General features: G+C 32.8%; 5 protein-coding genes across 5 annotated transcripts; 3 read left to right on the forward strand and 2 right to left on the reverse strand.

Annotated features, from left to right (window-relative positions):
- Positions 1-13,452: 13,452 nt before the first annotated feature.
- On the reverse strand, positions 13,453-15,266 carry LOC149476964 (uncharacterized). Its single transcript, XM_089711566.1, has 2 exons — positions 15,161-15,266; positions 13,453-13,955 (listed from the first exon to the last, which is right to left on the reverse strand). Exons 1-2 carry the CDS (start codon positions 15,200-15,202, stop codon positions 13,539-13,541), a joined length of 459 nt encoding a protein of 152 aa, XP_089567692.1. The 5' UTR covers positions 15,203-15,266; the 3' UTR covers positions 13,453-13,538.
- A 14,825-nt stretch (positions 15,267-30,091) lies between these two features.
- Positions 30,092-30,953, forward strand: LOC149476965 (lewis-type alpha-(1,3)-fucosyltransferase-like). Its single transcript, XM_089711365.1, has 2 exons — positions 30,092-30,427; positions 30,629-30,953. The coding sequence occupies exons 1-2, from the start codon at positions 30,150-30,152 to the stop codon at positions 30,951-30,953; spliced, it is 603 nt and encodes a 200-aa protein (XP_089567491.1). The 5' UTR covers positions 30,092-30,149.
- Positions 30,954-46,215: 15,262 nt separating this feature from the next.
- CARPA (Carbonic anhydrase-related protein A) lies at positions 46,216-96,939 on the reverse strand. The gene is made up of 11 exons (XM_089711291.1): positions 96,774-96,939; positions 61,763-61,855; positions 61,109-61,156; positions 57,387-57,523; positions 54,338-54,529; positions 52,953-53,048; positions 51,383-51,449; positions 50,428-50,582; positions 49,775-49,912; positions 48,323-48,368; positions 46,216-46,968 (listed from the first exon to the last, which is right to left on the reverse strand). Exons 2-11 carry the CDS (start codon positions 61,809-61,811, stop codon positions 46,895-46,897), a joined length of 1,002 nt encoding a protein of 333 aa, XP_089567417.1. The 5' UTR covers positions 61,812-61,855; positions 96,774-96,939; the 3' UTR covers positions 46,216-46,894.
- Positions 80,437-83,507, forward strand: LOC149476967 (uncharacterized). The gene is made up of 6 exons (XM_089711531.1): positions 80,437-80,688; positions 80,999-81,061; positions 81,675-81,885; positions 82,399-82,538; positions 82,928-83,056; positions 83,335-83,507. Exons 1-6 carry the CDS (start codon positions 80,610-80,612, stop codon positions 83,475-83,477), a joined length of 765 nt encoding a protein of 254 aa, XP_089567657.1. The 5' UTR covers positions 80,437-80,609; the 3' UTR covers positions 83,478-83,507.
- Positions 87,437-95,788, forward strand: LOC149476968 (uncharacterized). Its single transcript, XM_089711323.1, has 7 exons — positions 87,437-87,568; positions 87,897-87,932; positions 88,250-88,357; positions 89,129-89,348; positions 92,728-92,867; positions 94,831-94,959; positions 95,635-95,788. Exons 1-7 carry the CDS (start codon positions 87,496-87,498, stop codon positions 95,775-95,777), a joined length of 849 nt encoding a protein of 282 aa, XP_089567449.1. The 5' UTR covers positions 87,437-87,495; the 3' UTR covers positions 95,778-95,788.
- Positions 96,940-121,896: the final 24,957 nt, after the last annotated feature.

A 121,896-nucleotide genomic window follows, 5' to 3' on the forward strand; every position in this document is an offset into this window, starting at 1 on the left:
GGAGGCTTTACCAACTCCTAGAGATTTTAAAAATTTCCAAATTTTAACAGGGTCGCCGTTCTCGACCGACTTATAGATATGGCGCCTTTGTGCATCCCTACACAATACGTTGCAACGATTACGGATACTTTTATATTTGACCTGTACCTCAGCAGTTTTAGCAGTTTTCAATTTAGACTTGGCACGATGTTTTTTATTTAGGAGCGATTTAAGTTCTGGAGAAAGCCAGGGTGCAGGTGTGTGCTTTTTCTTCACAGGTCTTAATGGTGCATGTTTATCATATAAAGCAAGCATGACATCGTTAAATACGCTCACTTTTAAGTCCATGGTGTCTGCATCATAAACTGCCTGCCAATCACACTCAGAAGCATCCAGTCGAAGTTGATCGTAATCCATACCGGCAAAATTACGCAGCAGGATAGAGGAAGGTTTGAACTTAGGTGGGCGGAGTTTGTAGGATAAGTAGATCAGGTCGTGATAGGAAAAAGCATCAGCAGAACACTGCCCATGCTTGGATACGGAAAGAGGGGAGGAGACAATGATAAGATCAAGAAGGGATGGGCAGCAGCCAGGAGAGAAATGAGTAGGATTAAGTGGGAGTAATTGGAGGTTGTGTGAACAAAGGAGAGAGCATAATTTTTTACTACGGTGGTCATCTTTGAGTAGACATGTATTGAAGTCACCCATAAAAATTATGTGATCGTATTCGGGAGTTAGGTCATCTAGGAGATTCTCAAAGGAAGGGAAGTAATTATTGGTCAGGGAAGGGCTATAGAAAACACCAAGGAGAATTTTGGAGTTAGGTAGTAGGACTTCGATGAGGAGATGTTCAGTGGTGTTATTAGGAGGGGGCTGAGAGGAAGATCGAATCAACTTAAACGGGATGTAAGACCGAAGATAAATCGCGACTCCACCACCGCCTTTGCCAATACGATCATTGCGGATAAGGTTAAAGCCGGGAAGGGAATAATTGGCTGAAGGAAGGGAAGGCTTTAGCCATGATTCGGAGATAAGGATAGCATGGATATTATTTTCTACGAATGATGCAAGCATGTCAGGAAAGTGAGCCGGAATACTCTGTGCATTAATGTGAGTCACGTTAAAATTTTTATGGGCATCATTAAACAAGGAAGAGAGGACAAGGTCGAGAGGAGAGGAAGCACTATGAAAGCTATTCTCATCGCTGTTTAAAAGATCAGAACTACAATCGTGATACTCAGAACTTACGTTTGACATTATATATAAAAAAATAATAATAAATTACTTATAAATATTGATAATATACAAATAATATATATAAAGAAAAACAAATATACCGATAATGATAATAATAAATGAATAAGTTAATACTATAATATACCTAGTACCTTCCGGAATTTAACTATAAAAAAAAAATAAAAGTATAGTTTAACACAAAACACCAAAAGCAATTATTACAATTTAAAACTACTTAGGGCCGATTTTTCAATGCCCAGATAAACAGCTAGATAGACTTTATTCTTCAGTTAACAAAATATTCAATTTTTCAATAGACGAATAGGACTTATCTATCCAATAACTACGTTATTTGAGGAATAAATCTATTTGCCGCTCCAACGGCCAGATAGCGCGCTATTCGACTGTTAGGCGTTTGAGTTGACAACTGACGCGTCAAATTTGGGATATTTTCGTATGTCATAACATAGAGCGTAGAATTATTAACAATTAAACCTCTTTCTATATAATTATTATCAATTAAAATCATATTGAAATTGGTGTTTTTGATAGTACTGATGACCATGCCATTGAAAATTTGCCGAACGCTGCCTTTAAGTATGTCGTTTCCATCGTAAAATATATAAATTGAAACACAAATTTAACCAAACTCTTTACTCGAATCAAAACAACAATCAACAATCATAGAAGACAAGTGCACTCATCATAATATATTATATACTCATCATAATAAAAGTCATAATGACGGTTGTTGACAAATTGCAAGATTTGACTCTATCCCGCTCTAACTTGACTAATTTAATATGTTTGTTTCGCCACTCCGAGAGCAGTGCTGCCAATATGGAAATATTTGGTCAGATAGTTATTCATCAAATAAATCACGATTGAAAAATAGGCGAGCCGTAATGAGTTAGATAAATAATTGAATAAATCTATTCGATGGGTATTTATTAGACTGTTTATCTCGCGATTGAAAAATCGGCCCTTAAAAAATAAAAAGATTATACAACACATTTACGTAGGAATTTAAACATGGCAAGTAAATGCTTCATAATTATTATTAGACATTTGACACAGAGATAGTTGACATCTATTGACATTTGACATTTACAATTGACAGACCGGTGACAACCGAGAGATTTGTAAACAAAATAATTAAAACTGTAAGAAGGTAGCTTTAATAATTTGAAAAGGTAGGAGGTAAAAGAGTAGAAAGTTATAAAAATTACAATATAATATTAACTTTACGGTCAAACAGCTTAAATATTATGTAATAATCATATGAAAAAAGGGTTCGTTATCAAATTTTATCTATTTATAATCTGTTTCGCGATTAATTACAGAACATGACAAAAAAAGAAAAAAAAAAGAATGCCTGCTTAGGATTTCCACTAAGCATACTTATAGAGAGATAATATATATTTTTTGTACTACTTTGTACAAAAATATATATTATCTCTCTTGTACTACAAAACCATTGCATTTAAATACGAATACTTTCAATATAAAGTTTGGGAAACGTCTCTGAATCTAGTACCCATATGCAGACAGCGCTAAGAAAACTAATTAGCAAGTTTTCGAGTTTCATCTCTAATTTTTGTTCATACCGGATCGAGTTTCTAGCACTTTTGTTTTTGAAGGCATTACAGATTTAATTCGGATTATTAATTATAACGTCTGTTAACTTTTCTGATTTATTACTGAATATTTTATTTATTTTAGAAATATGAAGTTTGTATCGTCAACTAAAAGAAGGATAATCCTTAAAGGTATTTTGATGATTGAAATTGAAAAAATATGCGAGGCGAATTGAGAACCTTCTCCCTCTTTTAAGTCGGTTAAAAAGAGTCTTTAGCGTTAAATTTTTTGTTGTAGCTGTTTTGTCAATGATGTAGAGGGAACCATAGAGAAAGGAAAGATGGAGGTGGCAGGTTGATGCTACAACTATTTTAACCCCACACACCTATAATTGTATAATAACAGATTTTTAACTCGTAATAAATTAAATTTGGGAATATAATTGTATTACGTCTAAAAATAACGTGTTGTGTAACATAATAATGAAAAAACTATTTTCCAAGAATAATTAATTTATGTGTACGTTTGCGTAGGTGCACAATATATTATTTGTAAATATACATTTTAATGTAATTTTGACAGAAAAGATCTAAAGGAAAAATGGCAAGGAGCACTAACTTTTGTATACCACTTTTACAAATGAGTGTCTTTTTGCATAAGGAACCTTAAAATATATAGAATACAATACTTTATAATTATAAAATCAAAACTTCATTATATCAAAGAGAAATAAACACGTGTGGGATTGAAATTAAAGAGATTGAAAGTGTGGACATACCTCACATTTTATTTTACAGTAAATAATAGCTTTGTCGTGAGATCGTAGCATAGTAGTGTTAGATACTCTTTATACTATGATCCTAGCGTGCCTGCCACCGACCTCATAAGAAAGCTAAGGCATGTCCATGTTGTTTTTTAAATACAGAGTTGTTGATTTGTTGAAAATGATGAAATGAAATCCTGACAACTCATAAATACAAGTGTTTATTTTTCAGTACAGAAGTACGACGTAGGTATCTGGTATAGGTATAGTAAGTAATCTAATCTAATCTAATACATATTATAAAGGCGAAAGTTTGTAAGGATGTATGGATGTATGGATGTATGGATGTTTGTTACTCTTTCACGTAAAAACTACTGAACCGATTACAATGAAATTTAGCACACATATAGAGGGTAACTTGGATTAACACATAGGATAGTTTTTATCCCGGAAATCCCACGGGAACGGGAACTATGCGGGTTTTCCTTTGCAAACGCGGGCGAAGCCGCGGGCGGAAATCTAGTAAATTTATAATCCAAACAGACAAAAAGTGCGTGTGGTGAGCACACGTGTCAGAAGTGAAGCTTCTTTGGCAAGATTCAAAGATACCAAAATTGTCCTCCATGACGTGATGGTATTGCCATGACGCGAATTTGAAATTTTACTCACACAAAGAAATTTCATTTCAAATATGTACAATCTTCATTACGACTTATATTATTAGAAACACGTCTTGATCAGACTTTCTACCAAGGAGCTTGAAACACGTATATTTCCTATAATGCGAATGTTAACAGTAAACAAACTCTTATATATAAAATAAGGAAAAATAATAAAATTAAACAGAATGTTATAGGATATCCACACTTCATCAGACTTCCTAACAAGGAGCTTGAACACGTTAAGTTAAAGTTTTCCTGACTGTATTTGCGACTAATGATGTATGTCAACGTATTCGCATATTTCACTGCATTGCAACTTAACATTCGCAAACTTTCAAATGAAGTTACGTCTAAGAAAATATAAGTTTATTCTGCTTTCGTTTGCAGTTAAGCGACTTCATTAAACTAAAAATATCCAAGTTCCCGTCAACGAGGATTTAAGTTACTTAATTTACTGTTAAGCGTCGTGGCTTTCATTTAAACATGTATAATTTGTGTTTTACTACGATTTCTTATATCGTTAAGTGGAAACTTTAATAATCAATATTAAATTAGAATAGGTTAATTAATAGTCTGTTACAAGCAAGATTACCGTTTCTGGCTTCTAGGCCTTCTCATTGTTTTCTTTTGTTTAAGTGTAATCGATCTGTATTTTAAGTAAGGGTTTTTGTTGCAATGGGGATGCCATGACCATTTGTTTAAAAACCCATAAATAAATTAGGTATTTAATCCATCAGTCCCCGAAATCACAGACACAATAGATAATCTATTGTGTCGCGCCCCGATCGGGGCGCTCGGTGGTCAATGGGTTAAAAAAATATTACCGTGAAAGCACTTTTTATTAGGGATATATTTACATTACACATTCACAATTAAAACTATATTTAACCAAGATTTTTATTACATATATTACTGTAAAGACATTTAACATCTCAAATAAATCATTGAGCCATAAATAGAAATCAGCTCTGTTTAATTCGATAAATATTCAAATATTCTACCCGTTTCTAATAAATCCATTAAATGGTCAGCGTTTTTAAGTATAAAAAGTAAAATCAATGGCGATGACGGGGTTTTAATTGCAATTATTCCGTTTGAGGCTTGAATATTATGAACCCTTAACGAGCGGTCCAAGGGGATTCCCAGATTTGAACCGTTTATTGAAGTCTTTCGATAGTTAGTGTCGAATTGAATTTCATAGAACGGATTTTAATCCCTCGAAACGGTAACAATCTAGGTTAGATTTTAAATTCGTATAAATTTGAATGTGGAATCTTTTGTCTGATCTCGTGTTAAATCTGGATGATGAATTATATTTAATATCCACAGATAATTAATACCTATAGATCTATAGATAATCGAATTCTAAGCTTTAAAATATCTTCTCTAATTACATATTATATTATCATGGAGCGGACATAATGATCAGAAGCATAAGTTAAATTTTTTTGAATATTTTAGTTACCTTTTGGTAATAAGATTTGACCGGCTGATAACTTGAATTTGCCTATTGTTTCTAAATGATTCGTTTTTTTTAAGAGTTCTATAAAAATTAAAAACAAAGCTTTTTCCACAATTATTTATTCTTAATATCAACGAAATGGTGTTCATTTTTACACAACTCCTTATACGATGGGTTCCACCATTGTCTAAACTTGTGTATGGATTTGAAATCATTTTCTCGTGAATGCAGAAGCTCGCAGAGGGAACACACGTCAGCGATAACCGGAGACTCTTTGTAAATGTAGTGATTGTGCCATCTGTAGATAGTTTAAATAAAATAAATAATACTTTTATTTCCTTCCACAACATATAGTTACATGTACATAGTTTAACATAATTTATAGTGTAGGCACAGAATACCTAATAGTAGCTAACGCTAGTAGCTCTATTACTACGTATATTATTATAGCCCGAGAGGCAGTTGTTCGGTTTGAATTTATATTTATACATTAATCTCAAATTAAATCTCTCCTCTTTGTAATATATGTTGGACGTATAATTATAATACTGTAATGTGAGACCTTGATTCTAACTTTTCAGACTTTCTCAATTCTATAAACTATATTCGAGAACTATGTGTCAGAATTATCAAAATAATGTGTAGAAGTTTTCATTGTATCTAGCAAATTCTTTAAAACTAATTATCACGATTCTACATCAAATTACTTTAAAATTGAAAAAGTTTCAATATACCTACGTAATACACAGTTCAATATTTAAAAATTTCACCCGTTACCTGAAATAGTCTTCATACACATTTCGGTTGTGTATTGCTTCAACTATGAGGGTCGCTATTTCATCAGAATTCAATTTCCCTGCATCAATATAGGAAGATGGCGGAAGAAACCTGCAACATGCCTTATTATAATCAGGGTATCAGAATACGTATCATATGCAGTTGCGATCGAAAAGTAGGTACATTTCATTTGAAAAAGTTACTGAATATCAGCAAGATATAAGCAGTTTCAATTTCATTTTGAAGTTTTCTGTCGCGAAGGATGACTTGAACAAATATATATTGATAACTAGCAGTCCGCCCCGGCTTCGCCCGTGGTACATATTTACGTTTTCTCTACGTAAGAACTATCCTCGTACTTCAAGGAATATAATAAAAAAAGAATTAACGAAATCGGTTCAGCCGTTCTCAAGTTATGCGCTTACCAACACATTTTGGGATTCATTTTTATATTATAGATAGATAAACATACCTAATTATATGTCCGACTCATAAAATATATAGACACTAATTAAACATTTTTAGTTCACCATTAAGTATAACAATTTTTATCGGCAATGTTTGTTGATTTGGAAGAGTTTGGAATTGGAAATATTTTGTTCTATTTGCTGCTCTATTTTTTAATTGTTAATATTTCAGTGTTCTACGAAATTCTAATTTAGAATATATTCCTATTAATTTGTTATTAACAACATTATAATATCTATTATTCCATCAGTTTATTCGGTTAAAATATAATATTTCCCTAAAATAGTGTAGTGTTTCTCTGAGTGCTATTGTTTAATTGTTGAATGAACAATATGTGAGAACATGTATATGTGAAAAACGAATATCAATTATCCACTTTCCATTTATGCCACAATACCCTTTATGATATTTCGATACAATGGTATACAAACCCATATTTTATCTCTTTGGTGTGAAAAGTGAAATTTGAATCATTTAAGTCATGTTTTTGCAACTGATTTGCATGATGCTTATACAGGGTGTCCCACTGTTGGTATACTAAGCTCAAAATAGGTTATAGTTTTGCATACGCTGAGTACGTAGAAAATACTTAAAAAATTCCAGACGCATTTTTTTTTTCAAATAGATGAAATCTTAAAACTCTATGTGTACACCCCTAACAAGCAACCCGCCCAACTTTGCCACCAGCACGTGGGCTATCGTTTAAGATTATGTTTTCATAGACAAAATGCTAACATTAGAGAAACGTTATATGCCGGCTGCGCGAAGCCAGAGAAGAAAACATGGATTTTCAGAAAAAATTTAGCTAAAAATTTTTGACGTAATTTTGTTTTTTAAGTATTTTTTTCATGATCAGTGTATGCAAACCTATAAGTCCCTTCGCGCTTAGTATACCAATAGTGTGACACCCTGTATATTTAAAGTGAATCATATCGATTTATAATCTATTTTTATAAAAATGTTTAATTATTGCATAATATATTGATGTTAAATCAATATATTATGTAGATGATAAATGTTTTGGGGCATTCAGGGCAGATGTTATACAATAAAGTTTACAGAAACTGTTACTTGAAAAAATGATTACTAGAATAGTGATTTAGTGCAGGAAAAATTTGCTATTTTAATTATTTTAACAATACTTTAAAATTTTTAATAACATCGTACCTTGAATAATCAGCACCACCATACACAATAGGTACAGTATAATGCAACAGTGGATATAAAATCTTCCCAGTAACATAGTCTTCAGCCATAGAATTTTCAAACGCCAAATAAAAGAAGTAATCCTTCTGTAGCAAATTGAGACAATCTTCAATCCGATCTCTGGGACACGTCTTATTACCACACCAGCCGTATACATCCAACTTTAAATTATATTTGGATAGTGATACCGCTATGTCATTGGCAACCTTTTGACGGGCTTTTGCATAACAATTTGTTACGAACCACGCGACTGCCTTCTTTTTCTTCAACAACTTTTTCTTCACGAAATCAGGTGTAGGATCCATATGTTCTACCCATGTCAAATTTACTTTTGGACCTATCACAGTGTTGTTTTTATCCACAATGGTAATGTAAGTCCATGGTATATCTGAATTCAGTTTGTAAGTCCAAGTCAGGTTGTAATAGTTCTCGAAGTAATCATCGCATATTGGATAGTTTCCGGCGGATTCTGATGCAGTGAAAATATACCTTGAAACAAAATTATATTTATTCGATCAAAGCTGGCTCTTTTGGCAAAACTTCTTCATACGCATGTACAACTAGTGTTTCATTTTAAAGAAAGTATTTAATTCATCTATGAGCCAATTACAGCAGGTTCAAAAAGAGATGCCAAAGTAGATGTATAGATATTAAAATATGCCTCAAACGTACCTTTGATGCGGAGCTCTCACTGGTGGATGATCTTCCCAATTGTTTTCCACGTCGAAAAGTATAGCATCATAATACCTCAAATCCAATAGAAGGCTTTTATCATTCGTTAGAAAACAATTATATTGAGTACAGTTGTGGTCCAAAAATGCTTTTTGTCCGTTCTTAAATATTGCAGAACTGTAATGCGAATACGCCTGCGTCCATTTTAAAATGTATTTAAAATCAGTTGGTAACCTATTGGGCTTTGTAAAATTTAAAAACATCATCGGTAATTTGCTTTTATTCTTTTTAATATCGCGGTGTATCTTTTTCAATGTTCCTGGAATTCTTATAAAATATTTTAATTCCAAACCGTCTTCTTGCGAATTGAAACAGTATAGATAGAGATGAAATAAAAGAGCGCTATAAGCACTTAATAACATTGCACGTATTATCTTAGACATGTTACTAGTGACGAAAAGTACAAAATGCACGAAATATTTACTAACAACCAAGAAAATCACAACACGTTTTGTTTTTAAAACATGGTGCCGTTTCAAAGAAGAATCTGCAGTCGCATGATTACATTCCAAAAACGTTATTAAAACCATTACACAGTTTCATTCCTCATATGCAAATTTAACGCATGCCAAAGGATGGAAAACATGTACGAAATTATACTAAATAGAAAATTAAATATGAAAATCTGTTTTACACGCTCAGCCGCGTTGTGTCGTGCGCTTCTCATGGCCAACCATATGCAAATGATGAAAAATAGACGAGTGCTGCCCTCTCGCGTTTCAGGCAAAGCTTATTTTAGTTTTAAATTGTTTTACGGACACGGCTTTTGTAAGTATTATTAATCTCGGATGAAATGAGTTTGTGCTAAAAATTTTGTCTGTGAGCGGCGGGTTAGCTCGCCGATTAAAAAACCATCGTACAACTTTTGGTGGAAACGTTTAAACGTCGAATTAAATTTTGTATTTGAACTATGTTTTACTTTTACTAGGGATTACTTCATAGCACAATATGTGATGTACAGCATAATGCTTTTAAATGTATGCAATGCCTTTGCAAATGTATCTACTATTAATATTGTTTTGTAAATATTTGAATATCTACCAGTAGCTCCACGTTTCGCCAAGAATATTCATTACAAGGCGGCCGTACATCGTCCTAATCCCTACCCCGAAATTGTCGGCAAACTTTTTTCGTCTAAAAAGCAAACCTCTGAATATTAGCAAAAAGTCATTAAAAGTAAGGGCGATGTTCATCACCCCGGCGAAACCTCAAAGTCGGTATTAAAGCCTCGAGTAGGACCTAAGTTATAAAAGTTCATTCATTTAACGCTTCACGCGTTCGGAGCGGCTGCCGACTGAATTTCAAATTATATCGTATACGATATTCTCTTTTATCTGTGGTCGAGACGTTATGTAGTCTGTGTGGGAAGCGGGAAATCTTTTACTGTTATGGCTTCGGGGAACTAGTGTCGTTTTGCAGGTCATGTATTGAATACTATTGTATTTGGAAATGGTATTGGGTACTAATAGAAAAACAACGAAAAATAATGTTGCAATGTCATGGATGCGTATTTTTTTATCTTTTAACATAGTAGGCATGGGTTTAATGCTAACCTAAATATAGCCATAATATGTATAATTTTTTCATGTCGTATGTATGAAACTGCCGTATGTATGTTATGAAACTGTTCAATAGACCTACATATACGTAAAACATGTTTCAGAATTTCAAGAGCTTTTGTTTTCATTTCTCAGCTCTAATCTCTCTCAGCAGCTCTATCAAAATCATCTACTTTATACATTTTGATAAAGCATAATTTATGTGTATTTTATTTCAGTTTATTACTTAACGAAGTAACCTATACTCGACAATAAATCGATTGTATTCACCATTTCCCGCGTTGTTAATCTCGCTACAAAAATATCTTGTTCCGCAATTTAAGTTGAAATCCGAACTCTTTTGGAGTTAACAGTTCGGTTTCTGCGCCATCGGCCGCCTTTATCCTATTAGTGATAATGAAATCCAACAATTCGTCGGTTTAATTTCATTTCCATGTTAACCCTTGCAAGTTTTTCATTGTTTTGAACATTTTAAGCCGATCTATTGTGGTCTGAGCTTTGAATTCTCAATGAGGCTTAAGATTTTGTTTGGGATCCCTTAAAAAGTTAAGTTATTACTTTTATTTTTAGTTTTTTTTTCAATGGTATTCGTAATTGAGTTATTAACATCGGGTACATTAATGATTTGATGAATATGTTTCCTTCAGTGTGAAATATCCTTCTCAGAGCTCTTGTTGTGGTTGAACACTTTGAAAAAGTTGAGTGTGTGTCTGTGGATACTAGAGCATAATTCGCTCGAAGCCCTTATCAAGAAGAATGTTCTCGTCTATTGTAGATTATTTAAAACAATAAAATAGACTGTAAAATATTATTATGCTAATTTAAATACCCAAGTAGGTACATACTATGAACTCGCATACCTAATAGAACTACCAACCTATATTTTCGGTACTTCAATGTAAGTATTTCAAACTTCTGCCATCTTATTCGCATAAAATAAAAATCGAGCACATTTTTTATAAAGACTTCTTAGAGATTCTGAATAAAAATTATCACCTCCTGTCCCTAGTCAGCGGGTTTAACTTCATTTTAATAAAAATGAACGGCACTGAAAAACTCCCGCCAATGTCTCGGAACTCAACTAGATTTTAAGGGGATTTCAAAGGCGTAGACGTTGGAATGCTAATAAATAATACGTATAGGTAGCTTGAATCAATTTGTTATGTTATGTTTGAAAAATAATTATAACAGTTAGTGCGAATACGCTACTGTTAAATGAAGTTTATGATGAATTAGTAGTTATAAAATAAGAAGATATGAAAAACTAAAATCCAATTCGTATGAGTTAATACGATCTTCATAACGATCGAACGATACGCATTTTACAAAAATAATAAATAGTTGTTATTTGAACAAATAACAGGTAATTGCAGTATTCAGTAAATTAAATTCGTTCAGGTTACAATAAACGAAGGAATCAATTTAAAAAAAAAATATTTTACAATAAGCAACCTTTTTTTCTACCCTTCTATGAAATTCCCTTACCAGTCCGACATCGTCGTCGGCTTTTTTTGTGAAAACTGAAAATTCAGCATTTTATTGGATTAGTGTTTTTTAGCACTGTGATGAGTTTGATTTAATTTTTTTGCGTATTTTTTACTTCTGTCGGCTTGGATTCTTTTTTACAGGCCTATAAAATATTGTCAAAACATATTTTGAAAACTTTTTAATGGGGATCTGTACACTGTAGCGTTGTTTTATATCTTTTGACATGGATCGAGATGACTTGAAAAAATAAAACGGAAATATTTATTTTTGCAGAAAATATTTCTCGTATTATTAATGTATCAAATATTTCCGCACTAACTGTTGCAGCAGCTTTGGTTTATTTCATAGAATGATATAATTTTCGGTGCAAAACAGTTGCCCATAATTTTTATATTTAGATTAATTCGGCACACTGGCGTTAAAGAGTTACAATAATTAATGTCGTCCCGTCGAAAAACACAAATTTAACTGTATATACTGTAACTTCATCATATTCAAAGTTTAGTGTATTCAGAATAAATTCGCTAAATGCGAATAAAACTCAACGAAAACTTAAATAACCTAGTTAGTCGCAAAAACTGTGATAAAAATATTTTTACAGCGCGTCTCATCCGGCGCTCGAGACATCTTATTGCATAAAGAGTAATATAGCTATTGTCGTCATACAATCTTTTCAGTTGTAGGTAATTTGTTTTAAAACTTTTGTATACTCTTGGTAGCATTGAGAAAAAAAATGTGAAAAGAAATTGTATTTTGTTTTTTGATACATTGGCATAATAATTGTCATTTTGTTTATTTGAATTTAACTTAACCTTCTCAAATAGGTCATACAAAGCAAAGAAAAGAAAAATAATACATCTACTATCCTTGATGCGAAATCTATTTTAAAACCAACGCATAAATTTGCATAAAAATCTTCAACTTGAAGATCGAATTTATGCAAAACTATAAAAAAAAATTACTTCCACACACGATAGCTTTTGTTTTTCACGATCTCTCAATGTTTCCCGACAAAAAATAAGGATAAATAAGTTAAAAAATTGGCAGCAACCCAAAAAAAATAATTGTGTCCCGTTAATAGTGTTCAATGGTCGTTGTTGTAATTAGTGCAATCTGTGTGAATCACGTTTTCGCTCGAGTACTTGCTCGTGTGAAGCACCCTTAGTACTTGTAATTGGGAGCCGTTATGACCTTTGTCATTTTCTAATTTAATTTGAATTTTGGCGCTATTGGTGTTTAAAAAATGTAAATAATATACTAACATGACATTCGTAAAAACATACCTATATCATCATAATATTCATTATATACTACATACCGTATATTTTGTGATATTGTAATTTATCTTTAAATAAGTGTAGGTAACTATATGTTTCATAAAATGTCTCAAGAAAAATAAAGCGAAAACTTCAGAATACCACATACCATACACAAAGTGGCATGTGGTATTTTGTGTGTGGCACATTTTTTTTTGAAAGTATTGAAAATATTTGTAGGCTAACTTGTATAGAAAAGATTTACTTGGTTGATAGCATCCAGTTACATATAGGTATTATCAAAATAAATAAAACACAACATTTTTAAATAAACAATTTATTTACAACCCAAAAACCATGATCACGCCATTTTCAAAACGTATACGACAGCACCCGTCTGAAAGTATCAAAGATATTTTTAAAAGTCCTCACTCTAGCGGCCGGGAAAAGCACATCTAAAACGCCCTTATGTTGATGTCTTATTGGTATAACTTTAGAAGTTTCTGCTTCTTCAGTAGTCGTCGTAGAAGATAGGTATTTCTCCTCATTTAAGGAAGAGTTCGGTATAGTAGGCGGTGGGGTTAACCGCGGTATTTTCAACACTCGCGGATGGAACTCCACGTATTGTGTAGGAATGTTTAGGTTCAATTCTTCGTTCTCTCTTTCTCTCTCTGCTAGTAATGTGTTGGTGTAGATATCTTGAAAGTTGACGGTTGAGGGAGCGTATTGGTTGTAAACGCCGGTGTATGTTGTGACGTCATCCTCTGTTGATTCGCCGGTAGTTAAAATCTGAAAAAAAAGATGTTAAATATTCTCAATGGTTATGAAAAAATATATTAAAGAAGATAAATCTTTAATTATTTCTGTCGTGGTGAGAAATTGTATTTTAAATCTCAAAGGAAATTGGAAATAAAAAAAGAAGAGATCGCTTTTCCGTTGTTTTCTAAATCCTATGATTTATTTTAATTGGGTTGATTCTTGATGTAGTCAATAAGACGGAAAATATTTTATTTTTATTTTTATGTTATATTTATGGTTTGGCGTAAGCCGTAAATAAATAAATTATACTGTAAGTAGGTATTACGTATGGCCGGTCTCACAACATCTTACTAAGCTCCGTATACCTTATCAGTAAGTGAATATGAAAAATAACATATGGAAAACACCACAAGCGTTCTTCACAGTAATGTGGGTGATTTATTATTGTTTTAAAGAAATACTGCAACTATAAATATACGCTAAAGCTACCTACGTTTATACGCCTTTGACCTATTTTAGCGTAGTTCACACTAAGTTCTATAATTTATAATTAATGAGCTTATATTCCAAAACAGGATTTCATTAGCAAATATACATTTGATTTAAATTGGAAAAGTTTTTAATACTTTATTTGATTTTAGTTAGATTGTGATAATTTACAATATTTAGGAAAAAAGATAATTTTCTAACAATAAAAAAGAGTTCGTAACTAACTCTATTATACGGTTTTTCTTCTAATTGTGTATTGTTGATTTGCCATTCAAACATTTTCTTAAGCATAATCGAAGTTAAATGAAACAAAAACTAAACATCACTATTTCTTTTTACACATAATATCTAGAAATAAAAGAATCAACCACGGAATTTGATATTTTTGATTTAATGGCATTCAAATGCTTTATAAATATAAATTTATAAATAATAGAAGTGGTTCTATTATTTATAAATTTATATTACCAAATTTAAAATCAGTGAATGAAAAAACACAAACGCAATGTTACCAAATTTAAAATCAGTGAATGAAAAAACACAAACGTTTTTCTAATCTGATTTTCATTTGATAGTGTTGATAGCGTAGCATTTAGCAACCCAAAATACAGTCGCATTTAACCAATTAGGCGCCAAACATAACCGACGAATTATATTGTGAAGATAAGATCTCCTATACCTTTCTTTATCCCTAATCTGATTATCTTTAGTTACCTAGAGTTAAGAAAATCACAAAACATACTCACAATAAAGCAATTCGTCACCAAAAACAAGGATCGTGTCCACATCTTGACATGCACACCGAATCAAAGCCAAAACCTCTCTGACCGCCATCATTATTCATTCATGAGATGTGAACTTTTGTTTTACTTACAATATCCATATGTTTACTCAAATATCAATAGAATGGTATAAACATTTCATTGTCTTAGATCAATGTATTGAACCGTGAGTTCTGTGAGAATTCAATTGTTAGATTGAGAAAAACGGATTGAATATTTTTAAAACGATTTGCAATATTGTATGTACCGTGACAAAGTTTCAATATTCGTTTATAGAGCTATATTTTGTATGCCAAAGCAGTACCTAAGTCTTATCAAACTCGGAATAATGGATTGCTCCATCACTTAATTTAACGTTAAATTGCACGAAGATCGGTTCAGCGATGGAAAGTATAACCATACAGACAAATAGACAACTCTACTCTTACTCTAACTCTGCTGTACTTTTTATAGTTCCTCTAATAAATTGAATAACTGTATCTGTCCCGCACCTTCAATAGTGTAAAAAACTATACAAACAGCTTTCAGCGTATCGTAATATATTCAATACAACACGAGCAATAAAATCCGTTTCAATAAAAACCGGTATCCGACGAGTTCTCTAAGAATATCCGAAATTAAGAATACAGCACTCTCGCCTGTACAAAGCGTTTACTCGCCCGGGAATCGAATCCCGGACCACTTGAGACGGTGCAGGGTGAATGTAAGGTAAAATCGTATTTGCTTCTGAATAAAAGCCGAGACAAACACGCAGACTACCCGCATGCTGCGATATGAAATGCGCGGGTCCGTTGTATCAATTTTGGTGATTTTTATTTTTCTGAAGTTTTTTTAAGGATTATAAATGTGTGATTGTGTTGGGGTATTGGTAAATGGTTTCATAAAAAGCACCAAGGGTGTAAAATGTGGTTCAATTGATTCTTCTTTGTGAATTTTAATGACCATTTTTTTCGGATATAATAATATTATTTTTTTATTGTTAAGTTTTTAAGAATTGTAATAATTTCCTGAATAAATGATTAATAAATGAATAATGTTTTTTTATAACATTTATACATGAGACAGTTCATCTAGATAATATGATAAGGCAGCAGTGACCGGAAAATTAATTAGTAACCCAGTAATTTTTACGACTATTAAATTACTAAGTTCATTTTTTTTTATAGAATACCATACCCAATTACGCTAAGTATTACTAACATAAGTCATAGATAAGACATACTTCAGTCATTTAAGTTTTTCTCGTGACGTGATACAACGGACACGCTTCTCCGGTACGCTCCGTAAGGACGCTTATGATGCGGTGTTGCAGTTTATTTAATTTCCTCAAAGGCATTACGTGGAAAAAGCATGTTTTCGAGTGCCTCCCGCTTCCGTACTCTCACTCACCTCGTCTTTTGCGTCGGCACTTTATCTTGTAAAAATTATTCCAGAAAATTCGACGGGAGTTTGCAATTTTGCGCGGGAAACATTCTAATTTTGGTTGTTCTTGGTGAGTTCTGTTTACAAGGATGCATGTAATTTTCGTAAAATCTTTTGCTCATTATCAGATATTGGTTGTAAAATACCTATGTTTCATTGGATGCTGGATGGTGAGCTAATATCAATGCTGTTTAAATTAATAAATAGTTACGTTATAATTTTTATTTTATTTTAGTATTGTATATATAATTCTCATGAAATAACTGTTATGAATGCTAAGACACCGTATATTGTTCAACATAAATCAAATAAATTGTTTCCCTACTCTATTAGAGATTATAATATATTATAGATACTCTTAAATCTTCTACGCCTTAATAGTTTATATGCATTTAGAGCACCATGATTGTTCGAGATGTTTCCATAGATCAGAATAGGCAATAAACAATCAGTGGTTTGCTCAAGCTGGGCGAGGTGCACTAATCTATTCAGAAGACACCTTTGTTCTAACCGCAGCAAGGCTTATTGCATACGGGGCGGATTTGCGACTTATCTATATACTAACTACTAAGTACTAACTATATTATAGTGTAGTGATTTATAGATGTTTGCTGATTGATTATTATTTGCGAAAGTGTGTAATTATAACTTTTTGATAATATGTTGATTAATGTGTTGGTTTTACTATCTATCCTTCGATAAAAATATGCACTTTTACATTTTGGAATACTGCATAGAGTTAAAATGTGTTTGCAAACAATATGAAAATCAGAATGACAAATTATGAGACTGAAAAATTAACGCTATTGCACCTACTTTTCTATTAATTGTCGATTAGTTTTTAATATTTGTAATTATTTTGTTGAAGTATGTAGTCAATTGTTATTCAGTATTTGAAAGTCAAAATTACATGTAGAGCCTTTATATTTTAATTGTCGAAGTAAAAAAACATTACTTTTAATTGAATATGATATCTTTGATACGGAAAAATAACTATATAACTACGAATGAGTCTTGAGCTTTAAGAGGTGGCCGACTAGGTCTTTAAAATTATTCGACTAAAGATCTTTAATCACGTCGAAGAGATTTTGATACCGTCTATACTCTAAGGTCTGTCTTAATGTCTCAAAATGTCCCTAAAGGCAAACCCACACTGTATCTATAATATGAGTATCGATAATAGTATAAGTGCCCAAAAAGTTAGTGTGTGTGCAACCTTAAAGTGTAATATGTCGCAAAATGTAGTGTTCGGTTCGGTTTTGCAACGCTGATGCAGATTACAATAGACTAATCTAATTGATATATTAATAGTTACTGACAAAAGCCACAATTCAGTTGTATTATGGTACTGACCGGACTCTCAGTGGAGTTTCGTTTACAAAAATACCGGACCTAAATCTGACTTCTGATATATATTGTATAGATCCCAGACATCCTATAGACAGATGTTGCCAACCAGTTTTGTGGTCCCCCTCTCCCCACAACGGTAATTAAATATGGCATACAAAGAAAAAAATAAAAATTTCCAAAACATGCCGCGTGGGGTATCAAATGAAAGAGCTTATTGAGTAGATCACGAATATATAGCATACTATAACATTTCTTACACTTTCTCTAAGATTTTTTAGAAAATTTACGAAAATGGTCCATTTTTGAGTTAACTTTAAACCACTATAGATTGAAAACTCATGAATATATTTTTTAAATTATTATTTTAAATAATTAACAATAGTCCATTGTTTACGATTCAATAGTTCGTACAGTGAAATAGTTGCATGGGGGAGTGGGGGGAGCATTCAAAGATGGCGAGTATATTTTCAAGTTTAGAAGAGGCTGATGAAGTTAAGAGGCTGATTCAAGAATGTTCTGCCATATTTTTCATTCTGTCAAACACAACGACAGTGCAGAGATAATTATTCTAAGCCCTGACACCGATATTTTTGTATTAGGCCTTTATTTCTGGCATAAACTTGAAAATATACTCGCCATCTTTGAATGCTTCCCCCACTCCCCCATGCAACTATTTCACTGTACGAACTATTGAATCGTCAACAATGGACTATTGTTAATTATTTAAAATAATAATTTAAAAAATATATTCATGAGTTTTCAATCTATAGTGGTTTAAAGTTAACTCAAAAATGGACCATTTTCGTAAATTTTCTAAAAAATCTTAGAGAAAGTGTAAGAAATGTTATAGTATGCTATATATTCGTGATCTACTCAATAAGCTCTTTCATTTGATACCCCACGCGGCATATTTTGGAAATGTTTATTTTTTTCTTTGTATGCCATATTTAATTACCGGGGTGCGGGGAAGGGGACCACAAAACTGGTTGGCAACATTTGTTTATAGGATGTCTGGGATCTATACAATATATATCAGAAGTCAGATTTAGGTCCGCTATTTATGCAAACGAACATCTCCTTGGAGCCTGCTCTATATAAAAATAAATTGTGAAATTACCTCTAATATAATTGTTAAAGCGTGAGGTTTTTTCGTTACGGAATTTCTGGATTCGGTCCCCGCGCTCAAGGACCGCGATAGAAGCTATGCAATAGCTTAAAAAGAAAACAAACTTTTAAAACAGATAAACATAAATCAATTAATTACCGTCGTATTTATCAGTTACAAAAGCATTACGAAGTTTGTACCAAGAGTAAGAAGATAAACTATGATTTTACATGTTCTACTGTATATAGGTACTTATTTTATGATATTTCTGTATTTACACTATATCAATTGTCTGTCATATTTCATATGCTATAGCACTATGTTCAGAGCGGCTTTCATAGTCAAGATCACAATAGGAGCTATGCATCAAGTAGATAGTTTACGGCTTGTATAGCTCTGATCTTGTAGGTCTGGTCTATCGATCAAAGTTTAGTGCAAGCCAAGCTCAAATAATAGTAGGAAAATCATATGAAAATGTATGTAAATAGAACGCCGATAAGGTTGACACTGAGCCCCCGCAGACCGCAGACTTTTTATCGGCAGATAGTTTGGTCGGGCTCTTAATCAGTACGCAGATATAAGCAAATGCGCACACTATGACGATTAGGTATCGGCCGATAAACAAGTTTGATGGGCTTCCCGATTCAATTCAAACTATACTGTCGGCAAACTATCGGCCGACTGTATAATCAGTATTGGCTCCCTACCACACTCGCAAACACGACGATTTTTTAGTCGGCCGACTAGGCCAATAGTTCAGTTCGCTCCGAGCTTTGACAGCGAATGGTCGGCCGCGCATGTTTTGTAAAATGGCGTCGCTCAATTCTCAGTCGCTTATTTCGGAATTTTCGATCGTAACTTTGATCGAGGAAGTCGAAAAACGCCCTCCACTTTATAAGAAAGACTTAAAAGAGTAGGTACTCTGTATTTGACAAGTTGGTTGAAGCTAGTTATGCTCATTCGATAAAAGGCGAAAATTTTTTCGGGTAATGGAGTAATTTGGAATGCATAGTGTAAAATTTTCCATTTTAATCTATCACTAAAGATAAGATGCACCCAATACTCTCGGGCTCTCTTTTTAATTTTCCTCCTCCGGTGTATGAGAGCAATAATAACAATTCTATACAATGTTTTATTAATTTTCATTGTGCGGTGTGACCACTCTTTTCAACAGTTGGTTAGAAACTAGCAAATAGTCGGCAGACTGTTGGATAGTTTGCGCACTCATAACCGACTGAACTGTTTAGTTGGCTCGGTGTGCGTACTAGCAGGCCAACCCGACTAAACTATCGGCCGATAAAAAGTCTGTGGTCTGCGGGGGCTCTTAGAGCCCCTAGAATTATTATTATTGCTCTCATACACCGGAGGAGGAAAATTAAAAAGAGAGCCCGAGAGTATTGGGTGCATCTTATCTTTAGTGATAGATTAAAATGGAAAATTTTACACTATGCATTCCAAATTACTCCATTACCCGAAAAAATTTTCGCCTTTTATCGAATGAGCATAACTAGCTTCAACCAACTTGTCAAATACAGAGTACCTACTCTTTTAAGTCTTTCTTATAAAGTGGAGGGCGTTTTTCGACTTCCTCGATCAAAGTTACGATCGAAAATTCCGAAATAAGCGACTGAGAATTGAGCGACGCCATTTTACAAAACATGCGCGGCCGACCATTCGCTGTCAAAGCTCGGAGCGAACTGAACTATTGGCCTAGTCGGCCGACTAAAAAATCGTCGTGTTTGCGCGTGTGGTAGGGAGCCAATACTGATTATACAGTCGGCCGATAGTTTGCCGACAGTATAGTTTGAATTGAATCGGGAAGCCCATCAAACTTGTTTATCGGCCGATACCTAATCGTCATAGTGTGCGCATTTGCTTATATCTGCGTACTGATTAAGAGCCCGACCAAACTATCTGCCGATAAAAAGTCTGCGGTCTGCGGGGGCTCTAATTGTGTAATGTGTAGATGCGTGGTGTTGAAGTTAGGAACATTGAAGATCCTGAAAGACAAAGAAACACATATTTATGTATAATGGCATAAAAGAGTCAAATAAACAAACACGTTCGTTTACATTTACCACGATTCACCATCTCGTTAGTAAATAACGTATTCCATGATCCTAGTTGGGTTTTAGTTAAAATAGTATCAACTAGTAACTTCAACTTACTGTACCGACTAATCTTTTGAAATGGTGAATGTGGTGCAAGGTAACATTAAAAATTGTTATTACAAAACATACTACAACCTTTAGAAGATCGTAATTCATGATACCACCTGAAAGATCTCATTCCAAAGGTAAGGCCGCCCCGTTTAAATTTTTTCTTGTCTTAAAATTAGTATGCATATTTTTCATTCATTCATCATCATGTTTAATATTTATGTGATAAACTTATTATTACGTACGTCAAACTTTCATGAAATAGTAAAAAGCAGATTATTATATTCATAGTTTTGCATGTAATAAACAAACTCTTCACCCTTTGAACTTTGTCTGCCGATGTTTAAATCATATTAATTACTGTTGAAGTAATTAACGCTTTTACAGAATTCGTTAAAAACTAGAGTCGCCTCGCCGCGGTCCGGGCTTTGGGATCGTGTTATGCACGAAGATAAATAAGATTTTATAATTAATAACGATAAAATATAATATGTTGGAAATATAAAATGTTTATTTACTTACTTTATTCGATCCAATTCAGAAAATAATTAATTTATATGCACATAGGTGTGATAATAACTTTAATTAGGGCCGATTTTTCAATGCCCAGATAAACAGCTAGATAGACTTTATTCTTCAGTTAACAAAATATTCAATTTTTCAATAGACGAATAGGACTTATCTATCCAATAACTACGTTATTTGAGGAATAAATCTATTGGCCGCTCCAACGGCCAGATAGGGCGCTATTCGACTGTTAGGCGTTTGAGTTGACAACTGACGCGTCAAATTTGAGATATTTTCGTATGTCATAACATAGAGCGTAGAATTATTAACAATTAAACCTCTTTCTATATAATTATTATCAATTAAAATCATATTGAAATTGATGTTTTTGATAGTACTGATGACCATGCCATTGAAAATTTGCCGAACGCTGCCTTTAAGTATGTCGTTTCCATCGTAAAATATATAAATTGAAACACAAATTTAACCAAACTCTTTACTCGAATCAAAACAACAATCAACAATCATAGAAGACAAGTGCACTCCTGGCGTGAGTCATAATGACGGTTGTTGACAAATTGCAAGATTTGACTCTATCCCGCTCTAACTTGACTAATTTAATATGTTTGTTTCGCCACTCCGAGAGCAGTGCTGCCAATATGGAAATATTTGGTCAGATAGTTATTCATCAAATAAATCACGATGGAAAAATAGGCGAGCCGTAATGAGTTAGATAAATAATTGAATAAATCTATTCGATGGGTATTTATTAGACTGTTTATCTCGCGATTGAAAAATCGGCCCTTAAACGTCATTTCGCTGTTTTGGCTACCTGTTTTGTGGTTTTATTTTTCACAACGTTAGCATAAAATAAATTTAGAAAATAAAGTGTTTTCTAGAATTCAATCAAAATAAAGTATTATTATTACATTGCGACAATAATCTGTATAGGTATATTTAATTTAATTATCGTTTGTGATGCTTTGTATTTCCCAGTTAGCGCTATTTCACTATTAAATAACGCCATCCACAGGGGAATGCGGCACCATCTTGCACTAATTGGTCCAGGACTCCTGTGCGAAGATGCTCAGACGATTTATGGCATTCTTACACACTTACATATTGTGTGCTTTAAGTTTTTAGACATTAACATTAATTTGGATTATGTTATTTTCTATATAAATAATAATATAATAAAAATGCATCGCTAAATGTGTTGCTAAGCTTAATTCTCGAGAACAGCTCAAAAATTTCAACGTTATTGTAAGGTTCTTATGGAGAGAAATTACGAAAAAAGAGCAATAAGGCAAAGTAATGTCTGTCAGGGCAGCTAGTAGTATTTAGAATAAAATAAGGTATTTATTACAATTAGATCAATCCACGTGAACTAAAAACTGTTAGGTTTAAAAGGCTGTTGAAATGTGATTGAATTATGGATGCCTCTATTCTTGTTTATTTTTCTATTACCTACGAGTACAAAAACTTGATAATAAGTCGCTTATGACGTCATAGAACTTTATTCATATATTTAGTTATCTTCATAGATTTTAACTGAGTTAATATATTATGCTTTACTTTATTTCATTACTCTAAGAAAGTCAAAAACCTTTAAAACTTTAACTGCTTTAACCGTCGGACGTTTTCTAATTGACACATGGATCCGACTACTTTTTTCGTATTATTAATAGTTTCTAGCAACGATTTGTTCTCAACTACTAATAGGCCATTTGTGAGGAATCACGGTCCTTTATAATCCTTATTTCCAGCAATAGTTGATTTAAGTTTAACGAATTAAGGTACCATCACTACACAAATCATAAAAAAGTCGCTTTTCGCCATGTGTTTGTGTGCATAGATCTGTAAAATAATTTTACAGATCAATAAAGGAATAGGAAGGATTATATAATTTATTAGATTTTACATAAAGCGGACGAAGCCGCGGGCGGAAAGATAATTCATAATATTATGTATATAACTTGCTGTGTCGCGCCCAGGTAAAATAGATAGTACTTGCTTTACTAGCTTATGAATTACATTACTGCCAAATATCACTAAAATCCGTTCAGTAGTTGCCACTTGCCGCATACATACATCCATCTTCACAAACTTCCTTACAATATTAGTAAGATAAGATTTAGTAGAATAGTGAACTATCATAGGTTATAAAGCATATCAGCATATGTCCGCATAATGCTTGTAATCTGGAACTCCGGGGAATGCATTACCGTCGTAGCGCCTTCGTTTGCCCGCTCCGTGATTATTTTGATAGTAATAATAGTAGAGAATTGTGAGATAGAGCTGATTTATTGCGTGTTGTAGGTAATAAGGTTATTTCTAGAAGAAAATATAAGTTTAAGTAGTTCTATTTAAGTATATGATATGTATTACTAGTTGCTTCATTACGCTACGGTCTTTTTCAGGGCTGATTTTCAGGATTAAATGAAGGGATGTGAATAAGCATTATCTATATAATAAAAATGAATAGCCAATATATTTCTAAGTGAATCTCGACGTGAATCGAACAATTCGGATGTTTTTAACGTTTTTGTTAGGGCGCAAACAAGGTTCTTATGAAATCTGGAAAAAAACAGGAAAAAGGGTATGACAGGAAAATGGGCAGCTAGTTTATGATATTTTATAAAATCTTTACTTATAAACAATCTTCTTCCAACCTTATTCAAAAGCTCTAGATATATTAATTGTACAATTCCTTAGATATGAAGCAAAAATATGAAGCGTACCTATATTCTACATGCAAGTTTCAAGTCCGTTGGCCCGTGCTCAAGCCGCTGCAAGAAAATTAGACTTTTAAACTTGGGAACTTCGATTTTATCGCATTTCTTCCCAGTTGGGAATTCTTCAAGTCTCAGGTGGATTACATGTTCATTACTTTATGGTTGAATTATATATTAAGGATCTGTTTTATAATGTTGGCTATTTTAATATACATCGTTGTTTTAGGATAATTTTCGAGACTAGTAATATTAGTGTGGTCATTTATATGTTGTTTCGAGTCGTCCTTTGAAATCTGCTTTGAAACCAGAATTAGGCAGGATAGTACATAATAATAAGTAACATAATATAGTTATTCTATTAGTATCCGAAGGCTTATTAGGTAGTTGTTTCTTAGAACATTAATTAATTATTATTGCTAAGGTAGACAAAGCATTGCGTGTGGTAAGCATACAAACTTCTTCATCAACTTTCGTTTATTCATACATAATACACAAAAACATTGTCAAATCTGTAGTATGTATCATAATAATTGGGATGTAGATATATCGGAATGCAATTTTATCACCCAATTACGAACCTCATTAATTATTCCACTGTTTCATTTTTCCACAAAATACTATTTTGTGTCCGCCATTGCGAATTTTAATGCGTTTTAAAACAATATGAAATGGAACGAGATAAATAATTATATAAATTTTAAAAATTAATAGACCAATAAATAACGCGTGAACTCATCGAAAACTCGGATTGCCAATTTATTTATAAACGGAAAAATAAAAACGGATATATATCAACCGGAATGTCGTTTGTTTTAACTTTTTAATGTATTTCTGATTGTCATATTAGCGTATCCGATTGTGTTCAGTTTCTGTATATTGATATAGAAAAGAAGATAATATAGCATACATTAATATGTTTTATAATTTAGTTGCAGTCTGTTCATGGAATTAATAAGTGAAGATGAGAAATAATAAATATACGGCCCGGCCCGGCTTCGCCCGTGTTACATATACCTATAGCATACATATCACGAACATATCCAATGGTGAAAGAATTTTTAAAATCAGACCAGTAGTTTCTGAAATAAGCGTGTTCCACCAAACAAACTCTTCAGCTTTTTAATATTAGTATAGATGATATCTTAGTGATATTTTAAATAATAACTATGAACAGCTTAGCTCCCAAACTAAAATTCCTTACCACATTATACATGTAAATTACGCGGAATTCAATACCGCACGTAACATTCCAATAGGCATATATACAGTTCACTGACATTACGTAGTTCATTAGTCAAATGAGATAATTACCGTCAAGACGGCACCTGCGGTCTCGGGTGAGTCTGAGGGATTTGTGGTATCCACTTAATACATGAATTAACATTTATTTATCCAGTCATATTAATGCTAACACCTAGAATTAATTGGATACTAATAATTGATATGTATTATTGATAGAAGCAGTGGTGGCTCAGTGGTGAGACCTCGGACTTCAAATCGATAAGTCCAAGCTTCGATACCAGGCGAGCGTGCAGGAAATAAATTGCTTTTCACATCGTGAGGAAACCGACATGAAGAATCAAAAGTTCGACGACATGTGTCATCCGCCAACCCGCATGCAGCGTGGTGGATAATAGCCTGTACCCTCATAGGCGGCCCGTGTCCCTGCAGTGGGAACGTGTATGGGCTGATGATGATGATTGATACAAGACAATGCAACACACACGCAACACATGTACAAATGAACTTCTTAACTAGAATTGCTTGTTTTCAGAAACATTTTAAATCTTGCTTTGTTTCTATATAATTAAATAAGAAGAGAGTAGATAGAGAACTCAGTACAATATATAAACTATTTAACTGCAAACATGCAGATTACATTAAATTAAGAAGTTAATACGCTTATATACTACCATTAAACGTTGTAAAATGAAAGTAGTTAATACGCTTATTTACAACGTTGTAAAATGCAGATCGCCTCCTTGGTACAGTGGTTGACGCGTGAGCGTAGCACCGAGGGGTCCTGGGTTCGATTCCCGGTGAAGACGAAGAAAAAAAATGTCTCGGTCTGGTAGGACACGGAAGGCTGATCACCTACTTGTCCCTAAAGAAAATCGATCGGTGAAACAGATGTATAATGCATCTGCCCCTTACCCCACTTGGGGACATGAGACTTCAGACACACACAAAATGAAGATGTCTTTGCAAAAGGTAGGTTTACAATTTGGATCGGATGAATCGATAGCCGAATATTTGGAGCGACCACAGCGGCGGTATTCGTCGCAGGCACTCAGTGTATTTAAGGCATTTGCATAGCATACCTATGGTATCCCAATAGCATATCGTTTACTTAAAACCCTGTAATATTGCTTGATAAATTTTCATACTATTTACTGTAAAATGTTTCTGCATTGTTTCGATCTTCTTCAGAACTTTAGTTTATATTTATACAAGCTTTCCCGGCAAATGTTGTACCTACTAAGTTAAAGTTAAGTTCCTAAGCCTTATTCTTATCGCTTAGGGCTAATAGATTTTATATCATTCTCAGATCAACCCAATAGGCATACAAAATTTCATGAGACTGTCGGTCATGCCGCGACACTTTTATATGTTAGACATCTATTGGTCCTATCATATTTTTATCAGACACATCAGCAAAGCAACGCATAATATACTTAAAAATAATAAATAATAATATTTCTTAAAAATTTAAGAGCATCTTTTCTCCTAATATGTGTGCTAGAAACTTCCATTAAATCACTCTATTTGAGTTGCAATCGTTTGTCGGTTAAAAACTATTTTCGAATTTTCGCATTTTGTTGTTTCATACCCAAAATTTTAATTTGATGTAAATATCGTTTTAAAGAAGATAATAATATTTAAGATCACGTGTTATCATCTACGAATAATTTTTTTTTTGCATATAATACAGTTTATAAAATAAATCACAAAACGTAACCGAAGTGTTGCCAGCACAAAAAGCTGTCGTCAACGGAACGTAAAACGTTATAATTGAAAATAATTCCAATTTTATTTATATCGGATATTGGAAACCGTCGGCAAGTCCGAATGCTGCGAAATGATAAGAGAAGTTTAATTTATTTTACACGAATATTTTATTTGTAAGGGCTGTTGTGTGCCGGATAAAGTATTGAAAAGGATTTACTTTTAAATGTATTTTAAATTTTGTGAATGCATGTCTTTGAAATTGTCGCAAGGTAAGGTAGTTTTTCAAACAGTTTTCCAGAAAATGTTTATAAAATCTGATATTGTTAAGGATGCTTTTTTACAAGAGTAAGTAGTATACGACTTAAATTAAAAGAGAAAGAGAAATTGGAAATACATTTCACGATAGGAAACTTTTCTGATGAAGATATAGAGTTTTGTCTTCTTACGTGTTAATCTTTATGTTTGTTGATTTTTCTGAATGAAATTAATATTCCGTATGAAAAAGTCATCACACACTTAAACTTTCTATAAAAGCATATTCATCTACCATTTGTAAATTTTACTAAAATTTGTTGATTTCCTACCATTTCATATAATTCAATTACAGAGTTGAACCAAATAGAAAATTCTTAGAAGTTCCCGTATTTTCTTATAAAAGACGTTACATTTAATAAAATATGCCTTCAACACGTAGTTGTCACGTAAAGGGGTATATTTTTATGGAATACGTAATTTTGTTTGACTTCATACGCGATGTCCATATTTGCCGAAGTCTTCACGTTCTACATGCAAAAGTGTAATAAGTTTCCACTATCTGACGTCACGATAATAATCTATACTAATAAATAATATTATAAAGCTGAAGAGTTCGTCTCTTGTTTGAACGCGCTAATCTCAGGAACAACTGGTCAGATATTAATATTATTATTAAAAAAAATCCGTGTTAGATAGACCATTTATCAAGGAAGGCTAATAGGGTATATCATCACGCTAAGACTAACATGAGTGGAGCCACGCAGGTGAAACCGTGGGTCGCAGCTAGTTTATTATAACAAAATAAGTATTTACTTTACTTAATACTTATTACGATTAAATTTTAAAGCACTAAGCTTAATTACATTGAATTAGAAATTACTTAAACAAAACAGCTTCTTTATATTTGATTCTATAGATATTAATTATTGTTCACTCTATAACATAATAAAATAAAACAAACTAAGTAAATAAATACAATATCGAATTCATCAAAGAGAAAGGAAAATGAGAAAATTTGCATAGTTTATGAAAATTGAACACCAAGAAAGTATATTGACTCATGTAAGTTTCCCCCCCTTCCAAAATAATATTAAAAAAAAAATGTGTGCGTGTACTAGTGTACACACGTAAGAAGTGAATCTTCTTTATGACCTTATTTTTCAAAAAATAATTTACAATATGCAAATTTACAGAAATACGTCAACCACGCGTGTAAGGGATAAAAACAAGATGGCGCGTAACGGAAAAATGTCACGCGTAACGAAAAAATGTTACACTAAATTTTTTTCCAACCCCGATAAAGAAGTTTCACTTCAATAATCTTTCCGACAATGGAAACAAATACTACTCGTAACGAAACAGGTCTAAGCAAATAGAGGGAAACATCGAATGATAGAAAATTTCTCTCAAGTGCTTTTTGAAGACAGACCGTGAACACTGAACAGGCGACCTCTAAGGGCAGACATCTACAACTAAAACTTACGATTGCAACTCAAACAAAGTGATTTAATGGAAGTTTCTAGCACTCTTATTAGGAGAATAGATGATCTCAAATTTTTAAGAAATATTATTTGTGTCAGAAGTGAAACTTCATTGGCAAGATTCAAAGATACCAAAATCGTCGCCTTCCTCCATAACGTGACGTGGTATTGCCATGACGCGACCTTGAAATTGAATTGGCTTGAAACAACAGTATGTTTATTTAGAATGCCGAGAGCGCATTATTTACAAATACAGCCGACAAAGTATGCATTGTAATAAATCAATAAAGCATAGAAGACAACTACGTTCGTCAATTACTCAAAATGTATCTACCAGTAAGGACAGAAAAAATTGCTAAACTATTTTTTCTCATCAGTTGTGCGGGTCTGTTTTTCTATTCACTATTAGCGTTTTATACATTCCACAGTGCGTACTCAAGTTTAACAACATTAATGAACTTTCAAAACAACTTTGTACATAAATCAAGCAAAAATAACAAAATTGTCGAAGACTATCCGAAAAACGATATACTGCATATTCTTGTATGGACTGTTTTAAACGACTCAGGTATTCCTATTAATGAAGGACAGGATCTTCTTGAAGAACATCAGTGCACGTATACAAATTGCTATGTTACGACTAATAAAAATCTTCTAAGAAACATCACGCAGTTCGATGCAATAGTTTACAATATATCATCAATTTCTAATTGGAACAAGGATCTAGCGAAAACAAGGTCTCGTTACCAAAAAATTGTATTCCATAGCGTTCAATCGTCAGAGGAGTATCCCTTGTGTAATGTTTTTACTGATGATTATTTTAATTTAACTTGGACGTATAAACTAGATTCTGATATTGTGAGTCCGTTCTTTGAAGTTAAAGATTTACAAGGCAATTTTGTGGCTCCGAGAGAAAATGTAAAATGGGATAATTCATCGCAAAATCTAACTGATAGCGTAAAGGAATATTTACGGAGAAAAAGTAGAGCTATGATGTGGATTGTTGATGTTTGTGATACAAGCAATTCCAGACTGGAACTCGCCAAGCAAATGCAAGCACTATTTAGAAAGAACTTTCTAGATTTCGATATATATGGATGCGACATGCTTGAATGTCCCGATGCTGTATGTCATAGAATTATGGACAAGTATTATTTCTACTTCGTGGCTGAAGACAGCAATGCTGTAGATTACGTCACAGCAGAAGTCCTCAAAGCTTATAATAATTACGCTGTGCCGGTTGTATACGGAGGTGCTGATTATACAAAGTAAGACCTTTCAACCATCTTACTAGTTCTTTTATATCTATCATTAGTAAATAGTTAAATAGTTCATAATTGTCCTTGCATCTAAGCTCTAAATATGGTGATATCCTTTCTGGTGGCTTCCTTGTAAAATCAGCTGTCATATTTTTTTAAGAATGTGAACAATTAACACGATTAACTTACTTATAATAAACTTTATTACAGATTCCTTCCCACGGGCTCCTACATCAATCTGAACTCCAAGTCTTTGGATGGTATTGTCGCTTTATTAGAATACATTATGAAGAATCCTGAAGTATATTACACCTACCATAGATGGAGAATGAATTACACGATTAAAAAAACAAAACCTTTGAAAGGTATCTGTGAATTATGCGCCAAATTGAACGAATGGAGAGGCACCAAAATAAAGAAAAATTTAAGAAATTGGTGGTATAATAAGCCTCTCTTTAACCGATGTGTTCCTGGTGGAGCAGAATCATTTTCGGAAGTGTTTTCTTATCTTAACCGTTCTAGACATAAACTTTAATTTTATAAATGCTTTTAGGCTTAGTTATATACATAATATTTTTATACGTAAAAACACTGATGTCTCTATTTTTACTGATTGGATTGTAATAGTAATGTATTAATTTGTATAATTTTTTAATTGTGATTACTTAAAGAAAGTTACAAACAAATGGATTGCAAATTTAAAATACATTATTTTTTCACTGTTTGCTTGAACATCTGTTTGTGTGAATATAAAAAATCGAATAGCTAATTTACTGATCGTCATTAATAAATATTTTGTATGAAGATTATGTTTTTACTGAGCACCTTTGTTCCATATTTTAGTGAAAATATTTTCTATTCGCGAACTTTAGTATTATAAAGAAAGACGCGACCTTTAAAGCTAATTCAAAAGACGTTTACCCCTTTAAAGGTCAATTTAAACGTAATAAAAAGATTTCGCTACATAAAACTAAAGCAAACATGCTTTATGGTCATAATAAAAAAAGTATGATTTTTTAGCGATTAAATCGGAGTTCTATAAAATTACAAATACACTGCTTATTGCTATGACATAATAACATGCAGGCATCGTAGAAATATAAAGAGAAACCTGATTGATTGAATAGATATTTATTTATTTCACCCGTAGTATAAAAATGTATAAAAACTATAATGAAAATATTAATTACATAGATAAATTATCCCATATGAATAGATTGACAAGATTTTACCAATTATCGTTTCTACCTCTTTTTTATTTTATTCTCATTTTTAGCATTTTTTCGTACTTTGTCTTACATTGTGTATGATTAAGGTATACTTAACATTTTCAAAAAGTAAGTCAGTAGACTTGAAAATTGCTGATCGGGCAAATTGCAAATTGCGCCTCTACTCGATGTAAGGTGCTTCATTTTGCGCTCTAGAATATTCATTAAAAGTTCTTAGCGTATACTTAAACATAAGTACAGGTAGAAAAGAGAAATATATGCTTATAGTGTCATTTTTCGTTGGATAAACATATCAATTGGCTGGCAATATATCAAATGAGTATTTTTCAAGCATATTTTGTACAGATTTGTAAGTCCTTTTTGAACTATTCTGTATTTATTTTCACGTTTTGAATATGATGCTTAAAATTAAAATATAATTATTATCATGTTTTAGTAAGGTGGCTTGTGGCTAGTATGGCTATCAGCTCTAGCTAGAGTAGTTGATATCTTATCAGGCTATGAGTGTCGTTTTTCTATGAAGAATTGACATGTAAATGTGCGTTGGTTTGCAATATAATAAATAAAACAAAGTTTTAGGTGAGAATATTATCAATTACTATAATTTAATAACTTCTAGTTATTATCTCGAACCAGAAATTAAATAAGGGAGTAGGTAAATATAAATTATAATAAATAATATGTAGGTATACTTACTACATTTTTGATTCAGGTTAACAATGTTTAAAGTATTTACACCATCAAAATTAGGAAATAAACATAACTTTCAGTTGAGTAGCGTCTGCAAGTCAAGTGTTGATCTGGTTAGCATATTGTCGAGATGCCCGCTCGCATATTCATCAGCCTTTGTTTCTGACCCTACTTTCCCCTCTTCGCTATGCAAATGGACTCATTCTAGTTCGAGTATAATTTGAGTATTGAATTTGGTACATTTTGTTTTTTGTTAACGATAAACGAGATAAATTTTACATCATTCATCATTTTTATTACTTACTAGCGGTCCGCCCCGGCTTCGCCCGTGGTACATAATTACGTTTTCTCTACATAAGAACCATCCTCGTACTTCAAGGAATATAAAAAAAAAAAGAATTATCGAAATCGGTTCAGCCGTTCTCGAGTTATGCGCTTACCAACACATTTTGCGATTCATTTTTATATATAAGACTAGCGGTCCGCCCCGGCTTCGCCCGTGGTACATAATTACGTTTTCTCTACATAAGAACCATCCTCGTACTTCAAGGAATATAATAAAAAAAGAATTATCGAAATCGGTTCAGCCGTTCTCGAGTTATGCGCTTACCAACACATTTTGCGATTCATTTTTATATATAAGATATAAGATACCTGAAACATAATACGTTAATTTGTTCTCTATATTAACACAAGAAACTATGACTGTATAAACTAGAATATTATATATTAGATTTTTGGTTTAACCAATCGATGCATCAGAGAAATAGAGCTAGGCTTTACGGAGAAGTAAAGCTTAACGCTGAAGCATCAATTATAGTTAAGTAAGCAGTTTCTATTTTCATGTCAGTATAAAACGTATAATAGTGTTTTCTGAAGAGGACAATTTAGGGGCTATCAAGAAAAGGATGAATGGATACCTTCTAGGGAAGTGTGCTCCATTTTAGACCACATCTTAGCTTACCAGTCAAGAGCTTTCTAATCGCAAGATAAAAAAAAGTATTGTGCATAAAAATGGCGGAGTGATATGTAACATATTTTGTAAAAACCGCGTTGTATGTTACAAAATAAAACCACTATCGTATTCATCGCCTCGACGCGTTAATTTAAAATACATGTGCAATTCTTAAAACAATTAAATTGGGAACGATTTTATTCCAACACGGAGAGCTTACAAAGGTATTGTAAACTACAATCAAAGCCCGCAATTGGATTGTGAGATACCAATATATGGCAGTTGATAGGTGTTAACGAACCACGCACCTGCGAGTTGCATTGTACTGTAGATCTTACTACTAAATCTCACACGTAACTCATATAGTCCGTTCGAGTTTGGGGCTTGGAATGTGAAATTAATGGGGCAGCGGATAGCTTTTACGAGCACTTACGTTTGTTACGTAGGTTGTACTTGTGCTTAAGTCATGTTCTTTGATAAAGTATCGTTCAAACACAAACATTCAAACTCAAACATTTGTTTATTCAATTAGACTTCTTTTAGAAGCACTTTCGAATCATCATTACATATTTTTAACATTTACCACCGAGTTCAAGTTTAAAATATAGATGTAGAATAACGAAAAACAATAATATTGGTGTCATTGGCTTTGTTAATTGTTTACTTTATTGTTTCATGGATTGTAAGCGTTACTAAAATATGGTAACCTTCTAATTACAAAGTACTAGTTTTATAAGAAATTTCTAAGCATTTACATTGCACAAGAAGTACTATTATGAGTGATTGACTTGAAGGATATTTGTACTATCACTTAAGCATTAGTATGATTAAAACCTGCATGAAATAGGTCAAAGCAATCAATCAATTTAAATGAAAATTCTTTAAGAATTATTCTTAGTAGAGGACACTTAGTAGGGGGTGTTGGAATAATTGCGTATAGTTTCAGAATACGCACCTGAGCCACAGTGCGGTTGGACATACTACAATACTGCATTTACATTTAGTTATTACTGGTTATTGTCGCACGTAAATAATTCTACTTACTATTAAGTACTGAGAGATTATTTGCTTTGGAATTTCTATCGTTTTTGAAGGATTAGGTATAAACATGGTTATTTCAATCATTTAATATACGATATGGTTCGTTTAGTTTCTTAAACATATCAAATTGTATCATTATCATTCCCTATCTAATTGTGTAAACGGCTCATTTTGGATTCAGCTTTTTCAGAAATAGCCTCTGATTTTAGCACTGCATAGGTAATAATCCTAAAACAAATTAAGTTGATTCCATTTGAAGTAAATATTTAACATTGTAGGTATGCGAAGAGAATTATGGGGGAATCGAGAAGAATTTAATATGATGTCTAGCTCGGGAAAGAACAATGAATGTTGCGAGATATTAATAACCCGAGAATTATCATATTTTTGTACAACATACAATAATAAAATTATTAAATAAAAATATTATAAAATATTATATCTTATATTTACTATAGACATATTGCAGCAAATTGTAATTTTAATCCAATTTTTATTGTGGAACTTTAAATACTTTGAGAATAACAAGACACGTTTAGTTTTATTCAATTACCCAAGACACATTTAGCATAAAATTAATTACAAAATGTTCGTGGCATCATGCCAAATAGTAACTTGACATTTCAAATTCAAATAATCACGAGCTTTTTCACGTCATTACTATTTATTTTCTTTATTTTTTATGTTTTTCAAATCCTAGGTACTGTGTAGTGATGTAACTATGTACTTGGACCTTACTTCATAGGATCTTTTTTTATAGTGAGCTCTTCACGAGAACTCTTACATTATGTAGGCTTAAACTATGTACATAGTTTTTGTATAAGTTTAAATATTTATACCTACAAAAACAAAATTCCGTTGTCATATAATGTAATTGAAAAAAGATAAAGTTAAATGGAACTACCAAAATTTACATTAGAAAAAGCGGAACATTTTAAGGCAGTGATTCCAGCCCATCCATTGTTTTGTGTTGACAGGTGTAAATAATTGATTGCACCCGCGAGTCCTATCGGTAGAGTTGGCGCGAAAATATTTTAATAGACGCCTTTTGTAATGATAACGTATTCGATTTTAATTGTATTTAGCGTTTGTGGTTTGATGAAGGATGAAGGTTGATGATCAGGTTGTTTATGTTACAAGATTGTAAATTATCTTCTTTCAAATTGATCTTTCTTATTTACGACTAATAACTTGAATCATCTATATATATAAAAATGAAACCCGTTTTCAAGGAAAACGGCATCACGCGTGAACGGGTGGACCGATTTCGATAATTCTTTTTTTATTATATTCCTTGAAGTACGAGGATGGTTTTTATGGAGAGAAAACGTAAATATATACCACGGGCGAAGCCGGGGCGGACCGCTAGTTATAAATAAGTTTAAATCCGAAACGTGTGATACATCAACGTTTACTATCGATTTTATTAAATTATCATGATCTTCTAAAACAATAATACCATGGTTGAAGACGTGTTAGAACTTTTAACTTATGCAGAACTACTGAACCTCAAGAATCGTGTAACGAATACCATCATATGGATATTCTTGAAATATATTACTACTTGAGCCTACAATTTCTTCAGAATTCTGACATACATACAACAAAGATCTCAATACGCAATAGATTGATGATCTATCAACGCATTGTCAGAAAGATATGAAAAGTATTCAATAATAAATCCGAGTCAAGACGTCGATCACAGATGCGGCGAAAACTTGATACGGGCCCTTTTAATGCGAATTTCAATAAGAAGGGACTTTACGATAACGAAAAGAAAACTGTCTATCATTCCGGGGTTGTTATTGATGCTGCTAAATAGATTGATACTATTCTTAAAGGGTGGCGTGTTATATGTTAGCTTTTGAAAGGAATTCCTTAAGGAGTTTAGGGTTTATGTTGCAATTAATGGTTATATTCATTCTATTTATATATTTTATATTTAACTAGCAATCCGCCCGCGACTTCGCGAGCTTTTTCTAAAACATAATAAATTATATTATTCTAAAACCTTCATCTTGAATTACTGTCTATTAAAAAAAATCGCATCATAATCCGTTGCGTAGTTTTTTGGAAATACGGACAGAGAAAGCGACTTTGTTTTATACTATGTAGTGCTATCAACGATTGGTTAAAGTTCAATCTTCTCTCTGGAACAATTCTCACCTGCTGTTTCACTGTTTCTGTCGTGATGAAAGATACACACGACAAATGTAATACCAAATCTATCATTTACATGGGTAGAATAATATAACGGACATTTTTTGAAGACCCAATGCGTTTAATTTTACAAAACTTATATTAAAGATAGGTACTCTGTGCTCTGTACAGCATTGGGGGCATTTACGGGCTGATGATGACGACAGATAGATAAATAGATATTGATTGTGTTTATTAAGAAAATTGATTAAATTGCATTCTTTGACAATGTTCTTTATAATCCGGATCCCACCAAGTTCTGAATTTCGAGTAAGTTTTTGGAGCAGTTAAATTAGTTCGTTCATTCAATTTTGTGCATAATTCACACATATTCGACCTTTGTCTTGCCATATAGTAGTAGTGATTCTTCCAATCAAAGAAATATTCATACGTTGATGGTTTCTTGATTAAGAAGTCAATAATTGCACCGAGTTTCTTCATGTCAAATGATTGGGCGTTGATGTATGAGCCAGGGGGCAAAAATCTTCAAAAAAAAGTTTAAAGTTGAATTAAAAGAAATACTGAATGAATGAACTGAAAAGTTTTCATTTGAACATTCCGTCAACTGTAAATTTTATCAAAAAAATAATATAATGAATTAATCTTTTACCTGTTAAAATTCGAACCTCCCATTACTATCGGTATGGCGATTTGATTCATTGCTTTAACCATTCTTTCCGTAACATAATCTACAGCAAACGTTTCTTCTATAACTATTTGAAAGAAATATTCTTTTTCAATTAAACTATGGCATCCCTTTTTACTTCTTTTAGGACACTTTTTATCACCACATGGCCCGAATACATCTAGCGTATAATTATAGAATTTCAGTTCTTTTTTTAATTCCTTTATGAACTCTTCGTGCTTAACTTTAAGGGTGCACTCACACACATCAGTCACCGTCAAGTCACCGATGACTGATCGGTGACGGTTTGTGTACGTATCCACAAACACCAGTCACCGTCATGTTGTCCGTCAGTCACGTCGCCGGTTTGACTGAATCATTGAACACATACATCAGGTTAGTGAGTGATTAGACGTGTGTCACGCTAGAGAACATGTAGCAATTGACGGTAGCACGACGCTGACTGAACTGAGACGTGACGGCACCGGGTGAGTGGGGATAAAAGTATGATACATGTATGGAAAGATTATTTGACGTGCCTGACCGGGGACGTCACTGATAGATTTCGTGCCGGCGACTGTCGTGTGGGAACAGAGTCATACTAGAACTATTGATACATATTTTTTTTTAATCCTGTCCGGTGACGTGCCGTGACGGTGACTGATGTGTGTGAGTGCACCCTTAATCTACATTTTGTTATAATCCACGCTACCGCCTTGGTTTTATTGCGCATTTTGCTTTTAAATTTATCGGTGTGATCCATTTTCCTCGTCCAGTTAAGATTGATCTTGGGACCAACTATTTTGTTATTTACATCATAAATATTGAAAAAAGGATGCACTATATCCGAATTGAGTTTGTAAGTCCAAGTCCAATTGAAAAAGTCGTCAAATATCTTGTTACAAACAGGATACGTTTCCGAAGAATCTAAAGAGTTAAATATGTATAATTGTTCAGGAGATCTTGTTATATTTACGTCGTTTGCTACATAACTAAAGATATTTCGTCCTTTAAAAACTACCGCATCAAAGTTTCTATGATCTTCTTTTAATAAATTCTCATCGTAAGAAATGTAGCAATTAATATGTGCGCACTTTTGTTTGATAAAAACTTTCTGTCCCTGCATTACCTTTTGTTTATCGTTGGTGTGATAGCCTATTCCATATTTTTTGGGGCTCCAAATTAAAATATACTTTAAGTCCGTGGGATATCGTATACTTTTCCGTTGAAGCATTTGATATAGATTTTTGCTTACCAAGTAATTAGTGAATGAACAGATTACGAGGGCAGCGAAGAAAAAGGCCAGATAAACAGTCAATTTCCTCATTGTTTTCCTGCACGGGCTGATAAATACCATTTCCCTGACGTAATACATTGTTACAATATTTTTGAGAACCTTTATGATTTTCATTACCCAACTGTTGATTTCAATAACTCGTCGTGTACTGAATTAAAATGTTTTGATTCGATTGTTCGCCGATTTGTTTCCAGTATTTGAATTCTTTGTGGAAAAATGTTGATTTGTTTACCTCCCTTGTTTACTATTTGCTTGTCGCTCGGGGCAAATTTTATTAGAGAACAAGCTCGTTAGTTTCGTTGGTTTAGTGTCTTATTATACTGAGTGAAGTAGTTTATTTGAGGAACTGATATTATGTAGTTAGATTTTGATATTCGACGTTAAAAAAGAGTACGTGGTTGGAAATAAGAGACTAAAGTAATAAGATAGGATAATAAAGAAAAATCGAAGAATTAAGCTGTTTTTGCAACATAATGTTGTTCGTAAGTGCAGATAAGAATGGATTAAATATTCACATCAGAATACTCATTCTATAATTGTACGAATAATTATTAATTTTAATCTTGAATATGTATTGAAAACTTAACATAATATATTGCAGATGCTGTTAATATTGTTTAAGTATTTAAAACTTTTAATATGTTTTATGAATTTTTACGTAAAACTTTTATTATACTTATATTAATTTAATAGTATATGACTATGACTTTTAAAACAAATTATAATACAAATAATTAAATAGAACCTTATTAATGCCCCACCACAGACAACAGGAGTGTTGGAGTTCGTTTGTAATTTATGTGTTTCATTTCGCAATATAAAGTAGCGAGTTTAACCAACTGTCGTATGAAAAACTCGTTTTCATGTCCAACATTAAATTTATTACGAAAAATACACACAAAGTTATATGCAAATGTGCTCATTTTGAAATTTTCGAAGTTATATAGTAGGAAAGTTGGTTGGAACATCAATACTTACAGAGCCAGAATTTTGTTTGTGGCCTCCATACGGATACAAAAATAGCGCTCTTATAATTTTATTTCAAAGAAAGCACTTTATTACTATACAATAGCATAATGAATAAATATAAGCCATTACCCAATTACGATTCTCAGCTTCCTACAAATATTTTCCTGAAAAAAAAACGTTTACCAAACACACACTGAAAGTATCGTTTATTTCAGATCAAAATAATAATCGTGGTAAACATAAAACAAAGATATAAACCAATTAGAATACACGTATTTAAATCCGAAATCTAATACAAGATTTGACTGAAATTATTTACCTTTTTAGTGACTTCCTTATTCAGTAGGAAAAGTCTTTTTATCAGATTTTTTTTATTGTCATTAAATAACATACAGCATCAAATTAACTTCGTTTATTTTGAATCCATGGCTGAATTAACGAAACGACAATCGAGCCCGATCATAACAGATTGTTTTGTTTATGTCGTGAATTAAACGCAGGCTTGCTTATTTTCTGTTGTTACTCAAATTGTCGACACTTGAGTACAGATTAGCTTCGTTACCCGCGGCGGAGTCTACCTGCGATAGTGAGGGGTAATGTTTTGGTGAAATATCGATAACAAGGGGAGAGTTTGGTAAGAAATCACGATGTAGAGAGCGCTCTGATAGATTGAGATGTTACACGATCTAAGACTACGCTCTTCTTAAATGTCTATAAGTAAAATATATCTGCGAGTCGAATTTGATTTCGCGTGAAAGTACTCTTTAAAACAACCATCCATATAATATATCAATCTTACTAATGTTCACTTTTATATTATTAGTAGGATAACATTTACTTAAAAAAATACATCTTCATGCATATAAACAATGAAAAAATGCAACTAACATTGTATCTTGAAAAAATACTGCTCCTGTTACAATGACTTATCCGCTTTGGCAATTCATTGTATTATAGGTATTCTAAAGTTTGCCACAAACGATTGATGAGGCAACAATTTAAATACAGCACATTTAAATATAATTTAACACTCACACATTTATTTATTTATCCACTATAAATTTTCATCGACATATTCCCACCCTTACCTTTCGCGTGGTCGCGCTTGGAAGCTCGCGGAATAATGATTTCTTTGAATCCCGTTTCGAGTGCTCACCATTACGGGCCGAGATACGTTTCTGCTGTACTTAGTAGCGATGCCATTTCTAATTGTTTTACTTTATTTGGGAGTTGTTTGTGTGATGTTATGTGTCTTTGTGTTTAAGCTTTAGTGTTTATATCGATTGTTGCTTGATGTTTTCTTGTTTATATGACCATAGAGGTAGAGCTCGACGAGAGGTCAACGGAATTTTAGAAAGGAGACTAACATAGCTGATTCTGGTATAGCAGGCTTATGCTTAAATCCCCTCTTTGTACGTAAATAAAAATTGGCCAGTGAAACGGATGTAAAATGCATAAAAACTAAACCCAACATAGGGATACGTGTATTCATATTCGTCATTGTCTTTATATTCACAGAGAAGGCGCAAACATGATGTTTTATAAAAAAAAACTCACTTGTAACCAATTACTTATTAATAAAAAACTAGTCTAGTAGTTCTAACTAGAAGAAGTGTACATGAAAATGATAGATAAAAGAGTTATGTATCAATCTTTTATATTTAACAATTTCTTATCAATACTATCTTATGCCAAATCAACAATTTGACAAAAATTGCAGCGTATTTTCCCCATCGATCGCCCCGATCAAAAGGCACCAGAATCCTTTGAGTTTTATCTCGCGTCTAAATCAACTGAAACACAAAGGTGTAGACGGACTCAATCAATTCGGAACTGTATAAAGAAGAAAAAGTGCCCAAAACTGGACTGTCACGGGTCCAATTCCATTTCGGTGAGTGAAACCGCATCGGTAAGGTAGCGGCTTGTGGGGAGCGGAGCGGCCAACATATTTTTCTATTCTATAATAATTTTTGTCATAACTGTATAATACAATTAAAATGAACGTATTTGGTATTATTAAATATTGTTTTAGCCTATAGTTCTAGTTTGTTAGAAACTTGTAGGTAATGCTTTGTGTATTGAAGGTATGAAAAGCAAAAACTATTTTACATCAATAAAGATTCGTTAGTAAAGATAAAAAAGTAAAGTAAAGAATCGATTGTATGTTTGTGAAACAAAATTATCTTTCATTCATACATGTCTGTGTGTGTATTTAGTAATTAATTTATTTTCTTTTTCTTTTCAATTTTCAGATCTGCTGCACACTGCCTGACTTCAAAACTTTTTTCTCTACCTTCTACAAGGCGTCGAGCGCTCTACATTACGAGATCGACGCGAATTCGGCCTAACTGCGCACTGAACCTATGGAGATATTCCTATTTACTGACTTAAATATAAATATTAATATATTTCGCTAAAAACCCACCACTATACCCGCACCCAACGCCCGCACTCGCAAGTGTAAATCACAGCAAACAGCGGGCCCGCTCACGGCGTCACCAGTTTAGTCGTTTTCAGTGATTTAACACGTAATTAGTGGTTAGGGAGGTATTCTGCCACGCTCTGCCGCCCTAATAGATGTTAAGATTCGAATTACGCGGTTTTTACATGTGTGACCCTGATTGATGTCTGTGTACCCAATGAAATGGGTTTAAATGTGGACATTGTTACGTGGAACTATGGAAAATGATTTAGTATCTAATTAAAGTTAATAAGTAGTATGTTTGTTTATTGTTTTTTATTGAATGCTATGTGTGAGTATGCAGTAGAGCGAAGAAGTAAAGTTAAATATCTTTTATTCATGAAAACTTAACTTATAATGGCTTGTTTAGAAAAAATAACTTTATTTTTAATATACACTGAAAAATTCAATTACAGCGAGATATTTGGTAGGTCTTGTAAATCTACTATATATTGGAAACAAACACACAAAGCACAAAGCTTCTTGCTAATTTATAATGTGTTCGAAGATAATTTTACTCACATGAAATTTTATGTACAAATATAACATCTATATTTTGATAAATTTTTATTTCAAAATGCTTCCTTTACTATTGAGTAAGTATAGGTATAAAAGGTAAGTAAACAAGATTGATCCATTTCAAGTGAAATAAACACAATAATCATATTGTTCCGAGAATGTTTTCTAATGGCCGTATTATGGAAAAGTTATCAACCTTTGACCTTTCAACCAAAATGTATTATGATTAGGTATAGGTCATCTTTTAAATAGATTTAGAATTTAAAGTTCCTATACATACTGTATACTATATTTAGTTTATAATGTTTAACATATATTTTCTTTTCTGACTTTTAAATGCTTAAGTACCTATTACCTTGTTAGAAGAATGAATGATATCTTATGAATCATATATTATGTAGCAAAGAAAACATATTAATCTTATATTAATAATAATTTAGACATAGTTTGTATTATCACCTAGGAATGTCCCTTAGTGTAGGTATTAATTATTCACTTTAACTAAATTATGAATATAAAAATGTATGATAGGTAATGAAATAAAATTTCACATGCTTTGAAGAGCTGACTGTAATATAATATAAATTTTGATCTTGAAGTGTTTCTATATTTATAAACTTCAATATTTCGTATTCATAGTACTCAAGAGACGTTTGATCATCTATTTGGCACATTGCTATAAGCTTAGAATCTAAGTGTCTGGGTTCGAATCCCAGTCAAAACTAAAGTCTTAAAAATGTAAATGTTTGACAAATCACATAGAGCTGATTACTTACCTACCTACTTGTTAAAAAAGAAAATTAAAAAGCATCTGATCTAAAAGTTACGAGGATCTGAGATATATTTAAAATTAAATTTTATGTTATGAATGTAGAAAAAGTAAATACATCGAATACAGACTTGATAATTTCATTGAATCTTGGCGTCGCGCCCAAGTGCTTTCTATCGACGGTACGGTAAGAAAATAAGGCGCGGGTTTTATCTTATGTATAAATGATAAAATTATCTTCATGTTACAGTAGAATCATAGAGATTGTAACGTGAATCGTGATGTTAGTCAATGTATACTTGTCCCGACACATACAAATTTAGCATAAACCATTATGAAAAATTATAATGTACTATAAAAAATTACCTAAATGTTTTCGAATGGATAGTTTAGTAACGGCTCAAAGGATAATAGCTATAACGTAACATTATATTGTATTACCTAAATCAACTTAAACAAAAATAGAATTTTGAGACATAAAAATATATTGAAATTATGCTGACGGTACATCGTTACAGTAAATAACTGAGTTACCTCTATTGATAGCGTAATGCAGCGCACACCACTTATAGCTCAAACTTGTTACAATCTGTTTATATTGTTTCTGTTCGTAATAATAAAACATCAGTTGTTGACCTTACAAAATAAAGAGATTAAATAAATGTTTGACCTCATGAAAAAATAGGAAATACCTACAACAAACTGTCTCTTAAGCACAATATCAGAAATTGGTGACGATGTTTTTGAGTTTATCGCAAACTCATTTATGTGAAATCATTTATGTGGTTTGTGAACTAACTCGAGTACTTGGGTCATAATACTCATTCCAAAGCGGTGTAATTTTTCGTATGTGTTTTTTTTTCTGCCACTTCAAATCGTGATCAGCTACGTCATTGTTTAACAATGCACCTTGAATCCAAACTCATCAATTTTATTATTTGAGTCAAACTCATGGTACAAATTTAGAGATATGTATAATAGTTTACCTCTACGACCATCTATTTACGTATACATCAGTATTCTTCCAATAAAATACAAACTACTGAACATAATAAAAAGAAGTTCAACCTTATTGCACAAGATACTATTTTTACTTTACAAAATAGTTTGTCGGCAAAAATAAGGTTGGCCTTTTTAAACTGTCCACAACGGTTTAAAGCCGGAAGCTTGCCGGCGGCCATGTTGTCTGCATGGAACTTCCGCGTCTGAAACTGCATGCGAGTTAACATGTTTTTAAATATGTTTAGGAATTTTGAGGCGATAAGCCTTCAAAGACTCGAGTTTGAAGACTGTGGACCAAGCTTTTATAATATTACCTAGTATAGACCCAGTAGTATCTGTGATGTTACTTTGAAAATATGTCTATTTTTATGTGCGCATTACTCGTATAGTTTATAAAATAAAACATTTTACTCAATGAAAAATAGCTGTGATGGACAATTAGAATACATTTGGGGCAAACAACGACGTGATTATGTATTAATTTAGTAGACAATAAATGACTTCAGATACTTTTATGTACGAGAAAGTTAGTAGTCTTCATAATAAAATATTTGTGTAATATTAATAACAGGGCATTTTTTGAAAATCATGCACATATTTTTCAAAAATCTATCATCCCCTATAGATAGTCGTATAAAAATACTGTTTGAATCATTCTTTAATTTAATTAGACAATGTCGTAGATCTTTCTTGGAATTACCCTGTTCTCAAATATTTTTGTATTAATTTATTTGCTTTTTATGTGTACACTATCTTCCCATATTTGCAACTGTATATTTCATGCTTGGTACTGGTTGCTTGGAAGAAATTGCTGTTTAGCAATAAAGCCGCCAATTGCTTCTGATATCCTTGTATTGTAAAATTAAAAATTTGTGTGCAATAAAGAATATATAACTATAACTAATACGAACAACCAGTTAGAAGTGGCCGTAATAAATCCAAGTGTATCGTACCCGGATCCCGGGAACACGGCCGGACATATCCGGGTTCGCTGCATGTTTGTAATTATACAGCTATCGGCTAACTTGTTTGTTGAGCTTTGAAAGTTCGAGCGTTGTGCGTTTTAATATTGTATTGAACTAAATAGATTAGAGATTATAATTAATACTGTCCTATATTGAAATTTAAATCGACCAATATTTTTTGCCTTAAATTTTAAATATTTATTAGTCTTAGAACGGAATTATAATTACGAAAAATATGCAAAAAAGCTCCTATTGTTATGAAGGAGCAAAGAAAATGGTGTTATAAGAAGTTCTTTCTCACAATTTCTAGATTTTTTTTCGTTCTACTTATATTTGTAGTCTTGCTTGACAGAGAAAGAAATTCGTAACCTAAAGCACTAAAATATATTCCATTTCTTTATCATTTCAAATATTGTAAATCCTTTGAACCCCTTGTAGTATACTTGTATATACTTACGAGTAACATCGCTACATTTGCGGGTCCTTGATGCAGTCTGTGGTTCTCTTATTTGCTAAAGGATTGTTTGAACGAAACTCAAAGATATTGGTCAGTAAGATGAAAGTTGTATAATATTAATCCTTACTACAATTTATTTATTTATATTATAAATGCTAAAGTAACTCTGTACTCTTCACTCCTCAAGCACTGAACCGATTTGAATGAAATTTGGTACAGAGATAGCTTGAAACCTGAGAAAGGACATGGGTTTTATCCCGGAAATCTCACGGGAGAGGGAACTATACGGGTTTTTCCTTGACTACACGGGCGATAAGTCGCGGGCTGCAAGCTAGTGCCTTATCATGTATGATAATATAATTTTCATTGGAATTGGTAGGTGATTTAAAACCTACATTAGTTGTTACAAAAGTAACTTAAGTGATATAAAAATGCACATTGTAGATCGTCAAATTACTTTTTAAATTTAAATACTATTCATCATTCATCACTATAGTAGAGTTAGTTCTCTTTCTTAGTAAAGGACCTTCTTTATAATAAACCTGCTAAATTAATTGAAAAACACATTTCGTAGAAATATAGTTCAAAAATGAAAGGGTTCTGAAATGAAAGTACCATATTCGTCGTAAATATTTATTTTACATAGAGACAACACAGCATCTATAGTCTACCACAATACTAAAAAGTACAGTCAGCACCAAAATGCATTTACAAGAAAAAGCTTCAATATTAATTTAAGTATTTTGCTGCTAACTGTACATCGTTTGTTCATTTATAAACCAATATTTGCATAAATATAAGTTTTTACAATAATTATTAAACTTGCTTTATAAATAACTTATTATATTTATACGTTCTATTCATAAGCCTTTGTATACATTTTTTTTACATAATTACGTGTTAGAAAGAGATGCGTTTAAAACAAACTATTAATTGAAAATGAATTTAATAATGCTTATTAAAGCTTCTCCATTTTATTTGTGGACGAATTAAGATGTACGTATGTATATTATGTACAGTAACTATTTACATCTAAATAACACATGACTAATATCTAGAAAGTTCCAAACAAAGCTATACATTTAATGTATTGCTGCATATTGTCTACTCAATTGACTTCATGAAACAAATAATAATATAATGTTCTATACAGAATAATTGTCTTTCTACGTATTTTTCAAGTCAAAGAAATGCGAAATAAAAACAAATTTATTGTTTGAGTCACTATGGATTTTACAGGTTCATAAAATTATGAAATAAGTACCTACTTATAATAATATAATAATAGTTAGTTAGTTTTAATTTGGAGATAACATGGCTAAATCTTCTGTGCTTCGGTAACGCATGCTGTGTTCTCGAGGCCATTGAGTAGCTGTGGGAATACATTTTTTATTATTTTAAAAAGTTGCTATTTTCTAGAATTAACGGTATAAATTATAAATACTTTATTTTAAAATACTTAAGAAAAAATCAAGCATTTAAAACGGTTATAAAAAACAATTGAAACAAAATGTTGACGAGTTTCATCGTAGTATCCAAAACCTATTATACATAGGTACTATAAATTAAAAAAAATATGAAATAATTCTTCTTTCTCTATATTTTAATGCTCTACATCTTCTTATCTTATATATAAAATTCTCGTGTCACAATGTTAGTCTGCATACTCCTCCGAAACGGGTGGACCGATTCTCATGAAATTTTCTGTGCTTATCGGGTAAGTCTGAGAATCGGCCAACATTTATTTTTCATATGTACCACGGGCGAAGCCGGGGCGGACCGCTAGTAATAATCTAAATTTACAACTATACCTTTTAAATATTTCTCCCTGAAAACTTATTCTAAAAAACAGTACTGTAATAAAATATCCAGCTAGCACTGACTACTCTAAAATTAATTCGACATGCATTGTTCTACACAACACATAGGCACACGTTAATTAAAATTCTTTCAAATCTCACGAGCAAAGGTAACAAAAGCCAACGAGAAGAACTTGCAAAAGCAAAACATTATTTTAATCATACAAATATTTAGCCACGTGCTAATATACCTATTTTTTGTGACATGTTTTCTTTGAAAACATCTTTCGTTTGCATGCAACGCTTTTTTTCGTTCGTGCCTTGCGGGAATATCGTGCTGTAAGGAGTATAGACAATGGTATAGGGTAATTAAATAGGTGTTTGTGTTAAATAAAACCACACTTCTATTACTATAAGTATGTCATTTCATGTATGTTCTGAATGACTCTGATGCCTATATCAAAGCGCAATCCAAAGTTCTAACCATTCTTTTTAAAGCATTCGAATCTTGGACAATTGAATACACTACTTTCAACCAATATCTAGGTGGTTTAATATGTGAAGGAATTTCCTTCTTTGAATACATGCGACCAACAATCAGATAGAAATTTCTTGAAATTTATTTAAATTAAGTTCTTTTATTTACAAAATCAATTTCTTATTGTTAAGTGCGTGTGGTTTTATTTAATAAAATTATACAGATGCATCAAGAATATATAGTAATAAGTTGAGTGTAAAACATGCCATTCAAAATATGTATTTTGAAATATAATAACCAACCAAGTTAATTGTAATAACATTCAAATTAAGGTAAATAGATCTTTATAATATGAAAATTTAAAGCTCAAAATTGGTCAACACAATCATGCGAGTGTCAAACATTCCCAGTGTTAGTACAAATGGTTATTTAGTATTTAACAATCTTACCTGTATAATGCATGTTGCGGTACATATCTGGACAGTTGCTTGATGCCTGCAAGGAGAGTACGTATGCATTTAGATTCTGTAAAATGGTATATGTATGGTAATGTCTGTCGGTGGTAAATGTTTCAAAAGTGCTTCTAGAAGAAGTCTAATTGAATAAATAAATTCAAACATTTATTTATTCAATTAGACTTCTTCTAGTTTGAGTTTGAGTTTGTACTAATTACAATGAAAGACTTCTTTACATAAGAACGTAGGTACTATACTAAGAATAAAATGTTATGGCAAGGAGTTGGCGTTACTATTCGCTTCAGAAGATTGAAATTAAATTTTTCTTCATACCTTATGGTTTTTTCTCTTAACATAATATTAGGTACTATATATTGTAAGTTATTGCGTTTTATTACTATGAAATAATAGGTGAAAAGAAATATTAATTTATTCGAAACAAAAGTTGTGACGTTTGCCATCTTAACCATATCTATGAATATACTATTATAATAAAGCTCCAAAATTTAAAATTTATAAAATATCGCAAAATTTTATGTTTGTTTTTTTTTCATTTTCATGCATGGATTATGTCTTAGCTTTGTATGCAAAAACATTTCATACATTCGAACCGTAACTAAATCCAAAATGGCATGGCGCCTTCAAAAATCCCTTTCACAATAATATCATGTCCATTTAGGGCCGCTTTAAGTAGCGTGTCTCAGTCCGTAGTTAATTAATTAAGATTTGATCCCGACTGTAATTATATTTTCCATCGTGGCTTGTCACGGGATCTTGAGAATTTATTGTTTAACGTGTCTGTTATTTATCAATTGTATAACGTTTATTAGCGGCAATTACTTAGTGGAGGTCAATGTGGTATGGGGAGAATTTCTCTGTAGACTTCTTGAGTTAAATATATTTTTATAATTATAGTGGTTGGGTGTTTATGAGGGGGCTTTCATATGGCGATTTTGAATGGAATAGAAGTGCATTCATATTCAATTTCATAATAACATTGTTGCTTTTGAAAATGTATCCATCTATTTATCTTTCCTCTATTTATATTAAAGGTAGCATCGAAATGTGAATTTTTAAAAAGCCGTTCAACATAAGAAAGGTAACGTTTTATACTCTCAAGCCGTTTCAAGTTTACATCGTGAGTGCTTTTATATCGTAGTATGATATATAATATCAGAGCTATATATAACATAGAGAAGAAGCTACAAACTTTATAAAATTCTAGCTTCTTCCAATTTTTAAAGTGAAACTTTTATTACATCGTCTCAAACTTTTTGGTCTGTGTAGCGCATGTCGCGTGACGGTCGAACCGTCCGTACAAATACGATAATTTTGTGCCTAAGTTTTACTTTTACCGTGGTTTTATAAAACCACACAACATTTTTTGTAAGTAATTTAAATTTCGGGATTTTCTATCATTTACCTATTTTTTCTTTCCATACATACCGGCATCCCCTGCTTATTGAAGTTGATGTTAGTTCTAACAGTGCGATGGTGCAGTGGTTGTACCGGCCGCGCATTGTTCCCGAGCGGGGCTTTTGGGGTCAGCTGAGATCCTTGCATGAGACGACGGATTGCGTACATCTGTGTTTATGTTGAGAAAAAGATAATTATGTGTGTGTTAAAAAATAAGACTTTATTTATTTATTTATTTATTTATGACACTTCATTGTACCATTAATAACAGATAAATAACTTTGCTGCATGGTATGTTTAGTTTACCAGATGAGGGTAGTTTTAATAAGATTATAAAATGATTAATGAATAAGAGATAACACTATTTTATTAATAACCATAAACTTTACCAAGATCTTTGATATCTATTTTACTTTCTTGTTAAAATTCTGTAGTGCTACGCGGCTACGGCACCACACTTCTTAAGTTTGTAAGTATCAATCATTCGTAAATTATCCAATTACCTACACAACTTGTTGAATCAAAATTTTTACGACATACAACACTTATTTAGTTACAAAACCCCTTAAACTAAACCTATTAAAATATAAGCACAGTTTTCACAGTTTTAAACTTTTTAAGTGTGCTTTTTAAATACCTTTTAAAAAAAATGACGGTAATATTTTTGGGATTTTTAAACTTACCTCTTGTTTAGAAATATAAATAGGTTTATTGAATATAATCCACACAGCGGTTTCCCAACAGCCAGGGTGTGTGGTGGAGCCTTCATACGTGAGGTATTGCTGCGTGCTGGGCAGCAGAGAGCTTAGGGGGAGGTGCTTGATTGGGTATGAACTGCCTGGAGATAATATTTATATGTAAAAAAATTTAACAGCGTTTGATTATAATATTTGCCTGGCAGAAATCACTGCGTAGTGATAAGGCCGCCCTTTGTTTATTGTAAGTTGTTTTTTTATGTACCTGGTTTATTGCACAATAAAGTGTTAAATATTTACGTATAGGGAATCTTACACCTGTGTAGATAAAGATTGGCAAGACTTTTTTGTTCCTTCTTCCACTCAAGTGAAACTTTTTTATTCAAGAAAAATTTTACAGGTAGTCTAAAGACGTAGTTTTTTTAAACTACCACCTCAATAATTTTTTCACCAATTAATTTTCGTTCATTAAATTATCTTGTTTGAATATACCTACAAATCAATTATTTAATTCACATTTTATTTGAGAAAATGATAGAGACAGGCAGAGCTCTACTAGACAGAGACTACGACTACCTTAAAAACATTCAGTATTTAAGGTAGTTGTATTGGTTCATAAAGCTCTTTTAAATTCCGTTTCCATTTACATTTTAATAATTAGTTGTTTGATAATGATTATTAAGTTAGGGCCGATTTTTCAATGCTTGGATAAAACTTATTCGTCCAATAATGTATAAAACTACCATTTTAAAAACGTATTCTAATTGCCCGTATTTGACAGTTTACGTGACATTTTAATATTATCGTGTAATACTTTATTGGACGGATAAGTTTTATCCAAGCATTGAAAAATCGGCCCTAGTGAAATAAACTTCGTAATGTGAAAGAAAATTTAAACAACAATAATCTTTACTAATATCTTTTAACAACAAGCAAACCGTACCTCGAAACATAACTTTGTTGAAAGCACTTGTTATGAGTCTCAGCTCCTTGTTAGTCGGTTCTCCAATCTGTAAAGTAACAATTTAACGATAATTAATTAAACGCCGGTTATTTTAGTGAAAGATATATCTAGTTAAGGCTTATACATGCGCTAATAACCTTGACCATACTTGACGGATCTCAAACCTCTCCCGCTGCACCTTCTTTTTTCCTCGCATTTTGTATTTAAAAAGATACCAATCAGTGAAACAAAAAATCCTCGTCAGGGACTGTTGTGTAACTGATAATTCATTAAACATAAAATTTTCAGAGCTCTAAGTCAGCAGGTTACGAAGTTTATAGAGTATTTGCGGAAAAATCGATGACCACGGCACATTTTTTTTCTAGAAATCTAACTTTGGAAAAAAGTCCTCGCGAGCAATTAAAGATCAAAGACCATCCTATTTTATATATTTTTTTCGGTATTGTGCTTTATGTTGTACCAGACTTTATAGAGGTTGAACATAGTCGAAATTGCCGGGTAACGCCTTAAATGCAAACGTTGGCTTGGTTATTCTGATATCGTATTAACATAACTTATTATATCGTATTTACATAACTTATTTTATTTCGACTGACCGGTTGGCTTGGTTGGTAATGACCCTGCCTTCCAAGCCACTGGTCGTGGATTCGATTCCCACCCGGGGCAAATATTTGTGTGATGAACATAGATGTTTGCTCTGTATCTGGGTGTTAATAATCTATGTAAGTATTTATTTAAATTTATATATGTATTTTTATCAGCCATCTGGTTTCCATAACACAAGCGAAAGCTTAGCATGGGATCAGATCGTGCCCGTGTGTGAAAATTGTCCCCAAATATTTATTTATTTTATTTATTTATTTATAACTATTACTTAATAAATAAAATCACGACAAATATAAATTATTTCTTCATCTGCTCTTCTGTAATGGCTCTTGAATAAGAGAATGTATTTATATGTAGTGGATCAGTAAAACATTCACGTAAACCGTCTTGCATAGTTAGTATTTCTGTTTGAGATTAGCAGATGATATGAACTTGTATAAAAAGCTTTCCTTGTCTTTTTACCCTGAACAAAACTGAATTTGGCTGTACTGTACTGTAATGTGATGTCACAAATTATTATTACAGTTACTGTCAACTTACCACTGTCAACTTAAACACAAGTACCTACTTATTAAGCTTTCCGCCCCCGGCTTCGCCCGCGCAGTCAAAGAAAAACCCGCATGGTTCCCGTGGGATATCCAGGATAAAACCTATCCTATGTCCCGGGGTAAAAAGTAGCCTATGTCCTTTCTCGGGTATAAAAATATCTCCATACCAAATTTCATGCAAATTGGTTCAGTAGTTTAGGCGTGATTGAGTAACAGACACACAGACAGAGTTACTTTCGCATTTAAAATATTAGTATGGATAATTACTGATCTTACTGAAAAAGTGTATAATATAAATCATGTATAATTGGAAATCATAAACAATTTCTACAAAAAATGCAAAAAAAACCTAAACTTACTCATAACTTCAATATAAATTTTTATTCCAACATTACCTGAACCATTAAAGAGATTCCCACGACGCCTTGCGATTTATGCTGAGCTTCCGACATATTGTGATACAGTTCTTTGTTAAAGCCGTATAATTGGATCTGTGAATAAAACAACGAAACAAGCCTGATGAAGTCAAGATTACGAAAATAAATGGATACGGCTTTTCTATTTCCTCTACGTGCTTGGAAAATGAAAGACTTGAACACTGGGAAATTTTATTAGGCTAAATGAATAACTATTTTTGAAGTGAAACTTCTTTAGGCGCGTTGAGAATAAAATTTCAAGGTCGCGTCATGGCAATACCGTCACGTCATGGCGTAAGGTGACGATTTTGGTATTTTTAAATGTTTCCAAAGAAGTTTCACTTCTGACACGAGTGCTCAGCACAGGTGCTCAATTTAGTTAGAAAGATCGAAATTAATTTATGATACGATATTACTCAATTTATTTTGATACAAAAACGTTAATCTAAAAAGGACAAGGTTATTAATAGAAAAAAAAAACATTAATTTAATTATCTCATGACTTTTTTATCTACTGATTATTTCTCTTAAAACTGACTTGAAGTAGTTCTATCTAATCGTATTTGTAACATAATTTAAATAAAAACTCATTAACACCTTCAAACATCGTAATAACGTTCATACAATGAATTGTATACAGGCATTGTATCTTAAATTATCTCTAAGCGTTTGTTGAAAGTTTATAAAGGCACCGTGAAAGGGAAGTTTGCACCCCCGGGGGTAATAACCAGCTGATAATGATAACTTTGAGGTGTTAATTTGTGACCGAGATGATTTTAACTTGCCTTATCTAATTGGATGTTACTTGGTTTTTAGTCTTGAAAGAGAATGCGTAAAGGAATTTATTATTTTTGAATAGTATTAATTACTAGCTGTTCCCCGCGGTTTCACCCGCATTGCTCCGCTCCTGTTGGTCTTAGCGTGATGATGCCTATAGCCTTCCTCGATAAATGGGCTATCTAACAATGAAAAAAATTTTCAAATCGGACCAGTAGTTCCCGAGATTAGCGCGTTCAAACAAACAAACAAACTATTCAGCTTTATAATATCAAGTATGGATTATATTATATACGTATTAATATGGTATATTTTAATTTCTTCAATTTTGTGAATTTAGCATACACAATACAGAATACTACTCTTTTTTTTAAATAGCTAGTATCGTTAAAATAATGGATCATATATTGAGCTATTTGAGCTTTAATTAAATAGACTGTATGTAATATTAAGTATACAGTAGTTAACATTTTGAATGTGCCTGTAAATGCAAATATGAAAGAGCTACGCGGTGAACTATAGCACAAAAAGTCTACATGAATGTAATATAATATAAATTGCATAGTTGCCTTTGAAGCTATTCTTACCTCTCCAGGAAAAGTGTGATGATCGATTTGATGTTCAGACCCTCTGTTATCCTCCAATCCATAGTGGAAATATATCTCTTCGAACTGGTACCTGTAGGAGAGGGGGCCTCCACTGATGTTCACTTGGTGTTTGGAATCCTTTTCCACCCGGAAAACTAGAGACTGCCCCGTGTTTTGGAGCACCCCGCTAACCTGGGAATCGGAATTGAATTGTACTAGCTGAAGGAGGCAATATTATTTGTTGTTTAAGGAATTTTCGAATTTTTATCATACAACAATTTTCTTTTTGCCTCAAAGTCTTCTTGAAATAATTAAATAATTACACGTATCAATAAAACGTTCAAAATTTAATAGAAGATATTTTTCTTTTGTGTAGGATAAAAAAACTAAACACATACACAGCTTGTAAAACAATCTGCAAACCGCCGCAACCAACATTAGCATTTGCGTTCAGAAACAAAAATGTCTACCTTATCTATGCGGAAAGCACAATTCATTGTCAGAAATCGCGTGTTAGCAAGTAATAAGTCATCTTAAGTCAAAGCGAGCTTTAATCAAGGTGCGACCAATTGATTGATACAAGAATCTAAACCACTCATTAGTTGTGATTCATTATGTATAACATGGCCGTTGTTTTGTTTTGCCGATTCGTTTTCCGGGGTATTTTTGGTTCGTGTATCATGGTATCACATAGATATTGAATGACCCTATAGTATCTATACTTTAATATTATAAAGCTGAAGAGTTTGTTTGTTTGAAAGCGCTAATCTCGTGAACTACTAAAAAAAATTCTTTCAGTGTTAGAAAAGCCATTTATCGAGCAAGGCTATAGGCTATATATCATCATGCTAAGACCAACAGGAGCAGAACAATGCAGGTAAAACCGCGGGGCACAGGTAGTCGTCTTGATTTAAAATTCCGCACACTTTGGTAAGTATAATATTGTTATTACACATACGATAGTCGATAATGCTACGTAAAATCCTTCTTATTATTTGAATTTCCTAAGCACTACAATAAACTTGAATATTATTGAAATCTATTGCATACTTTTTCGTAGTATAGTTACGAATTATGAGCATCGGGTTATCTTATCTGGTAACGAATAGGTATATGAGTAACCTCTAATTTTCATTCAACGCCTCCAATACTTTAGAAAAGAAAACTAACAAATAAACAACCATGTAATGAACACGTAAGCTCATGGAATTATTCATAATATAGTCTGAATTACAGTGGAAATTCTATGCAAATATATGCGGGGTGCGATAGCCTATCGCGCGAGCTATCATGACGCGTTTTTAGTTCTAAACCTGGACTTTGGACTTAGGTCTAAAGTACAGGTATCCTTCACACAACCTTGGACTAAAGTATATATTTTTAAATCATGCTAACAGATAACCATAGGCACAGAATACATAATAGTAGCTAAACGCTACAGAACGGACACTCTCCGCCTCCCGCCAAAATTAAACACTTACCTCCCCCGCACGATCAGACATAAAATGGTCCATATTTTTCTACAGGGACGATACGCAACGAAGATTGACAACATTAATCAAATTGACTTAAAGTAATTTTATTATTTTGGATTTGTGATTATCGTTTTTCGTAGAAAATGGTTAGATATTGTGCTGTTTACGGATGTATTTCATCAGAAAAACGCGAATTTTTTTTTACGCTAGTCAAAAATGTGCCAACCATAAAGCGTTAACACACACATTTGCAGTCTCTACAGTGTGACTGTCAAAACGATAATTTTGTATGGAGTGTCCGGGGTGTGCCATAGGATTATAATTATAACCATCATCATGTTAACGCTACATAAAGTAACAAATGAAGGTTCGGTTAAGGTTTCAGTATAGAGCTAAATTTGTTAAATCCAACTACGATAATTTTATAAAAAATAAACCATCATTTACGTGTATTTCAACGTCTTATTTCAATTTATTTACTTATTACAATTTAATTCACATTAACAAATCCCATATTAATAAATTGATAATATACATAAAGATGATAATTTTAGTACAACTAGAATCGGCCTCTTTAGCTCCCAATTAGCAAACAATAGAAAGTTAGCCACATATCTTAATGCAAAAATAATCTGTAAACTACTAAATAAACCGTTAATATGCAATAGAAGCAGTCATAAAAAAAGAAATTATATTCCATTTCCGAAATAATAACTCTCTTTCTAAACTTTAATTATTCAAGAAAATTATTTCACTTAGAAACTTCCCGTACCTACAACGTTATAACAATAACTATAAAATGTTGGCTTGAGCATTCGTTATTTTCATAAACATGCACTATATTGTGAGATAAGTATTTGAAGCAAGCCATGTAAAAAGCATTGCATAAACCGACTAGCCCGATACCACGAAACTAATGCGATACAACGTGGATACAACGATTTGCATTCGAATGTTCCATTGCGGAGTTTGTAGGAACTTTATAGTGGAATAGTTAGGAATAGTTAGACCAGCCAGCAATGTACTGTGATACATTAAAAGTTGACTTGTTAAGCTTTTCGGTTGGGCGGATTACCGCCCATTGCTATGTTAATTCAAACGTTTTGCGATTATCGGGTTTTATACGCCTTTGAGGTTTTTGGATACATAATGAATAATTGTTTGTTGCATACGACAGTAATTTATTAGATGAGCAAATTTTGCAAGAGCAAAAACTGCCGTGAGATGTGATGTTTGGGAAAATTATAAAGTTATTGCAATTAAGTATTAGGAGTGTAATTAGTTGTTGTAATTCTGTATTTTAGCATTGTGACCATCTTTAATCATTTAACAAAAATATGAAAAAATACACCGACGTTTTAACACATTGTAAGAGAAGAATGTTTAATTTAATTTTTACTTGGTTCATATAGTTTAATATATTATAATATCAATTACATTAAAATTGTTCTCTTTAATAAATCAAGAAGAAACTTTCATATAACAGGTTTATCACTTATCAGTTCCACATAAATATCTATTTGTAATCAAATACCCTTGTTGTATAGAAAATAAATAAATCTAAAAATACTTACTTTATGTTTATCAAACTGCACATCACGTAACCACGGGTCAAAGAGTAGTTTATCAGGCTCTATATTGATAGGGCTCTGTCGTCTGCCCTTATTGCACATGTTCCATTGGGGGTTGATTAGACCCCAGAAACCGGGTCCTGTAAAAAATATTATATTAGAACGGAAGAATATACATTTATTAATACAAGTAAGAAAAGAAATTGTGTAATATAAAAAGCACTTAAAAGTTACCTACGTATAAAATGGAATATCCACTTAAATGAGTATAATATGTAAGCACATTGACGTAACTTAGATTCCACATTATATTAATTGATTTTAAATATTTTTATATTATTTAGTAACCGTCTTGGCGAAGTAAAGATGACGAAACTTAAAAATACATTGAAATTGGAGTAATAATTGATGATTAAAACTAATGAATTTTAATTTTACCTAATCCTTTCTATTTATGTAGACGTCATATTTATGAGACGATAACAACGACGAAAGTTATAAACATATTAAAATTGATATCAAATAATTTTGATTTTAAAATATTTGATTGGAACGATGTTAAAAGGTATGCGCTAATTCCGATTACGGGCCTAATTACGAAATTTGATGCAAATGCATTGAGCCGTTTTTTTGTGATTCAAACAGTTTTGGTTTAATACGTGTATTAGATATTTACTTTATATTATGTGGAATACCGAATACGTATATTGGGTTGAGATTTATAGTTATTTATACCTTCATTTATGTTTTTTTATAGTATATTATAGCCTAATATGAGCTTTGTTGAATTGATATTTTTTTATTAAGATCACAATACATATTCAAGATCAAGATCACGACAAAGTATTTTTTAGCTAACTGTATAAAAATTTCATAGTTAAGTTTTTCGTGTAGCCTGTAGGTTATATTACCTGTGTAATGTGCATATTGTTTATACTAATAATTATATGAACTAACTAGCTTTCCGCCCGCGGCTTCGCCCGCTTTGTCTAAAACATAATAAATTATATACTAAAACCTTCCTCTTGATTCACTCTATCTATTAAAAAAACCGCATCAAAATCCGTTGCGTAGTTTTAAAGATTTAAGCATACATAGGGACATAGGGACATAGGGACAGAGAAAGCGACTTTGTTTTAAACTATGTAATGATTAATTACTATTGTACATGGTTAAAAATAACCGAGGCATTTCTATCCCTATTATTTTTGTTGAAATTCAATCCTCTCATATCCTGTGTGTGATGTCGAAAACTACGTCATTAACGACCATAAATGATCACAATAATTACAAAAACATACTTCAGTATTGATTAGTATTGGTTTCATATCAAAGCTCAAACCTATATTTTATCTATTAGTTAATTACATTTTTTTCTATTGTGGCAAAATAAAAGTAGACAGTTTTCTTTCAATAAAGAAAACTCATAAGTACTTATTTTAACGATTGACATGCATTACAGCATTAGGTATATTAATCTATGTAATGTAATTTTTGTGTGTAATTTATGTTTAAATAATATCTATGTAATTTTTTTCCCTTGTAAAAAATTAGATTAAAAATCTCGTTCCTATAATTCCTATCTAAATAACGTGCCGTGTCCATCCAATACAGTATCATTAAGATACTATCTGCTATGATAGTTACAAGGATCATTACGACCGTCCTACATACTGTAACCGTGACCCCACATAATTGTATATTTACTTTTATATAATGTTATCAATAATTTGATGCTCCAATAGATTTCAATGTTTTTTAGTGAATTGGATTAAAGAGCGTTCAAGTTTTGAAGTAACGCAATTTTTGAAGATTTTTGACCCCTCCCCCCCCCCCCTTGTAACACACTGTAACATTTTTTTCTGTAACGTATCGTAATGTTACACGAGATCCCCCTCCCCCCAAATTCCGCTACGTAATACTTGAACGCCCCCTTATGATTGGTTAATGTTTTATGTGAAGTTATGTTTGTAATAGTTGTGTTTGTAAATTATGGTTAAATACTTTGAATTTATAAAGGATACTTTGCATTTATCCTAAAATTATATGTAAGGTCAACCGGGGCAAATGCAACTAAAAAATAACAAGTTTCAAGTTTGATCGGTTGCAGTTATCTCCTTTTATATTTGGTCATTTATTTGACCCATTTAGTGATTTTTGTATTTATTCAAGATTATTTTCAACCAATCAAGCAATACAGTAGTCTTATAAATAACTGGTAGTGAGAATATTTCCTAAAATTGGTAGAAAAAGTTACATTAACCCCTAGTCGGGGGTAAATGCAACTAACTGCCATAGCTCTTCTTCTATTTCATATAAAACAACGAATATAGAATATATTTATGAGATTTCATGTTATTCATAGGATTTTGAACTGGATTACTGTGTAGCAAGGACGAGTTTTCAGGAAAAATCTTATTTTTCTGATTGTGGGGCAAATGCAACTATTTGTTAGAGAATTAGTGTGGGGAATGCAAAAAACTTATTCATCGATATATTTTTATTATTCTATATATATATACAATAACGTTATCTATACAATAACGTTGCGATCGTAGATGGCGCCGCATTATTTAGAGGAAAAACTCATGTACCTACTTTTATTTACCACTTTAAATCGCAACAAAAAAAAATAACAGTGTACTACCTACTAAGTCAATTTTAGTTTTTGGTCAGAACAAATAATATTATTTGTGTTAAATATTGTTAAAAACGTAAACCAAACAAAATACGTTTATTAGTTAATCAACCGTTTACTAAAAATTACTTGAACAATCACAGAACTATCCTACCTATCGTTTTTAGTTACTTATATTCTTTAACCACGCTTTATCTAATTTGAATTTTACTTATGAACCCGTCTCTGGGTATAATATCGAAGAAATAATCGATGATTCTTCTTTAATTAATCATAAAGAAAGTATATTTTGACTACAAAGAATGATACATAATAAAAATATCGACACTGTCACATCACTAGTGTTTTTAGTTTCATACAAAAATATAAGGGGCTATTGTAACTAACCTCACAGTTGCAATAACCCCACAGTGAAATTTTCATGAGGCAATTGTAACTGCATCAATAACACAAAATAGAGTCAACTAACGCACTAAAAATATAAATGAAATAAGCTTAACGGCTTGTGATAATCGTGTCCAATCAAAAACACCTGCAAAAAATCACTCCTAAACAATTTTTTTGTCTGCAAAACTCGACACCTGTTTTTACGCACACCAACTTCAAAATAGCGGTTTGACACAATGGCCTATCAATCAAATAGTTTTCATCGTAGGGGCACCATCTATTAATTGTAAGATTTATTAGTCGTTGAGTTATTGAATCATAGGTGGCGATTTATTACAACAACTCTAATAAATAAGTTATGATAACTAGTTGCCATAGCCCCATAGTTGCATTTGCCCCGGTTGACCCTATGGAAATGTTATTTATAACTCTTCCATGTAAAATGGGTAAGGGTTCAATTTGGCATGTTGATAATATCCTGGAATTTAAATAAATTATTACACTTAAACAGAATTTTCGATTGAATATTTAAATACATAACAAAAATCATCATTTTTATGTTTGTTCGTAATCATCGGTTAAACATAGAATCAATTTTTATGAAGTCAAGAGATGGACTCCTAAATTTATTCCTAATGTGAGTAAAAATTCAGACTATATGAAATGATAAGAGTTATTTTTTAAATTATTCTTTGCTTACCTGAAATTCCATCGTAAGTCCACCATTCTTCCCAGCTACCTGATATATCTGTAAAGAAATGTATGATAACCAAAAATTATGATAAAAAGGTATATGATTTTGATTTTCAATATTTAAGTTATTTATAATGCCTAGTACCTCGTGTTTTAAAATAAGGTTCAAATAATATTTTTATCAAGTATTTATGATACCTTCGGAACAAAGATTTTAAATAGTAAATTTTTATAAGAATAGAATGCGATATTCACTTACTCCCCGTAAAATAAAGGTACCTATTTTTAATTACAATTACTTACACACGTTTTAATATCAATCTAATATTCATAAATACAAATTATTTAAACGGACCACCTGGCATTGTAAGGTCATTGACGCATTTCCAACGACCATGAAATTCTAGGTAAGTAAATGATACGGCAAAATCGGCCATAACTTTAAGGGTGTCTAACCTATGGACTATAGTTTTGTTTAATAATAGATTGAAATGTAGAATTTCCTGAAACATATCTAGTGGTATCAGGATACGATTATACCCGTATAGATAACAAAATTACTGCTCATACTATCGATTACATATTATAATATAAAGGTCCGATCAAAACGGATCCAGTTGTTTCGGCAATTAGTATTATTAATACTTAAAAATTAACTTACCTCTGACATTGGCGAAAACAATGGTTAAGATGAGCAACCATTGGCTCATAGTGGAATTGATGGTCACGCTCCCACCTCAAGCATTGGGTATATCTGCAACAAATATAAACCAATTTATATTCCTCTGAAGTTTAAGTTATTATGGACAATAACTCACACAGACAAACGCGCTCTCACACACTCGCGCACACAAACCATGAAAATACGCACACACATACAACTCACGCAACCTCACACACACACATACATACCCACATGACCACTCACAGACGCATAGAAAACACACACACAACATACACACTCAATATTCCAGGTACTCAGTGCAGTTTAATTTTACAGAACAAGAAACACTTTTCTTTGCAGACTATCAAATACCATGAACATACGAATATCCCCTCTGAACAAAATACTATATGCACTTCACTTTAACATTTGGTATCGTTAATAGGTGACACTAATGACAATCATGAACATCTTATATATAAAATTCTCGTGTCACAATGTTAGTCTGCATACTCCTCCGAAACGGGTGGACCGATTCTCATGAAATTTTCTGTGCATATCGGGTAAGTCTGAGAATCGGCCAACATCTATTTTTCATATGTACCACGGGCGAAGCCGGGGCGGGCCGCTAGTCTATAGATATAAAAATGTAAAGTCGGTCTATGTACGATTCAAAAAGTAAAAAAACGCGCATCGAGCTTAAATTTTTACCCGCTTTTATCTATTTTCATTTCTCATCCATGCTTCTATTGTTCGCCACCGTGAAGTATGGTAAGGTACAGCTAGGTATTATAATAACTAGGTACATCTTTTTGTTCGATTTTATGCTAGAATAATGCATTTAATATTAGTTTACAACAGTTATAACATAAAAACAACTAATAAAGGACAAAGATTTGATCTTAAAGAAATATTATGGCAGAACCTCCAAACTTGCCTCAAACAAAGCTTCACCTACATTATTGTGATTAAATAATAAATCGTCAGAATATATTTAAGAAAAACTGAATTTACACTTTGAATTCGATAAATACCTAGTTAAATGTTATTTATTTAGCTTTTAAAAATATAGCCCGATATTTTATAATCATCTAAGTATTTAATTATGACAATTGCGCGGCAACGCATGCGGTCACAGATTACAAATAAAATTGGAAACAATTGAAACAACAGATTCAAACACAAATACCACAAATGCCAATTATTTCATTGCATCTAAATTATTTTCCTAATTAATGTAATGTATTTGAATATAATATTTGGTGTTTCTAAAATATACTGAACATTTATTATTAGATAAATGATAGATTTATTAAAATTATAGTAATTTAAAACTTTAAGTAAAAGAGTGTGATAATGAGTATTCATTAGTATTAGTATTAATATTAAAACTAAAGCGAATGTTTGTTTGAAGTTTGAACGAGCTAATATTAGATATTATTTTTTTTGTTGACTAGTCCCTCTAATGAGTATGGCTCTAAGCTATATATACAATATGTCATCGTAGGTGAATCCGCGGGGCACAGCCAGTAGAGTAGGTAATCTTTATATATAAAACTCAAAGGTGACTGATATAGTGATCTATCAACGCACAGCCCAAACCACTGGAAGTATCGGGCTGAAATTTGGCATGCAGGTAGATGTTAGGACGTAGGCATCCGCTAAGAAAGGATTTCCCGAAATTCTTGCGGGAACGGGGAAAAACGGGGATGCACGTACAAAGTCGTGGGCGGAAGCTAGTGTTAACTAAAAGCATACTACAACAAAAATGTGTGCAGCAATATCTAAAATATTTCGTTCATAAGAACTCCATTGTCCATCCCAACAGGAAAAAATTGGAAAATTGTTTTAAATTAGTAAAGTTGCAATGGAAGCTTTCAGGTAGATAAATATTAGCGAAGCAAGCACGGATAGACACGCGATCTTTGTTTATGTTACACGATATCTATTAAAACTCTCTGTTTAATGTTATAAGAAGCTTATGAAATGATTGGGAAGTTATTTTGATGTTTTCTTTTGGAATAAATAAATAAATAAATAAAAATCGTTTATTTAGAAACAATACATACAAACAAAAAAAAATATGTTGTGGAAGATGGCTTAGTAGCTGTAAGACATTTTGTGCATGTCTCTTCTTTGTAGCGTTATCTGTTTTGATCCTATTTGTATCTAATGGATTACATTTTCAATTTACAATAACAATTTCGTAATCTATACATATAATAAATCTGTAGAAGGGTCAATTCTGTACATTGAAAATATTGAAAAAATAAATAGCAGGGGGTGTTACTGGATCGATACCAAACCCAAATATGTGATTAAAAAAATTTTTGTCTGTCTGTCTGTCTGTCTGTATGTGAAGACATCACGTGAAAACTAACGGTTCGATTTCGATGAAACTTGGTATAATTATACCTTATTACCCTGGGCGTAAAATAGGATACTTTTTATCCTGGAAAAATACGTAGAAAAAAATTAATCTTAATTTTTCAGTTTTATCCATAGACGTTGTTCTGTAGAACCGCGAACACACGTTGCGTATTATTATAGGCCTAGCCGTATTTGGGTCCAATAGATATTTATATGATGTCATTGTCAGAGTTACTCAAAATGGAGAAATAAACCATCCACGCGAAGACCGACATCCGCGCGGACGGAGTCGCGGGCGGAAACTAGTGAGAGATAGATTTAGAAACTTAGTTCTAAAAAAAATAAGACTTCGATATAATATACAGTATGTAAGCAAACATTTTTAACCGATTTCGAAAAATAGGAAGGAAGTAAAATATGAATATTTTAGTGTACGTTTAAAACTACTGTTATTATAGAGTATAAAATTCTTCGCTGTTTAAAATGACGACATAGAGGAGTTTGTAAAAGCAGCTCAATTAAGTATGTTTCAGTTTGAGTTTGACTGCGTACTTATACACTACTAGCTTTCCACCCGCGGCTTCGCCCGCGCAGTCAAAGAAAAACCCGTATAGTTCCCGTTCCCGTGGGATTTCCGGGATAAAATCTGTCCTATGTCCCGGGGTAAAAAGTAGCCTATGTCCTTTCTCGGGTATCAAAATATCTCTATACCAAATTTCATGCAAATTGGTTCAGTAGTTAAGGCGTGATTGAGTAACAGACAGACAGACAGAGTTACTTTCGCATTTATAATATTAGTATGGATAAATATTTGGTGTTTATAACCTCAAATATAAAAATACACTACAAACCTGGAGTCTGTACTTAATCTACAAGGAAATCCGATTACCAAACCGAAACTTATCTCAAGTACAAGGAACAGTAATTAGGGATCATTACGGTTATCTTAAGGCGATTGTGGTGGCCCCATCGAGATACGGAACCTCTTTTTCAGACGAATCTTGCTTTATGAGGATCGTTGTTTGGGGAACCTAGCTGGGCTTTGTTGTTTATCTTTCGAAAATTATTTGTAAAAAAATATTGAGAGATTGTAGCAAAAGTTACAGAATATATAAACATTCCTTGTGTTGCTAGTCCTCGGTTTTGTCTGTGTGTCAATCAATGCTTATCTATCTTTGTTTTGAATTTTACCGAGATCTGATCAACTATTTTTGCCTTGCATCATTTTCACAAACTCATGCATATAAGAAAAATAAGACTTCGATATAATATACAGTATGTAAGCAAACATTTTTAACCGATTTCGAAAAAGGGCTGTGCAGGATTTTGGTTGCAAGGAAATAATAACAAGATATATTAATATATTGTACTTCCAAATTGAAATTTGAATTCAAAACTTTCAACATTGCTCACAGTATAAATCACAGTGATAAAAATAGTACAAAAACTAGCTATAAAAGGAAAATGGTACAGCAGTTTATCAATAACTTTTGGCTCCCTTGCCGGCAGACTGGCGCCGCTGGGGTTTGTTTTCTTATTGATAATTGAGGGGAGACTGTGTTTATTAGTGTGTTAATGCAAAGAGTATAGTATCAAAGACTGCTATATCTTTAGGTTTCTTGCTTGATATAAAAATGCCTAGATAGCCTTTAATATTTAATGATGAAGAGCAGATATTCTTAGGATAATTTTTAGGTCTAATTTTAGGCTTACTGTCATTTAGGAAAGGATACCAAAGGTGTATGAATGCAATTCTGTAGTTGTTATTTGCAAATAATGATAGTTGGCCAGTCAACATGATAAACATTTAGATTTATTCTTTTATTTTCTTTCTTTTTTCTATATAATTAATGAATTTTGATTTTACCCCTTAGCCTACAATGAAAAATCGTATTCAGTCTTAGCCACCCGTGGAAAGCTTACTCATCAAACTATTTATAATTTTAACCCAATATACAGACATCAGATGATGGCAGCCATTTTAGTATCGCTCCGAGACGTTGCGTCTAGCCGAGCCGGCGCCAGGACCCCACGGAAGCACTGACATTCTTACGATGTTACTTTGTCCCCAATAAAATGATATTAGAGCAGTTATATACTATAATATATATTATACAATGTATTAGAGACAAGAATTTTATGAATTTCTACGCAGAATTCACTGGCTATGGATTTTTAAATATTCGTTGGGTAGTTTGTAGATTTTTTTTAAGAGTTAAATGGTGGTTGGATTGTATGAAATAGATTGTGGTATATTTTAAATGTAGCAGAAATACGTGCAATTAGCTAACGTAAATAAAATATTCTTCGTATGTTACTTAAGTGCCACTTCTTCCCAACATCCTCTCTCAGAATAATAATTGTTAAATAAATGGATTTAACGTACCGTACGTAACTACGTATATATTTAATGTCATATTATCATGGACCAATCCATACTATAATATTATAAATGCGAAAGTAACTCTGTCTGTCTGTCTGTTACTCAATCACGCCTTAACTACTGAACCAATTTGCATGAAATTTGGTATAGAGACATTTTGATACCCGAGAAAGGACATAGGATAGGTTTTATCCCGGAAATCCTACGGGAACGGGTTTTTCTTTGAAAACGCGGGCGAAGCCGCGGGCGGAAAGCTAGTATTAAATAAACGAAGCGTTATATTTTAATTTTAACTTTATTACAGTACCTATACTCTAAAATATCATTTGCATTGTGGTGAACAGAAAAACGGTTAAATTTATAAATCACTACATAGTATAAAACAAAGTCGCTTTCTCTGTCCCTATGTCCCTATGTATGCTTAAATCTTTAAAACTACGCAACGGATTTGGATGCGGTTTTTTTTTTATAGATAGAGTGATTAAAGAGGAAGGTTTTAGTATATAATTTATTATGTTTTAGACAAAGCGGACGAAGCCGCGGGCGGAAAGCTAGTGCTATAAATTACAATCAATTGAATAAAGCTTTGATTCGAGTGGACTTTTAAAATAATTCCGATAATGTGGACAATAGACAATATCGACATTTTCCAAGCGATCCAATACATTTGTCGGTTCATACGGTGGCGTATCGGATTTCCTATACGAATTACAAATAAAATTTACCGGCTGCATTCACACCGATTTTCAAAAATGATAAATGATAAATAACTAAATTGTAGGTACTGTTTAAGTCTATACCCCCTATGCTACAATGATCTACATAATATTATGAAGGTAATGGATGAGATTTACTAAATAAAATGTTTTTCTTATTTTTTTACTGTACTTTGGTGCATCTAATCGTAATCATAAAGTGTTATATTATACAACATTAAAAATAATCAGTAACTTCTTTTATATAGTATTTTATCTTCAACAACTATCTTCAAACTTGTACATGTACTTGAAAGCTAAAAGACATTTTTAACACTTGTAAAATTACATAAGTTCTATTAATTTAAAACCTTTGGCTTTTAAATATACTTCCTATTCAAACGAAATCTAAAGTCTGTTCGAGCACATTCTGAATATTATATGAAATTTATGTTTTTAACATTCTGAATATTATAAAAATAAATTTGGAAAATCCAAAAGTGCACGCCTCATAATTTTTTTTTAATAAATATTTATTAATTATTATTTTTGTTTATTTAATAACAATTAAACCACATCGAATCAGACCCTGAAAAATGAAAGGGTTCTATTCCTGAGCATACTCAAGCGTAAGAGAAAAAAAAAGACTCGATTAGTAAAGTATTTCGGTCGCTATCGTGTTAACAAGAAAAAGGATCCGCACATACAGACACACGGACGTCCAAGACAGAACTTTTTTAAACTGTTTTTTAACTAGTTTAAATAACAAAAATGACATCAAAAATATCATGAACGTTAAAAATAGTGTTTTTTCTTAATATGTGTGTGTATGTATTATCTTACAAGTGCAATGTATGATACATAAAGACATTTTAAGTTTGAAAAATCAGATGTTTTGCGCGAAGTGACAGTAGTACCCACCTCAACGCTTCGCTTATGAGGCGTGCAAAATTACATTTTTTTCGAAGAATATTTTTTTTAATTGAGCCACGTTACGTTACAGTGTAACAAGCGGCACTGCAGCAAGTAACATGAGTTAATTTAGTTGAGTGGATTTGCCCGTGCATTGTCATCGGTTGTTTATCGCCGACCGGGACCGACTTAATGGTATTAAACTGTACATATTATTGTATTTTATATTCGATTTGTTCGCATTGGAAGTTATGAATGTTCACGCTTTAACTGCCGTAGAGCTGTGAGATTTTTGGTATCGCCGCGAAGCAATTCGCCTATGTAATTGAAGTAAAACATATTACCTATCTATATGTATGATCTAGTCCACGATTCTTAACATAAAATAACCTATTTTTTTTTCAATATGTAATGAAATAAAAGGGATATAAACAGGATTGTATATTTATTTAGCAGTGTAGAATTTTGAGAGCATAGTGGTCCTTAATAGAGTTATTAAACAGACAAAAAATATAAATACTATTCGAAATTACAGTAAATTTATTATTTACTAGCTTTCCGCCCTCGGCTTCGCCCGCGTTTTCAAAGAAAAACCCGTTCCCGTAGGATTTCCAGGATAAAACCTATCCTATGTCCTTTCTCGGGTATCAAAATATCTCTATACCAAATTTCATGTGAATTGGTTCAGTAGTTAAGGCGTGATTGAGTAACAGACAGACAGACAGAGTTACTTTCGCATTTATAATATTAGTATGGATTATCAACTATGAACATTGCTCAATTTTAAGGTATCGACGTCCCCCGCGAATAATCCGGTAATGACCTATTACGGGATTTTTCATGTTATGCGTTTTTCGGAATCTAGAAGTTAAAATACACCATGTAAATTTTTTTCAGAATTTTTCTATCTTTATTTACGAAGATATGAAAAATTACGCGTATATTCCATAAAATAACATTAAAATGTATTTTAAACGAATAATATGGTTTTAGATCTTTACGAAAAATAATATCAATATGCTTCGACAGTAAACATTGTTACGATATTATTCAGGTAAATAGTTTTCTACATTATTTAAGTAAGTGCTAGTACAGGCTTATTCGGGGTTTTAATTAGAAATCGATTTCCAGATACATTCATTATGGAGTGCAAGTATGCAAGGTATTTTTTTAAACACTCTTTCTAATACTGAGCAAATGATTTACACGGCCTTAGAAAAAATTAAAAGAGATGAAAGTTTGATAGATAAACGAGGCAGGCATCAGAATAGACCACATCGAAACCTTCATCTTCATCTTCATCAGATGCTGGTCGTCCGACTCAGGTTCTACCTGCTGCCCAAAATAAGCCCCCATCAGTATGCCTTCATGCCTCAGAGGAGCACCGAGGACGCCCTCTATAGACTAGTGAGCCACATCAGAAATAAGAAGGAGGAGAAGAAGATTTCTGTTGTGGTATCTCTGGACATAGAGGGAGCCTTCGACAGCGCCTGGTGGCCAGCCATAAAGGTGCGGTTGGCCGAAATTGGATGTCCGGGGAACGTAAGGCGGGTGATCAGCAGCTACCTGAGTGGAAGAGGTGTGAAAGTTAGGTATGCGGGTGTGGAAGTGAGTAGAGAGACCAACAAGGGGTGCGTGCAGGGTTCCATAGGTGGGCCGCTCCTATGGGACCTCTTGCTGGATCCTCTGCTGTGGGTGTTAGAGGAGATGGATGTGTTTTGTCAGGCTTTTGCTGACGACATTGTGCTAGTGTTTGATGGAGATACTGCTTTAGAAGTAGAGACGAAGGCAAACTGCACATTGAGGAAAATTGATGAATGGGGTGTCAGAAATAAACTAAAATTCGCGCCACACAAGACATGTGCCCTGCTCTCGACACGAAAATTAAAATTTGACAGGCCACGACTTGTAATGGGGAGTGTGGACATCCAATATTTCGAAAGTATTAAGATACTGGGCCTTACTATTGATGGCGGCCTGACATTCAACGCCCATGTCGGGAGCCTTTGCAATAAGGCAATCGCCCGTTATAAGCTATTAGCAAGAGCAGCTAGAGTAAGTTGGGGGCTTAACCCCCAAGTAGTTAAGACTATATATACCGCAGTTATAGAACCGGCTATCTTGTATGCATCAGCAGCGTGGGCACCCACAGCGGAAAAGATGGGGGTCCAAAAGAGGCTTAACACCGTTCAGCGGGGTTTTGCCCAGAAGATCTGCAGAGCATATCGGACTGTCTCCCTGAACTCTGCGATGCTGTTGGCTGGGATACTCCCTCTTGATCTCAGGATACTCGAAGCTTCGAGGCTTTATGAGATCAAGAGGGGTGTGTCGCACCCGGCGGTGTTGAGGGACAGGGAGGTGGAACGAATGGCACCCGCGATTGAGGACCCACATCCGGCAGAGCAGGTAGAGCTGGGGTTCGGCTTGATAGATGAGGACACCTATGCCGACGTGGTTAACAGCCACGTCCACAGGGTCTATACGGATGGCAGCAAGATTGACGGTCGAGTCGGAGGCCGGAGCCGCCCTTTCCGTATGGAAAGGTGAGGCCGAGACAAAGTCCATTAAGCTTGCGTTGCCACCGAATTATACCGTCTATCAGGCTGAGCTCCTAGCGCTCAAAAGAGCAGTAGACATAGCCTGCAAGAGTGGAGCGGCAAAGGTCGGTGTCCTCAGCGACTCCAGATTGGCGCTCCAGGCGGTTACCCTGAGTTCCCCTCATCCCCTGGCTGTGCAAACACGGGCGGCCCTCCGAAAAGCTGCATTGCAGGGCTTAAGGGGAACGAACGGGCAGACGAGTTAGCCAAGGAGGCCGCTCTGGGGTTGAGGAGGAAACCGGATTACGATCTGTGTCCTGTTTCATTCGTCAAGCGTATTTTGAGACAGGATACGATCAGCGAATGGGATAGGATGTAGGAGGAACGGCCGGAGTCATGAAGCTCTTTTTACCAAGCGCTGCTGCTGCAAGGTAGCCGGGAAAATAGACATCACACACCACACCACACAAGTACTGACTGGTCACGGCGGATTCGCCTTCTGTGAGGTTTTGGTGAGGATTCTGATTAAATTTTTAACTGTAATAGGACCATACTATAATTTTCATGATTGTGTAATCATGTGTAATAGTCGTGTCTTCAGTGCAGTGTCTCTTTTTTATGATAATAATAACTATCGTGTTTTGTGAAACAATCCAAAGTTGTTTCATTTACTAAAATGTCCTGTATTTCATAAAATATACTATAATAATCATCAAATAATACTTAAGTAAACTATTCGAATAAACGGTAATAGTTATAACAATAAAATGTACGTTACTGTTATACAATCGAATAACCTAATAATAGATTGTTACAAATGTTCAGTATACAAAACAAATAACACGAATATTAGCACAACAAGATTTTACTGTTGCCGTCGAAAATATAAATTTACACGAACAATATCGTAAGTGACATTACTGACCAGAGCTTGACCTACACTAGTATAGTAAAATGCATCCAGCTAAATTATAACGAAGCCCTTGGGACTACTTAAATTTTGTTGAAATAACCAGATAGCTGAAAAAATTAGCTTCCATATGCGATATTAAAATTCTCTGATACTTGTTGTTTAATGGAGTTATTAAGGAAAAATGGTTTTTTATTTTTCCTGAACATTTACACTTTTACGATTACCGGATTATTCGCGGGGGGCGTCGGTATATTGATAAGCTAAAAATACATTTTGATGGTTAAATTATTGATCAGTTAAAAATAATGAATATACAAAAATACGTAAGTAAATAAAGATGTTTTTGTTAACTAAAAACGTTTTTAATAAATCAGGGACGAAAATTGAACAGCCTTGAAGGAAATTAAACTGCGGTGTTCGCCGGATGACACATCGTTAAACGAAAACCTTTAAGCTTTTAATGTGCATAAAAAAACGTTCTTGGAAGCCATAAATAAAATTAATTTACGTAATATAGAATAGACAAAATTAGGTTTTATTTTTTATTTGGAAATGTTTCAATGAAGTCTGCAGACATGGTAATCGTGGCATGACTTTTATAAACGTTATAAATGTAGAAATTTTTTCAGCCAATGTAGGCACTATTAAAGTTAAAAAAGTTTTATAAAAATAAACCATCAAGTATCGATTTTAAAATATATGCTTGACAACTGACAAAACTTTAATTCTAAATATATAAAAATAACAGTTAAATGTAGTCATTCAAAAGGTAAAGTAACCACATTGTATTAATCCGTCAGTCCTCGGATCACAGACACAATAGAAAATCTATTGTGTCTCGGCCCGATCGGGCCGCTCGGTGGTCAATGGGTTAAAATATTTTTCTCTTCATCTAGCAAATATAGATTTTAAGCTTGGGAAAGCGTTTCAAAGAAATAACTTTCAATTGTCTCTTAGTATTTTATCATCAAACAATTTTCAATTTGTAATTCTTTCGTTTGAAGATTTACATGATACTAACATAGAAATAGTAAGTAGGTTATAAATACTGCCCAAACTGTTCAACAAAACAGGAAAAATCCGAAGTTCCATCATAGCCAATAAACTTTTTCATTTAATCTCCGTAGTGGCAGCTAATCTCAGTGTAGTTTATGTTAGCGTAGCGCCTTGTAATCTCTTATAATTAATGTATACAATTTTAACAACTTCAGTTCTTCTATTATTCAAGACGACACGAAGTTTGTGAATCTTAGCGACGATGCATGTACTAAGTTGGTAGTTTCTATGAATACGCAAGTCGCAGGACTCTACGGTCAATGTTGATGACGCAATTATTTTTCAATTGATTATTTACACCTTTGAGAAACATGGTAGAAGTGTGGAAATCGATTTTCGGGTAAAGCATGGTCAGTTTATTGACGAACAACGAGTTAAAGATATACAGCTGTATAAATAAAAACTTGCTTATTCAAACCTTATGCAATGAATAGATATGATAAGAATAAATAAAGAATTGTAATATTTTAGAGTGCGTATAGTTCGACTTTTATATTATTTAACAGTGGTTAATGACATTATAATATGATTTGAACACATGTGTCAGAAGTGAAACTTCTTTGGCAATTATATTCAAAGATACAAAAATCGTCGTCTCTCTATGACGTGATGGTATTGCATTGAAATTTTACTCTCAACGCTCCTAATCTATAGTATAATCTAAAGTAAATCAACAAAAAACTACGACAAAATATAAATTTAAGTCTGTATCTACATATTATATTCTAAGGCTGTGTTTACACATACACACAAATGCACGAGTGTTGGACGTCAACGAGGTCTACAATGCATGAATTTATTCCCACATTTTACAATCTATTTGCATTTAGTGCTCTACCTTAGATCGAAATGTAAGGAAAACGGCTGCGTTAGAAGTGGCTTAGTTCTGCATACAGTTCTAAACTTAATAAAGGTATATGGGAATTTTGGACTTAAAAACATATTTTTATGTATTAACGGGAATGAATATATAAACCAAGGGACAGCATATTGATGAGATAATTCATGTATAACTTTAAAACATACTATATACACAATATAACTTTAGAAAATTAAAAGTATTCGTCCATTATTTACAAAACTTATTATAATGATTTCAGATGCTTTTATCATAAAACTATTTATTTATTCTCTCAACTATCAACTTCAAAAATTCCGAAACAAAAACCCTTCAAACATAGTTGTTCAGAAGTTCAAATATAAAATAAACAATGAAATTCATATCACGTTAGCCGCAATGGGAATGCCCAACATAAAAGTTATGTCTTTGATGTCTAACATTAACTTACTTGACCGATATACTCATACAGTTTGTTCTGATGCATTGCTATTTTGTTCAGTTTTATTTTGTGATAGGAAGAATATTATGTGCTTTAGGATTTAGAGAATTGTGGTTTGTTTGTTTAAAGTTTCTTTAATATTTGCTAAGTATTCTCAAACTCAAACATTTATTTATTCAATTAGACTTCTTTTAGAAGCACTTTCGAATCGTCATTACATATTTTTAACAATTACCACCGATTCGAACAGCAGTATCTATGGAGAAGAACCGGCAAGAAACTACATAGTTGCTCTTTTAAAATCATATCAATATTACAATTTAATTTTACATAATGTGTAACTTATATCTAACTACATAATATATCAGATGCATTATCATTTTCATAAATTAAAGTTCTTATTCTACTTTTACATAGGTACGTAGCTAAGAATCTTCTGTTTAGCGTGAATGTTACTTGTTTTTTAAACACCAGTCATCAATTCATTTTACGAGTATTTAAGCGACGAGCGAAAGTTTTTTCACAGCTTTAGCTTAACTAGTTTCCCATTGTCTAAAATATCAATAATTGAATTACAAAAACATGCAAAAGTTTGCATCATCTTATTATTGTGTAACAAGCTATATTGTTTCATTCATTAATTAAGCGTAACCATGAGCTATATAACCAGATTTGACTGCCTCCTTGGTACAGTGGTTGACGCGTGAGCGTAACACCGAGGGGTCCTGGGTTCGATTCCCGGTGGAGGCGAAGAATAAAAAATGTCTCGGTCTGGTAGGACACAGAAGGCTGATCACCTACTTGTCCCTAAAGAAAATCGATCAGTGAAATAGATGTATAATGCATCTGCCCCTTACCCCACTAGGGGACATGGGACTTCACTTTATAACCAGATTAGTTATATCGTAGATATTAATTACTCTTTATATTACACTCTTCATCAAATCTCCCCCACATTACATGGAATATAATCTTCTGCGAAACCATTATTTCTTTCAAACTTTCAAACTCTTTCAACTTAATAAACACACTAGTAAAGACAGTCATGAAAACAATTCGCTAAATAAACAACGACTCAATCTAGCAAGCCGGTGCTCTTGTTAATATTACATAGTATGTTCCGGCTCAGAGCAATCACATCACCTTGCTAATTATTTAGCATGTTGGATGAAGCTTTGATATCTTGTTAAAAACAAGACTTAGATGGTTTGTAGCAAGATTACTGGGTCACATTATGGATAGAATGTTTTAATGGTCTTTTATGGATTTATGAAGGTTTTTAAGACTAATAATCCCATTTTTGTGCAATGAGATGATGAAAACTTGACTTTTAAATCGACTGTATAAGTGAACAGGTTAGAAATTCGCGTACTTTAAATTGACTATTGCAATTATTATAAGGTAATCGATAATGGTTTTTGTCAGTTTAAAAGAAATATATTAATCAAATGTTGCAAAAGTCGATCGATTTATTATTATTTAATTAAATTTGTTGCTTGGACAAACTGTCGAACCTGTAACCTCACGATGTTAATTGTTAACCAGTTAATCACTAAACAATAATCAACGAAGAAAATAAACGCATAGAACAGATATTTTCCTCGTTAAATAAAAATTAATAACAAAACAATGATGCAGCAGACGTCGCTTTGTCTAAAGGCATTAATTAGGCACAGTTATTAATTCTAATTAACATGGACCGCTGAAGTGAATGAGGTAAGGTGACTTGCTTTAATCGTTTTTATATATGCTTTCAAAATACTTACAAAGTAATTATTATATTATAAAGATTCTATATTTTTTGTGTTTAGAGACATTCATTTTAGTGTAAGTCATTTTTACCAAAATTCTGTCTAATTATTATTAAAATATAAAAATTACGAATATTAAGGAATCTGACCATGAATTCAGGTACAATACGTGATGTATCATAAGCAATAGAATCCATTAAAAACTTTGTAAATGTGTAAGTAAAATACACCTTATAAAAACATTTGTTTATATTGCGCTCAATAAAGTTTCCGCCGCACGATGAACCGGTGTTAGAAAGAAAATTTAATCCAGAAGCCATAACTTTTGAAAAGAGTACTCTTTTACAAAGAGCCTCTTTGCCGTGACTACGTCAAAAAGTTACCCCTATTGATACAAGGAGCGCGAAAAATGGACGCGCTTTTCATCTTATTTTTGCACTGAAAAGATGTGGAGTTTGTAAAAAATGTGTGTTTGCACAACGAAATCGTTTTTTATCGAGTACAAAAATATGAAAGCAGGAACTGAAACATTTGATCAGGAGACTATTTATCCCGTGATTGATTTGAAAATTAAATGAATATTGAACATATTATGAACAATTATAACATAACATAACACACCCTGAACAATAATAAATCTGAACATGAATAAGAAAACCTATGAACTTTCCTACCACAATCTTAGTAATAAATAATAATTTCTAACCATGGTTAAAAATTCGGTACCAGATTAATAAATACATCCCGTCTCACCTTCACAGATCAGCCGTTTACACGTTACTGGACAAACATCCACAGACCCTCACGTTTAAACTATTTAACTAGCCTCGCCATATCTATTGTTTCGTACACTGTGCAAACAGGCGTTTATAAGTTTTTTCGTGAAATTGAGTGCGGCACCCCGCGGTTTAATATAACTCCTCATCCGTTCGAACAACGTTCAACTTTCACACGTTAACTTGAAATTTTTCTAACATTACTTTTTATTTTGCAACGGCTATTTTGAGTATAATTTTGAAATGTTTCATCTTAAATGAAAATCCTGCAATGGTTTTAAAACTTAATACTATGAATATGCTTTGGAGATGGAAGTTTTATAAAAAAGTTAATAATAGACATTCAGAGATATTTTTCTCAGTATAGTAGATAATAAATTACAGTAATTAGTTTACGTCCTAGAAATTTATTGAAGGTATTCGAATATCTACATTAAATCAGATTTTACCAATAAAATAATTATATTGCATTAATTCAGTTTTAAACGAAGTAAGATTTTATTAATAAAACGCTAATTAGCAAGCAGAAGGGCGGGATAATTTCCAAAATTAACACCTCGGGTACAACTCGTTCGGAAGTTTACAAACAGGTGACTTAAAATATGATAATTCAGTTAAATTGTGTTCAGTTTCTGAACTGTTTTTGAAAGTTCATCTTGCAGATTTCTCTTATCTGTTTTATAAATTACTAGCAATGCCCTGCGGTTTCACCCGCATAGATAGCGATATCGTTACAGTGAAAAGTCTACTAAATAGGTCGGACTATAGGTTTAATTTTTAATCACATGAAAATCACCTTTACCCCGTCCCGTGGGGCCGTGGGTTATGTCGGATTCCTACCGACCAAAAACCCACTGTGTTCCGTCAAGACGCATATTGGTAGAATTCCTCCGTGACCCCCGCACTACGGCCTGCTCGAACAGTATACCTACTATTTTCTGTAGATTGACACTTTTAAAAATTCGTTATATCTTTTGAATGGAATATCCAATTCTTTTCATTTAAAAAGTATTTTGCTGGTATTGAAACAGTCTATAATAAAACATCATTTAATGTGATAAGGATTAATATATGTGTATGGATAACATGGTTTGATTACTGTCGGCACTTTTATTTACTTTGAAAACGTAAAAAAGTTGTTGTAGTAACATAACTACTGAAGATGGACATATGGTATCGCGGACTTTCTTGTAGATATTGATCCATTCTATAATACCGTAGAACATTTTTTTGTTCTATCTTCAATAGATTCTGCAGCGCACGCGATGACAGAAGTTTTATTGAGGATTTTTTTACACCTTGGGTTACATTATTGCATTTTTGGTAAGGATCTCTAATTTTTTTGAAAATGCAATATAGCCTATGTTGCTCAGTAAAGATGCAGCTTTCTAATGGTGAAAGAATTTTTGAAATCGGTCCAGTAGTTTTTGCGTGAAAACCATACATACATACATACATACTTACATACATACTTACAAACTTTTCCTCTTTATAATATTATAGTATATAGTATAGATAATATTGGTATTACTAAAAATTATCTCGGTGAAGGAGTTCTTAAAGTCACATGCAAATTTATCTTTAGATATTCGATATTCCTTTAATTATGACGTATTGCACACAAAATTATATTAATTATTGTAAATCCATACTAATATTATAAATGCGAAAGTAACTCTGTCTGTCTGTTACTCAATCACGCCTAAACTACTGAACCAATTTTCATGAAATTTGGTAGGGAGATATTTTGATACCCGAGAAAGGACATAGGCTACTTCTTATCCCGGGAAAATGATGTAATCCCGGAAATCCCACGGGAACGGGAACTATGCGGGTTTTTCTTTGACTGCGCGGGCGAAGCCGCGGGCGGAATCCTAGTAATTAATATAGTGATAACAATAATGTGTTTAGTTATAGTTCTTATATGACCGGTTTAAGACGTAGGTAGATATTTATTAAAAATAGAAAATCAACATATTATACCTATTTTTCATGTTTCTTGCACATACTATTAGATAATCTTTAACGCCAGTAATCACGCAAATGTTATAATCAAACATTTAACTTGCAAATTAAATGTTAAGTAAGACAAAAACTGAATTCATAACTTTATAGACTTTCATGCTTTATGTTGTAATAATATATTTCAAATTCATTATTATTATTTTATAATTTATAGGTAACTAGCTTTCCGCCCGCGACTTCGCCCGCATTGTCTAAAACATAATAAATTATATACTAAAACCTTCCTCTTGAATCACTCTATCTATTAAAAAAAACCGCATCAAAATCCGTTGCGTAGTTTTAAAGATTTAAGCATACATAGGTACATAGGGACAGAGATTTAGTGACTTTGTTTTATACTATGTAGTGAAATTCATCATTATTAAGATTATTTTATAATTTAAAGGTAATATAAAAATGAATCGCCAAATGTGTAAGCGCATAACTCGAGAACGGCTGAACCGATTTCGTTAATTATTTTTTTATTCCATGAAGTTGGTTCTTATTGAGAGAAAACGTAAACATGTACCACGAGCGAAGCAAGGGAGGACGGCTAATAACAGATAAAATTAACAAATAACTGTATTAATTATAAGACATTCCCAATAAATTAAATATTGTGACAGCCCTAAGTTTGCATTCTGACTGAAACTAAATTATTGTTAAATTATAACGAATAATTAGATACTATTGAGTTAACAATTATCTTAGTAATATAATCATTTATAGACAACTAGCTTTCCGCCCGCGGCTTCGCCCGCGTTTTCAAAGAAAAATCCGTTCCCGTAGGATTTCCGGGATAAAACCTATCCTATGTCCTTTCTCGGGTATCAAAATATCTCTATACCGAATTTCATGCAAATTGGTTCAGTAGTTAAGGCGTGATTGAGTAACAGACAGACAGACAGAGTTACTTTCGCATTTATAATATTAGTATGGATTCAGATACCACGCTTCTACAGTATGTTAAAAAAATAGGAAATAAATCAGTTTATTTATTAACTTTTGTAATATCTTCTTTGTAATTTATAAAAAATTTAAATCCCCACAGCATTGAGTGGATGACCATTTCTTAGCCTCCATTTTTTTCGAATATAATTTATATTTTTGATAACAGATTTTTAACGATCGGTTTACAAGCATGTATGAAATATATTTTAAAGAATGCAAAAAAATCATTCAGTCATTTAAAAAATAGGAAGTTACGATTAGAATTGAATACAACATATCTTATCGTTAACTCAACTCAACAAGCTTAGGGGTTTTCTATTTAGGTTTCTATTTTATTGACTAGACTAGACTGACATAAAATTGTAGGTGACACATAAAATACTTTGTTGTGTAAGGCCATTCTCCCATTACGATACGCACAGGCGATTCAAGTATCCTGCAAATCTCGGAGACTAGTCGCCGCTGAGTATCTCACACACATTTGTATGTAGGCTCACACACTACGCTACCGGTACCTATATACAAAATGTATGTGAGATATTCCGCGGCAACTAGTCTTCGAGACTTGCAGGATACTTGAATCGCCTGTGCGTACCGTAATGGGAGAATGGCCTTATATCAAACTTATTGCAGTAATAAAAGTCTATCTAATTAACACAGATTAGAGATAATCTAAAATCGAAAAATACGAATCTAATCATTAAGATAGTTTTCTTTTCAAAATGGAAACTATTCAGTGAGATGTGATTTTTATACGTTGCGTTTTTCAATATCTATATATACTTAAAAATAAAATCGTAGGAAAGTCAAAACTGTACATTAAATAATTTTTAAAAAGAATACTCGGGGCGTGATCTTCAATAGATACCGAAAACAAAAATATAGTTTTTAGAATATTAGTCTGTTTGTCTGTATGTCAAGGCTAATCTCAGAAATTACTGCATGAATTTATTTTAAATCCGGTACAGAGATAGCTTGAGACCTGAGGAAGGACATAAGATTTTATCCAGGAAATCTCACGGAAACGGGAACTATGCGGGTTTTTCTTTGGCTACGCGGGTGAAGCCGCTGGCAGAAAGCTAGTCAAGAATATATTCATGCGTTATTATTAATCACCCTCTATTAATTTTGCGTGATGTTTTAAATCATGCGCGAGTTCATATAAATACTAAAATATAGTGTTAATTAGAAGATTATTTGTGAGCGAGCGTCGGAAATGAAGCTCTTCATCTTTATTGGTTATATGTTTATCAGTGTGATTGCACAAGACTCTGGGAAAAATGAGGCTGGACCAGGTATATATAATAGGCATATAAAATATATAATAAAGTTTGCTACTAACAGAAAGACCAATTGAAATTTCAGTTTTTTTTAATTATTAATTTAATGTTATCGTAAATATTAAATGCGTAATATGAACAATAATTCCCCTGCCTCTTACTATACATATACTGTTTCAAAAAATATTACAACATATTATGTACCTGGCTTTCAGTTAAAATTATTTGTGAAAATTGTCACTATATATCATTGTTATATACCTATTCTACAGTGTAGAAATATACCATGTCGAGAGTGAATGTTACATTTATTTATTTATTTCAGAGTTACCGAAGCCTCTTGAGGATTTTAAAGATAAAATAAACGAAATTACAGATGAAATTCAAGGTAAATGGAATTCTGTATTTTTTATATATATATATATATATATATATATATATATATATATATATATATATATATATATATATATCTACTTAATGAATTTTGATTGTGATTGTACTAACAAAGCAAAGGCAGATAACTTAGACATTGGAAACATTTCCAAACCTAACTTAATTTTTATATGCATAGGAATATTCGTTCATTAATTTGTATACACATAATTATGAGAGGATTTTTTTATGAGAGGATTAAACATTACTTTCATTTTTTTAAACTTCAAATTGTAAACTTTTGTAAATTTAAAATCTTGATTGTGTTTATTCTGAACACAATCTATAAAACTAAAGATAGTTAGCACTATCCATACTAATATTATAAATTTGCGAAAGTAACTCTGTCTGTCTGTTACTCAATCACGCCTAAACTACTGAACCAATTTTCATGAAATTTGGTACTGAGATATTTTGATACTCGAGAAAGGACATAGGCTACTTTTTATCCCGAGAAAATGACGCAATCCCAGAAATCCCACGGGAACGGGAACTATGCGGGTTTTTCTTTGACTGCGCGGGCGAAGCCGCGGGCGGAAACCTAGTATGTTATATGTTCCTTTCAGAGAAAGGTATAGAAAGGCCATGTGAAACATCAGACTTGCAATGCATACGGCGTTACTTGGCTGAACATTCGTACTGCAAAATGACGTATGGCCGGGTCCCCGATCCCCTACACAGGGTGCAGGCTACCCAGCATCTGACGAGAGTAAATCTTACTATAACGTCGACTAATTTAACTTATAAAGGACTGAATGGAAAGATTGAGCAGTTTTTGTAAGTTGGTTTATAGATTTAAATAGGTTTTACAAATATATTCGAAACTTTATGTAAAAACAGTTAATTTGTGATTCAAATAAAGGAACAACAATTATATAACTAAGCTACTTCTTATATATAAAATTCTCGTGTCACAATGTTAGTCTGCATACTCCTCCGAAACGGGTGGACCGATTCTCATGAAATTTTCTGTGCATATCGATTATCGGGTAAGTCTGAGAATCGGCCAACATCTATTTTTCATATGTACCACGGGCGAAGCCGGGGCGGACCGCTAGTTTAAATTTAAAAATGAGTTGATTACTGTAAAAGTCTATTTATTATTTTCAGTTTATACGATATATTTATTATTTACTAAAGAAATACAAAATATTAAAAATGTCTTTGGCATCAATTTCAGTTTTTTCTATTATAACAATTATCTTGTATCAATACAAGCTTACTCTACAATTTATTCCTTCAACACATATTGTAAAATCGAGGATCATAATATAATTATTTTATTTGCAGTATTAACAGAGTATCCGATCAAGTTCTTTTGGCTGTGGAGTTCAGAGATGTAGAATTCTTCACCAAGAATGCATACTTCTTCTTCTACCGTCGAGCGAAAGAGCCTGTTATTACTAAAGATTTCTTAAAAATTAAGTTTAGTAAGTCATTACTTTATATTTGTATACAAGCTGAGCCGCGCGGTTTCACCCGAAAAATCAAGCTCATGTGTTATTCTGATGTTCCTACATTCCTGTAAAGTTTCATGCAAATCCTTCCAGTAGTTTTTACTTGAAAGAGCGACAAAAATCCATACGTATCCATATATCCACAACTTTCGCGTTTATAATATTATATTGAGTTTGTTTGGATGCTGGTCTGATTTGAAAAATTATTTTGGTGTTAGATAGCCCATTTATAGAGGAATGGTATATGCTAATATCACGCTAAGACCAACAAGAGAGGAGCAATGCGGGTAAAAAACCGCGGGGCACAGCTAGTGAAGTATATAGTTGTAAAAGTCTTGAGTTTAATGTTTATTATTTTTTAGATTCCGTGGTTGTAACGTCTACCATACCAGGGGTACATCATGTTCGGTTTGACAGAAGTGAAAACTTTGGCTTTTCAAATGATATCACTTATCAATTTATTGTTGGGCCGAATGCGTTGAAAAGTAGAGGTAATGTTGTTAATAATTATTGTTGTTGAGATCTTAAGACATTTTTGGTTATTGTGCAAAATATAGTTCATAACATACATAAAAGTGCAAAACATTACCCATATTAAAATCACAAAGTCACTTTAATAATTGTGTAACTATGGCAATTTCATATCTTATGTTACACGCTTTTTTCTTTGAAACATTTATTTTACAATTCAACAGATCGTCAAACGTTTTAAAGAATGTATTCAGCCTTTAAATAAATTAATAGATTTTTTTTACTTCTATTATTACAGATCCTGTGGTGTTAAACACCTTCCTGCAAATAGCAGCAAATTTACCAGTAAACGCAAGAGAACTGCTCCACACAGAGGCTCAGTTCTACATGGCCAACTTCGTGCAGTATACCTTATGTGATTTCGGCCTCAATGTTATATGAGGATGAACTTTCAATTAATAAATACTTATTTATAAAGTTTGTTTTCTTTGTGTATATTTATTATGGGCTGGGATAGAGATTCGGTAATAGATAGAGACTTTAATTACTTTAGTATACAGGGTGTAATCATAAATAAATTATATACTAAAACCTTCCTCTTGAATCACTCCATGTATTAAAAAAACCACATCAAAATCCGTTGCGTGGTTTTCAAGATTTAAGCATACATAGGGACATAGGGACAGAGAAAGCGACTTTCTTTTATACTACGTAGTGATCAGAGGCACGTGTAGAAATTGGAAATTATAACAGACTAGCTTTCCGTCTGCGGCTTCGCCCGCTTTGTCTAAAACATAATAAATTATTTACTAAAACCTTTCTGTTCAATCACTCTATATTAAAAAAAAAACCGCATCAAAATCCGTTGCGTAGTTTTAAAGATTTAAGCATATAGGGACACAGGGACAGAGAAAGCGACTTTGTTTTATACTATGTAGCGATGATAACTATTTATAAGTAAAAATTAAATCTACTAACACATAATTCATAATAAGATTTTTAAATAGTGCTAATGGGTTATGTTAAAATATTCTAGGAAAATTACACTATTATAATAACACGCTTCATTGATTATAAAGATTGCGGCCAATATAAAAAGGATGTGTTGCTGAGCAAAATTGAGTATAATTATTAATTACTAATAAGCACTCATTATGAAATAACAAGAATTTTTAAGTCACATGATTAAGGATCGGTAGGTATTATATTATATGCTAAATAGCTGCGCCCCGCGGTTTCCCTCACGTGGATCCGCTCCTGTTGGTGTTAGCGTGATGCGGTTTCCCCCACGTGGATCCGCTCTTGTTGGTGTTAGCGTGATGACTGATGATATAATATAAAATTTGGAAAATCCAAAAGTGCACGCCTCATAATTTTTTTTTAATAAATATTTATTAATTATTATTTTTGTTTATTTAATAACAATTAAACCACATCGAATAAGACCCTGAAAAATGAAAGGGTTCTATTCCTGAGCATACTCAAGCGTAAGAGAAAAAAAAAGACTCGATTAGTAAAGTATTTCGGTCGCTATCGTGTTAACAAGAAAAAGGATCCGCACATACAGACACACGGACGTCCAAGACAGAACTTTTTTAAACTGTTTTTTAACTAGTTTAAATAACAAAAATGACATCAAAAATATCATGAACGTTAAAAATAGTGTTTTTTCTTAATATGTGTGTGTATGTATTATCTTACAAGTGCAATGTATGATACATAAAGACATTTTAAGTTTGAAAAATCAGATGTTTTGCGCGAAGTGACAGTAGTACCCACCTCAACGCTTCGCTTATGAGGCGTGCAATAGATAAATTAAAAATACTTATCTTTATTGAGCACAAAAATTAATACAGTACAATTACAGTGTGGCTCTGTCTTCCTAGCTAGGAAAATCCTGTGTTAAGGAAGACTGTATACATATATATAGCCTATAGCTTTCCTCGATAAATGGGCTATCTAACGCCGAAATAATCGGACCAGTAGTTCCTGAGATCAGCGCGTTCAAACAAACAAAAAAAATGCTTTTTTTCTTGAATAACAAAGTACATAAAAATAAAAGTATGTAAATGCTTCTAACCAAGTAATAAGTATGTCGTAGACCCAAATATATTATACCTACCCTCTATCTCATAATTATTTTAGGTATTTTTATTCGCTTTCTTTAAAAAAAATATAGCATACTGTTACTTCTTGACGATGTAGCATTCTATTATGGTAAAAATCGTTCAAGGAGTTCGGTGACTTAAATCATCACCGACAAATAAACAAATATTTAATACAATACAACACACGACAAATAATATAATAATATAAAATGCATATATGTATATGCATAAAATCTATTGCTATATTTAATATAAGTAGTTTCCTAACAAAAACAATCAGATTTTTAATCGGCAGTTGTAGTTCTGTCTTTATCTAGTAGCATCTACAAAAAAACTCAGACAAGATATTTAGCAATATGATAAACATGCATTTATCGTGTTCTTTAAACCATTTAACATTACAATAAAACGATTACAAAAACACGAATAATGCAATTTTAAAAATATTTTATAAACTATTAGTAGTATAATTAAGGTGTAGATTTGTGCTAATAACATTTCGATACATGATTAGTTTATAAATAATTGTTTATTTATTACAATATAAGTATACAGGGTGTTATAAGACATAAAGAGTGAAAATAAAATATAAAATTTATATCATTAAGGGCTGATTTTTCAATCGTCGGTTAAAACTTATTCGTCGAATAACGAATTAAATTACCATTTCAAAAATGTATTCTTATTGCCCGCATTTGACAGTTTACAGGTGACATTTTAATATTATCGTATAATACTTTATTGGCTGGATAAGTTTTAACCAGGAATTGAAAAATCGGCCCTAATTTGAATTGGTTTATAATAAAAACTAGATATCCGCCCTCGCCTTCACCTGCGTAGCTTAAAGCTGGCCACTCACCTACCTGCCACGGGGGCAATATTGGAACAATCTCGGTTGCACGGCGGTTGGAGCAGTTTCAGTTATTCTCTCAATTGCCCCTGCTTGCCTAACACATCACAATTATTAAGGGTCCAATATTGCCCCTGCTGCAGGTACGCGAGTAGCTGGCTTAAGAAATATACTCTCTCTCTTTGAGTTTTATATATATTTAGATACATTTTTCCTCATCATAAAACACCCTGTATCAAATAAACATATATATCTTTATATATCCTTCAGACACTTAAAGGGTTTATAAACATGCAAGTTGATTTACGATGATTTATTGATTTATGTTTTAAAGATATAAAAACACAATAGTTTACATATTTATTTGTCCGTTTGCATGCATCAAACTCATATTAAATTATTATAGGTAAAATTAGTAATAATGAAATTTGAATAATTATTAATAATGCATAAATAATAATTATATTACTATTGAATCAATAATGAGGTCTTTTAATATTGTTTCTTTGTTAAAATATGTATTTTGCACGATTTGCTTCTATTAAAGTGTTTCTATTTACTTGCCGTGTTACGTAATAGTTAATGATTAAAATATAACATACAAATACATACCTATATATAATTAAACAATGACATATCAATGAGCATAAATTAATAAAGAAAATAAAAAAATTCGATCACGAGGTGGGATTCGTACCCGCATCGTTTCAAGTTTCATGCCAATCCAGGGCGGACGCCTGACCAACTCAGCCAGCCGTGATCGAATTTTTTGCCATAAAACAAAATAAAACAATTTCATATCAATTAGCGCTATAAATTCAGACTCAAATATTGCCAAAAAGGTTTATTGGAACCTTTTTTACGTCATACAGAAATACATATTTTTTCTAAAGTACTAAAATCGTGTATTTGAATATTATCCAAACGCTAAAATATCACGCAATATTTTGACTAATATAACGTTTAATAATAATTAAGCAGAACATAATAATTATTTATCAATAATCATGTTATAATAGCTTATACAGCTGTTCATTTTATATTCCTTGTTTTTTTAATCAAATCTGCTACCTTATGATTTTTTTTTCAAATCTTTATACTTTTCTCTGACAAGACGACGTTTTTAGTATTCAAAAAAGAGAAAGGAGAGATGTTTTTCATTTTTTAAAGAAACATTTTTTAAAAGAATAACAGGAATAAAAAGGGAATTCAGATTTTTTGAAAATAGACTTTCTAAAACAACCACCAAAAAAAATAGACTTTCGAAAATTAAAACCAACTTTGCCACCTTTGCCAAAGTTGGTTTTAATTTTCCCTGTAAAAACACCTACACATAACGTAATGAATTACCTATAATATCTCAAACTTACAAAAACTCCAACTCAAGCGAAAAAAGAACACCTATACATATGATAATACGTCACAAATTGTATATAAGTAGGAATGTAAACAATTACGCGCGCTATTCAACTGTAGAACCTTTTTAATCTGTGCTTCTAAAATGAAAATAATATTATGTCTGTGGCTCACACTAGAATGTATTTTGGGTCAGGGTTTGGCGCCTCTTCAGCTTAGTAAGTGGACATTTTCATTAAAAAAAAATGTTGTATAAATACTTATATAACAACGTATTGTTTCGATCTACTCGAGATACTATATTTATTTTCTGATTATTTTATAATTTGAGTTTTCCTCAATTTTATTTCATTGTTTTTAATATTAAAACATCAGGTATATGTTTTATTGTGTACCGACTTATATTCTTATTTTTTAAATAGAAATTTTATTTAGATATAATTTAGAACAATTTTAAACAATATACTTTGTCTTCTTAATTTTGAAATTAATGATATAGAGAAATAAACTTATCTTTATTACTTATGCATTTCCTTTTTATTTTAGATCTTCCTTCAAGTCCGGGTATCGTCAATAATCCTTGTAAGTAGCATCAATTATTTGATATTACAAAATAATATTTACAATCCAATTTTAAGTTGAAAATTATTTTTAAATTTACATGCTGTTATACCACTAAACTTTTAGACAGGGTTTATCTTTAAGCGCGGGTTCTCTTTCATCTGGTTTTGTCGTATTTCACATAGACAACTAATATTAAAGTCACAGAAGCGGTTTAAAGTTAGACTGTGTTTAAATTGTTTTGTGGTTACCAATGATGTTTAAGACTGATGATTGTATCATTTATGTGTCGTATTTTCTTTTGTGATATTTGGTGATAAAACAATTTTTAATTCCAGCTTTACCTATACCAGACTTACCATCAGGAGTGACATTGGATCGGAATATAATTCCAGGGAACTTAGTTGATCTCGTCAGAGGTACTGGTTCTGAAGACGGTGCTGCTGGTAAGCGTTAACTTGCAATAATTATATGATACTAGCTGCGCTCCGCGGTTTCACCCGCATTGCTCCGCTCCTGTTGGTCTTAGCGTGATGATATATAGCCTATAGCCTTCCTCGATAAATGGGCTATCTAACACCGAAATAATTTTTCAAATCCGACCAGTAGTTCCTGAGATTAGCGCGTTCAAACAAACAAACACTTCAGCTTTATAATATTAGTATAGATATATTTTGTCTCGAACGGTGAAGGAAAACATCGTGAGGAAACCGACATGTCTTAGAATCAAAAGTTCGACGACATGTGACATCCGCCAACCCACACTTGGCCAGCGTGGTGGATTTTAGCCTGTACCCTCATAGGAGGCCTGGAGGCCCGTGTCCCAGCAGTGGGAACGTAAAGGGGCTGATGATGATGATGATTATATATTTCGTTTTATTTAAACCATAATTTTTTTATATTGGTGTGGAAATTTTACAAAATATTCGATGTGACGCTATAATGTATTAATTTAAAATGGAAGTGTAATAAAAAATGAAGGTTTTTGAGCGAGTAGCAATAACAAAAATTATTCAATAAATAAATTCGAGTAATAATAACAAATAACTTGATTGAGTTAACGCGTTAGCTCTACAATTTTCAGTTCTCGAATTTTATCCTATTATAATAATATTATTTTATTTTCTATTAATTAATAATTCACTTATCTGTATAACGCAAGATTACTTCTTGTAAAACCTGCATTCACATGATAATATATATAATAATTATTTCAGACGAATACGAAGAAGGCATAGAAAGACCGTGCAGAGTGTTCGATCGGAATTGCATCAGACGATATTTCTCCACTCATGGGAAGTGCAAAGAGGTCTATGGGCCGGTCCCAGATCCACTGTACAGGGCACAATCTACAGATCATCTTCCTAGATTGAATATTACTTACACTGGCTATGATATTACATATAGAGGAGAAAATGGCCTGATTGAGGAGTTTTAGTAAGTATATGCCTTTCACATATTAATTAGTAAAGTATCTTACTTGGTATTTAGTTTGTATTTGTTTTTTTAAGCTTTTGATTTGAAAACGTGACGCAAGTAATGCATTTTGATTATTAAATTAATATACTCTTAGTAAAATACATAAGAACGGTTAATTGTAGTGTTCATATTATCTAAGCCTACATTAAAAAGCAATAGTAAATAATATATAGGTAGAGTGTAAACTCTATATAACGACACCGAAGGGACTGTGCATTTTATGGCGTTATATAGAATTGTCGTTAAATGGAGAGAAGAAAAATCTGAATTAGAAAAAGAGAAAATTTATTTCAGACTAGTGTTAGTAGTTATGTACATAAAAAAGAATGTTATTTGAACGCTATTGTGTATAATCTGTTATTTTTGTTTGACGTCTTTTGCTGCACCAGTAATTTTGTTGTATTTTTTTACATATTTTATTTATATCTTGCGATATTGTAACATCTTGGTGATAAAGAAAATAATTTTCCAATAATTTAGCTGCTTTCAGAGCTTCTTTAATGCTCGGCGGAGGCTCAGGCTCATCTGCCTCATCTTCTTCATCTCCTTGCTCTTGATCCTCAGTTTTTCGTACTGAATCCAAAATTTCTTTGTCTGTGAGTGAAGCCGTTGTAAGCAGGCAGTCGTCTACTTCCATGTAGGTTTGAAGATTTACCGTATTTCCTGCCATGTTAAACTGTTGATTCCACTCAGTTAATGGAAGTTCGTCATCACTATCAGGTTCTGTTTCCACTTCATCACTCGTAAAATAGCTACAAAGTCCAGCATGTCGAAAAGAGTGCTGTATAGTTGTAGGTGTCACTTCTTTCCAGGCTTTAGATAAAAATTTTACTGCATGCAACATATTAATAGAAGTTTTACCCTCAGATTCAACAAGCTCCATCAATAATTGTCTTCTGTAGTGACCCTTGAGGCTTTTAATCACACTCTGGCCCATTGGCTGTAAGACACTTGTCGTATTTGGAGGAAGAAATGCCAACTCTATGTTTTGAAGATTTGATATAAACGGGTGGGCAGGGCAGTTGTCAACAAGAAGTAAAATTTTTCGTCCCTTTAAATCTGCATCCCACTTTCGCACTTCTTCTTCAAAAAGCTGACTGGTCATCCAAGCTGATTTATTAGCTTTATATGTCACTGGCAAATTTTTAATGTTCTTAAAACAGCGCGGATTTTTTGATTTGCCTATTACCATTAGCTTTTTTTTTCTGTGCCATCCATATTAGCAGCCACAAGCACCGTAATACGTTCCTTGGAAAGCTTTCCTCCCAAACACTTTTTACCTTTAAATTTTAGAGTTTTATCTGGAGTCAACTTATAGAAAATTCCTGCTTCATCAGCATTGAAAATGTCATTTGGCGCGTATTTTTCTGTGAATTTTGACCACACTCTATTAATCCAATCATGAGTCACATTCGTATCGACACTTCGTGCTTCCCTATTTATTTTTCCAAGGTTGATATGATAACGTTGCTTGAATTTTCCTAGCCAACCTTCTGATGCTTTGAAAGAAGTTAAACCAAGTTCTTCAGCAAAATTCTTCGCCTTAGCTTTCACGAGAGGCCCCGAAATAGGCATATTTTTTTTTTTTTTTTTTTTTTTAGGACAAAAACATGGAGGATTTTTTCCTTGTTTTTCCATATTGTGGACACGGTAGAGCGACTAAATCCAAAGCGTTTGCCAACATCACTTAGCTTCTCTCCCGTTTCTATTGCGCGTATCAATAAAACTTTTTCGTCAATATACAATGATTTTCTTTTACTAGCCATGTTTACAGTTTGAAAGTTTGTGAGCAACTAAGAATATGATAACGTATAGATAATCCATGACTCATACTTATTAGTCATGGTCAAAAACAGTCTACACGTGCAAGCAATCCCAATTTGTAAACAAAAGAACGAATTTCTTAGAAAGTTCGGTATGCATAACGTCGAGTTTATTACTTAATTGTTGTCGTTATTGAGAGTGGGTGTGATGCTATGTATTATTCGACCAAGCCAACTAGACGCTCGGGTGGAATGCGGCCTCCCCGCCCGCTTACCGCCTCAGGTACCGCGTTCGCCTTAGTACGGTTCGCAGCATCGACGCATTCGTACGTTTCGCATCGCTAGTTATTTCTGTACTTTTTATTATTAATCGTTAAAGCTTGTTGTTGACTGTTAAGTTTTTTGTTGTTATTTGTTTAAGTTTTTACTGTGTTGTTATTCATAGACAGCCCTCGAAATGGGGTAAAATAAGACTATTCATAGCGGAGAGCGAACAGTGATATTATTAATATTTTTTTTTTTTGCTATCTGTACCCGTTGAAAAGGGTCTAGTTGGCTTGATCACGTAGTAGAGTGTATCATTGTATGGTAGATAAGCTAAACCAACCAAAGGCGCGGATTTTGGCGCTTTAGGCGCGGGTCAAACACAAGCGACGCGGGCGCGGGCGTGCCATAAGCGCACCTCTTGAATCTGTTTTGCACCACGTCCTTCTTATACATTTTGTATGAAAGAATTTTGGAAAGGCGTCGAGACGGCACTCCACGGTTGTGCCACGGTTGCGCCGCCTTTCCAAAGTTATTTCATACAAAATGCCAATAGCGCACCCGATGCACGCCAGCAGTGCGCCCGATGCGCGCCCGATGCGCGCCCGCAGTGCGCCCGATGCGCGCCGCGCCGCTTGTATATGTCCCGCGCCTTAGAGAGTTTGTCGTTAAATAGAGTGTCGTTATATGTATAGAGTGTAGTAACATATAGAATTATTAAGTCTCACTATTTTTTGGTATTTCTTATTATTCAACATATTATAAAACTCGTACCATCCTACTATTTATTATTTTTCAATATCTCGTGCAAAATTCATTCGGTTAATCATTGAATCTGAATTATGATGATCGTGATGCATTCTTGCGTTAAAAATAATAATTGTTAATAATGAATAACTTGTTTAAAAATTAATGTTCAATTTAATAGATACTTCAGTCGGATATAATTAGGAGTACTATTATCATAACATTACTAGTTAATCAAAGTGGGTTATTTCATTGTTCAATTAAAGTCATTATCATATGATTGTAATATAATGACAAGTTAAGTATGTTTTAATATTTATATTTCATAATTTTTAAATTATCAAGGTATTACTAGCAATAGACATACTGTTATAGTTTAATCGTTAGTTTAGGTTGTTGCTTAAGTTCATTTTCAACATTTCAGTAGGTAATCTATAGTTAATAGTAGTGTACGGTATAGACAATTGTAACCGAGATACCTAAAACACCTGAATTTTCTTTTCCTAGCTATTTTTTAGTGATTTCTCAACATACTGACATAATTTTGTATTCTTTTTTTTCAGTATTAACAAAAAGACGGATAGACTTTTACTAGCTCTTCAGCTGCGTAATTTCAATGTTTTGATTGATAAGTTCTACTTAAGGTTTCAACGACGCGGTAGAGAGCCGGTGGTAAGATCGACCGCCCTGAACATTACATATTGTAAGTCCTTTTAACCTACTATTATTTCAATTCGAAAGATTATGAGGATGGATGTTTGTCTTACCTAACATTTACATCAAACGAACATAAAGCTAGAGCAATATCAAGAGCATTATTTCGTGATCTTTTAGTGTAAACGAAAATTCGTATCGTTCAGTTCAGTTGTTCAGAATTAGAACATTGCATAGAATCTTTTCGAAAAAACTAAGAACAACGAAAGAATACTCTACGCTTGTACACTAAACGAATGTGACATAGTGGGGTTAGAATGAGCATTCGCTCGTTTTTCGTGTTTTTAATTTTATATATAACTAGCGACCCGCCCCGGCTTCGCACGGGTGCAATGCTGATACTAAATACACTACAGAAAAACTGTGAACGTTGTATATAAAAACATAGCGGCCCGCTCCGGCTTCGCACTGTAGGTACAAAATACCTACAGCCGGCTGCCGGGCGGCCGGCCGGTACCGCCGCAAACGCTACGTCCCACAATTTTTAAATCTGTAATATCTTCGAAAATATTCACTTAAATCATACGGTGTAAAGGGCCATATAGATCTATATTAAATGCACAATGTATTTAAGGTATTTAATTGGTTAAGGATTAATGCTGTATTGGTTAAAATGGCTTCGAAAATTGGCCATTATTTGTCGTAAAAAGTAAATGACAAAAAAGTTATTGTGGGTTATCCATAAAAGATAGACATATACCATCGCGGACTTTTCTGTAGACCTTTTCAATGTGTATAATACTTAGTACATTATTTTGATAAAACTCGTAGGGTTCAGCCTGCGTTTGCAATGTAAGCGGAAAAAATGTAATTTTTTACGACATCACATTAGACACCTCGAAAATAACAGTACTTCTCCACTATTTGATGGATGTTATTATATGTACATATAAACCTTCCTCTTGAATCACTCTATCTATTAAAAAAAACCGCATCAAAATCCGTTGCGTAGTTTCAAAGATTTAAGCGTACAAAGGGACATAGGGACAGAGAAAGCGACTTTGTTTTATACTATGTAGTGATGATAGTGATAGTGACTAGCTGCGCCCCGCGGTTTCACCCGCACGGCTCCGCTCCTGTTGGTCTTAGCGTGATGATATATAGCCTATAGCCTTCCTTGTTAAATGGGCTATCTAACACTGAAATAATTTTTCAAATCGGACCAGTAGTTCCAGAGATTAAAAAAAAATAATAAATAAAATAAAATATCCTTCATTGAATTATTATGTACATTAATGGACGACTAAGATCCGTTAGGCAAAAATAAAAATACAAGAGTTACATTACATTACAGTTACATTAGATTAGCGCGTTCAAACCAACAAACAACAAAAGTAAATAACTACTACATTTCCAGGAAGTGGCATATACAGGGTGTAATCGTTAAGTGTGCACAGGCGATTATTCCGTAACTATTACTATCTGTAATACTTTAAACTGATATCGAAAGCCTAATGAGTAAAATGACAATAATAACTTTTTAAAAATAAAACAGGAAATATCCAAAAAAGTTACATTAAACACTCAAACATCTAAGGACCTCTCTACCGAATACAGTTTTTCCACCTTCTTACAATCTATCCAAATTTAAAGCAAATGTGAATAGGCACCTTCTAGGTAAACATGTTCCAAGTTATGACGCGTTGTCACCATCAGGTGAAACAGCGGCCAAATGTTTACCTATTCATGAATAAAAAAAAAGACGGGTTGCACTCCGGGAGTGCCGGCAGAAGTGAAAACTTGATTATTAACGTTGAGCATGTTTGATATTTTGGAATGGTATCCGTCTTACGCTTTTTCGATCAGGTCACGTGTCCTGACGCGAGTTTAAGATTTTATACCCATTACAGAAAAAGTGCTCAACGCCGCTAAAGAATTTTTCACTTCAAAAAACAAGATACACTGAAATCCAAATTGTATAACGAAAAAATATTATTCCTTTTTTGTTGCAGCGGCATTGACATTGACCATAATGATACCCAACTTGAAGGATCTACAATTTGACAAAAGTGAAGTATTTACATTCACAGAAGACGCAAATCCGCCGTATACAATTGATCCAACTATATTTTTAACTACAGGTACTAGTATGGGGTATTATATTATCTGTGCTTTAGGTAAACAATTTCGTGTGTTAAATACAATAATATTTTTATATGCACCTCATATTATTATTGTCTATACAATATTAACTACGATAAATTCATGAAATACAGCAAATATATTTTTTTTATATACACCCTGCAAGATGCTATTAATATTTAATAGTGCTTAGTTATAGTTGACGCGTGAGCGTAGAACCGATGAGTTCGATTCCCGGTGGAGACGAAGAAAAAAAATTGCTAGGTCTGGCAGGACACAGAAGGCTGATCTCCTACTTATCCCTTAAGAAAATCGAGCAGTGAAACAGATGTATAATGATACATCTGTCCCTTACCTCACTAGGGGACATGGGACTTCACTTCACTTTTTTTAATTATTATTTTCACAATGTAACGAACCGATCAATTACATAGATATCTAAACAGTTTTTGAAAGCTATTTTGAACGGCCGGATAACAGGCAAATAAATCTATTAATATTATTATATATATTTTAATATTATTGCATCAAGCAAACAAACAAAAATGTTTTACATCTTTAAAACATTAGTGTACTGTGTACATAGATAAAAAAATTGTACGAGTTTTATATATATATATATATATATATATATATATATATATATATAGTTATATTTTTTTTTCTTTTTTCAGATCCTACAGTTCTACAAGCTTTAACCGAGTTTGTTTTGGCAGTTCCCATCAACTTACAGGAAGGCTTCTTCAAAGAATCCATTTACTATATAACGAATTATATTCAGTACGCAATTTGTGACTTTGGATATAAGCTCTTTTAGAAATATTAAATCATCTTGATGACATGAAGTTTAAATAAATGGTAACATTTTTTTCTGTATTTGATTCATCGTCTGCCCTTTTTCTCATTTAAAGACCATAATTTTTTATTTATTCTTGAGTTTTATTATAATTGCGCTGTTCAAGTGCGGATTTGTGGATTGACAGATAAAGTATTATGAAAATAATACTTTCCATATTTAAATATAATAAATGTTTAATAAACAGATGTTTCCATTATATTGCTAAAATCAACAACATGGAATCAATTTATTAACGCTAAAGGTTATCAACTTCGTATGTCTTAAGTTCAAAGTTATTATCTCTTACTGCATTGATATTTGTTTTTGTACATTGCAAATAATTCCACAATATGGGACTAAAACAACTTTATTATGTTTATAATAAAGAATATAATGAAAGTTACACTTTAAAGGGTTGTAACTTATAAGTAGTCAAATGTAGCAATGAATAAAATATTTTTATGCGAAATCGTCGCAGTTTTGTAACGTTTTTCCTAAATGAAGAATTTTTTATTTATTAAACAATTTATATTCTTAATAAATATTTTAAAAGTGATGAATGCTAATTAGGTTATTATTGTTATTGTACAAACGAATTTTTACTTGGCATATCTAAAAATCGTATGTTAAAATAATATTGAACTGTCTAAAAATATTTTGATACAAATAAGAAATAGGTAAACTTCACTCAACACGCAAGCCAAAAAAAAGCTTGCTTCAATAAAATATTATTTACGATGTAATTAACGTTACTAAAACCCATAGAAGTATATTCTTCCTACCAACTTAAAAAAAACTTAACTTTCATAAAAATTCTTAAAATTATAACTAAATAAAAAAAAATTATATTAGAAACAGGAAACTTAAAATTTAAATTTAATTCGAAATTAAAATCAACTTCAAAGTGCGTCGTTTAAAATATTATTTCTTTCCATAAAATATAAACTATTTAAGAACAATTAAAATACCACTTACCAGCAATAACTAATTGAGCAATTTATGTAATAACAAACCACAATGCTTAACACGAAAGACTACTGCGGAATTACGTCAACGAAAAGTTTTCAGGAAGTCGTAAGAAAATTCGCGCGCAACCCTGGGCACATCCGTACTCGCGAAGGATCGCGGTCAACTGAACCTATTCCTCAGCTTGTCTCCGCTTTCATGGAATGAACTGAAAGCTTTGTCACACCAAAATAACGACGTATGTCACACACACAACATAAGCCACTTCCTACCTTATCACGTAATTGTAGGGTTCAATATCGACTTACCCAAAATTTGTTTTTAAAGTATTCCGCTGTTTGTTTGGGAGGGTCGCAGAGGCGGGAATGAGTGTGTTGAAAAAAAAAATAAGCCAACCACGTCTCAGTGAGTTAAGGCTCCATGGGCGGGTTTTCAGTGAATATCTTTAATTAAAACAGGAACTTCCTGGAGTAACAGTGTAATGAATTGAAGTTGCCAGGAAAAAGTGGAAAACTGTTCGCCAGGACATGAAAAGCGTAATGAAAAAGCCCGTTGAAAGTTGCCAGGATACTCTTATTAATTAATATAGAGTGGCTTGCGTTGCTCTCCAAAATGCATCTTGTATTAGCTAAATTATATTAAAGTGACCAAACACGTTTGCGTTGCTTTTGACGTCCTCAGACTGCATAAACTAAATTGATAGAAATGTGATTAAAACTGTACGAATGTCTCGAGTTTTACTTGTAAAAGGTAGTAGTTATATTAATTAATTAGTTTGTACTGACGAAAATGTAAACTTTTCGATTAAAACTTTCATTAGTGTAAGGTAATCTTCAATAGCTATTTCGTGTGACGGTGCTGTTAAAATTTAAAAATATCTGAATAATCACTGATTTCAACGATTAAAATGTTACGATATTGATAATTTATGCCAGACAAGATAATAAATGATTCACACATGCTTGACTCCCTGTTATTTTAAAAGAGCCGTTTATCTATGTTTATTGGAATGTTTAGTCAATAATATTTTTTTAGGAATCTTGAAGATTACATTAAAACGTGTCACATTGGAATCATAACAAAAACAATAATATTTTGTTGAAAAATTTACGCAACATATCTATCAAATTGTCTAATCACATTAAAGCTAAAGTGATACATAGGATGCTTTTAAACTAATTAATTACATAATGTTGTCGAAGTAATGTCATCACTTAATAATTTATTTTACCAAAAATGTAAGTAAAAATATATTCTGATAAAAATGTAATGTTATTTTTCAAGGGCTATTGACTACAAAACCTCTTATTCCGATTGTCATATCCATCTGAAATCAATCTCATATAATAAATCAGTAGACAATTGAAATATGAAATCACGTTACATCTCGCTCTATGAAGGCGTGGCTTGTCAAAGCGCATGCGTCGTTCACAATCTTAAGAAAAGCTTGAGATTCTTCTTAAACTCTATTGCACTGAACTTTGTTCGAGTATGAAGTGTTGTGTAGAACTATATATCAAATGCACTATGATTATGTACTTTAAGAAGTTGTCTTTGGGTTGGTCTTTGAATAAACTGTTTGGATTACCTACTTGTTGACTTGTTAAGGATTTATCCCAAATTTAAGTGGCAGGAAAAAGCGCAGCGCGTCTATACTAAGATTTTACAGCAAACCTGTTTTCTTGGACGATACTTTTATTACTAATACAGATACCAAAAAGTATAATTATAATAGGTTCAGAATATAATCATATGAACTATTTTCAAATATGTATATCGATTTATTATTAGGATATCGAGGAAGGATATAAGTAAAGTTTCTTAAATAACCATTTTTATGCTTTTTTAAATAAAATCAAATACTTTCAGAAAGTATTAAATTTCATGAAAGTATTATGGTATTTTCTTTCTTATCCATAACAGGTTATTGCAAGTAATATTGTTTTCTAACTTGAAACGCTATTGAAAGCCTGAACTAAACGTTGTATTACTTATTAAAACTAAGTTTCAACATCTTCAAATCCACTAAAAATTTACAAGTAGCTACCGTGAAAAGACTACTCCATCTTGCAAATTGTATTTCGTTCCCTAAAATAGAAAGCACCTAGACGTGCATTCGATGTATTCAAAGGCAGTTTCGAGAATATTCAATATATTTCGTTAGATGTGCATGCACGTCCGCTCATCGCGGAGTTCAGTCACGCACTGCCGCTTCGTTGCATGCAGTTCGGCGCGAGGTGGCGCTGTCAATTTGCGCGGTAACACTTTTTGGCGCCCAACGTGGGACCAAGTTTCTTCACGTAAATATATACGTGAGCTGTGAAAAATTTATCGTCCCGCCTTTCAATCGGAAGTCTGTTAGCTTTAGTTGCATTTCAATAAACAGTTCAGGGTAGTTAACTAGATAAATTTAAAGTCTTTATTCAGCTATGGTAGATCTTAAATCAAAATTGCAAGGAAAAGAGGTCTTATAATGTGATCGATTCAAAAAGTTCAACAATACGTATGTGATATAATGCTTACCCGCGATTGGATTATAAAAAAACTGAACTAATTAAAAAGTAAAAACATAACAAAATCACCTTGGAAACAAACAACTGATATTGTACGAGGATTTATCCACATACAAATATGATCTTTCATACAAAAATATTATTATGAACTTAGGTATGAGAAATTATCGCTCTACATGCAAACAAAAAATTATAAAATTATAATCTTCCTCTAAACCATTTGAAATTTCGTTAACAATTTTTAGCGATGTGATTTAGCTAAAATCACATCGCTAAAAATTGTGAGCGATGTGATTATCCACATTTTCCACATCCAAGGAAAATATGGATACTTGAAATACAACATTTTCCTTTAAAACACTCATTCCACGATGACCGTCAAAACTACACTGGCTTTACCAGTAATTCTCTCCGCCAGTCGATTCATATTTCCCGGGCTGTAAAACCACAAACGTTTGAGTATCAAAGGTTCTCCCCGGGGAGACGGTTTGCGCCGATTAACATCCAGTCCGTTTGATGTATTCATACCTCAGGAAGTTATACAGTAAAAGTGCTCTTATTTTATAGCCAGTTAAGCATTAGGGAGGTATTTTTATATTTCAAAGGAGATAAGACGATGTTTAGCTGTGTATCCGTATATAAGCGTCGATATTGAAACAATGTTTTAAACAATGTATGCGTAAAAATATGTGTAATAAAACTATTTTATTAACAGATTTACTTTTAAAGTGCAGCTACAAGCGTCTATCTTATCTATCTCACTATTCTTATTCTCAAAACAAAAATGTGGCTCCTCTTGCCTGGGGTATATCCCCTTAATAAATTAAGAAACCCCGCTCCCCGCTACAAGATTTACATGCCTAACTTAAAAAACGATAAAAAGTGTGATAAAATGTATTGGAACCTCGTATATTAATGTAATGTGTGTGTTATTACTTCGAAAATTACATACAATATATTCTCAATAAAAAATATTTTTGTTTAATTAAAATTCGCTTCCTTAAAAGTTAAAACACCTATTTCGCTCTACCAACAATCTAACAACCCCCCGATCTCTAATTACACTGTCACAAAAACAATTTCTACAATTCGCAATATATTTACTGAGATAAGAGCAAGTTCATTGGCTAATTGAATAGAAACTTCTCGTTAAGGTACGTCGCGTCGCCCTCAGGCATCTTTGAAAAATTCCCCACTAGTTTGTTTTACTGTAACTTAATAAAACCTTTAGGATAAGTTAGGAATCAACTTTGAAAACATCGGTCCACGTCGCGTCTGAAAATGTTTGTCTTATTTGTTCTGAGGAAATTATTCTTTGTCGTATTTTTTATGATTTGGTCATTTCAATGTTATTATAGAATAATAAGAGTTTTGTAGAATAATCAGATTATGTATTATGTTATTTCAGTTGTGTACGTGTTCATAATAATTTAATTTAATAGTTAAACCATTCAGCATGTTTTAATAAATCCTGTCACAAGATGATATGTTGCTACGTCAAGGTATAGCGCCCGGGAAACTTCTTGGCCTAAAAGTAGCGTGGTGGGGGAAGCTTGCGCATCAAGTTTTAGTACATTTTTATATGCGCAAGCTTCACCCACCACGCTACTTTTTGTGCCAAGTAGTTTGCCGGGGTTATTATAATCCAAAAGAAAATAAACAGTATCTTCGTGGTATCTTCATATAACCAAAACCAACATAAACATAATGTTTATTTCGTCTCCACTTCATTAATTCGACATCACATTATAAATACTATTCTGATTCGGAAAAGCAAATCCCCAAAGCTGATTAAAACCGCGTTCAAAGCCTCTCGATGGAAGAGAAAAACAAAATTCGAGATGCACCATTAATTCCTGACTTCTTTCGAGTCATGTCCTCTTGAATAAATGAAATTGAACCTTATACAAAGGTCATATAGTTGAAATTTGCATGATAGAGTAGTGAAATGTTTTTTTTTTTTAATTTGATAAATCCACAGTCACCGCATTAGCGTTCTCAGTTAATCTACTTACCATTTCTACACAAACAAACAAAGTTGGCGGAGTTTTATTTTGTTCCGTTTATTTACACTTTTGCTCTCGTCTAATGGTACTTTTTAATTCCTTACTTGTTGAACTTTAGAGCGTAGATAATATAAAATTAACAACGCTTCTAGCATCTGATTGTTTCTTTGGCTATCGATTGTTATTGATTTTAAACCTAATATCACAATAATAACAGGATTGATTTAACTTCCTATTCGTTTTTCATCGTATCATAAATCTATAAAATTTAATGGAAACGTTTTAATAAATAACTTTTGTTTTTTGCTGGTTAGACTGTGTTAATAATTATAAACTTGTGTAACTTAAAATTTGCGCTCCAGCTTCGTAGCTGTTCGTAGGATCGTAGGATCGTTCCTATCCAATCAAAGAAATAAGTATTTCATATTTTATTTCCACAAAACAAGGCGCTGCAAACTCCACGTAAATTACTTTTTAATACTGTAAGTAAGTATGTATTTTTGATTCCCTTTTATTTTTATACTATTTGAAACAACAGTTTATTTTGCTTTTTATATCAAGTGTTTATAATATAAAGTGTTTTATATTTTACTAGCGGTCCGCCCCGGCTTCGCCCGTGGTACATGTTTACGTTTTCTCTACATAAGAACCATCCTCGTACTTCAAGGAATATAATAAAAAAAGAATTATCGAAATCGGTTCAGCCGTTCTCGAGTTATGCGCTTACCAACACACTTTGCGATTCATTTTTATATATAAGAAGAAGACTAGCGGTCCGCCCCGGCTTCGCCCGTGGTACATGTTTACGTTTTCTCTACATAAGAACCATCCTCGTACTTCAAGGAATATAATAAAAAAATAATTATCGAAATCGGTTCAGCCGTTCTCAAGTTATGCGCTTACCAACACATTTTGGGATTCATTTTTATATTATAGATTACTTACAAATCTTTTAAAATATATAAAGGCTTTACAGAAAAGAGAGTAAAACCTCGTTTGTAGTGAATTAAATAAAAAAAAAAACAAGCAAGCAGCCGAGCGTGAAAATTCCAAATTCAAATCAGATCGTGAGCGGAGTGCGAAGCGCGTAGACGTGCTACAAGCATTTATTCCGTTACGAGTCTATTCCAAATGCTAAATACATTTACGAAAACGAGACTATTGCGAATGGTTAGTATAATTTGCTCTTGGAGCGAATTTTGATTAGTTCTAAGTATGGTGAAAACTTCAGGTGGTTAAATAAAATCGCCAACGAATTCGCGCACTAATGAACTAAGATATTATAATTTTTAAAAAGAATTGGTCACATATTAAATTGTTATAAAATATAGTAGTTGGCACTGCATGGAAAACTGTAAACTTAAAATTGTTATTCGAAATCGCCATTGTTAGAAATTCATTTATTTTTATTACGATACATCTAACATTGCTATTACAAGACCGATGTTACCCAATTGCTTTCAAACCAACTAAAACATGTACTCAAAGCCTAGTACACCCTCCTTCCGGCAGCCACATAAAAATATACCAAGGTAGGTATCTAACGTACGTAAAAATATACGAAGATCTAAATGTATTACATTTCTGTTCCCATTATGTTCAGAACATTCATCCAAGTCGTTATTAAGATATGTTGAAACGTATAATTTGCTTTTAAGATGTACCACGATTCTTTACAGACCAACAATGTAACAAGACCTCTGCAACTAACAAATGTTAAGTACAAACTACCAAGAGCAGGGGTCAACTGAAAATGGTCGCTGGATGAATAATGATCCAGAGAAATGCTCGACTATTTTTCATATTCTAAACGTTTTGCTCATTAGGTGTATGGTAGTAACAATGTTACTTTATTTATTGTGGTGTTTTTATTTTAATGAAATATTTTTCAGAATTGATAATAGGTAGGTTAATGTTATTGCAAGATGAAAAAAAAATCTAAAAATTATAAGAAATATTATTTTAACTCTTAACTAATTAAGTAGTTAGTTCGTTAAAACTATAATAAAAAATGAATGTATGTGGTTTAATATGGTTTTAACCCTTAATAAGCCATGGGGATATTATTTTCCCACCTCGACATTGCCCACAAATTAATTATTATTTCTTGTATTTTTAAAGATACGGTAAAATTTAAGGAACGCACCTTAAGATAGATAGTTCTTTTAATTTTTTTCTAGCAACACTTCTTTCTAAACGTCAACTGTGAATGTCAGTAGACAATCGAAGTAAAAAGTTCAATAAAACGACCGTTTTCCCCCGAAATTCAAGATAGTTTTTGGATCTACGCCCAGAAAAATTCCTGTTAATATGCAATTGTTTATAATTCGTAAAGAAGAACGTGTTATTTATCAAATATAAACAAAATAACGTACGAAAGCTGTTACTTTGGGTTATTTTTTCTAATTTAAAAAATGGTGGGAAATTAATACCCTGTAGCCGTGCATGAAATCTTCAAGTAGGAATATATTTCCCTTTATCCTGTAAGGATACCAAGTAGGTATAAAAAGTAAAAAGTTGAGTAAAGTAAAAAGTAATTTAAAAATTCATACATATTCAATAAATGATAAATTTAATGATGCATTTTTATTTTTTGTCCCTGTGTTAAAATCGACGAGTAAAGGCGCGAGCAAAAGCGGCAAAAGTGGGAGATTATTTCCCACATGTATGTTCATGGATATAGGGAAATAATTTCCCACAAAACATAACTTTTAATGGTTATAGGGAAATAATATCCCACCGCCAAAAAACCCATAAGCTACCCAATATTTTACTTTTTAATATTTTACTGTTTAATCTCTATATAACCCCGTACTGATGTATTAAAATAAACTTGTTTGAAGTCATGGCCGATTAAGGGTTAATGAATCACATACAATAAAATTCGTCCTTAAATCCTCTATCTTACACGAATTTCCATAGGGCGTAGAGCATAGAGTTTAGCAACCACTTTATTTAAAATTAAAGATGACCATAGTAACTTTTACTGACGTTTCGTATTATACCTACCAATGTTATCTCAATTTAAAGGAGAAAATTCATACGAAATTTTTACTTACCTGCGTACGTTTGAATGCATAACTTATTTGTACTTCCTGACAAATAATATGAAAATTAACACTTTCTGATCCAAGCAAAGAATAATCTTTGTAAAGTCATATTTTTCTTCCTATCTTATCCCAGTGAGTCCCTAATTATTGCAATTCAACGTCCAATATAACGTCACATTCCCAAACTCGCTGGACCAACTCATTGGACGCCTCAGCTGCTATGTGTTGCGATTGTAATCGGTTACAAGTATATAGAGGTACTAGAAGTGACAAAATAGTATTTTTATTAAATTTGGTGCCATTTATTTATGGTATGTACCTTTATTTTACTATTCACACAGGATAAATGATAAAAAGTAAATTTACCACGAGGCACGAAGCTATTCTTCATTCATACAGTAATTCGTACAGTGTGTTTATTGTATTAAATATAAGGATTTAAAAATGTTACCCACAAATAGATTATTTAAGCCTGCCTTATAATTTGGTTTGTTAACGACCGAAAGAATGACCAGAAGATACCTATATTTGCAAGCATTCCAATACACATTAATTTAAAGTTTCTCGAATTTATGTTGTTAATAATATTTTAGTGAAGCAAAATCCTACGATTTTTTATACAATCCAAATTAGAACTTATATCCTTTGATGCTGATGCCGTTTGATATGCAGTGCAAACTAACAAGTAAAGTATTTAAATACACTGACAACGATCAGATTTTAACTTTCTTTAACACATCCAGTAATCTAATCCTCTGTACACAAAACAGTTAGGACCAGTTCAATACGGTTGCGACGAACTCGCGAGACATGTGACAGAAGTTTCTGTAGACTAGGATGTCCTCCATTTGCCAACTGTCCATGTTATGCCGGAAACTTTCTGTTTAGTTATGAATACCCGTAGGTTTAGTGGTTGAGGCTGGACCTGGGAGCTTATTCTCAAATACCTAAGGGTACGTGGATTATGATTGATTTTCTGGCTCGACGGTTGTTTCAACAACAGAAATACGCTGGATTTCGATAAGCAGAAAGAATAACATCATTACCGTTTTACAGGTAAAGACATACTATGAGGTTTTTGAGGTTTCTATGAAAAATTTGCCGTTTGTTTATCATTAAAATATAATAAGATAGATAATAATAGCTATGATATTATAGCCCCTTTTTGATGAGATAACTTTTAATGTTAAACTAAGATGTTTTTTTTAAGTGCTTATCGTAAAACGTGTCTAAAATTATGTATGTTTATAAAAATATATTTTTCTGTCTAATTTGATAAAATGATATATATCATCGATTCAACAAAAAATAAGTACTTAATAAAATGTTCATAAAATGAACACCTAAGTTGTTAAAAAACCGCAAGCTTTTAATATCAAGACAGACTTTTAAACAAAATTCAATCTCAAAAGTATTATTGAATCCTTATTGCTCCTGTAGATTCAAAACTTCGCATCAGAAATTTAAGAAGGCTTTATCGCTTCGAGCATTGAACAAGAAACATTAGAGCGATACTCTGCAATATCTGTATTATATTCCACGTCTTTGTCTCAAAGGAGATCTGGAATATCTAATTTAATTATGCATTTCAAACTTGTCTGAAGCGCGATCTGTTTCGATATTGCTGGAGTAACCTTGGGCGTCGGAAACCTAAGTTAGAACGAGCTTTTTGAAACTATTTTGCGTGATAACATTGTTTTTTGTTAAATTATTCAAATTGGCAAAACTGTTTGTTTAATAAACCGATATTTTTTAAGCATCTACGTAAATTTTTAGTATTTGGCTTTATTACAATTGTAACCAGCTTACGTAGCTGTACTTTTATTGATATAAATTAATATTTTCCAACGACTTAATGATTACATCACAAAGTCAATTAACGATGAAGACTATATATACGTATGTAATGATGTTCTTGATAATATGCCTGAGTTAGAGAGGTTGATAACCTATCTACGTGAAAACGACCGCCAAACGTTGCAAGGTGCATTTGCCTCGTAAAGAAAATAGGTCACTTTTATTTTGGTTAATATAAATATACATTTGATAAGTACATATTACTTATTATATACGTATGTATAATGTTCATTTTTTTCGACAGGAAAATTTCGATGGCATCTATATATATAATAAATATAAAAAAAAATGATCCCAAAAATATTGAAAAATAAAACTTGAATTATAACTGAACTCATACCATAACCATAAATCCTCAAAATACCAACATTTATCAGCGCAAAGACAGTGTCCTGTTTTTCACAGGAACGGGTATGACCTGTCGTGACTTTTATACCAAAATGTCTTACAAATTCGAGGTTCGTTTGAATGGATGGCGAGCACTTTATGCCCTGACTCAGCTATACGTCATGTCTGAATTTTTCATTCCACTTTCGCTGTTAAGATTTTCCGCCAGATGGTGGGATTATTTTTAATATTGTACCTTTGGTGCTCATGTTTCATAATATGTTAGAAATTAAAGTTATTTTCACATGATAGAGAGATACACTACATGTTTTCGTTTGCGTATTGCAATGATTAAACTAGATTTCTGTTGTAATCACCTACTAAAATAACATTTTATGCCTCGTAAGACCTTTCGTAATATTATTCAAAAAAAGATTTTGGATATATTCTCTACAAGTTCTCTACATTCAAAATTTTTAGTTCAAAATGAGATAAGTAATCATGATTATAAGATAAAGGACTGTCTACGCGGGCGACATAAGCGTTGCATCGCTACTACCTCTCGTAGCATATCTCTTACCCTATAATACAGTATTTTCATTGATTTCAACAAGATTCTAATTCGATACCACGCTTCAGTTCACTCATTTCAATCTCTTCATTTACACATCCTTTTTTTGTATTGGAAAACGAACAAATTTATACAGCTTAAACCTTCAACATGTATAGGTTATCGCTTTTAAATAAAACACATCCTTATTAAACCATCCGACAATCACACGACATATCGTGTCGTACCCGTATCGTGGTCGAATCGCAATCGTATCGTAACATAAACCTATCACCGGTTCGCGTGAACCGCTCACATTGTTGATGCGATGATGCTATCTCCTTCGCGTGTGTACACTAACGAGGCTGTTGAAACTTACCCCTTACTGATTTGCATTATGATTTCTGTTACTTATTGATGGGTTGATAATTTAACTTCTTTTAAACGTATTTCGAATTGGATGTAGCGATGGACGATGTAGATGACGTCATTTATGGGGGAGACACATGAAGTGGGTCCGAAAATACCACTACTAACTACTTTTATATTTTCAACTCCTGAAATAGTATAACAATAGTCAATATTGTAAAACATATTATCCTTGATCATTGCATTAAACAAGACACATAATTACCTTTCTTATTTAGTAATTAGTTAAGTATTTAAGAATTTATTAAAGAATAGAAAAATAATTGAGTTAGTTTCAAAATTTCATTATTTATTTTTTATTTAGTCTAACTCTAACGAGTTTTCGTTATCTTACTTGTAACCGTAACAAGATTGCGGGGCATTCTGTTATCCTCTTCCTGAATAAAGGAAGTATTGAAAAATCACTCTGTATAAAGATTAAAATTAGCCTATATAGTATTGGATTATCTGCTGATCCGACTCTAAATCAGTAACACACAGTCAGAAAAGACTATTGGAATTTGGAATTGAAATGCAAAATCAATACTCGTTGCGACAGACAGACGTCACTCTCGCCTGAATGCTTCTTAGTTTAGGAGTCTAGGAATAAAAAAAAAATAATTTAATGCAAACATTACAGAGCAATACAGGGTAAATTTTATAATTTGGTTTCATGAAAATAAATTATGTTTAAAATATTATACATTAAATTGGTCGCAATTTAATTTTTGTATCTTTGATATACCTACTTAATACAAATATGTTAATTTAGAAAGATGCCTATTACAGTTTACACTTTGCAAAATAACCTTGCATGAGGAATAAACATGAATTAATGGTGAAATCAAGGTCGTCGGTGACTCTCAAAATCTAGAATTAAATTGAATAGATTGTATAGACTATATTATGTAGGCTGCTAGAATAGACCGATTTAAAAAAAAATATGAATAGTACCGTAAAAGGGACACAAATTACATATTATAACAAAACATTTAAAACAATATTTTGTTCTGTTTATCCTTCTAATATTCGATGATTGAATAAAATCGTCGCTTGCAGCTGATTTTGATGGAGCGTGACTGCATTATATGACTGATGACTGCATAATCTTAGCACCTAAAAAATCAATTCGAATTATTCAAAGCAGCAACTCTCAAACTATTGGAACCAGCTTGGTATTTTAGGGCTATATAAAATTCGTACACAATAAAGTCAATCGTTAAACTGTGGAGAATAGGGAAATAAATTTTTTATCAGCCTACCCTCATGGCGAACTATCAATGTTTTGTTGTTGCTTATTTTTATGTGAACTATGAATACGTAAACATTTTAGACTGGCAATATTGTGCGATATTGCGTTATGACATTTTTGACATCCATGTTTTTAGGGTGCTGTAACTGGGCAGGTGTTAATGGGTGTTTGTCTGTTTGTATGTCCTGGTGTTAAAGCTACTTTACAATAATAAAAGGAAGAAGACAATAATATTTTAATTTATCGATAAACGTTTTTTGTTGGTAAATATATGAATATGGTATAATTAAGCTTTTTAGGATAGATTTTGAGATTAAATAATTTTCCACCTTAATTAAGTTATGAATTTAAAACACAAGAAATAATGTATCTATTCTATATTCTATTCAATATAAAAATACATAATAATATACTTGTAAAGCAAGTTACTAAATGTCAAAAAGGTCACAGAGTAAGTAAGATTGTCAAAACTAAATCCGAACTAGGCTCTATTAGCCGGAGTGGCCGAGCCGTCGCTACAGCCCGGCGGACCGGAAGTGACGTCACGGATGCACTCCCCACCGGAACCAGTCTAAAAGCCTTTGCCTGCATTTATCTAACAGCTACAATCGATACCGCTAACTTGCTTTATAAACATGTGGCGAAAATAAACAGGCTTTTGGAATTAGGGTGCTCGCTGCTGAAAAGGATTGCATTTAAGTAAAGTTTTAATTAACAAGTTGTAATGAAAAACAAGCGGAAAGCATTGACATTGTATGGGATAAAATAAAGAATACCACAAAAGAAATTGGATTTAAAGTTTTAGGGAAAGTCAAAAGGAAAAAGCGAAGGAAGTGGTGGAACCAAGAGTGTGAAGGCAAATTGGTAGAAAAAAGACATTATAAGATCTTGGCAGAGCAGGACAGGCAATGGAACGTAAAGTACATGGAATGCGGCTCACAGCTAAAGAAAGCGATCCGCAGAGCCAAAAGACAGCATCTCGATGGCCTCATACAAAATATGGAGACTTTTATACGCGCTGGTGAATCGAGGAAATTTTACAAGGAAGTGAAAACCACAAAAAAAGGTTATCAACCCACTACACAAATACTGGAGGACGTCAATGGGGACCTCATCACCGACAGCGAGGATATAAAGATGGCATGGCGAGATTACTTCCAGAGCCTACTCAACTGCCCACCTCCTCAAGCCGAAATCATCAGGGATAAGGATGACAATTACGAAGATGTACCTCCTCCCACATTCGCAGAAGTGCACAAGGCAATTATGCGGCTGAAAAACAACAAAGCACCAGGTATTGACGGCGTGCCTTCTGAAGTGTGGAAGCAAAGTGGAGCGGTGGTGCAATCCAAGTTATATGAAGTCCTCAGAAAGATATGGGATGAACAGATACAGCCGAAAGATTGGAATACGGGAATAATATGCCCAGTCCACAAGAAGAGTAGCAAGAAAAAGTGTAGCAACTACCGCGGGATTGCTCTGTTGCCAACAGCGTATAAGATCTTTTCGTACATACTGCTAGATCGACTGGAACCTTACGCGGAAAGAATTCTCAGCGATTATCAGTGTGGGTTTCGTCGGAACCGAAGTACGATCGACCAGATTTTCCTTATCAAACAGATAATGGAAAAGAGGTGGGAATATTCTCAGAGCATGCACGCGCTATTTGTGGACTTCGAGAAGGCATACGATAGCATTGATAGGGGCGCCCTTTTTGCTATCTTAAAGGAGCTTGGTATCCCAATCAAACTGGTGGATCTAATAAAGGTGGCTATTGGGGAGAGTAGCATGCATGTAAGGGTAGGTAAAGAACTGACAGAAGGCTTCGCGGTGTTCACCGGATTAAAACAAGGTGATTCCCTGTCACCTGTGCTATTCAATTTAGTACTGGAATATATCCTGCGTAAAATGCTTGCATTGGATTGGGGAGTGTCACTGAATGGAAAGCATAAGGTGATTGGGTATGCTGATGACCTCGCATTGTTAGGTGAAACCCGCGATGAAGTGAGCGAAGCCGCGAGTATCTTGAAAGAAGAAGCGGAAAAGGTTGGACTAAAAATCAATGCCAACAAAACGGAATATCTCCACATGAAGCGGTATAGAGATACACGAGCTCAACGCCAAGACCTACAGGCTGGAGATACGACGTACAAAGGAGTTGCCAGTTATCTGGGTTGCACTATAACTGACTCACATTCCAGGGAGGAAGAAATTAATATCCGTATCCAAAATACCCTGAAATGTGGTGCAGCATTGCATAAGGTGCTCGCGTCCAGGCTTCTGAGCAAAAACACCAAATTGCGTATATACAAAACGGTCATAAGACCAATACTTATGTATGGGTGTGAAGCCTGGACCCTGACCCAGATTGAAGAACGCAAGCTTTTAGTCACCGAAAGAAAGCTTCTTCGCAAGATCTTTGGTCCCACCAGACGAGAGGATGGAAGCTGGAGAGTCCGAACAAATGCCGATCTAGAAAAACTAATGGCCGAGCCAAATATACTTGGAGAAATAAAAGCACAACGGCTCCGTTGGCTCGGTCATGTAGAAAGAATGGGTGAGGAACGAGGACTGAAGAGGGCATACTTGGGGCGACCCCTGGGCCGACGGCCGGTTGGACGACCTAGGTATCGCTGGCGCGATCGAGTAGAGGCGGACCTGCGCGTGCTACGAGCCAATAATAATTGGCAAGAGACCGCTCAGGACCGGGGAAGATGGAGAGTTCTCGTCTCAGAGGCCAAGATCCACTTTGGGGTTTCAGCGCCAGAGGAGTAAGTAAGTAAGTTATGAAAAACAAGTCTTTATATACGGGTTTTATATGTAAGATTATTTTCGTCCGTAGCTTGGTTGTTTTCCTTGGTTTGGTTACCTGGAAGAGATAGCTCTGTAGCCATAAGGTCGCCTATTGTGCAATTAATGTGTATTTAATTTTATATTTTCTATTTAATTTGGTGTGTACAATAAAGCATTCATTCATTCATTCGTTATCTACGTCTTATTTCATTTTCTTGTAGCTATACATATATTTATGTAAAAGCAATAATACAATAAATAAAAAAGACGTGTGGCACTCGGGGACTGCCGCGGTAAAGCTATTGCATGCTATGCCTTCAAGCCACACCTCCGCGCCCGTCGGAGTGGGGAGCGTGAGGTTTTTTCGTTACGGAATTTCTGGATACTGAATTCGGTCCCCGCGCTCAAGGCCAAAAACACGCTACGAATTAACAACTTCCATCATTGCTGGAACCTATCCTGTTAAAAATTGTTACCTATTACCCAAAATATTTTCAAATTTTGGTTAATTACAGACTCATAAGCCTTAATCAAAAGCTATTAAAGTTCAATTTGCAGTAACACGAACAAAGTTTAGATCGACTCAATTCCATTGCGCTTTAGATTGTTGCCACAAACTTAACAACTGTTTAATATTATTAGTGACAATTGTTGATAGGTATTGTTATTGATAAATTATGCTAAGAAATTTCATTTATTCTCGTATCACAAATTCGCAAATAGATTAAAATAGATTGGAATATTAAGAAAAGACGATTAAATTGTTAGTAATTACATTTTTATTATATCTTAAGGACTCTTTTTTCAGTTTTTAAACACGCAGTTGTATATTATCATATCCTACTAATATTGTAAATGCGAAAGTTTGTGAGGATGGATGTATGTGTAGGTGCGTGTATACTTGTTACTCTTTCACGAAAAAACTACTGAACCGATTACAATGAAATTTAGCACACATATCCCGGAAATCCCAGGGATACGAGAACTATGCGGATTTTTCTAAGTTCTCCTTATATTTAAAATCAACGTAGCTTAATATTAAAACATGGAATTATTGGCCATTAAAAATGTAATTACTTACAAAATAAAATATGCCTATTTAAATCATATCTGTTTATAACGCATCACTGTATCTTTTTAGTTTAATTGAAAAAAGCCAAAAAAGCCACGAGTACAAGGTTAGGCACGATATTTATGAGCTCCATTGACCTAATTGTTTTAATGATACCATCATTAACTCTGTTATAACTTACAGACAACAACTGACAATAGTTATCTATTTTTTTCTAAATAATACGTTTTTCCATAATATAGTCAGAAGGTGTTGAAAATATGTAGGTATATGATTTGTTGCTATTACATTTAAGTTATTAAATTCGTATCTATACGATAAAACCATGTAAAAAGTAATTAATTATTTAATTTATAAATTACAACCAACGATACCTATATTATACCTTTTATATTATATATTTATTTTTTTAACTGTTTCTGCCTTGTTTCCCTAACCCTTTCGCTGATAGTAAAAATAAAAACCAGAACACTATTCTCTCAAACGAATTGAACAGTGGTTAAAACCCCTCCGATATCGGAGAGCATCGTTATCGTGTCGGATTCGGGTCGGGGCATTAGTAAATCGAGACTTATTTTTCTTCGTCATTTTTATTTAGGTAACCCTTAGAGCGTATACGCACTATGCGGGTAGCCGCATTGCGGGTAGCCGTCCGGCTGACCGCAATCACAATTATGTACGTAATATTCATTTCTATGCGCACTGTGCGGTCTGCGGTAGCCGCATCGCAGTGCGCATAGAAATGAATATTACATACATAATTGTGATTGCGGTCAGCCGGACGGCTACCCGCAATGCGGCTACCCGCATAGTGCGTATACGCTCTTAGGAAAACTATAATGAGTCTCAGATGTTCAGACAGATAGGTTGTGTGCTTGTGATTAAATTTACGAAAACTTGTAATAATTTAAACGAAATTTAAACACAGTTTATTGTAATCTTGTGTACAGTAAAGAAAAAGTCTTATTCCACGTGTTTCGTGATATTATGAGTAAAGAGTATGCAAATTTACAGAAAAAATATCTTTAGTTTGCCTGTAATTAAATAAAAAAAAAATATTTTAAGTTAAAACCTGAAATTCAAAGAAATTGTAACCAGACTATATTATAGAGAAAACCCTAAAAATGGTATCTACTCTATATTTGTAAATGATTGTAGTTTGACATATTATATTCGCCCTATAGGCATGCTTTGTGATTAATATTGGTAAATATATTAATTGATTTGTGAATGAATATATTATAACACTAGCTGTTGCCCGCGACTTCGTCCGCGATTCGGTCGTTTTTCGTCATTCGTCGTTTAAAAAAAATACGTGACACTTTATTTTTGAATGTTCTTAATTGTCTCTTATAAAATTTAACTACATTAAAATTGAATACTCTGATAAGAAAATCTTAAAATCATCGAAAATCATAGACATCGAATATCTGAGGAAAACATGAATGAATGTGATTTAAATTCTACATTTCTTAGTAATTAAAATAATAATCTAAATTAAATGTAGATTAACAGTTTGAGCGCACCATTATAGAATATGTACCTAAGTAATAAATTACGTTAGTTTACATAGTAACTTTACTAAAAACACGATGACTTTCTTTCGCGCTCGGTACCACAAACTAAACATGTTTGTGGTACGTGGCCCGCGTCACTTTACCCCCCACGAGTTCCCCTCCGTTGCTATGCGAAAATACATTCGTCGCCCTACTGTAGGAAAAATTGTAATACTGCGGCCTGGGCGTTATAACACGCTCAGGGAATTCCTGAGTGCTGATAGACTTCCGTCTATCGGCATTTATACCAATTTTATATTAATATCACCATCTTGAGGAAAAGCTTCTAATGTCGATTTAAAACGCATATATACGGATTAACCTGATGAATTAACATGTTCTAAAATTGTGAAATGAGTTCAGTTTTAAATTCGAGAAATATTGATTTCTTGTATTCGATTATTCGTCGTAGTGTAATACAAAATATATTTAAAGAAACTTAGGTTGGCCTTCAGGCAAAAGGGATCCTATCAAATGATAAACTTGACCTTGTATCTTAAAAGTAAGAATGAAAGGAGCATCTAATAATTGTTGAGCACCAAAGGATCATTTAAAACACAATACTATAAGAGCTAATATTGTCTAAGAACTGTTTAGATTGCACATGTTCCTCTAAAACTTAAAAGTAGTGATTTCAAAGGTTCCGGCGTATCTTCAAACGAAAGCCGACTCCTTACTCCACTTTAAAGCATTACAAAAAGAACATACTACGTTAATATCGCCTATACAGAAGATGATCTGTAGGTAATCAATTGTGAGGTTATAAGCAAACCCACTTTTATATTTGTCGGACCACACCACCGAATTTGTAGATTGATCTTCTATGTTTACCTCTAAGTCATTAAGACTATGTCGAAATCTGTCTGCAATAAGACGGGCCTCTCGCTATTCGTCCGTTTAAAGAGACCAATAGTTTCAATTCTTAATCTTTCATTAAACAAACTTATTAATCGTTCTTGTCTCAAATAATGGTAATATTCGCGTCCCTACTCTAGTCATTGCTTATGCTCATGTTCATCTTCGAGAGATCGAATAATATTATGGTGCACCCTATTATTTGTCAAACGGTCTTCATATTGAGTAAAAGTTTCAGAATTCTCGAGATAAAATATGACGATCGTGATCAGCTGTGAGACGTAATTCCCTCTCAGTGAGGGTTTCGGTCTCACGGGATAGTACAATATGGCATTTGCGATCAGCTGTGAGACGTTATATATACCCTCAGTGAAGGTTTCGGTCTCACAGGATAGTACATGCCGTTCGCGGTCAGCTGTGAGCCGCAATTCTCGTTGTGAAGCGGTTTCAGGTTCGGCATAACACATGTTGTTTTCGGTCAATAGTAAGCCTCTTATCTCTAACGATCCTTGAGAACTCTTATTTCTCATTTTCTTAACTTTGCTCGAATTTCGATATATAAAGATTTTTTAGGTGGCACTGATGCGGGTGAATAAAAATTAAAACGGACTAAGAGTGTTATAATCTCAATCATCATCATCAATACATATAATAAAATTGTGGAAAAGTGATGTCTGTACAATTAAAATATGTAGAAAAAAATTAGCAGGTGTTATTATTATCGAGAAATCGAGAGAAACCATTTTTTTCTCTTAAAAGCTCCCCCCCTCCCACTTCCCGAACTCCGATTGACCGTAATTTATTTTTCCTTACATTTTTATCATATCCTTTTCTAATGGGTTTCATCCTACTGCGATTTTTTTTTGTTTCAAAAATTATCTACCCTGGTGTATAGGTAAATTTTCCACATAAAATGTCCTTTAAATTATGTCGTATTATATTTTTAACCCCCGACGCAAAAAGACTGGTGTTATGTGTTTGACCGCTATGTATTTCTGTGTGTGTGTGTGTGTCTGTCTATGGCACCGTAGCTGGCTAACAGGTAAACCGAATTAGATGCGGTTTTTTTTGTTAGGCAGAATATTTTCCGACGCTGGTTCTTAGATAAAGTGTATCAAAATTGGTTCATCCACTTATTATACCTACATAGGGGTAAAAGTGGGAATGAAAAAAATTAAAGTTATAATTTATTTTTAAAGATCGTCGGGAAGTTTATGAAATTATTTATTCCTTTTTCTATACACTTTTCTTCGTCTAAACGGTTTAGTTACGTGCTCTCTCTCTCTTCAGCCTTTAGTTACGTGCGTGAGACAGGAAAGATCTAATTTGGATTTGTTTCTGGATTTGATAAAAACTGAGTATCGATTAAGCTGATCAGTGGCTACTGGCTACACCATAGATTATTAAAAACATCCGTTTAAGAAAGGAAGGAAATAGAATTTGCTCCTCTCCCCCCCCTGGTTCCTAAAAAATAATATGACATAATTTAAAAGAAATTTTACGTAGAATTAGTTAGGCATTTCTTTTTTGATTTTCGATATTATATACTAATCATAATTTTTAATTACAATATGTAGTAACTATTTGGTATAGGTTAGGCATTTCATTTCTTGATTTTCTTTAATAATTTGGTACGTAAGTTTTTTAGCTCAGTTTAGTAAGAAATTTTAATAACAATTCTTTTAATTATTTATGGTAGTACGTATTTACTCAATAATTGTATGTTAAATAGTAATTCAGCATGGGCGTAGCCACGGTGGGGCTGGGTGGGGCGCTTATCCTGGCTTTGATCTGGTAGGTACTAATTGTGAAGGGGAGTGGGCGTGGGCGTGGGATTGGGACTGAACGTGGCATATGGCGTTTGAGTGCGAGTGGGCGCGGGAGTGGGAGCATGAAAATAAAAATGATTTTTTATTGTTGCCCCACCCTGAGCCCATGGTCATAGGTCCCATAGTCACTATTCCACGCGAACGAAGTCGCGGGGACAGCTAGTAGACAAATATAATCAGAAAGCTAAGCTCAACCATAAAAGATAGACATTTATGATGTCGGGAGATATTTTTTATATAATATGGAGAACATTTCTTTCATACTTGATTTCTGTGTAGCTTTAACCATTAAGATACACGCATTAAGAACGCACACGCGACGAAAGCTTAAAAATGGAGTTGCTGCTCTGCTCACGAATATGAAAAATAATTGTACCAAGTTTCGTTTAAATCCGTCGAGTAGTTTTTGTTTCTATAACGGTTATACAGACAGACAGACGGACAAACATTTTTGACGTCGATGTCGATCTCTAATCACCTCGTGATAGTTATTTAGGAAATATATTTCATGTGCAGAATTGACCTCTACAGATTTAATATAAGTAGGTATACATATATCTAGATTCCAATTTCCATGTAACGTTAAATTCGACTATATAATAACTAACAGACAACGCAGGTTACTCTCGTTTCCGTAAGTTGAGGCGGCTACATATTCGGTCCTAATAACATGACTTTTTGTGAACGAAACGACAGCGCGGTTTAATTCGATGCCAACACCATCAGAAAAAAGGAAATATTTTTAACTTTGAAAAAATATTATGATTTACACTATTAATACTATTTTAACATTAACACAAAATATAAGACTATGAGTGTGTAAAAATAAATCCAGCTAGTTTCACATCACACTTATGTTTATAATTAGGTATACGACATGAAAATATATTAATTACCAAGCAATAATCATACAGATAAATACTGAACAAAAGTATTAACAGTCAAAGCATATTTTTACTAACAACATGTAAATGATCAAGGAATAATAATTATCAACGAACTAACCTTTTTGTATTAGAGTCCCGCCTCGTGATCGAATTATTAAAACACGAAGATTTTTAAAAATGTAACCAATGAACACAATCAATATTAGATTAACTGTAATGGTGTCTAGTTTGACTTAAAATAATATACATCTACCCTCACTTTTAAAAATGTAGTATATTCACACGAATTATATAAGCGCACCTTATAGGGAAGGGAAGATTTATTATGGGTTAAAGAGTTAAATAAATAAATAACATAATTATATTTAAATTATTAATTTTTAACATTGTGTTCAGTAGTGTTAACATGTAAATTGATTTGATTTTTACGAAATCTCATAGATGGCGCTGAATCAAATTTGTCTTTATAGTACTAAGATTCATTAAACAGTTTCTCTGCCCAAATTACGTAAATGACGTAGTTTTTATAGTGTAAAGCTAGACAATAGCATGGCTTACTCAAAAACAACATTTAAACATGAGTCTTTAGATTGTACGCTGTCGTAGTTCACGGAATACGTAAGAAAAGTAAAGGTTCACAGCTCCTCCCCCGGAGGTGATAGCATGATAATATGTTTAAAAAAACCTCACACGACCTGTTTGTAATATTCATGCAAAATTTGAAGTCAATCTATGCAGTACTTTTCGAGATTAGCTCGGACAAACATACAGACAAACAGACAAACAGACAAACAGACAAACAGACAAAAATTCTAAAAACTATATTTTTGGCTTCTATATCGATTATAGATCATGGATTATGTATTCTTTTAAAAAAATATTCAATGTACAGTTTTGACTTTCCTACGATTTTATTATATGTATAGATTTTTAAATTTCTTCAACCAAAAAGGACTTTTATCAGTCCATAGCTGATACTATCAGAGAGTAGGATCGCAACTTATACAAAAAAAATAAAAAGAAAATCATCCAGGTACCTACTATACCTACAAGTGAAAACAAATCAATAATAACCAAATACAATCGATGACGCAAATAATTATATAAACCACGAAACAGCCACTCGTTATTCCAATCCTTCTAAATTAAGATAAAACAAGCGAAGGACCAATTAGTAACTGAGATGCCTCTACTCGGCTTCTAGAACAAAAGAGAACAAATAACGAAAAACGTCTAAGTATAAGTACAGCTTACAGTTCCGATGCTCTGTAATTGCTGAGCCCCGGGCGATGCGGTCAAAGATAAAGACGTAGACGTGATAGGCATAAACAACATGTTTGGTTTCAATTGTGTTTGCTATAAAAATACTTAACTGCAAATAGCGCGATGTTTATGAAGTGTAGTTTATCCATTGAAAACCATTAATGTTGAAGGAGTATATAATTAACGTATAAACCATTTAGTTGATATGTGGTATGGTTCAAATGATAATAAAGAAAAGTGATTTCACAAGTATCGTTTAATTTCCAAATCTATAATAACGAAAAATAAAAAAGAGGTAGAGGTAGAGGCAAACTTGAATAAAATTTAGATAACCTATCAATAATTGCAATTGAATTTATGGTAAAATATTCTAAATTTTCACAACTCGCATATCATAGTTTGCAATTTAGAATTTTGTAGTTATGTTGTTAATAGATAGGCCGTAATATAATACAAAATGTAATGTAATTTATTGTCGCCTCGCTTTTATATGGGCATATTCAAGCATATTCAAGGATTTTTTATTTCCATTTTGCATTGAACATCTGTTCGATTATTATTGTTAATCTTTGCCACATTGAAAGTTGGTAAGTCGCTATTGGAGATGGCTCTCCTTAACAATCAATCAAAGGAACCTCAATGGAATTCTTCAAGAAATAAGCGCCTACTATTACTGCTACCACTTTATACAAAATTGTTTTCAATATTAAATTGGTTTTTAAAATATGTACCTATATTAAGAGTAACAGAAAATACATTGTATAATGTATATTGAGAGTGATACCCAGTTAAGTCTTTAATATATTCAACATTTTGACGACTTTATAGTATACTAGATTTCCGCCCGCGGCTTCGCCCGCGTTTGCAAAGGAAAACCCGTATAGTTTCCGTTCCCGTGGGATTTCCGGGATAAAAACTATCCTATGTGTTAATCCAAGTTACCCTCTATATGTGTGCTAAATTTCATTGTAATCGGTTCAGTAGTTTTTACGTGAAAGAGTAACAAACATCCATACATCCATACATCCATACATCCTTACAAACTTTCGCCTTAATAATATATATTAGATATTAGATAATTTGGTATATTAATTTCTTTATGAAATATATTTAATTTAGCTGATATATTTAGCTTGCTCTACCTAGAGATTTTTAACACTAGGCAAGGTATATTAAAAATGAACATAGTTTACTTTTGTAGCTTACTATATATTTGTACATTATGATGCACTTTTAATCAAATCAAATCTTATTAGTGCCCACACCATTCCCTACCGCGTAGTACTAAAATAGACGTTAATACATCCGAAGCACGGCTGAAAATCAGCACTGCAACTGTCTTCCAGCAGCGGTGTGCGCTGAGAAGCCGAGTTTATTATAAAAGATACGTCAATAAATGTTCTTCTTTCTTCTTTTTTTCTTTCTTTATCTACTTCTCACTACGAGAACTAAAATTTCATAACAACAGTCTTAAAATCAAAGCTCAAAGCAACAGTTAAATTTACGCTTTGATCAAACATATGGCTAAGGGCCGATTTTTCAATGCTTGGTTAAAACTTATCCGTCCAATAAAGTATTACACGATAATACTAAAACGTCACGTAAACTGTCAAATACGGGCAATTAGAATACGTTTTTAAAATGGTATTTTTATAAATTACTAGCGACCCGCCCCGGCTTCGCACGGGTGCAATGCTGATACTAAATACACTACAGAAAAACTGTGAACGTTGTATATAAAAACATAGCGGCCCGCTCCGACTTCGTATAGATAGCCTGGCGGCCGGCCGGTACCGCCGCAAACGCTACGTCCCGCAATTTTTAAATCTGTAATATCTTCGAAAATATTCACTTAAATCATACGGTGTAATGGGCCATATAGATCTATATTAAACGAACAATGTATTCAAGGTATTTAATTGGTTAAGGATTAATGCTGTATTGGTTAAAATCGCATCGAAAATTAGCCATTATTTTTCGTAAAAAGTAAATGACAAAAAAATGTTATTGTGGGTTATCCATAAGAGATAGACATATACCATCGCGGACTTTTCTATAGACCTTTTCAATGTGTATAATACTTAGTACATTATTTTGATAAAACTCGTAGGGTTCAGCCTGCGTTTGCAATGTAAGCGGAAAAAATGTAATTTTTTACGACATCACTTTAGAAACCTCAAAAATAACAGTACTTCTCCACTATTTAATGGATGTTATTATACATATAAACCTTCCTCTTGAATCACTCTAAAAGAAACCGCATCAAAATCCGTTGCGTAGTTTCAAAGATTTAAGCGTACAAAGGGACATAGGGACATAAGGACATAGGGACATAGCCCATAGGGACAGGGAAATCGACTTTGTTTTATACTATGTAGTGATTCGACGAATAAGTTTTAACATGGTTTTAACCAAGGATTGAAAAACCAGCCCTTAGAGCTTCAGTCAATTTATCGATCCGTAAATAACTAAGTACCTAGAACTGCTTTAATTTACTTCGAATAATTGGCTTTCATTTACAGTAACAGTACTTAATATATGTATGCAAGTGATTATATTAAATTTCTAATTATATTGTATGTGATTTGTAACTATTTTTACTTGTTTTTTTCATCTCTATAACATTTATTTGTATTCTATTGTTATTATATATAACCTTTTCTTAAATGTTATATATAACTTTTAATTTTAAAAAGTTGTTTGATGAATGATTGAATGATTTAACATTTTTCAATATTTTTCTCATGGAAAAGGAAAAATTACACCAAATACATACGTCTAACTTTGATTAATCAGTATCTATCGTAACTATTTAACCAAACACTAACAAAATTAAAAACTAAAGAGCTTCTAGAAACAAATGCAAAACCAGTATAACGAATATTCAAACTAGGTATTAACTAGTTTTAGAAAA

Source organism: Colias philodice, chromosome 26 (assembly GCF_061535455.1).
Source record: "Colias philodice isolate Cphi_HAF_F1 chromosome 26, ilColPhil1 Martin Lab GWU primary, whole genome shotgun sequence".
Classification (NCBI taxonomy): Eukaryota; Metazoa; Arthropoda; class Insecta; order Lepidoptera; family Pieridae; genus Colias; species Colias philodice.

Coding starts and splice junctions, on each gene's coding strand:
- LOC149476964 (XM_089711566.1), bottom strand. CDS start 15,202: ATGTGGACACGATCCTTGTTTTTGGTGACGAATTGCTTTATT. Junction 13,956..15,160: donor TGGTGACGAATTGCTTTATT/GTGAGTATGTTT, acceptor CTTTTTTTTCAG/ATTTTAACTACCGGCGAATC.
- LOC149476965 (XM_089711365.1), top strand. CDS start 30,150: ATGATGTGGATTGTTGATGTTTGTGATACAAGCAATTCCAGACTGGAA. Junction 30,428..30,628: donor GGAGGTGCTGATTATACAAA/GTAAGACCTTTC, acceptor ACTTTATTACAG/ATTCCTTCCCACGGGCTCCT.
- CARPA (XM_089711291.1), bottom strand. CDS start 61,811: ATGAGCCAATGGTTGCTCATCTTAACCATTGTTTTCGCCAATGTCAGA. Junction 51,450..52,952: donor GAATCTCTTTAATGGTTCAG/GTAATGTTGGAA, acceptor GTTACTTTACAG/ATTGGAGAACCGACTAACAA. Junction 49,913..50,427: donor TTTATATTTCTAAACAAGAG/GTAAGTTTAAAA, acceptor ACATAAACACAG/ATGTACGCAATCCGTCGTCT.
- LOC149476967 (XM_089711531.1), top strand. CDS start 80,610: ATGAAGCTCTTCATCTTTATTGGTTATATGTTTATCAGTGTGATTGCA. Junction 80,689..80,998: donor GAAAAATGAGGCTGGACCAG/GTATATATAATA, acceptor TATTTATTTCAG/AGTTACCGAAGCCTCTTGAG. Junction 83,057..83,334: donor GAATGCGTTGAAAAGTAGAG/GTAATGTTGTTA, acceptor CTATTATTACAG/ATCCTGTGGTGTTAAACACC.
- LOC149476968 (XM_089711323.1), top strand. CDS start 87,496: ATGAAAATAATATTATGTCTGTGGCTCACACTAGAATGTATTTTGGGT. Junction 88,358..89,128: donor TTCTGAAGACGGTGCTGCTG/GTAAGCGTTAAC, acceptor TAATTATTTCAG/ACGAATACGAAGAAGGCATA. Junction 94,960..95,634: donor AACTATATTTTTAACTACAG/GTACTAGTATGG, acceptor TTCTTTTTTCAG/ATCCTACAGTTCTACAAGCT.